This window comes from Tiliqua scincoides, chromosome 8, assembly GCF_035046505.1.
Source record: "Tiliqua scincoides isolate rTilSci1 chromosome 8, rTilSci1.hap2, whole genome shotgun sequence".
Classification (NCBI taxonomy): Eukaryota; Metazoa; Chordata; class Lepidosauria; order Squamata; family Scincidae; genus Tiliqua; species Tiliqua scincoides.
In genome coordinates, this window is record NC_089828.1 from 39,812,314 (window position 1) to 39,944,786 (window position 132,473).

Genomic DNA, 132,473 nt, shown 5'->3' on the forward strand with positions numbered 1-132,473 from the left:
TGATGCTGCCATGGTATGTGACTGCATTTGGGGAAATGTTACAGACCTGTACTTTTAACAGGCTACAATGTATATGCTTTTAACGCTGACAGTCAATGGAACTTACTCCCAGGTAAACGTAAATAGGATTTCAGTCTTTGGGATGTTTGCAGAATTTTTTTAAACAGATCACCAGCAGCTTGGGAGGGTTAGAAGAGGTCTCTGTTTTAAATAAATGTTTAAACTTATACTTATTATAAATGTTTGAGTTACAGTCCAATCCTATCCACACTTTCTTGGGAGTAAGCCCCATTGACTTTAATGAGATTTACTTCTGAGTAAACATGCATAGGATTGGGCTGTTACTTACTTCAGTGGTTCTCACATTTAGCACCAGGACCCACTTTTTAGAATGACCGGAGATTGTGTCATAACCAGAAGTGACATCATCAAGCAAGAAAATGTTTAACAATCCTAGGTTACAATCCTACCCACACTTACCCAGGACTAAGTTCCATTTACTATCATTGTTAACATACATAGTAGCTTGCTAAAAGTACAGGCCTGTAACATTTCACCAAATGCAGACATACACCATGATAGCATCAAATCTAATATGTTAAAAATAAAATATTGAAATGGAGTCCCACCTGAAATTGGCTCACGACCCACCCAGTGGGTCCCAACCCACAGTTTGAGAAACAATGACTTACTTAATTGATTTGATGTTGTCATACAGGGTGCTAAAAATTTTCCTGCTTAATGTTGTCAAATCTGGCCATGACATCACTTCCAGGGGGTCCCAACAGATTGTCATTCTAAAAATGTGGATCCCGGTATGAAAACTTTGAGAACTACTAATGTATAGCTAATTAAGTTCTGTTGAATTCAGTGGGGCTTACTTCTGATTAAATATTCATAGGCTTATAGTCTTAGGGGCCAATCCTTTCCAGCACTGATGCATGTATGGAAATGGGTCTTGCACTGCATCCTGTGGTGAAGGGGCAGCTACTGAGGCCTCCTCAAGGTAAGGAAATATTTGTTCCCTTACCTGGGGGCTGCATTGTAGCTACATCAGCACTGGAAAATTGGATAGAATTGGGCCCTCACACTGTCAGGCTGCAATTTTATACATACTTACCTAGGAGTAAGCCTCACTGAACAAAACTAGACTTACTTCTGGGTAGACATGCCTAAGATGTCTACTGCCTAAGATGTCATGCCTTTGCTGCTATTGCCAGAAGGACACTGTACTGTCAAACACAAAATTATAATGTAAATTAATGGATGATAAAGCAGAGATCACTTTAACACTTTTTCTTTAGTCAGGCTTTTCAGTTTCTGCCTACCTCAGTAACACTCAGTTGTGACTGTGATTTAAATAAACACTGCAAGCTAGAATGACACTTAAAGATTGGTGATGGTGATATAGTTCTGAACATTGGCACATGTAAGAGAATTACAGCACAATCCTGTGCGCATCTACCCAGAAGTAAGCCCCACTGTATTCAATAAGACTTACTCCCAAGGAAATATATACTGCAGTGTTTCTCAAATTGTGGGTCGGGACCCATTAGATGGATTGCAAAACAATTTCAGGTGGCTCCCTATTCATTTCAGTATTTTATTTTTAATATATTAGATTTGATGCTACCATGGTATGTGACTGCATTTGGGGAAATGTTACAGAACTGTACTTTTAACAAGCTACAGTGTATATGTTTTTAACAATGATAGTCAATGGGACTTACTCCTTGGATTGTTAAAAATTTTCCTGCTTGATGATACCACTTCTGTTAATGACATCACTTCCAGTGGGTCCTGACAGTTTATCATTCTAAAAAGTGGGTCCTGGGCTAAAATGTTTGAGAACCACTGGTATACAGTATTGACACCATAACCATACACACATTCCATTATCTTCAAGATAGAGGGGGTATTAAAGTCTTGAAATCTATAGATCCAGAAGTTCTAACTCTTCCATTGATATACTTGGACTATTAGATGGTTTCTCTGTAGGAAACATTTGCGAGTAAGAAAAACATTGGAATGACAATCTTTTGTGCTCGAGCATCTTTATTGCAATTGCTAACTTGCTATTACCAAGGCTTCTATGTTATCTTGAAAACACGTTTGTTTCAGCATGCATTAAAGAAGGGGGTTCATCCTTGAGTTTATGAAGCTGTTTGGTGCTTTGTAGTTTTTAGTTTTTAAACAATATTACATCACTTGCTTTTTTGTGGCTTTTAATTTTTTTGGAATGAATTTCTGTTAGGCTGAAATCCTATACACGCCGTCCGGGGAGTATGTTCCACTGAATTCAGTGAGACTTACTTCTGAGTAGACATGCATATGATTGTGCTGCAAGTCCTATTATGTTCAGTGGAGCTTTCACCCAGGAAAATAACCATAGGAATGCGGTCTTAGGTACCTTTGGGGTAAAAGACATACATTAAGTAATGTAACATAATAACTATTTACTATTACTATTAACGTAACTATTTTAAAATAAATTTATTCCAACCTACGAAAACTTTATGAAAGCACATGAATATAACACACAACCTTACATAAATAGATAGATCCCAACTCCTAAGACCCCTGCTCCAGTCAATAAGGTGGACTGGACAAGAAAACTGTGAAAGTGACCCGTCCTACAATCGAGTCAACCAATCATTAGACCTTCACCGCACTCTGCTCTCAGCCCAATCCTTAGCCCAATAATCTGTTGTAACCAATAGTAATAATACCCTCGCCCAGCCCCAAGCCAATAGGTGGCTGGAACAGTAGAGGTAGAAAAAGAGTACAACCATTTATTCAGAGTTCTAGTTGAACGTCCCACACACGGGATGGGAAGTTAATGTTGAATGGACCACCAGTCTTGCCGCACTTTAAAGACTGACAGATTGTGACTGGAATCCTAAAGATACGTAGTGGCTTGTGCTGTATTGTGGCATTAGCTTTTGTGGACTGCAGTCCGCTTCATTGAATTCATGAAGCAGGAGTGTATTATCCATTCAGCTGACTAGGCTGAAGCCGAGGGCCCTGCAGGGACTACGGGCCCATCAACTTACCCATCCCAATGTTGGGGCACAAGACCCAAGCCAGGCCCTGTTGCTAGCAGCAGATGGGACAGTCAGCAAGCTAAGGCCAAGTGGTGCCTGCGCGACTGGATACTTGGCCTGGATACTTGCTAACTTGCTAATAATACTTGCTTCTGGAGGGTAGTTGGAGTGGATGTCACAGGGCCAAGCATATACAGTGCGCTGGGGTCGAGTGGAGCCTGCACACTTGGCCAGCCCAGCTCCCGGACGCAGGTGGCACAACCTCCCTGGCTGACCAGAGCTCCCTTGCAGCACCAGCTGGACCCATGGCATGAGCTGCCTGCCGGCAAGCCCCTTTCTCCCTGGCCAACCAGGTTTCCCCACAGCCCTGTTGTATTGCTTTCCTGAAGCATTTCAGAGGTGGGCCACCCAAAACACCTGAAAGCCTAGGGGCCCACCACGGCCTTGGCATGAAGCGTTATCCTCAGTAGGCAGGAGAGTGCAATACATGCACGTGCAGGTGTAGGGAGACAGAAAGAAAAAATGGAAACAGGCTTTTTCAATGCAAAAGGAATCACAAAATGCTTCCAGCATAAGTTTATGCGTGTTTACTCAGAAATAAGGCCAACTGTACACAATGGAATTTAAGCCAGTGTGCATATGACTGCAGCCCAAGGGCCCAATCCTATCCAACTTTCCAGCACTGGGGCAGCCACAATGCAGCCCCAAGGTAAGGGAACAAGTGTTCCCATACCTTGAGGAGGCCTCAGTGACTGCCTCCCCAACACAGGAAGCCATGCGTACCCCATAAGCACAGCAGCATCGGCACTGCAAAATTGGAGAGGACTGGGCTCCAAGTGCTCTCTGAGAGTATACAAGGTGTGAATTGTTCTCATGCTCAACAGCAGTATCAGTCCTTTCTTTGTAGGGTTATGCTATATATTATATATATGATATATAACATATATTATATTCAAGAAAAGAATATGCACACTTAGAACCAGCCCGAGACCAGTTCCTGATGCCTGAACTGGGGTGTGGAATGTTGCTCCCCTTACTGGAGGATGCGTCAGCCTCTGGCCTTCCCACCCTCCTCCCCTCCACACTTCCTCTTCCTCTCTGCCATCCAGGGAATGGAGGGAGAAGGGAGAGCAGTGAGGGGGACAGAGATGGGCCCCCACCCAGTCTGCTGCCTGCAGTGACGCAGCCCAATCCCACCCAACTTTCCAGCACCAGTACTGCCATAATGCAGCCCCCAGTAAGGGAGCCAATGTTCCCTTGGCTTGAGGAGGCTTCTGCCTGCCTCCCCACCGCAGGATGCAGCACACGCCCATTGGCACGGCTGCACCGGCACTGGGAAAACGGATGGGCCTGGCCCTGCCTGATCGGCCTTATGGACAGGCAAGATTAGTGCCTTGCCCCCCTCTAGCTACGCCACTGCCTGCACCCCTATACGCATGCGCGTCAGACACACACGTGCATACCAGACGTCGAAGCTGCTCGTTGCATGTTATACCTCTAGGGCGAAGTTCTCGTTCGTTCTCGCGAGAACTTCAACTCCCAAAGAAACCTCTCCGTGGTCACGTGCCTCTGCGTTCCGCCCTATCAGGGCGCCGGAGCGCGAAGGTGGCTCGAACTCCCGCCAAATACGAGCGGGAGAGAGCGGAGGGAAGGCGGGAAGTGAAGTTCGCTAAGGGGGGCGGGGGTCGAAGGCGGAGAGGGAGAAAGGGTGGCAGCGGTTGGTGCCGCGGGGACGCGCAGCCGTGCGCGCTCCCTCCCCCGCGCCCTCGCCGGTTATGTGAGGGGCGGAGTCAGTCCCGTGTCTGTCAGGTCAGTCCGTCCGAGCTCTGCCGGCCTCCCTGCCCCTCGCCCCAGACAGAGGAGCTTGTGGCAGGTGGGGAGACTCCTGGGGGGAGGGGGAGGCAGGCTTGGGGGGGGCTTAACAGCTCGTGTAAGGTTAGCCTGAGGGGATGGGGGTGTCTCTTCTTCCTGGAGCGAGTAAATCATTTAGTGTTCCGCAGTGTTTCTCAAACTGTGGGTCGGGACCCACTAGGTGGGTCGTGAGCCAATTTCAGGTGGGTCCCCGTTCATTTCAATATTTTATCTTTGATAATCTGCTAGACTTTATTCCACCACGTACGTGACTGCATCTGGGGAAATGTTGCAGACCTGTGCTTGGCAACTATGTATATGCTTCTAGCAATGATAGTTGAGGGGGCTCACTCCTGGGCAAGTTTGCAGCCTAGGATTGTTAAAAATGTTCCTGCTTGGTGATGTTGCTTCCAGTCATGACATCACTCCTAGTGGGTCCTGGCAGATTCTCATTCTAAAAAGTGGGTCCTGGTGCTCAAAGTTTGAGATCCACTAGGTTAATGAATCAGGCCAAAATGTCAGGTGGTTGTGTAAGTAAGAAGTGGGTTTGATGGGGGGGAGGTATTAGAGTTGTTTGTGTGCCCCCTCCTGTTATGCAGTTAAGGGTGTTTTAGGGTTAAGGTTCGTGGGAGGGGCTGGGTGGAATCAGAAGAGGGAAGAGACAATACAATTGGTAACTTTGTGGTGGGAGAGGCTTTTGTCAGTGTCAATAGAAAGGAAAAGGGTTTGGGGTGTTGGTCACCCTATGAGATCTGAGTCCCTGGGATTGCAGGGTTTGAGGTTCCCTTGGATCATAGGTCTAGGTATACATCAACTGAGTGCTTGAGAGAGATGAAATTAAACTTGCTCTTAAGGATGTAGTCCTATGCATGTTTCCTTGGCAATAAACCCCATTGAATGGAGAGGGAATTGCTGTTAAGTAAAGTTGGGTAGCATTGCATTGAAAATGTCTGTGAAATACTGAGTTTTTAAGTATGGCATTCTAATCTGCATGCATCTGTCTACAGCCATGGAGTGCAGAGATAAACCAGCAGTTCCAGCAAGGAAGTTAATACAAGGTAACTTACTTCTAATAGAAGCAGACGTTTATTGTCAACCCAATGTGCTGCTTCACTTTGTATAAGCTTTTAAAATTATTTATCTTCAGACTTTTACTTTGGTGCATTAGTCTTGTGGTCCCTTATGAAAAGCAAAATGCAGTAAGAATAGAAATGATAGATTGCAAGGCATCTATCAAGCCTTGCAAGTCTTTGTGGCAGTACTGGAGATGCAGTAGTACAATGTCTGGAAGGTTCTGATGTGGGTAGAGAGGGCAGTACAGTAATACCCTGACTTTCATCCACTTGACTTCTATAGCTTTGCTCTTTCAGCCATTTTAAATTATAACCACATTCCAAATTTCATCCATGAAGGTTTAAGTTCATCAAACCTTCCATGATGTACATCAATATTATTATGCTTTTTCCCTGTTATTTAAGGTTTTCTACCAGCTGAAATAAATTTGCGAGCTAAATAAGAAGAAAATGCAAGGTGGTGTTGTAGTAGCAACTACTAAGCACAATCTTACATTTGTAAGGTAGAGGCAATCCCCCACCTCCCCCCTAACCTTTGACTCCAAACTGTAAATGCAGCTACAACAGGAAAAGCTCTGCTGCAAGCCCCCTTTAACTGCATGTCACAAATTTGGAGTACTGGTAGTAGTTTTGATAGTACAATTAATTATAAACCTACATGCTAGGCCTTATTAGCTTTATTCTTCCAGAGTGTATTAATCAGGTTAGATGCTTTTAAAATGATTGTATTTATTCATTTGAAATCATTTTTGTCTTAAAATGTGAGTTGACATATTTTATTTGATTTTTGGCTACATTTTTATCCCACTCTTCCTCTAAGGGCCTCAGGTGGCATGTATGATTTCTTCCCTTCCCCCATCTTATTCTTGCAATAGCCCTATCAAGTGGGTTAAATTGCAAGATGATAGTTCAAGGTGCTCCAGTCACCTTATAACTGAAGATTTTAACCCAGTTCTTCCAGGCCCTGCGCCAACACTTGTATCTGCTAGATGGGAGAGAACAAGATAAGTGGGATCCAGACTATTTGCTCAAATACCTTTTTATTTAGCTGTTTTCTTGTTTATTTGGCTCAATAAAATACAAAATACGTAGCTTCTTTTCTTCAAATGTTCATTACTTAATAGTGAAATTTTACTGTTTTCAGCTCGGCTACCTTTCAAACGTTTGAATCCTGTACCAAAGGAGGACCTTGATGTAAATCCAGGAGTTAAAAAAGCCAGGAATTCTCAAAATGTTCTTGATCAAAACACCACACCTTGTCCTGGTTTGTCACCAGACAACATGGAGAACAGCTGCCAGGCAGAAACAGAAACACAGTTTGTTCCAAAACTTGTTAATGGCAGAGGTCCGTTAGATAACTTTATGCAGAAACGTGCAAAAAATTACACCAGCCAGTCTTCACTTCTAATACACTTGACGGAGGATTCTAACCACAAACTGAGTGATGATGTAGACCATAACATATCAAACAAAGTAGCAGTCTCTGTGGAGAAAACTAACAAGGAGTTAGGAGGCAAGTTGGTCCAGTCTGGTTCACAAAAGTCCATTTGTAACACTCAGGTGGATGTTCGGCTGGAAACTTGCTCTACAACAGTAGATAAGGATGAATTATCGAATATGATGTTTACAGAGAAAGAAATCAGTAAGGCAAAGGAGAGCAACCTCAAGAATGTCATATTTGAGAGGAAAATGCCTGTGATTGTTTTGGAGGATATAATGACTGCCAGATCTGTCCAAGCTGCACCTTCGGAAAAGAGCTTACTTTCTGGAAATGAGACAGTTGAATCTTTCGCTGAAGAGGACATGCCATGTACAAATTCCTCATTAAGTTCTCTGTCTTCTATCAGCTCCCCTGAGTCTCTGCCTACACAGGAGTGTAAGAACAATGATAGTCCATTAGCTGCTTCAACACCTTTTCAAAAGGTTGGTATTATGACAAAGTGACAAAGATGGTAAAGACTGTGTGCACAAAAACGTATATTTTTTTCTCGACTTCGTTTTTTCCTTCAGAGGTTCTGGGTTGGCCCTTTTTCCATCTTTGCAGCTTGCCTCTTCAACCTATCCTTCACTCAGGTCTCTTCTTAGTCCTCTGTTTGTTGTTTATCTCTCTTCAGCCAGTGTGCATTCTTCATTTGTCATCTTTACCTCTTTCTGTTCAGCTTCTTAGTTTTTATTTCTCCTTTTTCAGTGCTACTGCTTTTGTACACCATTAACAACATAACACTCTCTAAAGTATGTTTAAATTTTTTCTCAGTTTATCAAGTTATGATAATTATCCTAAAATGTTAAAAATTTTGTCATTTTTCCATGGTATCACAACTGTTTGGTTGGTTAGCTGGGGCTCACAGGGAGCCAAATCTTAATTATCCTAGACTCTAGATATCATATATTTGTTGCCAGATGGTGGCACATATAGAATGTGTTTACTTGATAATTTTGACTATCAAATATTATTTGGAAGGACACAAAGTCTAATTCTGTTAGACATGACATTATTAGAAGAAAAGGAGAGCAGGAGGATTGGATATAGTAGGCTATCTCAATGTTTCAAAACCAAACCTTGCAGCATAACAAGAAAGCAATTGTTAGCACCAAATGCTTCTTGGAAAAATAACACATGGCACTTTGGGTTGATTCTGACAAACTTGTTTTCTTCCTTGGTGGGGTGTATCATATTTGCATAGAATCTACAAATTGAAAAAATTCAACCTGTGTACATGCAAACCTTGCAGTTATTGACCTACCATAAATAAAACACAATGCCTACTTACAGGAATCCTGGAATCCACAGGGGTTCCGTTCCCCCATGGTTAATTGACACCACGGTTAACCAGGGATGCCCCGTCCTCCGGAGGCCAGGGAAGCTGGACCGAGACTTTCTGAGGCCCACATATGACCGGGCCCATCCCTGGGCCTCTCAATGCCTTATAAGGCATTAAAAATGTCACCGGAAGTAGTGGTTTTTCCTTTTAGACCTTTCTGAGGTCTAAAGAAGCCTTGGGTAGTCACATATGGCTCTGCAGGCCTCAGAAGACCTTCCCAGAGGCGAGGGGAACTGGGCTCCCTTTGCCTCCGGAGTGGTCACAGGAGGTACCATAGACCCGATCCACGATTATGGATACGGGGTGCCCCCTGTACTTACTGAAGAGTTTGGTGACTGAGATGATACAGCAAGAACCTCCTCCAATTGTGAGGACTGTTAATAAAGATGGACAACAAGAAAATGGTGGGGCGGCTGCTTTATGCGTCTGCATGTTGAAAAAATCTAAATGATGTTTTGTGTATAGCATGATACCCAACTTCTGAGTTCATACACTACAACAAATGCTTCAGAGACTTTGTTTGGTGTGGTTGTTCAGGAGCTGGATTTACAACTGCAAGTTAGAACACTTTCACTGCAGACATTCTTTTCCTTCTATAGCAGGGCTCTCCAGACTCCAGCCCATGGGCTGGATCCGATTCCTATCTTTTCACTCCCCCACAGGAATGGCACTTACTGTTTTGCATGGGAGCCTTTCCTTGCTGCCTTTCTCCCCCGAACTGACTCCGACCCACCACTTCTGGGTCCTATCATCCTAGCAACCACTGTGCCTGGATTTCTGGACAGACGCAGCTGGCTGGGGTGCAGTTTAGTGAAGATTAGTGGAGGTGAGGGAGGGCACCCCAGCAGAACAGTAAGTGCTGGGGGTGCCTTTCCTGGTGCACAGCGGTCTCCAGTCTGATCTATAGTGACAGATTGTCATGATAGGATTTTTTTTTTTAAAGTCTGGTTAATTAATTTAAAGCTTTGTGGTTAAAATATTGCTGATCAGTTGATCAGGCAGCAGATTTTTAACTGTTTTAATAGAAGCTTGAAAAATTATTCTTCAGAAATAATCCTGAAGAGACATTTCTGCTTTTCTCTCTCTAATGGAAATCTGCTTCTAAGATCATACCGCCAGCAAGGCACTGTCTTGACCTAGACTACTTTGCAGAATTAAAATGGAATAATTTCACAGGCCAACACACATTTTGCTTCCTTAAACGTTACACCAATTCCTGGGTATATTTGGGGTGCTGATTCTAAAAAGGGCATCCGTTTTGCCCTATCATGTCTAGCTTTGCAGACACGGCATAGCCTCATTAGTGAATGGTTCAAGCACCATGGCTTCCTCTTGAGGAAGCTGCTTGAACCATTCACTAATGAGGCTATACTGTATCTCCAAAACTAGATGTGATCAGGCAAAACGGAAGCCATTTTTTGAATTGGCACCCCAAATTCATATCAAACCACCATAAATTTTGGGAGAAACTTTTCTGACTCTCAGTTTTGTAGGCCTGCGTTTCTCATGTGCAAAGCTGCTCTAAAGGTCCTTGGAGGGGAGGCAGGGCACAAATGTGATTAATAATAATGGGGTACCACAAGTCTTTTTTGTTTACAGCACCTCTGGGATGACTTACCAGGTCAAAAATCTTATAGTCCTGAGTTGCTTATTTGAATTGTCCAAGGTGGAAATAGGTCACATTCAAGAGAAGTTTTGGGCAGTGATTCAGCTGATGAATTGTGTGTACACTTGAATTTGGATTCCACTTGGTTCTGCCCAAATACTAATACAGCATAAAGGATAAAGTGCAAATGTTTTATTGCTTTCTTTGTTGCATGTTTGAGGCACAATCTTCTTCCTGGCCCTGCTGAGTTTAATGGGTCTTGTGTGAAAGAATCGCTGTGCAACTCAAATCTATGCTATCATGGTTTGGAGTAGATGTGATTTTCAGTGGACGGTATTTCGAAGCTGCAGCTGTTAAGCATTCCAGAACAATCTCATTGAACTTGCTGTGCCACTATTGAAATGTCTTAACTCTTCTGTCATCTCAGAATGCACTCAATGTTTCATTACTTTTCAAAACAGCAAAAGAAAAACACTTAGTTTTAGAATTTAGTTTCAGACTTTCAGTTATGTCCTAAGTGATCTATTACCTAACATATCTTTCTGCTTGTGCAAGATTCATGCAGGTGGAAGTGAAAGCGTAAGGTCTTTGCTCACAGAAATCCAGATGGATTCCTGACTTGGCTCTATGCTCTGTGCAACATGTCTCACATAAAAATGTTAGTACTACATTGCTGTGAATTTTTTTCTGCATGTGCTTCTTATAAAAATACAAACTCTTTGCTCTCATTTTCATCTATATGTGTATCTGAACCAACATTTGTTACATGTACAGTCTTCAAGATGATACTCAAAGCAATGAAAAACTGTGGTACAAATGTGATTTAGTGGATTTTTCATTGGGGGGAATTCTAGGTAATAGAAGTTGCAAGTGTCTTTCTGTTCTGAAGTTTTCTGAATTTGGAGTCAGTTTTAGCGTGATGGTCAGTTCCCAGAGTTTGGTTAGCCATATTTGATATGCAGAGAATGTTGATTGCTTTCAGCAAGTAGCCCAGGCAATTTTTGCTGCTTGTAATTTACTAGAGAATCTTTAGCAAGTGAATCTTGTAGGTACCTGCTATAAGTTCATTGTCAACAATGTGCAGAAGAATTAGTTTGTCTATTTTCTAAAACCTCATCTCACAATTTCCTGGTATTTTTTTAGCACTTGTAGTTCTGTGCCACTCTGCTTTTCCATCAAATCTACATATGTTCAGAGCTCATTGTAGTTATTGCAACAATACGATGAATATTTTGCATTGAGCCTGTGAAGACTGACTTGAGTTTTACACCGTTTTGTTTCTTGGAATTTGTATAGCAATTACTAGTTCACTAAAAATGTTTAGTTCTGCAGGCAGGCAACTAACAACACAAAGTTCAAAAAAGAGAACAAAAAAAATCCAGGCTAAATCATGTAAAGAAAACAGAAGAAAAAATTGATAAACAATTGAACAAGTTCCATGAATGCAAGTCCAACCTTGTTACACAGATTTTTTAATACATGGATTTGACTCAACACGAATGGCCACTGCAAATGAGAAGGAATGTGCTGATCCCTGGAGAAGGGGACAATGCATCTCTTTAAATTCACAGTTTAAAAAACTGTTGTACAGAGACAGTCATGCAAGTGATCATTCCATTCTGCAGCTGAACCAGGCAAAGGCAAGGGGTTGTTTGCATTTCTAATTGTTGACTGCCTCTCTACAACAGTAAGAAGCTGTTTTTAAACTACAATTGTAAAGGGATGCATTTTTTAATTTTTTAAAAGTTGCTTTTATTTAACACATTTTATGGTATCAGCAGGGAGTCCCAAAATCAAACCCCTGTGAATGTCGAGACATGACCTTATGAGGAGCAACGGAGGGGCAAGAAACCTGGAAGTGGGTCTTTAAATCTATTTTTTCACTGTTTTTTTAATCCACAGATTTTTTTTAATTCACTAGAGGTTCTGGAACAGAACCCCAGCGGATAATGAGACACAACCTTTATTGCCTACATAGGTTATAAAGTTATGACTAAGTCCCATTAAAATTAAGGTAGTTGCATGACTAACTTGTCTCATTGATTTTCATGGTGCCTAAGAAAGAATTTATTTTCTTAGCATGCACCCATTATATGTAACTTCAGTGCACAAAATTGTACTGTTTTGAAAGTTAAAGCCTTTTTTAGTAAAACAATAATTACAAGTATGTCCAGTGTTAGTGATGGAAGTATAAGCTTTTGCATCCTCAGTTACCCAAGTGTATGCTTGAGGCACACTTACCTGGAAGGAAATCCCCAGCAGGATTTACTTCTGAATGGATATATGCAAGATTATATGATTGGTTCTTGCCAGTTGGAAACAAAAGAAAATGCATTTGTATATTGGATCCAAAATACTTGCTGCAGTGTGAACTGGGACCTGATTGTTAATTTAAAACATTTTAAAACATAAAATGTTAAAACATTTCCTTAAAAGTTACCATTAATTTTTTAAAATATTCCATTAACTGTTTTATTCAACTCCCCTCCCCCGCTGGCCTCCAGTTTCCATTTGTGACCTAGGTAGTGGTGATGAAGAGGGATTTATTCCCCTTCTCTCTCTCTCTCTTTCTCTCCTGCCCCTATTTTTCCTTATTTGGGCTATATACCTCCAATTTATATGAACCCAAAAGGAAAAAGTAGCCAGCTCTCTTGCAGTTTACAGAAGCTTCCCTGCTTGGTCTCCTGGAGATTATTCTTACTGGCCACAGTTGTCACCTACAGCTTCTAGCTAAAACCACTCCAGTGTATCATTCCTTCCTGAACTTCTGTCACAGACCTCAAGTGGTAGACCTGTGTGTGCTTACAGGCAGCCAACATCCCCCAACTTGAAATGGCTACTGACCAACAATAGGCTGCATGACATAGATGCAAATACAGGGACCAGACCTGCAATAAACCCGGATGCCAACTCTGTTCCTGTATCAGGCAACACTGTTAAAGGACCCCAAAATAGGTGACACAGCAAATGGCTATTTACTGGCCTAATTGATGTAGATTTGAGATATTTATCACATGTGTATCTTCTGCAAAGAAGCTTGGTATGACAGACATAGGGGATAATCCATCTTTATTATTGCAACAATCCTGCATGTCAGAATTGGGTGAGAGAGTGAGCCAGCTGAAGGTCACCCAGTGAGCCTCATGTCTGAGCAGTGACCTAGAGCCCAGTTTTTCTAGTTAAAATTGGATACTCTATAAGTAATATTGGTGCCCCAACATCCAATATTGTTGAATTTCATTTATATTTCTATTGTGCCTTTTAGATGAAAAACTATTCAAGATGGTTTGCAACAAAAAGATTAAGCAAAAAATTGTCTCAGCAGCATGAAATGATATGAAAGCAAATTAAAACAAGATAAAATCAAAAGTCGTTGGCAAATAAAAAGGGTTTCTCCCTGGTATGTTAAAGAAAATTGTGCTGTAGGTAGAGTGCCACAGAAAAGGCCCTTTCCATGTGTCCCCATCTGTTGCACTTTAGATGCGATAGCAACCATCTAAAGGGCCACTGAGTATGTGACTTGAACTAGCATTTCACACAGATGTGCAGAAAAAGTTGTTCAGTCCATCTTGGGTTGCCATGTATGTGCACCCATCCATTCTCGCCTTGGATGTGGCACAACCCCAACCATCATTCTTCATTTCTCTTCCTCTATCTTCAGTTTTTAAAACATTCGTCTTCCTCCAAGGTGATATGCCTCATCCAACCCCTTTCTCTCTTGACACCTTAACCTTTTTGTTTATATTCGGACAGGCCCCTTTTTGAAACTTTGGTCTTAAGCTTGCCATTCAGTTTGGTATCCTGGACTCTGCTGTCTAAAAGTCTGCATGAATAATTCAAATTCTTAAGGAAATGCTAGTGTTGTATACTTCTGCCTTCATGATTTCAGGCATCTCAGAAAATCCAGCGGAGTTCTGCAGAGAAGGAGAGATTGAAACTGCAGAGGGTAAGGTGCTTCACTTATTCTTTATGAGTAATTACTGTGCTTCAGCACTGACCAGCTAACAGGTCCCTTTTTTGGATTTTGGTGTTCTGTGTCTACTCAGGCCTTCAGTGTATATGACTAAAATAACTTATCTGCTGTGAAGCTTTCTAAATGTTTGTTAAAACATGTTTTGTAATTATCTAAATATTAGTATGTTTCCAATTGTTCATTTCTAGTACTGAGAACTTACACTTTAATTGTCCACACTTTTTCTTCCAAGCTTTCTAGCTTGACAATTTGCATTGCAGCAGTAGGGGCACATCCCTGTTGTAAAATGCCAATGGCAACCTGAATGTTCCCTGAATAAATCTAATTTGCTACTTTTTTAAGCTACAAGTTTTGCATTTTTGTCTTAAAACTTGTGTACAGATTTGACACATCTTCACAGGTAATGGAACTGGGCTCAATCAAAGAAATTTATTTTTATTCTGTTACAGAATTGAATTAGTGTTGCTAGGAGGTTGTCACCAGTTGTAAATTATTCCGTAAGGCGTTCTAGGGCCTGTGGAGACCAATGGAGTGGGTTGCGGACACAATGGGGCCTGGAAGTGGCTTTTGGAGACTCCCAAAAGAGCTTTGCAGTAGAACATTGAGTCATGACCCACCACACAGCAGGTCGCAACCCATAAGTGAGCTGTAACCTACTGTTTGGGAAACACTGGACCAGGAGCTTCAAGATCTGAAGAAAAATAAGCCTCTCCCTACTCAGTTTCAGAAGTGGAAGTGCTTAAAGTCACCCATGAACTGAGCTAATACTTATGGCTGTGTGGAGGGAGCACTGTTAATTGTACTGTGCAATGAGTTATTAGTCCTGGGAAGTAATGACTTCTTGCAGATTGACAACTCAAAGGTTCCTGTGACGTGCTTGAGCGAGGACAGGTGGTCTGGGCGAAAATTATAGTGCCTCCTATTTTTTTTCTTAAGTTCATACTCTGCTTTTCAAACAAGATGGCTCTCAGGGAGGCTAATGATTAAATCATAAGATGCAAATCATAATTATAAGATATAAAACATGGCAGGTCTGCATATGGGAGGAAAAGGGACAATGTTGTAGCTCACAATTCTTGCATTTTGTTTTTGGTTGGTTTTGTTGAGCATTTTGAGCTGTTATTCCTATAGCCTGCTTGACTAAAGTATTTCTGGGCACTTTAAATGAATTTGAAAACAAAATGGGGGTGGGGTGGGGAAGAACCTCTGTACAGGTCCAAAGGAAATGAATTATGAATTGGGGGCCCAATCCTATCCAACTTTCCAGCTCTGGTGCAGCTGCAATGCAGCCTGATGGTAAGGGAACAAATGTTCTCTTACCTTGAGGAGGACTCTGTGACTGTCTCCCCACCACAGGATGGCTGCACTGGCACTTGAAAATTAGATAGGATTGAGCCCCTAGTGAGTGAAGTATATGTATGCAAGGAAGTATGGATATATCTTTCTCAAGTTAACATATAAAATTTGTCTGTAATCGGTCTGTAATCATGATATTGACTCCTCTTGCCCAGTACTGTCTGGCTACCAGTGGCTATTCAAGATCTCCGGCAGAAAGGTCTTTCCCAGCTGCAGTTTTACAGAAACTCCTTTCCTAATTGGAGGTACAAAGGATTAAACCTGAGACCTTTATACAAGCAGAGTATTTTTCTGCTACTGAGCGACGGTCTCTGCCTATGGTTAGACAATACATTTGGCTCTTGAGTGGCATTTTGTGTGGAAGCCTGCTTAATGAGCTCTCTTTGGCAATCCAGGATCAGGAACGTGCAGACAAACTTCAAAAGCTACAAGCCGAGCGAGAGGAGAAGGGGAGACTGAAAGAGGAGGCAAAGGCTGCAAAAGAACGTGCCCGGGAGGAGGCAAAGAGAAAGAGAGAAGAGGAGAAGGAACTGAAGGAGAGGGAAAAGAGAGTGAAAAAGGAGAAAGATGAGAAAGAGAAAGCTGAAAAGCTACGAGTGAAGGAGGAAAAACGGAAGGAGAAGCAGGAAGCGCTGGAGTAAGTCTGTCTTGTAAGAAGTGGGCAGAAAGAAGAGTAGCTTTCACATTGCCTGTCTGTTCTCCCTTGATGGATACCATCCTTACACCCAAAGTTGGTCTTGATTTCTCTGTGGTAGTTTTGTGTTATCTTGGTTTGTTTTTAGACCAGTGTCCTACCTTATTGAAGGGATCATGCATAGGTAACAACAGCTTTAAATTAAGATTGGTTCCCTGTACCACAATTGGCATGTAGTAGAATCAGAACATAAAAATAGATTTGAGGAAACAAAATTATAAATTGTACCAACCAAAAAACCTATTAATTCTTCTATTGGAAGTCCTAAAAGAGTTAAATCCAGATACTTCAGCAGCAGTTGAAAAAATATTTTAGCCACCTACCATACTTTTGATATTTTCAGTTTTTTTGCCCAACCTTTAAATTCAAAGAGCCTGTATTTTCCAAAGTTTAGCAGGACTAGAGCCAAGTGCTTCTGTCCTGTCCCACTCCTGTGTTTAAGCCATTCTGCCCAACATAGCATATATGCAACAGGGACCAAATGTGGGCCAGGCAAAAATGGGTTAATGCTTGTTTTGTGAGTTAGAGCTCAATCTGGGTTGCAGCCCATTTGGTGGGTCACGATTCAATGCCCAGGTGGTTTCAAGCTGGACCTGCCCTTGTGTCTGTTTGGCCCCAAATTAGAGCCAAATAGGCATAATTAGAGGCCACTTCCATGGTGCAACTTGCCTCCGGCAGCCACCCCAAAGTCTCGCCGGCCTGCAGTGGCCTCTGTGGGCCTCAGCAATGGCTCTGGAAGAGACTTCTGAGTCATCGAGGACAAGGGTCGTGGCCTGGGTAAATCTGAGAACTGCTGAGGTAGAGCATATGCATGTTGTACGTATAATGCAACTATAACGTATGCCTGAAGGTGGTAGAGGGGAACGAGAGACATACAACTGAGATCTTGACCAAAGAAGATCAATGCATCCATGAAGTACAGAGCTGCAGGAAAACAAAGCTGAAAAATTTGTATTTTTCTGTGTATGTATATATTGAAAGACCTTGTCTTTGGGTGACTTTCAGTTTGTTGTGAAACTTTGTGTTTGACCAGTACTTTTCTAGGGATAGGGACCAGAAGTTATAGATTATCCCTAATAAATAACACAGGCCAACGCACATTTTGCTTCCTTAAACGTTACACCAATTTCTGGGTATATTTGGGGTGCTGATTCAAAAAATGGCATCCGTTTTGCCCTATCTCATCTTGATACAGTATAGCCTCATTAGCGAATGGTTCAAGCAGCTTCCTCATGAGGAAGCCTACACCATGGCTTCCTCGTGAGGAAGCTGCTTGAACCATTCGCTAATGAGGCTATACGGTATCTCCAAAACAAGACGAGATAGGGCAAAACGGATGCCATTTTTTGAATCTGCACCCCAAATTCATATCGAACCACCATAAATTTTGGAAGAAACTTTTCTGACCCTCAGTTTTGTAGGCCTGTGTAATTGGCCCCTTTTTTCTTTCTGGGGCTGCCTTATAAAAAGTGGTGTGTGTTAATGGCTGTACTTCAGGGTTCAGCCCTTTCTCCCAGTCTCTAGCAGCTCTGTATCTGTGTGGGAAATGGCCGCATTTTGTCTAACTTATATATGAACACTAAGGCACCTAGTGCAGTGCACAATCTGGCATTTCTCATGCTGGTATGGGAAATTTTGAACTGTTGTGATATAGTACAGAATAAGGAAATAATAATGCTGTTTTTGCTAATCTTGCTACCTCTGAATGTTGGATCTTGAAGTTTTGCCTCTGTGTAAAAGTTTCATCAGGGGCAAGAGGCACAAAGTGATGTGAGAACTCACTGGAGCACCCCTAGGAATTTGGCACTGGTTAGGTGGGGCAGCATCTTATGCTGTCTCAGGTAGGTAAGTGTCTTGGTCTGGCCCTGGTAAGGCATCCTGCTTTGGCACTTCCTTTGTCTTAGTGACTTTAGCCATGATTGCAAAATGGTATCTCTATATACAGAGGCACTAATGAACTGAAGTTGCTGGGGGCTAACTTTGGGAGAGGAGTACTGTATTACCTTCTTGTCCTACATGTGGCCTTTCTGGAAGCGTCTACTGTTCAAAACAAGATGCTTAACTAGATGACCTGATGGTCTGATCCAGCTGCAGGATTCTTATATGTTATTTCCAAGGAAAAAGAAATTGTGCATTGTGACAGTGCAGTTCTATGCATTTCTACTCGGAAATAAATCCTGTTAACTTGAAGGGGGTTTACTTCCAGGTAAGTGTGGATAGAATTGTAACCTTAATGACCACCAACATTGAATCACCAAGCAACCTTTGAAAAGGCTCCACTTGATTTTCCTAATGTAGCCATTCTTACTGAAGGCATCTCCATTGCTTTTATCACCAGAGCCTGAATACTGCTTGTGTGTGTTGTCCCCTAAAAATGGGTTTTATTTTAAAGGGCAAAGCAAGAAGAAAAAAGGAAAAAAGAAGAAGAGAAACGGTTAAAAGAAGAAGAAAAGGTAAAGCTTGAGTGTCTTGTGGGTTTTCCTTCCTTATTCTGACCAGATGTCTGGCCTGGAATAAGACTTTGTATCTTCTTTCATGGAAATTTAAAAAAAAAAAATCCAAGCAAACTTGAATAGTTTTATTCACCATTGTCCACTCTTCAACTTCTTGTTTCTAGCGCATCAAAGCTGAGAAAGCTGAAATCACCAGATTCTTTCAAAAACCAAAGACCCAGCCTGCCCCAAAGGTGAGGATGTCATTGAGTATTTCACTTTGTGAGTCTCTGCTTCAGATCCACCCACACAAACTGTAATATGCTTTTTGACCTTGCCCCGTCAAGTGCAGGTTAACTAACTCGTAAGTACATAAACTAAAATCACCTGGAATGTGTGTATTTATGCCTGTTCATCAAACAGATGGACTCAGAAAAACAAGAAACCATTATAAACAAACCTAAAAATAAAACCAAATTAAAATACAATACAGGTAGGACTTCAAAGTAAGTGAATTAAACCTGTGATCCATCTACAGATAAAGACCAGTAAAGGGTTTAGTAAATAAAATTGTTTTCACTTAACATATGAACAAACTCAGAGCAGGTGCCTTTGGGGGAGAGAGTTCCTCAGCTGAGATGTCACAATAGAACTACCCCTATTGGGTGGCCACTTGCCTGAGCACCCAGAGTTGGGGCCTTGGCAAGTGATCTCTAGTACTGGATAGTTTGGTAACCTTTATTTTCTCTATAAACAACCTTAACTGTGCTGTACAACGCAGTCCCAAACTGTCTACTGGATATCCTACCCACCTCATGAATGGTCTGTCTGCCTTCTTTCCTGAGCTGATTTCCTGACATAAGTGGAAGAAGTACTATTAGAAAGCTGAGGAAGAGCAGAGGGTAGTTTTCAGGGAGGGAACTTGCAATTGAGTCCCTCCAGAATTGACTGAAGGAACCCTCTCAACACCATCCTTAAACCCTGAGGCTATGTGAGTGATTTTGGTAGCTCAAGGTTGCCCTAGCCTGTTTTGGAAGCAGCATAAGACATTTGTGTTTCTTTTGTATTTTGACTTTTTTTGTGATAAGCTACCAGAGAGATTGGTATGCTTTAAAAAAGTGTGTAAGTAGAGGCAATAGGTTTTGATAACCAAATGCTTATTATTCAGTTTATAACTTGTCCTACCCCCTGAAGGAATCTGGCATAGGTAGAATAAAGACAAATATGAAATAACACAAAAAATTTTGTTAAAATTATTAAAGCTGGTATTAAATCTAACTGTTCTGATTCAACTCCCACAACCAAAAGCAGCCCAAAATCCTTGCACTACTTCCAAATAACTCTCAGGCTTGCGGACCTCTGTACAAAGGAAATTGCCTGCATTTTTGTAGACTAGTGGTTCCCAGACTTTTAACCACTGGGACCCACTTTTTAAAATTACACTCTTTCACAACCCACGTTCATTAGACTTTTCAGGAAGATCTAGAAAAATATTTATAAGTAATAATCAGAAAAAGGCTCAAACATTTATCTCCTTGTATTTACACAAGCTTGCAAATTGTAGGAGCTGAGCTCTTTGCAGGGTGATTAGCAGCTACAGTACCTGATCTTTCCATCACCCTGTGGCAACCCACCAAAAATCAGGTCCCAACTCACAGTTTGGGAACCACTGGTTATAGACTATACTGAGTTGTATCCTAAGAAAGTCACAAATCAGCCAATTATGACCAATTTGTTTCACTGTTTTCGGTGGTGCTTAGTTGGGATTTGGTTTCTTTTGATATAGCTAAAAGTAGCTTCCTTACATACCCTTGATGACTTGGGGTGATGCAAAGGTTTTGGAGCTGGTTGTGGAAAGAAGGTGAAAACTTCCAGTTTAGGGCTTTAGAAGTAAGAATGGCATCTTCCAGTGTGCTCAGAAGATGACATAAATCAGTACAGGTGTTGGAGCTTTGTTAACTTGAATGTAATTTTAGATAGCAATCAGACAAAAATCCTTATTCTCTGTTTCAGATTCTTGCTGGCTGGTGTGGGAAATTTGCTCCCTTTGAAATAAAAGAGAACATGGTCCTTGCCCCACTCAGCCGTCTTGCTGTTGATCAGGACCTCTTGGATCAGTTAGACTGGCACTTGCAATCTCAGAGTTGCAACACTTGTTTCTTGAAAGAACTGAAGAGCCGAGAGCCATGTAAATCCGGGCCCACCCTTCTCAACCGCAGCACTGATGTTGTCAACAGGTTAGCTTGAAATGGGGAAAATCTTTTGTGTGTGTTCACATACAAGTGAACAATTAAAACATCTTGCTGCACTGCTTAATTCCCAAAAGCTGCTGGTACTCAATCCTACTTGGAAATGTTTCCGGATGCCTTATGGGTTGGACAGTGCTTCTTTGAAGCTGGTGGAGATGTACTCTGCTTGTATTCAGAAGTGCTGGTCTTGTTTATGCCTCATGTATCAGACCTGGCACTGAAAACAGGTTCTGGAATTTAGCCAACACTAAGCTCTGATTTGTGCTAACCACCAGAATTGTAGTACAGTTTCTACTTGAAAGAGATATGTCTTTCTGTTTCCTTCCTGCAGGACACCATGTATTGTGATGCATTAATCCTTGGCCCTGTTTCTTAAAACCCTCCTCAGCAGGGTGCTAGGCACTTAGAATATCCAGCATAGAAAGACCTTGATTCTTTTCCTCTTCTCAAAAGCTAGTTTGCATTGTTTGAATGAGAGGACACAGTTTCTTTAAGCCTCTCTTACTTCAACTGCCTCCATAACGGAAGATTGGTTTAATTTAATTGAAGGGGTTGGTGAGAACAAAAGCCTTTTCTTATTAGTCTGGCATCACAATCTTAGAATTGTTTAAGAACCCTTTCAGTTCAAGGGAGGTGGGGTTGGGCATCTTTTTCAATCCTTCATTTATGTGCCAGAGCTTTTTTTTTTTTGTTACCTTGGACCCTAGTGGGCTGTGTCAATTACTGAGTGCAACATTTCATTTAACAGTGATGTGGTCATAGTGGGGAGCAATCAAGCAGGAGATGTTCCAGAAAGGAAGAAGTTTGGCAGGATGAAACTCTTGCAGTTTTGTGAGAATCATCGACCTGCCTACTGGGGCACGTGGAACAAGAAGTCATCCACTCTGAGCCCAAGAAACCCCTGGTCAAAGGATGAGGTAAGCCTGTGTCCCTCAGTAGGCTGTGGCTCCAACTTCTGCTCTGAAGAGACATCAAGATGGTAAACAACATGTAGCCCAGGCCTGTTTTTATTATATCTTCAATTTAGCTGTTTAAGTCAGTGGTTCCCAAAGTTCTCCTTAGGAGGGGAGTCTTTGTGGGAGACTGCAGCAACACGATCACCAGAATCACACTGCTGCTGAGAGAAGGGGGAATTTCTAGCTTACCTGAAGCCAGCACCAGATGCCTCTACAGGGCTTCCCAAGCCTCAAAAATAATAATTGCAATCGGAAGCAACTTCCAGTTTCATGATAGGAAACTGGACGTGGCTTCAATTACAATTTTTATTTATTTCAAGGCTTGGGGAGCCCTACAGAGGCATCTGTGGGGCTCCCTGCACCCACCAGGAGGACAGCGTTGGCTTTAAGTGGAAACTCCCCCTTTCCCTGGCAGCAGTGCAGTCCTGGGGGTCGCATTCATTTCTTGATTGTGAGCCCCTCAGGGCAGGAACTTGTCTTCTCTTAAATTGTAAACAGCTGCAACATGTTTCTTATCCTTTCAGCACTTGGCTTCATAAGTTTACTCTCATTTTTATGGTGCAGCAGCCTCTGGAGATTGGTTTATCAATTCAGACATTAGGATGAATAATTCATCCACATCATGGCTTGCAAACCTGGTTTAAACTGACTTCTGATTCTTCTTTGACAGTTGATTTGATTGCAAAGCTTCTTTCACAGTTGATTTGTGTGATGTCCAAATTAAGCCATAGGTGTGCTTTAAAGGGTAATGCATCAGTGTGTGCATGTTGTTGAGGGAGTGAATTAAAAATTATTGGAGATTGCTAGCCATGCTTGGGTTGCCCTGTTAACTGGGAGGGTTTTGGATGCAACTTCATCCTCTCTCTCCTTTGCAGATGTATTATTTACTACTAAAATATGGTGCTGTGTCTCTTCTGGCTCTTTCTCATTATAATAACTGGTATTGATATACCACTTTTCTGGCCATTGGATTACTCCTTTGGCTTTATTCAAGGTGGTTTACATAGGCAGATTTCTTTCTAACCCCCACCCCCGGGAGTTTTTGCAATCACAAATAAGTTCAGTCTTTCAAGAACTATCTTCGTTTCACATAGATCTCATCATGGTCTGGTAAATGTTCTGGTTGCTTGCTGCCTCCCATGCTGATGGACAGCTTTCTTTCCCTCTCACAGAAAGAGCTAGAGCTGGCTTCTTTTGGCTCTCACCCAAAAAGGCTCGGCTCAGCTTATCAGCTCTCTAGGTCTCATCGCTCGGGGAAGCTTCCAATGGTCTTGAACTGGCGATCTTTAGATGTTAAATCTTTGGGCTTAACTGCAGCTCTACCCTCTAAACCAGACTTCCCGCCCATTATGCTATACATACTCAGGCCCTTGGCCCCTCTTGATACCATCTCTAATAGATTGTGAGCCCTTTTGGGACAGGGAGCCATTTAGTTATTTGATTTTTCTCTGTAAACCGCTTTGTGAACTTTTAGTTGAAAAGTGGTATATAAATACTGTTAATAATAATAATAGCCATCTTGCAATCTGAAGTACTACGTGGTCTCATCTGATGCAGTGACATTAGCCATTTTTCTTATATTGCAGAAGCTGCTGGACTATGAAGTGGAGAGTGATGAAGAGTGGGAGGAGGAGGAGCCAGGAGAGTCTCTCTCTCATAGTGAAGGGGTAAGCCTGGCCATCTTCTTATAGATGAGAACGCGTATTCAGAGATTTGTGTGGGAGGCAGGCCCAGTTTCTTTGTTATAAATAATACAATTTAAGCTTAGAAGCCCTCCTTGACAACCTTATCAGATCCAGTTTACTTTGTTTTTGTTTAATACATTTGTATGTTGCTCTTCAGTTGAGACGTAACAGTGCAATACATACTGAAACTATAATACATTAAAAATCATAAAATAATCAAAACCAGAAAGAACAAAATACTATAATTCAGCAGGATCAACATCAGTATCTTAAACCAGTTAAAAGACCTGGGTCGAAGTCTTCACCTGACACCAAAAACTTGACAAAGTCATCACCAGGCAAGATCTTCCTTGGAGGGCATTCCACAAATGGGGCACCACAACCAAGATGGCCTTCATCTGTCTCTTGTAAAGCTCTTTGCTTTTGTCTACTGTCACTCTTTATTTGCCTTCTCGTTGTGTTTGATCTGCCAGTATTCTTCCTTGGATGATAAACCACTATCTGTTCCATACTTTTTTCCTGCTGCCCCTCCTTCTCTGGAATTTACTGCTTCACAACATATACAGCAGCAAGGACAGATGTACCATTTTCAAGAGCTGTGACTGAAGGTGGTTCTTCTGTAGTGTCAGCCTGGCTTGCACCTCATGTTATGACAATTGTGCATGCTTGTTATGCAAAGTTGTCACAATAAGTCACACTCTTGGTCAGTCTTGTCTCATCTTCCTGAATCAGGTGGCTCTCCATCTCTTAAACTGGTATTTACACTTCAATATGTGTGTGTGGTGTTTATCCTTCATGTCCTAAAGAAAAATAGGAAGGGGTTCATTATGTCACAGCTTCCAGCCAATAGCACCCTCTTCAACAGATGAACTTTGGTCATTCACATTTCAGCATATTTGAAAACCTACAGAACTAGGATTTTTTTGAAATTCTGTTTGGGTGGTGATAAATATTCTGTAACACAGAGTGCAGTGGAACTCTTACCACTGTGTGTTTGTGTCCCCATTTAGTAAAATGAAAGCTTTCCCTGTAGTCTGAAGATATTATTTAAAAGATAATAATCTTTTAAATCCCTTTCCAAGACCTCTTTATAAAATATTACTTCTGTTCACCCTCTCAGGATGATGATGAAGATGGAGAAGAAGAAGACGACGACGACGGGTTCTTTGTGCCCCATGGATACCTCTCGGAGGATGAAGGTGTGACTGAGGTAAGCTGTGGTATCAATAGGGACACTTCCTGTGCCAATGTATAGAGACTGGCAAAGGAGTTTCCTGGCTGGGAAAGATTAAATTCTGCCCTCACTATGACATTGCAACAATCCTTGTGACAAAATAATCTCTATCTGAGCACAGCTTCTTTTGAAAACACTGCTTCTTGGCACTTCCCAAAGTCTGCTGGCCCGCAATGCCTTGTTGCACTGCAGGGGCAGCGTGCAGTTTCTGGAAGTGACTGGCAATTATGTCATCACCGGTTTTTTCCTGGTTCAGTGGTGCATGGGAGGCCTACAAATGCAAGTAACAAGCTCAGGGCAGGCAGGTGGTGAAAACCGCCCAGAGCGTGCAAAAAACCATGTAGAGGACTTCTGTTCACTGCTCTGATCCTCCTATTGCCGTTTTTAGGCATCCCAGGGCAGTCTTGCAGCCTGCAATGTTCCTGCAATTACCTCGTTACGTCCCAGGGCACTGCGATACACAGTATGGGAACCACTAGAATAGACTGTAACTGACTAGTTACAAGGTGTTTCTGGCATGTTTTTTACTTATGTTGGTGTGCATGCAGCAATTTTAAGTAAACGCATTCTAGAGTATTCTCTCTTTTGCAGAGAATTATGGCTCCACATCAGCTTGGAGGGATCTAGTGAAATGCCACAGGGTTCTTGTCTTGGACTCTATGCTATTCAACACTTAATTATAAATGACCTGGGATGTGGGTAGAGGGGATACTTATTGTATTTGCAGATGGTGCAAAGCTGTTGGGGGGCGATAGCTAATATTTGGAAGCAGGACTGTGGTGTTGGAACCAATTTTGGGTGGGGTCAGAGTCAGATTTTGTGTACCTACAGTCCTGGCTGGAACCCTGAATCAAGATACTTTGAATCTTGACAAGCTTGATCACTAGTCACATATAAAAAATAAAATTTAGTGGAGACAAATGTAAGATCCTCCATGTAGGAATAAGCCTGAGGTATTTAATCTGTGCATCCCAGCTCCCTAGGGAGGCATCTGGGGGAGAGAAGTGGCCGCAGCTGCTCAGCACAGCTACAAGTGCTGCCTCCCTACTTGCTGCTTTTCCGAGGCTGTGAATGAGGTGGGCAGGGCAGTGTGAGGTGGGGAGGGCATGTGAAACAAGGTGGGGGGAGGTGGGAGAGAAGGCTGCTTGGGCAGCACCAGAGGTGCTGCATCTCATCAGCACAGGGCGTGCTCCTGCAGGCTTCAAACTGGGAGGGAAGAGTAAGTACAGGTAGCACAGTGCTTTCCTCTGCTTGGGAAGGAGGGAGCCCAGCCTGCTGGGGGGGCGTGTCCAAATGCCCCAGCCTGCATTCCTCCGTCTTGCCTGGGGGAACAGGAGTGGCATCTGCATGTTGGGGTGTGTGTGAGCATGACCCCATCTACTTTGGGGATGAGTTGTAATCTTGCTCAGTGTGGCTGCAATCCTATCCACACTTTCCTGGGAGTAAGCCCCATTGACTAAAAGTTCTGAGTAGACATACATAGGCTTGGGGTCTGTGTCAGCTTAACCAAGGATCTTCACCTTTCTCTTTTTCCTGCCCCTTCAAAAAAGAAAAAAAGCCACTCTTGATGGCTTTGTCTCCAAAAATTGATTAAAAAATAAAAATACCCATTCCTTTTCAGCCATCCCCTTTTTCCTCCTTTCTCCTGGGGGTGGGTGGGTGGGGAGGGACTTCTCATGTTGGCTGCTATTGTAGGACAAAAGGCACAATCCTAGCTAGGTCTACTCAGAAGTAAGTCCTATTGTGTTCAATGGGACTTACTCCCAGGAAAGTGAGGTTAGGATTGCAGCCAAATAGCCTCTGGGTCTCAGTTGGCATCAGTTTGCAATTAGCAGATACACACAAAACAAAGTTTTCCCCTCCCTTTCCAAAACCCTCCAGGTGTACTGCTAACAAACTTAGGGCACAATCCTAACCAGGTCTACTCAGAAGTAAGTCCTATTGTGTTCAATGGGACTTACTCCCAGGAAAGTGTGGTTAGGATTGTAGCCTCAGAGTGCTGGCAGCTCTTTTTTGTTTCTAGTGTATAATTATAACACCTTCATCCCCATTTTGGGGGTTACTGAAGTGTTGTAATGAGGAACCGTGGCCAATGGCCACAAGGATCAGGGGAGCTGTGGGCCAGAAAAGTTTGAGAACCACTGGAATAAGCAATTGGAGTTGCAAGTACAGGATGGGGGAAACCTGGCCTATCAGCAGCATGTGTGAAAAAGATCTAGGTATATTACAGTTCAATCCTATATTCATTTACCCAGAAGTGACCATTTTGTTCAATGGAGCTTACTCTCAGGTACATGTGTAAAGGATTGCAGCATTAGTGGGCCATGTGATGCAGTGACCAGAAACAGCAAATGCATTGCTTGGCTGTATTAGAGGCAGAGAAGCCAGATCATGAGATGTGTAGGATAGAGTAGAATTACTACTTGCCAGACTTCATTTGAAATACTGCAATCAGTTTGGGGAGCACATTCTAAGGAGATCAGTAAGCTGGGGAAGGTTCCGAGCAGGGTGAGGTGTCTAGAAGATGACTACCAGAGGTTTAGAAACTAAATTCTTTGAGGAATGGTTTAAAAAGCTTGGTAAGTTTAGCCTGGAGAAAAGACTAAGAGGAGATAGTTGCCTTCCAGTGTCTGAGGGGCTGTCATGCAGAAGAAAGCGAGGATTTGCTCTGAGGTCAGGACTAGAGCCAATGGAACTACCATATATACTCACCTACTGGTTGAAAAATTTATGCCTAAAAATAGAACCTGAGATCCTGGTTTGACTTATGCTCAGGTCAATGCAGTGAATGAAGCAGAATCCTCTGAGAGCTACTGGGAAGCTTATGGAAGCTCAGCAGCTGTCTGGTGAAGGGGGGGCATGGAAAGGGGCTGAGAAGTAGGAAGCAGGTGGAGAAAAAGGATAATTTTTACCAGTAATTAAGGTATTCAGAGGCAGCCATTTTAGCCTCCACACAGGAAGAGAAGTGAAGGCCCTTCTGGGAATTGTAGTCTGTATGGGCTGCTGCTATGGAAGTACAGCACATACTCCCACAAAGCCTCCCCACAGTTCCCACAAGCCCTTTCTTCTCCAGATTGGAAGAGAGACAAGGGAAATGCCTCCTTCTTTTGCTGCTGCCTCTGAACATTCCTGGCAAGTCATTTGCAAAGAATTTCACCCCTCCTCCCAAGTTTAGGGGTCTGGTTTTTAAAACCCCAAGATGTGATCCTCATTTCCATCTGAAACAAGGTCCTAGGCTACAGTGCACCATTACATAAGAGTAACACCCATGGAAAGCACTGGGTCTGCTTCTGAGTAAAGAGGATTGCAACTGTGCGCAGCTGCGCTTGCTCATGCTCAGTCCTTGTTGCTTGTTTCCCTGCTGTGAACTGAACTGCATGCTCCCAATTACATGTTTTATGTTGCATGTTCTATGTAGAGCCTCTGGCTTAACACACCAGGCACCTTAAAGAAGGATTTGATTAATGGTTCTACTGGTATGTTTACAGGCACTTACTCTGACACTGTTTACACAAATGTTGCGAAGACCAGAATTTTAAAAGTTTATGAACAAAAATGCATCTTATGATCTTTTATTGTATTTTTAATAAGTTAGAAACTGTGCAGTTCTTGGGTAACAATTACTGGGAGGTTATTTTTCAGGATCCAGCTTCAGGTAAAATCAGACAAAACTATAGTCGGACCCCCCCCTAAGTTTAACCCCTGACTTATCTGAGGGTCATAGAAAATTCTATAAACCTGCTTTCGACTTATCTGTGAGATAGGCTTGTAGGTGGGTGTCTGCGGTAGTTTTTGGGAGAGAAATAGTTTTTTGCTAGACATGAGTAAGTTCTTAATTGATGGAGCTGTCTCACACTGGAACAGTTTGCTGTGCAGCACTAGGCTCTGTCTTGTTGGAAGTTTTCAGGAAAATCCTGGGTGGCCACCTGTCACAGAGGCTGTGGTTGCCTGTGCTGAGCAGGGGGTTGGACTATATGACCTCCAAGGTGCCTTTAAGCTCTAACATAAAGAAGCAACTGCTTTCTGTGAGAGGTATTGCTGGCCAGAAGGCAGGGATAGCCACTCTGCTTTCTAGATTTGAATGGTAAACAGAGTTTTGGTTTTTTTTCAGTTGCCCAGCATGCAACCTCTAACATCAGGCTATCAGAATTGGGTTGGAGTTTAATAGAGTTTGTGGATACTGTTAAGCAGATATACTCTCAAGACTAAAATTATGCCTGTTCAGTGCAATTTTCATCAGGGACACAGGGCAAGGCCTTTTCATCAACAGTAGCTGGGTCATGGAACTTGCTCCACAGACAAAATATGTCTGGCCCAGTCATTACTGGCTTTTAAGCCAGCAGTGAAGATACTAGTTTTGTGTGTGTTTGTTCACAACCTTGATAGTTTCTATGGGTATAAATGGTTTAAATAAGCTAAACAGAAACCAGGCCAGGAAAAGATGTAAAATACCGTATTTTTCGCTCCATAAGACGCACCTGACCATAAGACGCACCTAGTTTTTAGAGGAGAAAAACAAGGAAAAAAATATTCTGAACCAAATAGTGTAATAAAATATTTAAAACTATAACAGAACAACATTTGAACCATGTAAAGTGAACAGCAGTCAACAGTGGCATTAAGAACCATTATCACTGTCATTAACAAATGGAGAGACTTAAAGGTTTGAGCACTCTAGTTTTCTGGAAACACCAAGAACTCATCATCGCTAGAGTCAGAATTTATGAAGCTGACAAAAGCAGGTGCGCACAAATAGGGGATCACATTATCTTTCTGCTACCATGATGTTCTGCCAAATTCCAATCCACTGGGCCTCCTGCCCGCTTAAGGCTGATCAGTCCCCCTTGTGCAACTCACCAGTGCAGCAAGCAAAAATGAGTCCAGTTCCAGTCCACAGATGCCAAGTAAATCAGTCCCATCATTCAGAGTTACCAAATCGGAGTCCAAAGCCAATAAGCCAAATTACAGTCCAAGGTCAGGTTCCAGGTAGGTCAGTTAAATCCATCAGGGTATCCAAGTCCAGTCACAATCCACAGTCAGATTCCAAATTCAATAAACCCAGTCAGTCTCCTCCCCTACCTCCAACCTGCACTCCTTCAAAACCCACAAACCCTTCCTGCCTCAGGTGCTCCTTATATCCCTGAGGGCCCTATTGCCTTCCAGTGGCTGCAGCTGTGCAGCACTCTCTGCTGGATGCCCAGGCCTTACCTTTAAAGGGGCCACTGCTGACACCACATCTACCTCCCCACCAGATCTTCCTGGATTCCAATACAAGGGGGGGGGGAGCAGATCTCTATACAGACCAGTGCAAAAACAGGGGAAAGGTGTGGGGGAGGTAAGATCTTTGTATAGGCATCACAGCAAGACCAGTGCAAAACCCCTTGCACACAGAACCAACAGATGGAAGTGGGGGGGGGGGGGTGCAGATCTCCATACATACCAGTGCAAAAGCAGGGGAAAAGTGTGGGGGAGGTAAGATCTCTGTATAGGCATCACAGCAAGACCATTGCAAAACCCCTTGCACACAGAACCAACAGATGGAAGTGGGGGGGGGGGTGCAGATCTCCATACATACCAGTGCAAAAGCAGGGGAAAAGTGTGGGGCAGGTAAAATCTCTGTATAGACATCACAGCAATACCATTGCAAAACCCCTTGCACACAGAACCAACAGATGGAAGTGGGGGGGGGGGCGCAGATCTCCATACGTAGCAGTGCAAAAGCAGGGGAAAAGTGTGGGGCAGGTAAGATCTCTGTATAGGCATCACAGCAAGACCATTGCAAAACCCCTTGCACACAGAACCAACAGATGGAAGTGGGGGGGTGCAGATCTCCATACATACAAGTGCAAAAGCAGGGGAAAGGTAAGTCAGCCCCAGTAGAGCCAATGGGGCTCACTCCCAGGGATGAGTGGACGGGAGAAAAGCCTGCCAGCGCCTCCTCTCCCAGGGAGGAGCCCGTCTCAGTCCCTGGGCTCCCTGGACTCACTCCCTAGGCTCGCTCCCTGGGCTCACAAGCCTGCCAGGGGCTCACTCCTAGGGATGCGTGGACAGGAGAGAAGCCCGCGATTGACTCATTTTGCCTGGAGATAGACTGGTAGCTCGAGGATCGACATAATGAGCACCCCTGCTCTAGGGGCTTGCTCAGCAAGACTGCCATTCCACCCACGCTTTCCTGGGAGTGAGCCCCAGTGACTCTGAGACTTACTTCTGAGTAGACACGTGGGCTTTCGCAGCGAGCCTGCCATCCCACCCACCCACCCCCCTTTCCTGGGAGTGAGCCCCAGTGAGTCTGAGACTTACTTCTGAGTAGACACCTGGGCTTGCCAAGCGAGTCTGCCATCCCACCCCCGCTTTCCTGGGAGTGAGCCCCAGTGACTCTGAGACTTACTTCTGAGTAGACACGCGGGCTTGCTCAGCAAGACTGCCACCCCACCCCCGCTTTCCTGGGAAGCCGAGCCAAGCAGTGCGGGCAAGGGGCGGGGCCAGGGGCGGAGGTTTTTTTTTTTTTTTTTTTGCAGTCTTCTCTCCATAAGACGCACACACTTTTCCCCCCACTTTTTGGGGGGGAAAAAGTGCGTCTTATAGAGCGAAAAATACGGTAACTCATGTGGACAACAATTTAATGAGGACATTGGAGGACATTCAAGGAGATTTATTGTTTTATATATGTATCCCACCCTCTCCTGCTCAGGACAATGTGCACCAGTCTTCTCCCATTCTTAAAAAATTGTTTTGATACTTGTTTTGATTGGCTAAGACCCCAGTGTTTTTAGAAATCATTCGGTGAATGTTCTTCTCGAAGGGACACTATTCTGACAGTGTTCCTGTGGACTTGGGGGTACAGACTCTTCAAAATGTAGAATATGTACTTATGTACTTACTTAAATTCCTTTTTCATGGCTGATTCAGCCATGCAAAAAAGATATGTGGTGAAGTCCTTCCTGGAGCTGTACCATTTAAGAGTGGAATTGCATGTGCGAATGCTTCTTTATATAAACACTCCCAAGTTTGGTTTTAGCCCTGCCTTTTCCCTGCAATTCTAATTTTTAATATATAGGGAGGGTGTTTGTTTTTTACAAGGGACAGTATTCATATGTGTGATTTCCCTCACCTGCACTTTGAAGTGAAACAAGGAAGGACTGTACCGTGTCTTGCACATTTGAATTACACATTTCCCCTTCCAGGAATGTGATCCCGAGAATCATAAAGCTCGTCAAAAGCTGAAAGCAAAGGAGTGGGATGAGCTCATTACCAAGGGAAAGAGGTTTCGCATCCTGCAGCCTGTGAAGATTGGCTGTGTCTGGGAAGGTGAAGAAAGCAGCAACAATACCAGTGCAGATCTGAAACTGCTTCAGCAGTTCGCGGCTTCTAACCTGGACTCTGGCATTGTTGATGAAGAGCAGATAGAGAAAAACCACAAGAAGAAGACAAAAGACCAGCAAAGTAAGAGTTGGGTAAAAAGGGCAAGTAACTGTGTTGCTGCTTCAAAACGGGTGGAGTCCACCAAAAGTGTGGTGTGTACATAACTGAGTCAAGTGCTGTAGTGCAGTATCACTGGGGCACATAGCTTGTTTGAAATGGCTGACTGCTTGGAATGCTGGTTGACTCCTTGTCACAGGAGTGGCATTAGATACCATTTGTTTAGGATTTGTCCATTGATGATGCCCTGTCCGTGGGGAGGAGGGGGTCATTGAGGATGAATGGGTGTAAGAGATGGAATCCCAATATCTCAAACTTGTGTTTGCCCCACTCTAGTCTTGGGCCAGCTGCTCCCTCTGCTTCATGGAAATATGAATGGAAGCAAAGTCATCATCCAAGAATTCCAGGAATGCTGTCGTCTAGGGTTGCTGCTGGGCAGCCACAGCCCCACCTCCACTTTGGACTATGGGGACACTAGTGCCACAAGCCCCAACACTTCCCGCACCCAGACTCCTGTCCACGAGGGGGCTGCCATCCCTTCTAAAGCCAGGCTAAAGCGAATAATCTCTGAAAACTCAGTGTACGAAAAGAGGCCTGAACACCGGATGTGTTGGTACGTCCACCCTGAGGTGCTAAAGAGCTATGGCCAAGAGAACCTTCCTGTCCCTTGCCAGTGGAACTACATCACCCAAATTCCTTTAGTGGCCAAAGAAGACGGTGGAAACTCGCCAGGAGCAGTAGCAACACAAACCACTCCAGTCTCAGCAAAGCGGAAGTCAACAGGAAGCATGTCCATCACAATGTTTATGAAGAGACCTTCAGGTGCTGGGCAGGTGAGGTCCTCCTGACTAATTTAGTCCTGCACAGATTAGTGCGGAAGGATTAGAGAAAGAAAAGGCACATCACCCACTTTGTTTACCATTTTATGTTGCTTTGTCTTGAGACCTGCAACCAAATTATTTAGATCAGTGGTACTCAGAGCTTCACTCCCTCAGTAAATCTTTGTGGGGGAGGGGCTAGGGCAGCAACATGATCCCCAGGATCGAGCTGGTGAGGGGGGGTGCTTGTCACTTTTAGAAGGCAGGGCTTTAGCAGGCTGCAGGAGGTGCAGGGAGCCACCAGTTTGAGAACCACTGATTTAGATAATGCAAGCTTACAACAACCTTGTATGGTAAGTAATATTCTCCCCAGATTGCAGTAGGAGAGCAAAACTGGGACAGAGTGACTTGTCTAAAAGCACCCAGTGAGTTCATGGCAGAGGCAAGATTTGTACTGGGGAAGTCCTGATTTGCAGCTCTACTCTTTTAGCTCTACACCAGCTCAAGCATTGAACTAGGACCAGGGAGACCCAGATTCAGATCTGTAATTCTCAGACCCAGATTCTCAGCTGTGTAATTCAGTGGGTGACCATGGACCAGTCACTGTTTCTGCCTAATCTACATGGCACATTGGTTTTGTGAATATATTCATAAGAGTATGTGTGTGTGTATATTGAAAATGGAATTAGAGGAAGAACCTTGTATGCAGTCCTGAACTCCTTGGAGGAAGGGAAAAAAAGATACAGTAGTGCAAATCCATATGAGAGGTTCAGCTCCTGCACCATCTGTTTCACTTTATAGGCATTTGGCCTATATTTCTCTCAAAGTCACCCTTACCTGTTGCAGCAAACTATCATGCCCATAGGTCTTGCATTAAACATTTCCTCTGTTCCTTATTCCCTTCAACACTTTAACTCTTCAGTTCCTTTCCTACACTACTCCTGTGCTCTCCTACTTTGCTTCTTGACCTTCATTCTCTATCCATTTTCTCCACATTGTGCTGTCCTGGCCCCTATATAGTTTTGTGTGTGTGTGTGTGTAAATGGTTTTTTTAAAAAATCATCCAAGGTTGTATACAAACAGAAAGGCAATTCCTAAATATGTACATAAATAAAAAATCATTAGTCAGGTTATTGGACACTTGTGTCTGACAGCATCTCTTTTTTGTTAAAAGGCTGAAACCATAGAGATGGATGGATTTCAAGCAGACACGGAGGAAGAAGATGAAGATGAATGCATAATTGTGGATCTACAGCAAAGTAAAGGTGAGGTCAAGGTCAGGTCTTGACTGTGCATGGCCATTCTGGTAACATTTTCTTTCTTTTAAGTTGGTCTAGAACAGGGGTGCCCAAATCCCGGCCCTGGGTCCACTTGCGGCCCTCGAGGACTCCCAATGCGGCCTGCAGGGAGCCTCCAGTCTCCAATGAGCCTCTGGCCCTCCAGAGACTTGCTAGAGCCCACACTGGCCCACCGCAACTGCTCTCAGTGTGACGGCCAACTGCTCGACATCTCGTGTGAGGTGTGGGACAACGGCTCCCTCCATTGCTTGCTGTTTCATGTCTATGATGCGGCAGCAAAGGAAAGGCGGGCCTTGCTTTGTGCAAGGCCTTTTATAGGCCTTGGGCTATTGCAAGACCATTCATTCATTCATATAAGTTCCATCTCTAATATATTCATCTATGTAAATTTATTCAAATTTGAATTAATTCTTTTTTCCTGGCCCCGGACACAGTGTCAGAGAGATGATGTGGCCCTCCTGCCAAAAAGTTTGGACACCCCTGGTCTAGAACCTTCCTGTACATTCAGACCATTAACTCCTCTGAGAATTTTTTAAGAACTCTCACTTGAAATAAGAGATTCTAGCTCTCATAACAGAAAACATGACCTCAAAAAGGATTGAAAAACACAAGTCTTATCACCAACCCAGAAGTAAGAGGTTGTGAGGAGCATGCACATGCAAGAAAAAGCAAGGTTTTCTCCCCTTTGTTATCATGGTTGGCAACCTTCAGTCTCAAAAGACTATGGTATAAGCCTACAGCACCCGGTATTCCCAGGTGGTCTCCCATCCAAGTACTAACCAGGCCTGACCCTGCTTTGCTTCCGAGATTGGGCATGTGCAGGGTTACCTTTGTTATACAACACTTTTCATTTTCCCCAGTGGAAAGAAGAAAGGCAGGGTAGGAGACTACAGACAATTTGTGTCCATTGGGAGCATGGCCCTCTAACCTAGTCATTTTCTTTTGTGATTTGTCTTGCCTTTAGATCAAAGGATTCCCAATAGAATCCTTTCACTGTTCAGTTTCCCAAACTGTGGTTCACAGCCCACCAGTGGATCACAACCTGATTGTTGGTGGGTCCTGAAACTGACAAGCTGATAGCTGACAAGAAAAATGTATTGAGCCCCATGGAAAGTGAAACTGAGCTACGCATGAAACTGAGGTGAACCTGCCTCAGTCTACATCAGATGGGCAGCAGGCTGAGGGGAACACAACACTGACAGAATGGTCCTGTTTTGACAAACATGGAGCTCAACAAATGCTCCAGAAGTGTCCCCTGTCCCCCCTGCAGAAAATGATAAAGTCCTGGTGCTAAAAACCACTGGAATAGTTTTATTGGTTCTGCCTCTGCTGCCTCTTAGCTAGAGGTGTTTGAAAACAGTGTTTTACTCAGAAGTCCATTGTGTTCAGTAAAGACTTGCCAGAAACAAACACCCCTACTCATAGCTTTATTTTTGGATAGCATTCCTTCTCTTTCTCCCCCCCCCCCCCGCTCACTAGTTTATTGGGGCTATTAACATTGCTTTCATCGTATCTGACTCTCCTAGCAGCTGATAATTAGGTGAACATTTTCTTGGTTGCATGCTCCTTAGTTCTGTCACCACCTTCAGAGGTTTTTCCACTGTCCTGGGACAAAGGAGGAGTCAGGTGCTGCCACTATTGTGCCTTGTTGGCACTCATAATTTCATTGCCCTGTAGGTACTGTAGAAAATTAGATATAGGCTTACCATCTAAAACAGGGGTCTTCAAACTTTTTGGCCAGAGGGCCGCATCAAATATCTGGTACGCTGTTAAGGGCCGGAAATTTTTTTAATAAAATTTATATAAATTAGAGATAGAACTTAGATGAGTTAATAGACAGCTCAGTTTCTCTATCAGTTTCTTTGAACCTTATCTCCTTCTACACTGAATGTAGTTTCTCCTTGCCTCTTTCCTGGTGAAGGCAATGGTGGCTGTAATGTCCAAACACAGCAGTAAGGCTTAATTTTCCCTCTTGGTCCCTTCTCCCTGAAATTTCAGTATGCTGTTTGGGAACCTAGGCATTAGACTCTCTACTGACAGCCATCCTGTAACTCAGTGAATGTGAAGGAAGAAAGGGAAGGTAAAGAGCCTTGTTTCCAGTAAGAGGAATAAAACTTATCATGCTGCACCACAAATCATGAGCAGCAGCTTATTTGTGTGTTTTAGCATTGTTAAAGATTAAGTTGGAAGAGGGTAGAGGTTACAACAGGTGCAGTTCTTAAGATTGCTTCACCCCAAGAGATTGCCCTCTCACCATAAATGTGTATAAAACTAAAGGGCTGAAATGTAGGCCCTCTTTTAAATAAAATATTATCTTTGCAGCACCTGTATTGAGAAACCCTGAACTTGCTTCAGAGACTGAAGAGGAAGCAATGGAGGTTCTTTCTTCAGAGACAGCTGTGGCTGCAGTTGCCATTGATTCATCTAATGCTATTTGATATACAAACTCCCTTACTTTCCCACTCTGTATGTATGTAGAATTATTTAGGATATTTTTAAAACTCATCTCTTTTTGTACAAGATACTTGAATATGCTCTGTATTCCTTGTAAAGAGAAGACAGCACTTTGTTCTGCTTCAGATTGGTGGAAGCTCAAGACATATTTTTAGAGGCTTAGTGGGGTTTTAGATAACAATGCATATAATCGCCCTAATAAAAGCATTATTGATGGGCCCCATACACAAAGCTGTCCTAGGTGTAGTCTGTTGTATTTTTATTCTGAATGAGCAAAATATTTCAATGTACCTTTTGGTGGCCATTTGAAGGGGTTATGGGATTTTTTCCTCTGCACTTAAAATAGGTGGTTCAAATCAAAAATTCAACCCCATTCATTCCGCTTTTCTTGCCTTAGGCTAGGATCTGGGGAGTTCACATGTGACTGTTTTTAACCTATCTAATTGTACATGTTGTGGATTAAGTAAAGCTATTCATAGTCTGAAATAGGCATTTCTCAATGCTAAGCTTAGCCCTTTGCTGTTTAAGAAGCTGTTAATGATTAAGATGCTGTGATCATTTCAGGCCTAGGTGGGCTATCCTAATCCTTGTGCTACTAGCTAGTATTGTGCTGTTAGCTAACTAGTGTTACTGTTTCTTTTCTTGTTCCAATGGTCTCTTCCGTTGATGAGCTGTATCTGTTGGATTCTGTGCCTGATATTTCTTCCTGCTCAGATCAAGGCAAACTTCTTCTAGCCTTCTATCCCTCCAGTGTAACCCACCATAAGGCAAGGCATTTGTAAAGACCTAAGTATTGATAAGGTGCTTTGTTCACTATAAGTTACTTAGAGCAGGGATCTCCAAACCCTGACCTTAGGACTAAATGTGGTTCATGGCACATGGTGGGGAAGCTTGACTGTTCCGGCCCTCTGCAACCTCAAAGATCACCCCAGAAGGCTCAGTGTCTGTGGAAATTCCATTGGAGAGCTCAGCTGTGCAGAGAAAGTGAGAGGCTTCTGCCTGATTCTCAGCTCCCCAAATTATAACACACCCTTTGGAAATTTGAGAGCAGTTCCAGATACAGGTGGGGCCTTGGTAGGTATCCAGAAGGGATCTGTTCTCCAATTGCACAGAGATACTGAAAACCACAGATAAGGAAATGTGGGGTTTTAGCCCCTTTAAACCCAGAGGCTCTCTCAGGACTCTGAATGCCTTAAGGCTGTGGCTTTCAAACTCTCTCTGCAGTTTGAAGACTGCAGTAAGTCCTTGCAGAGGAGGTGAGGGAGGCAGCAGGAGGGGGGGAGGCAGGGATGCAATCCCCAGGATTGTGTTGCTAAGGGGGGCTGCAGGGACTGGGATGTACTCTCCAGTCCCTGCAGCAGCCTATCGGGGGTGTGGGGAGCCCTGTGTTACCCTCAGCAGGGCTCCCCAGCCTTCTAAAAGTTCTGGTTTTGCAGAAGTGGAGTGCAATTGCTCTACTTTCACTTTTGGAATGTCAGGGAGCATTGTAGACACTAGTACATCCCAGTCCCTGCAGCCTCCTGGGGATCGTGTTGCTGCTGCCTTCTTCTGCCCCTTAAGGGGACAGAGGCCAGGGCTGTCAGGCTGGGGCGTTGCAGTGCCCCAGTTTGAATAGTTCTGCCTTAAGACATTAAAAATGTTACTTCTGGTTTCCCTTTGGAAACCAGAAGTGGCATGTTTTGGTCTTCCTGCCCATTCTGAAGCCTGCAGAGGCTGTGGGTGGACATGTGTGGGCTCTTCAGAAAGCCCTCTGGAGATGACCTTTTGGTTCAGATTGTTGCAAATCCAGCTCAGTGTGGGACTGGGTATATAAAATCTGCTGGCAAACAGGCTCCACCTGTACATTCAATATCCTGATCAGACTGCTGGCCAATCAGTCCCCACTATCTAATTCATAAAGTATGTTTCTCTTTACAAATTTGTTTCTCAGGTTTCTCCCATCTTTACTTTATAATCAGTTATTTCCCATCTCTTTATCGCTCTAACAAATTAATTCTCTCCCAATCCCTCCAAGTAATTTTTCCTTCAAAAACTGTTTTTCCTAATGTTGATTTTTCTACCATATTTCTTCTTTTAAAAATGTTCTCCAATATCTGTTCCCCCTCTTCCTGTGCAAATCCTGTGCAATCTTTTTGTTTCAAAATCCATTCCCCTCCCTTCTGTCTAATGCATTTATTTAAAATCCTAATATGCACTGGATCAGGCAGGGTGGTGGGCCTGCACTGTATCCATTGCAAGTCTGGGGCTGACTGAAGGCCAGCTGGGTCAAGGGGAAAAAATTCCCCTTATCCCAGATAACACTGCAGCAGCCCCATGGGGCTACTTGGATCCATACCACCTAAATCCAAGCAGCTGGGGGTTAGCCCAGGCTGCCTAGGAATGGGACTAGGATCTTGTGTAAGTGCTGGATCCTGGCTCTGTTCCCCACCCACCTGCCTACAGAATCACCTGTTGCCCCCCCCACCCTGAAATGCTTCTCTTGTGCTGGCTGAGCTTATCCAGTACAAACTCACCCTGCCCTAGGGCCCATGTTGGTGTGGGGAGGCAGGTGCTCATCCGTTTGCTTTATGGCACTTCTGTTATACTCTGTGGCTGGCACAAGGGACTTGCGCTGGCCCAGCAGGCAGTTTGGATTGCACCCTTATTTACTGGCCTGTCAATGCTGTGCAGATATACAATGACATAAGCACTAAGGCTAATTTTGTAAAACTTTACTGGGTGATTTAACCATTTTCTTTCCCATAAGAACTTGCTATGTGTTAACCTTTCTCCAGGTGTTCCAAAACCAGCATCAAACATGGAGCCCAGAGCAAGACATAGTCTCTCCACCCCCCAACCACAACTATTTGCATAACTAAATTTTCAAACCTCTGTTTTACATTTAGGTTCAAGCTATTTAAGAAATTAACTCAGTTGGCCAGTATCATAATACATGTATTTACATGTACTAAGTTCTGAGGTTGGAGCAGAAATTCAAAAATCATGTATTCTGAAAATGCACATTGTGTGTTAAATGACAGGGCATACATTTAGTGAGTAGTTGTATTGCTGATTTGTTTTGCTGCCTGTCAGAAATTGAATTTGCACAAGTCTACTGTACAGTTTGGCCCACATTTTGGCTGGATTCACAACTGGGAAGTTTGCAGAAAAGGAACAAAATGGGGCAGAGTCTGTTTTTTTTGTTGTTGTTCTACACCAGCATTTCTCAAACTGAGTTGTGACCCATTAGGTAGAGTTGCCCCACTCACAGGCACCCATGCTCCAACTCCTAGTAGCATGGGCAGGTGTGCCGCCACAGCCAAAATGGAGGGTGGACTGCCAAGATTACTCTGGCCCTCTTGAGAGGATGACTAGGGGAGGCAGGGCCTGGCCAACCAGCAATAAGTCTAAAATGGGGCTGGACTGCGAAGGTGTGCCAGTGGGGCTCCTGGATATGGCAAGAACAAGTGCCACAAGTAAGAGGATGACTGAGCCACCAGCTGCAGAAAGCTTGCCAGGGGCCTCCTGTGCTAGCCTCTGCACAGGAGGAAGCACACATGGCACTCAGAAGGAAGAGCTGTGCTGGAGTCACAAGGTAAGCGTGGGACAACCCAGCCATTCCAACCCCTGACAACCAGGAGGAAGGCTGAAGCCAAAGTAAGAGGGGGACAGAAAAAAATAAAGGAGCTGATTGTGTCTGCATTGATGCCACTTCGGGATTCATGAGATTGCCATTGTAAAGTGGGTCCTGGTGCAAAAAGCTTAAGAACCACTGTTCTGCACAGTAGATGTATCTATACCACAGGTAGCTCTATTGAAAAAATGTACACAATAAAAAAAATTTCAAGAATTTAGAAGCCAGGGATAATTTTCAGCTGCTTTGCTGTTTAAGAGTTGCTTCTATGCCTCATCTGTTTGAGAAAGGCATAGACATGGCCCTATGATTCCATTCCAGAACTCTCCACAGTTAACTGAATATGGATGGTGGGTATCTTCCAATGGGTTCCTTATCCCTCCTAATGCCTTTCCCCCCTTGAATCAGAACTAAAGGTTACGGTGCTGAGAAATGATTAAAATTGTAGTCTGCTTGGATTGACACAGTACACTGCAATAGATAGCAACTGTCCTCATTGTTAGGACAACTGCAGCCATAGAAAGATGTTTGTCGCTGTGCTTTCTCCCCTTTCAAGTCTTGTTTACCATTCTTTGCAGTCATCTGTTAAGACATAACTCCAGTGGCTGTAGCACCCTGTGCAAATACTTCCTTTAATAAAGTTAACAGCTTATCTGACTGGTTGCGGTTGACATAATAAGAGAATCAAAAACATACCCCTGCACTTGGACTAGAAACCAAAGTGCTTTAGGAAAGCAAAGTAGAAAACCTCCATCCCAAATGTTCTGCCAAGCAGCAAGACTGCAAATGGGGCAGGTGAACCTCAGCTATGCAGTTTGTTGTACTTTAGCAGATAGAGCTTTAATCTTCCAGTGAAACTACATAGAGGCTAGAAAGAGATTAAAACCAAAGAGACAAGTGTACTTGAAACATTATATAAATAAAAAAGCAGCATTGTAAAAATATCCCTCTTCTAGCATACATTCAATCCGTTCAAGTTCTGATTACACTGTGGGTTGGAAAAACGGCCCCAAACAGTTCTTAACAGTGCTTGGATCCTGCACTCCCAACAAGCACTAAAAAATGGCAGTCTTTTCCTCTAGTGTTCACAAGACAAACAATAGGAGCAGCCAAAGCAGCTTCTGTTTGACACAAGGGAGAAGGGGACCCCACACGGTGGAACTGCATCCAACCTTGTTTTTATTTCAGGACAGTATCTGCACAGCCAGCAGGTGATCTGGTTTCAGCACACTTCCCACATGCTCTTCCCCTGAGGCTTTTATGTCTGCCATCACATCTGCATCCCATGCAAATGTCAGAAGCGCAGAAGGCACCTTTCAAGAAAAAAAAGCATTTATTAGTTGGGATGCATTCTTCTCAATTAGTAAACTACTTCATCCTTTGACAGACAAAAAAGGTGCTCCTATTTAATCATTCAGCAGATTTTGATTATGAGTATGTGAATTCACATTATCACAACTGGAGTTTAGGATAGTATTCATGAATAGGACTATACTGCTTTCATCCTCTTGTTTTCAAATCATGTCTTGTAAAAAACTAAAATGGCATCTGCCATTGTCAGAAGAGACATTTCCTCTTCAGAAATTGTTGATAGTCACCTGCAAGTTTATGCACATTGAATTGAGCAATCAACTGAAGCTGTGCCAACTGACATGCTTTCTTCACCTTGGTGATAGAAAAAGTCTTTATCAATTTTTAAGATAAATACCAAGTCCAATTTATGTAGACAGCTGCCAATAGCATCCAAGCTTTTATTAATTCACACAGCAATTTTCTCTTGGTTATGGTTACTGAAAAATCAGAACTTGTCTCTTGTAACTTGTGCTGTTACATCTTAATGCCCCAGGTGGGAGCACAAAGGTCTGCAGACAATGCTTGGTGGAATTACTGGATAAAATTCCTAGTGTTTGGAGACATCATTGCCCCCAACCGAAACTAGAATTATGCAAGGGTTACATAAATGTACTTATTTAACACAATTTAGAGAGACTACATACTGAACTGAATTGAGGCCACATTGATTTACTGCTCAGTAACTTATGCTTCAATAGTTTTATGCTAGATCTCTGGTGAACCTCCATGGGAAAGGCCCAATTTCTAAGAAACACAGAAAATTAATGTGTACATGTACTGATTATTTTTCAGGGATCGTAGAGGCAGAGATGGAAGGTTCCCAATGGATCCAGTCCCTTAGGCCAGAGATCTTAAACTTCAAAATGTTCCTAACTTATGGTTATCCCTTCTTTTCTTGAAAATCCACAGGGGTGGTGGAGAGAATTCCAGCCACCAACTGCTTCTAAGCAGCTTGCTTCCATGGTAAACTACTTTAAGCTTTTATAGCCTAAAAACAATTCTTATTATCATATAAAGGAGAATTGGCCCTACTCTTATCCCAGAATTAAGTGCAACAGAAGAGATACCCTTAGACCAGCTTAAGAAAAAGCCAAAGCTGAAAAATTCCATCCCTTTCACCCATAATGGCACACTTACCAGCCCACACTCGTTGAGTGCCACACTCTCATCAGTTAGTTTATGGCCTCCAGGGGCCAGCAGCTCAAAGGGGAGCCAGTCATTCTGCAAAGTCTCACGCACAAACTTGTAAAGTGCTGAGATGGGTTCTCGGGCATAAAATGTTCCTGTATCAAAACAAAACCAGCACAGCTCCAGATTCTCTGAAGGACTTCACACAAGCTCAAGATACAGATTCACAATATTTATGGACCATCCTACTCCTGCCGCTTACTGCTTACATTTCCAGAACTTAGATGCTTGGACTGTGAGGCTCAGCTACCCACTGTAAGGAAAGATCCTGTCTCGTCCCACTCATTCCTTCCAGGCAAGGCTTAGATGAGAAGTGCTGAGCTGACACTGACCTGCGAATCACAGCCTGTACTAGGAAACCTTTCCTCCAGTGAATGGCTGCTGGTACAATTGGGAATCCATGTTCCCTATAAGGTGTGGAGCTCAGCAACCTGAAAATTTGGTGAGTCATCAATGAATGTCTGAAGGATGATTCGCAATGCTGCCCAGCTGCAGGAGGAGTCTGTCCACTGGCATGGACCTATTAGAGGGCACAATGTTGGGGATGATTCCCCATACAACAGCACACGTAGGTAGTGTAGTAACCTGCCAGGGCCAATTCTATAGGTATTGGTGTGACCTAGATGTTTGTACCCCTATTTTAACAGCACCTTCCCATTTAGGGAAGCCCATCCCTCCTAAACTTTTGGTATGTCAAAAACAAAACATGACTTTATTTTAACTCTAAAAAACTTAACTGTCCTTTCCCATACGACTGTTTCACTACTGGATGGAGTGAAATCCAAGACAACCCATCTCCCCAAAATCCACACTTGTCCAAATCCCTTGGCTTCATGGCCAACAAATTCTCTTCTTGCACCCACCACCAAAATGCAACATCCTCTATTGAGCCCTTTCTCAGCTTTCAATTGGAAGGGGGACAGTGGGCCACCACTCATTTTCCAAATCCACTGGTGCACCACATGGCAGCATTGGGAAGGAATATGGTGACCAGGTCTTAAGAGCCAGAAGTCACTGTGAGCCACAGAGAAAAATGCAGAGGTTGACAGGAAAGGGTCAGAAGAAAGAGAGGCAGAACTTGGAAGGTCAGCTACGTGAATACATGAAGCTATTCTATTCCAAATCGGACCACAGCCCAGTACCGTCAACTCCAGTCTACAACAGAACACTACTACCCAAAACATTTCCATCTGGTTATGCAGGGATTAAGCTGCCTTGGTACCTCAAAATTGGGGGGAGGGAGGCTGTATATAAATCTTTTAAATAAATGAAATAAATAAATCAACCAGCAATCATCTGCATGCAAAGCAGCCACTAAGCAGTGACTCCTCCAGCTGGAGCATCTCAGTTGTCTTCATGTGGCGTCAGGACCAGGCCTTTTAAGCAGGGCCCATAGGCAGCTGGTGATGAACTTCAGAAGAAGACCAGGACTCTTCTTGGCAACAAACCTGATGGCTAGTGAGTGCTCCAATGTGGGAGCCCATTTTCTTCTCCCCATGCAGGGTCAACTGCTGCCCAGATTAGGCTTGGTGAGACTAGCTCTGGCACATATCTGTAGCCACCAAGACCTCTGGTTCCCATTTACCTTGTAGGATGTACCCATCAGGGAAGCGAACACGCAAGAGTGTGTAGTTGTATTTCCTCAGCTCCCGTTGCTCTTCTTTTTCCCGCATGGCCTTTGTTCTCAGCATGGAGGCCTTCTCAACAGATTCTGAACTTCAGAGGTTCAGGGAGAAAAGGAATGAAGACCAAAGAGAAGGTAAGCAAACGGGGAAGAGACTAAAATAAAGTTGAATGTTTCACCAACCCCTACCTTGTAGCCAAACATCAAGACAGTGGTTCTCAAATTTCCATGGTCAGTGTGCCTCTTCTTCCCAGTGGCCCCATCTTAGATTGTGTAGGATCTGACATAATCAGAGATGGTGGCGCCCAGGAAAGCCAGGAAGAAGAGGCTGCCAAAGACATCCCATGGCATCCCTGAGTTCACTGCAGTACCCTTAGGTTCCACAGCACACAGTTTGGGAACCACTGCATGAAGGGAAGCATCTTGTCCAAATTAACTCTTCCTCTTCCCTTGGTGCCCTTTGTAGCACTCTGATTACAGGAGTGCATAAATGGCTGCATGGATTATACTTGGATAAGAGGCCTTCAGCCTAAGCATTAAGGGGCTATTTTGAGATCAATGCATTATTCCTCACTTCTGCAGCTCCTGGCCATGCACACTCCAGCCACTCTGCCCTGAGCTTTCCCTCCTCCTCTTTCCCCCCTTTCTTTTCGACTGTTCGCTCTCCCACATCCATCTTCATTTTCTGAGCTATTCCCTCCCACTTCCCATGTCTGGCTGCCTTTTCAAACACCTTATTTCCTGTTTCTTCTACTACCTTTTTTCCTTCAGCCTTCTGATTGTTCCTTCTCATTAGAAACATAAGAACTGCCTTCTTGCCCCTCTCTGAAACCAGGACAGCTCAGAGGGCTTCATTGCTACCAAAGATGTGCCTTAACACTGATCTTATATATGCTGCCTTCAAGATTCAAGAGGATTTTTGTTTAAATAAGCCTTTCTATCCTGAAACGCAAGATGTATTTGTAAAAAGTCTGTTATTCTCTGAAAATTTTTAGCTGCTAGTTTTCAATGGCTGCGTCTATTTTGTAACTCTGATTATTTTTTGTCTATCACTACAAACCAGCTTGAAAAAAATGTTTATTTCACAAATTAGAACATCCATGTTCTAAACAAAATAAGGTGCATAGTATTTTAAACAATTAAGTAGAGGCTAAAACCCCAAAAGCATTTAATAAAGGTTCATTCCACTTCTCTAGGTAGTTGAAACAAAGTGCACCACAAGAAGAATAGTAGTTAAATTTTTTTTTTAAAGCATTTAAAACAAATCAGCAGCTCAACAGCATCTGTCATAATTAGGTGACTATATGAAGCTGCCTTCTTCCAAGTCTGACGATCAATCAGTTCATCTATAGACTGTCTGCTTGCTCTGCCTGACAATGGCTCAGCAAGGTCTCAAAGGCAGAGACTTATCCCAGCTCTGCTACTCCAATTTAAATCAGAGACTCTGCAATGCATTCAGTTAAGATCCTTCCCTACAGCTAGATCAGGGGTGCCCAATCCCCGGCCTGGGGGCCACGTGGCCCTTGGAGACTCCCAATCAGGCCCGCAGGGAGCCCCAGTCTCCAATGAGCCTCTGGCCCTCTGGAGACTTGCTGGAGCCCATGCTGGCTCGATGCAACTGCTTTCAGCATGAGGATGACTGTTCGACCTTTCATCTGAGCTGCGGGATGAGGGCTCCCTCTGCTACTTGCTGTTTCACATCTATGATGCAGTAATGGCAGCAAAGGAAAGGCTGGTCTTGCTTTGTACAAGGCTTTTTATAGGCCTTGAGCTACTGCAAGACCTTCATTCATTCATATAATTTCCATCTCTAATAAATTCATTTATGTAAATGTATTCAAATTTTAAATGTAAATTAATTCCCCCCCAGCCCCCAACGCAGTGTCAGAGAGATGATGAGGCCCTCCTGCCAAAATGTTTGGACACCCCTGAGCTAGATCACCAGAAGCCTACTGCTACCTAAACCCAGTTCCTTCCCCACCTCTGCCCCAGCACAGGACATTTAATTTGTATTCAATGCAGCCACTCACCGGCGTCTCTGCTCTCGTTTTAGCTCCTCAACAGTGAGGTTGAAGAAGTCTGGAGGCAGCTCAAAGTGGGAAGCCTGGGGGGATGGCTTGAAAATGCGCAGCTGGCGATCCAGCTGGTATCTCACTGGCTCACCACCCAGCAGCTTCTCCTTGTGCTCTTTGAGATCATCCACTTTCCCCAGGGCTTCCTCCTTCAGCACATAGAAGTCCTCTGTGTTCTCTTCTGGGGTACAGGGAAAGGGGGCACAGCATTATGAGGACTACTTGGCTTACACTTCTACATAACTATCCACTTGCTCTGTTGCATCCCATGCTAATATTCAGGGCTAGCCAATTCGAGGCCTCAACCATGATCAAATCTAGAGCCACCTCCTCTGCAAGGGCTTTCTGCAACACACAAAACAGCAAACCAATGTGGATTCTAGCAGTTGAACCCTTGAAGTGGTTGACTTCCTGTGAATGGAGGGTTAGACTAGAAAGGGCTTTGGGACCCCCTTGAAAATTGTTCTGTTCTAAAAGCAGGAAACAAAACCACAGAATTGTTCCCCTTTGGGTTGTTATCTATAGAATTCCATCAGTGTGCATGGTGCTTTACAGAGCACAAGGACCCTACCCCAAGGAGCATACAATTTAAAAATTGGTAGAGGAAACAAGTGGAAATAAGGGTAAGACTGGAAAAGAACATACCATTATTCATTCATTCAACCTTTATTGGTATAAACAATATCCACTAAATGGCAGCAATATCAACATCAAAACTTACAATAAACAAAGATAAAACAGCCAAGGTTGCAACCAGTCATTGTTCAGAATCACTATGTGGGGGAGTAGAAATACATAAGAATTTACACCTTGACAACACTGTGAACAAATAACTCGCAACATGTAATGAGCAACATTTATTTCTCCCTTCTAGCAGATACCGAACAGTGTTCATATCCGATCCATGAAAGTTTTCCAGAAATGGGAATAGAAATTGAAGACGTAAATCAATATAGTGGGGGCAATACAATAGTACATGGGTCAAAGATTCAATTGAGGTTAGATTGCAAGAACATGACTGGGGACTCTCCAATGACCTATTAAATTTTGCTCTCAGCATGTTCGTAGGCATGATATTAAGATATGCCATTATTTCAGGTACATGTAGTTAGGCATAGTTACACACAAGTCCTGGGTCTAAGGTATTATGCCAGGGGTTCCCAAACTGTGCACACTCACAGGGGCACCATGGGATGTCCCCAGTGGTGCCTCCTACCTGCAAGATTTGTGTGCTGCCATCTTGGATCTCATTTGACACAATCCAAGATGGCAGCACCTAGCTGAGCTGCGAAGAAGAGGCTGAGAGGGCATTATGACCCAGGTAAATTTGAGAACCACTGGATTATGCCAACGGCTTTATGGAAAAAGATGAGTTCCAAGTAGGAATTTGAAGGAAGCAAGAAAGTTGGCATTGCACTTGTGGGATTGTGCTGCTTGTATGTAAGAAGTGTGCAAATCTATCCTCCTAAACTTCTTCCCATATAGCAATACCTTACTGGCAACCAAAAACTAGATGGGACAGCCATTTCCCATCTAGTTTTTGGTTGCCAGTAGGTCCCAGCAGTATTTTAACAGATCTATGCTCACATTTTGCCCTGCTAAACTCCATGATTTCATGTCCCAAACTAAGCAGATCTAGACAGTACACCCAATTCCACGGGGTTTCATGAGAGATACTGCATGTGCCATTCATTCAGAGCACACACAAGCATTCAGGGCAGAGTGGGGAGATGGTGCAAAAGATATTTTCACACACAGCAACTGCTCTGGAAAGGGAGCAAGGAAGGACAGGAAACTATACAGTAACCAAGAAACTAAAAACTGTTTTGCTGAATGTGCTCAGAGAAAGACTCCTTCCTGCCAGAAGTCCCCAGGACAAACGGTAACAATTTAGACAGTACAGCAAGTCCTCACTTAAAGTTGTTTCATTCAACTTTTTTTGTTTTAAAGTGTTCAGCGGTTCTCAATCTTCTGACCTCTGCATCCTCTGTGGCTGCACATTGTAGGGCTACTGGAAGCTGCTTCCAGGTCATACGGGGCCGTCAACCCACTTTCTTGTGGGTAAGGCATTCTGGGGCGCAACAATGCTTTTCAGTGCGATAGGAAAATGCTCAGTGAGCCCACCAGTTGAGATAGTGTTATTGAGCCCACCTATTGGTTTAAGTAATTTCACTGAAAGTTGCAGTTTCCAAGAACCTACTGACAACTTTAAGCAAGGACTTGCTGTACTTTAGAGCATTCACATAATTCCTCCAGTTGTGATTAGTAACAATTATCATCCATGTGCTGCAGATGAGACTAAGGTTTGCTACTGGCCACCTAGTGACTTTCTGGCAGAAGAGACTTCCAGGTTCACAGTGCAGTCTCTCTGCCACTGTACTTCATGAGCTTATCTAACAAGACTTACCTTGTCCTGGGATGTTCAGGGTCAGCTTTTCAAATCCAACTGCCTGGAAAAAACTGTGCACACCCTCCAGAGAATGGATCCTTTCCTAGAAGACAGACAAATGGATTAACAGTGATTAGTACTTCAAGCTAGTGAGCAAGCTTCCCCCCCCCCCCCACAGATGTGTTATCATCCAGACTGACAAAGAATTCTGAATAACTTGAAAGCTTGTCCACAACTTTGTGACATGTTGATTGATCCTAATAGTCTACCATACTTTGGCTTTGGATGTTTTGTCCTAATGGAACAACACTACCACCTACAATTTGTTTGTCTTTCCAGCTAGACCACCTATTTTCAACCACTGTGCCACAGCACAGCACTGGTGAGCCACAAATGGTCTGCAGGTGTGCCGTTGGAGTTTGGGGAGGGTTACGTATTAGTAGGGCCTTTGGAAAATGTGAGCCTTTTTCAACAGAATGGTGTGCCTTGTCAATTGTCAAAAAACTGATGGTGTGCCTTGACAATTTTAGTACCTTGTCAGTGTGCCATGAGACAAAAAAGATTGAAAATCACTGAGCTAGACTAAGTCTATGTAGTTTGGTATCTTGCTTTCCCACAGGCTAGCCACATGCTTCCAGGATGTTCAGAAGAGGGTCATGAGAGCTACATTCCTCTCTCAGCACTGTCCCCTTAGTACCTTCAGAGTACAATGAACAGAGTTCACTGCTACTGAACATGGAAGTTTAGGCTAGCTATCTCAGCTAACAGCCACTGATAGCTTCTCCCTGTAACACAATTGCAAAAAGTGTGCTTCTGAGGTGAAGATCTTATATCTGACAAGGTTGTCCTCCTTTAAAAGAGACCCACCTGAAACACTTTGTTCTGAAGCTTGATTTTTCGGTACTTCTCGTCTTCTGGATGGAGGTGGATATTATCGAGGTACCTTGACAGGAAAAAAGAACACACTGCACTGTATGCTTCTCAAATGCTTTTGTAAGTCCAATCTGACACATGTTTCCTTGCAAGGATATTGCACTGAGTTCAGTGAGGACTTGTGCCCATGTGATTATAGGATTGCAACTCAAAGTTTGACAGTTTAACTAGTGAATGACTGAAGCTGCTGTATGCTTAACTAGACCATTAGTCCACTCCCCCCCCCCACCTTGTCTGCTCTGATGGGTTGTGGGTCTCCAAAGTGTCAGGCACAGAAAGGTCTTCCCAGCTCTGCTCCACAATAACCTTTTTAACTAGAAATGCCCATAACTGAACCTGGTACTTACTGCACGCGAATTGCCTGCTCTGTCATTGAGCGACAGCCTCTCCAGTTAAGAAGCAGAAAACTACTATCTGTAGATTCACCCCTCAGGAACATATGAAACCAGCTTATCCCAATTCAAACTTCAAGGCAGCTCTCCAAGGTCTTTCCACAAACCTGGCAAACTTTTCAACTGGAGAGATGGAATCTGAACCTTCTCTATGGAAAGCAGATGGTATATCTGAGTTATGGGTTCTCTCCCATAGGAGACAGCCTCAATGAGATGAATGGCACAATCCTAACCAGGTCTACTCAGAATTAAGTCCTATTTAGTTCAATTGGGCTTACTCACAGGAAAGTGTGGTTAGGATTGTAGCCAATGTGAAGTATAGCAAGAATCAAAAGCTTATGGCACAGCCAATGATTCACCTACTTTGCAATGGTCTCCACACCAAGTTTAACCTTCTCCCGATCCTTGTTGAAGGTGTGGATCTCCATGATGGAAGCAGCCACTGGGTCTTTGGAAGCATACTGAGAAGAAAGAGAAGCCCATGAGACTAATCAGCTACCACAATGCTCAGAGGATGGCAGTGGTCTTTAGTGAGGTCTTAGGTGAGGTGCCTCTCCCCTCAAAAACAAAAAAACAAACAACCCTCACCTCAAAGATGGCCTCTCTGATGTGAGCCTCCTTTTGGTCTTTTCGAATGGTGACCCCAGTTAAAGGGCAAATAAAGTAGACACCTGAGACAGACAACATGGATGAGTCTTCTACAACAGTAGACAAGGAATTCTAGAGAGAAAGGAATGTAAAGAATTTAAATTTAAATTTCTAGAGAGAAAGAAATTTAAAGACATTCAGCATGAAGAGGAAAAATGGGACCTTAATTCCCCACTGGGGAATTATGGGTACTGTGCCACAGAGAGCAATTCAGGTCCCATTTTAATACCCTAATGTAATCCTATGTAATTTGGTAATTCTAATGTACCATTCTGTTTAACAATTTACAACTAAGGGGCTCCCCAGAAGCACATCTCTGCCTCTCTTTCAACAGTAACCAGATCCAGAGGGTGTGGTTGTGTTAGTCTGCACCAGAAGACACAACCAAGAGTCCTGCAGCAACGTAAAGACAAACCAGTTCATTGTAATAGAAGGTTTGGTGAACAACAGTCCACTTCATCAGCCTTCAGGGTGGCACATGACTCTTGGTTGCATTTTCTTTTTCAAGGAGTCCCTCTCTCTGAAGAAAGGAAAGGAAAGTGGGGCAGTGGGTAGGTAAACAAGGGGTTTACAGTGACATCTAGGCCGGATTACATTGTACGGAGCTGGCTCTAATGGTGCAGTCCTATGTGAGCTCACTCAGAAGTAAGTCCCAGTGGGTTCAAGTGGAGCTTATATTATGATTAAGAAGGGCTAACAATCTAAAGATATGTAGAATAAGCACCAGCAAACAGCCCCTCCACAAGGATGAACAGGGAGAAAGATGGCACCAGGATGTAGGTCTCTTGTTGTCTTGTGTGCTCCCTCAGGCATCTGGTGGGCCACTGTGAGATACAGGAAGCTGGACTAGATGGGCTTTTGGCCTGAACCAGTGGGGCGCTTCTAATGTTCTTATGACAGTTACTTTCCCCCTATTTAATACAAGAGAATCACTTTTAAAAGTGCCTCTTTACACAGTAAGGAAGGCTTACCCTGTAAGTAGATTTAGGTTCTGGTTTAGGCAAAAACAAAAAAAACCCATCAACTTTAAAAAAAAACACAAAAAACTTTGGGGGTATCAAAAATTCCATTGTTGCACAACTATTTCTAAAACCTAACAAAGACTGACAGGAACTTATAAGATCCCCATCCTGCCCCACCCTCAATTCAGAGCAATGGAGGGGCTAATTCTGTGAACTGGCATCTTTAACTATCAGTCCCCTTCCCCACCGCACATTCATCTGCAGCTCCTTTAGTGCACTCCCACGATTCTCAAACATCCCTATCTCATATATTTTATGTTTTTTACTTCAATTGCTCTAGTAACCTGGTTGAAAAGTGAAGTTTTAACAAATAAATACATTCTTAGCTTAGAAGTAAGGTCAACTTACTACTTGTTGTTCTTGAGATGCATGGATCAAATTAATCCTTATTGTTCCTGCCACAGCATCAGGAATTTAGTCTGCCAGTTGTTCACAAACCACAATATGCCTGTTCAGACCCTGTTTCAAGCCAGGGTGAAGGAAGCTGATCTCCTTGAGTTACTGTACATTACAATCTGAGGCCTCTCAAAGCAATACAATTCAAATAAAATGATCACGTGTTCTCACCAGCTGCTGTGTTTTAAAGTTACAGCAGGCTCAAGTTAAATAAGCAGTTCAGTCTGCAGCTGAGCACCTCATGAAACCAGGAAGTTCTTATTAAGATTTTAGGCCTGTATCCACATCCCTGTACCTCAAACCCAGCAGATCCTTGATGTCTTCCTACCTCAGATGTGCCTTCATCACTGGCAGCTGCTTCAGCCATAAGCTCTTTTTTCACTGGAAAAAAAAGACAGACCATAACAAAGTGACAAGGGAGGTGGACGGGCAAGGTGGAAACAGCAATAGGATATTGAATATTTATATCCTGAGCTGCATGTTGAAATTCTGGGTAAACTGGCATCATCTCTACAGATCCACCAGGCCCCAACAACCTGGATTCCTCTTAAGCTCAACTATATTGTCCCATATATTTGACAATTAGAAGTCCTTATATCCACAGACTCACAGTGGTTCTCAAACTTTGAGGGAGCTTTACTTCCTCAGTAAGTTCTTGTGGGGGAGAGGCTAAAGCAGTGACGCGATCCCCAGGATCGTGCCACTAAGGGTGAGGGTGAGGGGGTGCTTGTGACTTACTTTATGAAGACAGGGCTGCAGCAGGCTGCAAGAGGTGCGGGGAGCCCTCTGCAGCTCTCTGCAGCACTCGCCAAGGCTTGGAATGTTTGGAGAAAGCGGGCGCAACGCACATCCTGCAAAACAGAAGTGCTTTGCACCCACTTTCTCCAAATGTTCCAAGCCTCGGGGAGCGCTGCAGAGAGCTGCACAGGGCTCCCCGCACCTCCTGCAACCTGCTGCAGCCCTGTCTTCATAAAGTCACAAGCACTCCCCCTTGTCCCCCCAGTACAGGCGCAATCTTGGGGATCACTTTCCTGCCTCTCCCCTTCCCCTGCCCCTTAAAGGGACGAGGGAACCATTACATGAACTGGTGGGTCACGATCCACCAGTCTGAGAACCACTGTCATAGAGGATAAGGCCATAAACCAGGCAGTGGCTTGAAGATTGGGCCTGGGAGTAGTAGTCTAAATTTCAAGATCAGCCTGGTCCCCACTACTGATTAGAGAATGGAGCAGCTGCTTCTTCCTCCACCTGAAACAACTCTGCTCCAAACACCAGTTGCTGAGAGAACAAAGAAGTGAGTAGAGGAATCTTATAGACTCTGTTACTGCTCAGAGGACTAAGGGGATGCTGGGTTGTATTATTTTGTTGTGTTGTATGTAAAGCATGCCTCCACGCCAAAATCAACAACGACTCAAAACACAAAAGGATAAAACTACCCTGTGCTTTTTTGGCATTTCCATGGAATCGTGGCCACCACACAGCCCAGTTCACATTCTTCACTGGGAATTCTCTCTTACCCTGACTTCTGATGGCATCTTGGGATGATGGGACCCGAGGTTTGGGCTTTTGCTCCAGCCGAGCCAGGGCTGCTGCTGCCGCCATCTGGGCTTCATTTGTTGGTCCTTGGCGACTCTTGGGGGGGTCAGCTTTGGGTTTCTCTTTGGGAGCTTTTTCCCTGGTGGAGAAGAGACAAAAGCACAAAGAAGCTTGAAAGCTGAGCCCTGACAACTCAGAGCTCTAGCAGAGAACATGAGTGCTGGTCAGATTGGCAACAAAGAATGCCATCATAGAATCAGGAATCAGATGATACTCATTACTGGGCAGGAATACCACATAGCCCAGCAAATCGCATCCACTAGCAACTGGGGGGTTGATAGTTCCCCTTGACCACCATCAGCATCTCCTGTAACTGACAAAACCTGCTTTTAACATTCCACCAGACTCCATCAGGGTCGCAGAAGACTGCCACAGCTAAGAATGCAGGTGGAGGCCCAGCCCTTAACAAACTATGTCCCTGGTTCTTTTCCAGGGGCAATGGCAGCATCTCTTGCAGCAATGCTGCTGCCCCCTTGTGCCATTTCTTCCCAGCAGCTGCCAGGCCCAAAATGAAGCCAACGGCTACGGCAGCCACCCCTTGCAAGCAACAGTAATCACATCCCAGGCTGCCCAGTTCTCATGAGTGTGCTGGCACCATTCTGGACATTCCACTGGCTCCTCTGGTGAATAAGCTAGATTGAAGATGCTGCAACCCCCCAATATGAGACTTCATTAATCCATTGGGGTTGCGACCCACAGTTTGAAGATCACTGACAGAGAAACAAAAACCCAAGTTCTGCGTCTGTCTGCAAGCATCATAACATCAACTGTGGTTTACGTGAAGGTTTAGTAATTGCTTTAACATAAAAAAAGTCCCCAAAGGAAGAAATCATCCAAAGAGGCAATGACAAGACCATCTGAAAAGCACAAAAAATGTAAGATTATATGAAACTAAGATGAGGAGCAGCATTCACCCTGTCCACCACACCACCCACATACCTATTCTGCATCCTGTGATGGATTTTAATTGGAACTCACTTCGAGAGCCAGACTAGGCTGAAAAGCGGATACTAAAGACTAGCTGCATGTGCTAGTTGAAAGAACCAGAGCCAGGAAGAATAACTACCCATTTACAGAGTACTTTAAGAGCATCTAAAGTGTTTCACTTATATTGTTTCAATTATCCTCACAGCAACCCTGTTAAGGTAGGTCAGTATTATCACTATATTGCAAATGAGAAAGGTGGCTGTAAGAGACTTCCCCAAGGCTAGATAGGGGTCAGGATTTGAACCCAGAACTTCTTCGCAAGCTCAGCTTCTTTGCCACTGCACCAGCACTGCAAAGATGGCCTACAAACAGCTGGATCATATAACTGACTAGAGGGGAGGCAACCATGAACTTCATCCTAAGCAATGCACTAGACAAGCGTGTTGAACTGACCAAGGACAATGCAAGTGGAAAATGGCCAAAAAAGTACAAGATAGTCACATTTGACTTCAACAGAGGAAACTTCTAAAATACAGGTGTGCACCACGTAACAACGGGGATACCTTCTCCAATCCCCATTGTTATGTGATTAGGTCATTAAGTGAACATTCAGTCCAATCCATTGCCTTTGTTGTGTAAACAGACACTCCTGCCAGAAACTAGCTGGCTGCACAGGCTACTGGAAACAGATTGCCTCTTCTTTACATTAAGAGCCTCTCTGCTGTGTAAACAGACACTCTGCTGCAGGCTGTGGGAGACATGATTGCTTCATTAAAAGCATCTTTATTGTGCATTGACCACCATAATATATGCCGTCCATCATTAAGCAGCGCATGCCTGTATTAGGCAGTTGAACATGAAGGTCATGTCACTTCAGGATGTTTAGAGATTATTTAATAAACATAACAGAAGTTCAACTAGAATGAATACTGTCCATTAGGAAAGGTAACAACATGTCCAAGTAGATGCCAGCATAGTTCACAAGCAGAGACAAGGAACCTATAAAAGGCAACACAGCTTCCTTTAAAACAGAAATGGAAGACTAACCTGAATAAAAAGGAATTCTGAAAAGACAACTACTGTAAGCTTTCCTGCCTAGTCACCTGCAGCCAAGTATTAATCATCATAGACAACCAGGCAAGTTGCAATTTACTTGAAATAATCACATAGTCTTTTCCCTCTTTCCTAGCATCACTCCTCTCATGTCTATTTTAGGTTGAAACCCCTCAGTGCAAGGGCCTGTCTTCTCTTTTACTGTTCAGCATCTTGTAAGTTCATAGTGCTATACAAATAAACAGTAATGTCAGTCTGGCAGTCAAAATGAGCTGCAACTGGAGTTTACAATCCAAAACTAACTCTCAATATCATCAGATCAGGCTAGGTCTGACACACACACACACACACACACACACACACGCACCTATTTAACTAAGAAAGTTACAAACCTGTTCATATAGACAAAGCAAACCATGGAACACCACCCCGCAATAAGCAAAGATAGATGTTTTGAAGGGGGGGTCCGTATACTGTGGGGGGGGGCGTGTTTAAGTCATTCTGGCAAATCCAGGCTAAGCAAAGAAGTCAAGAAGTATGACCCCTTTCCAGCCACCTCTGGCCCCCACAGTGTCATAGCACTCTCACACAACATCACAAAGGGGCCCGTGATCATTCACTGCAAGGAGAGGCCTATCCAAACCAGTTCAACTTCATATTCCTATCACCCCAAAAATCCAACTAGACTCAAGTTTGGGAGAAGCACTGAGGAAATTTAGCGTTCAATTGCTTTTTCAAACATCCTTTTCCCAACTCTTGAGGAAATCTTTATTCTAATTGTCACTTGGTCTTAACGATCGTTATTCAATCTGATGTAATTTAAGCTTCATACAAGTCATCTTGAGAGCCTCAGCTAGGTGCTAGAAAACTAGCTGCATGATCTCCAGGAAATAACAATGAAAGATTTCACAAAACTGGAAGTAGTGTTTGCCTGAGCAATGAAATCATGCTGAGAAGGCAAGAAAATTCTCAACAGGTCAAAATCTGGTTTGCATTGGGAGTAAAGGACTTCAATTTCAAGGTCTGATAGTTCCACTTTAAAAAGGTACTGCTTTTGTCCCCCTAATCAACCCTTCCATTTTTTCATCTTTCTTGACAACTCTGCTTTCTTAGTGATGTCATTCCACACACTACCAATTTCACCTCCCCGCATCACTTCTTCTATATTCCTCCTTCACAATCCTTCCTTATCCAAAGCATTCCTTTCCTCCCTTTCCACAGTCATCATTTTATGGATAGCCAAAGCAATGCACTTGTTAGCATTGGACTAAGAATTCCAACTTAAACCATGGAACTCACTGAAATATCAGGGCACAATCCTAACCAGGTCTACTCAGAAGTAAGTCCTATTTTGTTCAATGGGGCTTACTCTCAGGAAAGTGTGGTTAGGATTGCAGCCTCAGTCACTTCACTCAGCATAACTATCTCTCAGGACACTGGAAGGGAGAAGTTCTCTGTGGAAGAAAGACGTTTGCACATCATGCTGAACTCCTTGGAGGAAGGGTAGGATAAAAATAAAAACAATCACCATTTATACAGCACCCTCAACAGGTACAGCACTTTCCAAAAAATGAGATGGCAGGTTTCTGCCACATTCAGTCCTGCCCTATAGTTCCATCTTTTGTATGCTCCCTCACAATTCCCACCTAGCCCACACCAAATCTAGTCCCATTTCACTGCCAATCGCTCACTCCACCAAATATCATCCATCTTTTGTTCCTCTATCCTTTAGGACATCCCGATTTCTCCAACTGATATTTCACCCTAGAGACAAAGAGGGTTTGCATGGGCAACCCAAGTGCTTTTGCTGACTCTCTTCACGAGGGGTGCCGCTTTCTCCAGGCAAAGCAGGTGCTCTACCACTAAGCAACAGGCTTCATCTTGGGCCCCTCCTGTCATCACAGTTATCATTATAGCTATTCTAAGAGTTATATTAAACACCATCCCTGTGTGTGGCTCCCAGCAGGGACATGTGGTGTGGCAGGTGAGGCAGAGCCTCCCCGCTGGGGTCCTTCAAGTGCTGCTGCCCTGTGAGGCACCCAAGCACCCACAACCCATGCGCAAATGCACACAGCGTCGGCACTTTTTGAAGGACACCAGTGGGGAGGCTCTGCCTCCCCTCCCACCGCACGCCCCTGTTGAGTGCCACACAGAGGGATGGTTTCTGAAGGACTCAGGTGGGGAGGCTCTGCCTCACCCGCCTCCCCAGCACCCTGCAGACCTGCACCCCTTCCCCAGAGGTCCATCCTTGTCCCTCACCAGCAATGAACCTCCCTGTGGACCCCCTCCCCATTTAGTCCCCCAGTAGCCCCCTCTTCTTATGCCTCCCCCCACAGGCACCTAGGCGCCTCGCTGAGCTTCTGTCCTGGCCCAGCCGCCTTGAACTGAAGGTCCGCCTTGATCTCCTGGAAGAATTTCTTCATGGCGGCGACCCCCGTTCTCCCCCCTCCCGAAACCAAAACAAACCGCCCTCCTTTCCGGCGGCGCTGGTTGGAAAGCAGGAAACAGCGCTGCAAGTGGGTCATCTGTCACGAGACGTCGTCTACGTCGCCGTAGCAGACGCGGCAGCGGCCATTTTGGTTGAGGGCAAGAAGCGGGCAAGGCTGGAGTCCCAACATGGCTCAGCCTTCAAGTTCTTGCTGGTTGTCTTGCTGCCAGGCACTCCTCGTGTCCATGAGCAGGAGGGCCCTTTCCCAGCCCTGGGCGAGTGAGTCCTATCCAACTTCCCAGCTCCAGCGTAGCCACAGTGCAGCCCTATGGCAAGGGCCCACACGTTCCCCATACCTTAAGGAGGCCCCAGTGACTGCCCCTCTGCCACAGGATGCAGCGCACACCTCCCTGACGCAGCTGCACCAGCACTAAAATTGAGTGTTGGGAGAGTTAGGACAGACAAAAGAAGATATTCATTTACCCAGCGTGTCATTAACCTGTGGAACTCCTTGCCACAGGATGTGGTGATGGCATCAGGCCTAGATGCATTTAAAAGTGGATTAGAGGAAAAATCCATCACAGGTTACAAGCCATGATGGGTTTGTGCAACCTCCTGATTTGAGAAATGGGCTATGTCAGAATGCCAGATGCAAGGGAGGGCACCAGGATGCAGGTCTCTTGTGGTCTTGTGCTCCCTGGGGCATTTGGTGGGCCACTGTGAGATACAGGAAGCTGGACTAGATGAGCCTATGAACATAAGAGCAGTCCCGCTGGATCAGGCCATAGGTCCATCTAGTCCAGCTTCCTGTATCTCAAGGTGGCCCACCAGATACCCCAGGGAGTACACAAGACAACAAAAGACCTGCATCCTGGTGCCCTCCCCTGCATCTTGCATTCTGACATAGCCCATTTCTATGGCCTGATCCAGCAGGGCTGCTCTTATGTTGCAAGGTGCAAAAACCAAGGTGTTACAAGGGATCCTAGATGTTACAAGAGATCTCAGATGTTGCACTGTAATCCCAGGTACCAAAGCAAACTCAGAAGGCAAAGGTGATCAAATCCATGTCTTTATTGTAAATCCAAAGTGAGAGAAATCACACTAACATGCGAAGCTTTGAGAGAGTGTGTGTACAAGTCAGAAGTGGAAGTAGAGAAGCGAAGCAAAGCCCAGAGTGCCTTCTGCAGCGCACTTTTATAACAATCTGGGGTTCCCTCCTTGAAACACATAGATTTCTCTTTAGAGACAATTCATTGGTGGGTTCAAAACATTTGTTGTTTTATAATAGGCCATTTTATACATCCATCATATACAATATACCCCCAACAGTCAGCAAATGGCACTGCACACAAACCTGACCTCATAAATAACCATCGGATGATGTACTGTGGCCTTCGTGTGCAGCCCGTGAAATGCAACATACTTGCTATTGACGTCACGGTGTGTGTGTTCATCTAAAAACTGCTGCGAAATGATTTTCTGTGGGAATCTGACCTTTGATGTTAATCCGGAAGTGCTTTGATATCATGTCTCTTTAAACTCTAGAATGCAGTTAGTCCACTAAAACTCAGTTAAAATATTACTATTTGTTAGTCACTCTTGTATATGCACCAAAACTGCTTCTGAAATGAAGAACAAAAATATAAGGAGAGCTGGTGTGAATACTTGCTTTCTAGCATGTGTGTGTGCAAGTGGTGCTCTGACAAATATTGTATAGCTATCTACTTATATATGCTTATATATGCGATCTCTGAGCTTGAAGCAATGATAGAGCCTGTGTGTTACAAAGCAAGACAAACTGATTTTTTAAAAAGCAGAATGATTTTTTTTTCCTGTGGTCTGAAGACAAAGACTTCATTCAAATGTATCAACATTGTTCTAAGAGAACATCTTGTGGCAGGCTGCCCAATCCCAGCCAAAACTGAAACCGTCCCTTTTACTCTTCCACTCCAACCTGCTTGGACACCTCCTCTTTACTCTAACTTATACATACAAACCAATAAAAAACATACGTTTCAGGTAAGCATTTAACTTGTTACCTTCCAACACTTATGTTCTTAACACAGGAAAATGGGATCACATTGAGTCCTGAACCTGGGATGCAAAGCGGGTGCTCTCTCAGCTACAACTGCCTCCCCCCAATACAGCAAGTTGCACTTGGAAATTGAATGCCAAAATATTTGAGATTTCCAAATTGAGCAGCTGCAAAACTAACAGCACAATCTTATCCCCCTTCGTTGTACATGATGGAGCTATGCTGATGGTTACTTGCCTTGTTACTTACCTCTGGGTAGGCCCTCTGGCCCCCTTCGGGTCTCCTCGGGCCCATGCCAGCTATGTACCAGTTTGTACCAATGGATGCAAACTGCAAGAGAGGAGATTTCGATTAGACATCAGGAAAAAGTTCCTGATGGTCAGGGCGGTTCAGCAATGGAACAGATTGCCGAGAGATGGCAGACTCTCCCTCACTAGATATTCAGGCAGAGGCTCGGCAAGCACCTGCTGGAGATGCTCTAAGACAGTGCTATTCAAACTGGGGCGTTGCGAAGCCCCAGCCTGAGGGCCCTGGTCTCTGCCCCTTAAGGGGCGGGGGCAGCCTAGAGGCGGGGAAGGCAGCGGCGCAATCCTCAGGATTGTGCAGCTCAGGGGGCTGCAGGGGCTTGGTGCACTTACCCAAGCCTCCTGCAACCTCCCTGGGGTGCGGGGAGCCCAGCGCAACTTCTGGCAGGGCTCCCCGCAGCTTTAGCGGGGGCTGGGCGCAATCGTTCCGCATCCACTTTCCCTGCTGCGGGGAGCCCTGCCAGAAGTCGCAGTGGGCTCCCAGCACCCCAGGGAGGCTGCAGAAGGCTTGGGTAAGTGCACCCGCCCCCCCTGCCCCTGCAAAGACTTACTGGCTCTCACTGCTCTAAGAGGATTTCCTGCCTAAGGCAGGGGGTTGGACTAGATGACTTATTAGGCCCCTTTCAGCTCTATGATACTATGATTCTATTTAGGTGGCATAAGTCCAAGGGAGGGCAGGGTGGGTAGGGAAATGGGGGGTGGGATCCAGCATGCACGTTTGCCACCAAAATGCACCCCCTCTAGCTTGCTTCCCACCCGGGTGTCCCTTGCCTTCTGCCTTCCCCTGCAGGGCCTCAGAGGAATTTTATCAGCAGGTACAAAGTTTTTGGGGGGTTCCTTTGCAAAGGCGGAGGGGTGAAACAGGATGGGAAGGAGTGTGGAGACAGCTGGAAGTCTTTGGAGCCCAGGTCTACCCACCCATGTGACATCGGCAGCTAGATTCTGTAGTATGGAAAACCAAACACACTCCTAAGTCTCTCTAAATTTTTTTAAATATAGAAAATTATGCAGGAAGTTAGCTTAGCATCATCACATTTAGGCTCACACTAGAATGGAAAGTGTCCTGATTGCACCAAAGCATACTTCTGCAGCAGCTGTAGCCCTGCAACTGTGTCCCTGAGCTCCTATACACTCCTTCAAGGTAAGCAGTTCCACAAGCCAAAGAGCTACTGTAAGAGGTCAGTTTCCTCCCAGATCTGACACTGTGTTAAGGAGTGTCATGTATGCATTCTTCAGCCCAGCATATGACATGCCATTAGCTGCAGCTGCATGCTTGTGGTAGTGTCACCAGCATCCCATGTGGACAACAAAGAAAATTTCCCAGGAAATTTCTGGGGCCCCTCCTTTGACTCCTGGGTCCCATTTTTGATCCTGGGCCTGGGTACGAATTACCCCTTTACCCCCCTCTCTAAGCCCTGCTCCCCTGTCATAAGGTCAGCATATGGAATCAAACACAGACACTCTCCTAATTTTGTAGTCATGTTTCTTGTACTTCTGCAAATGTTCTGACCTAACTAGTTTTAATTATTTGATCACTGTCTGCCACTGTACTGTTTTGGCTCCTTCATCTTCTGCCTTGACACAATTCAGAGAATATATTGCCAACTGGTATATATTGCCACTTTGTGGGTGACAGCTGAAAAGTTTCAATGGGAGTGAGATCAGATGTAAAAAAAAAAGACTGCTGCCAATCCAGAGATCTTTATTTCTAATGATTTTAACAATAAGTTGGAGGAGAGATCATTGTAATGCTACCTTTGATAGATTTCCTGCTGATGTCAGCCAAGCTTCCAAGCTGGGGATAGCTTCCAGAAGAACTTGCTGACTTTTCCCACCCAAATTGTTTTGTTCCTCAGTAGAGTTCCAAGTGCCCTGTTCCCCAAGAATCAACTTTGAAGATCTTATTATGTGTTCACAATTTTCTGCCCAGGAGATGGTTATCTTCTGCTTCTTATCCTCCGAGGTATTCCTCAGCTACTAAGAAGTTTCCTCAAGCTGTTTGTATGAAGCTGCAAGAAATGCCTTCGGGATTCAGTAACTTATTACAGTTATAGCTACCCTATCTCCTTGCTATTGTGTTGTGTTGCTTAATCAGCCCAGAGGTTCATGTTGACCTGTACTCACCTATCTGTTGATATGGATACCATCCACCTGGCTCTTAATTTGACCTGATCTTAATCTGTAACTATCTAGAGATGAACAGGGTTAATGAGATGTTGAGTCATGTGGCAGTTTAGGGCACTTGTCTGTTAAAAGCCCCTGGGTCTCTACTAGCTTTACTTAATTCAATAACACATGTAATGTGGCATGAAGCTGTTATCAAAGTAAATCTGAATAAATAACTTCAACATTCGTCTGAAAGACATTGTCCTAAAATTGCTCACCATGACATTAGCCCTTTTCAGACAGCCAGAGCTGGGTTAATGAATGTGTTTATTTGCAGGGACAGTGGGGAGGAGTGTGGTAATGGCAAAAAGTTCCACACTGCCCTATGTGTAACAGGGTGTACAGTCCTTATGCATGTTCAAATGTATACACACTGTACACATTATCATGAATCCTGCAAAAACAACAGGAGCAGGGACCTCATTGTCACTGACAAGACTACATGAGAGAGCAGTTTGTATGTGCACAGGAACACAAAGAGCTTAATACACCACTGTGGTTGAAGAGCCAAGGGGTCCTTTCAGATTCCATTAAGGGGGAAGAAATTCAGCCACCTTCCATCTACTCACCCCTGACTTAAAGGTAATGGTTGGTTGGCAACCTTCAGTCTCGAAAGACTATGGTATAAGCCTACAGCACCCAGTATTCCCAGGCGGTCTCCCATCCAAATACTAACCAGGCCTGACCCTGCTTAGCTTCTAAGTTCAGATGAGATCGGGCATCTGCAGGATAATATGTCTTAAAGGACAATTCCTAATCAAGTGGGGAAGACAGGATCTACCATTCACTTCCACAATTCCCTTGGGATCCAGATGATTGCTAAGGCAGATGTGAAGCAGTCATTAGCAGTCTCCACTTAACAAACAGCAGATTTCCTTAGTATATAATTCTTTGTATTATACTAATAATATAATTTGCAGGTACAGCAGAACATAAGAAGAGCCCCACTGCATCAGGCCAAGGGCCCATCTAGTCCAACTTCCTGTTTCTCACCGTGGCCCAGAGTCACATCTTACGTGGGGGTTTAGAATCTAAGGTCAGCGTGTCAGGCAAAAATGGTGTATAATCAAAATTACTTTGGTTGAGCACCAAATAAAGTAGCTGGTTTATGTTTAGAGACAATGTTGTATAAAAAAGATACTGTACCTTTAAAAATTAGAATCACACTATAGAAGGCATGCAGCAATCATGATTGAATGAGGGAACAACAGATTCAAATCTCCCATATCATGCTCACTCACATGCTCACTCACTCATTGAATGGAACGGTGGTCAGAATTGCCTGTACCAGTGGTTCTCAGATGTTTAGCACTGGGACCCACTTTTTTAGAATAAGAATCTGTCAGGTCCCACCGGAAGTGATCTTATGACCAGGCATGACATCATCAAGCAGAAAATTTTTAACAATCCTAGACTGCAATCCTACTCACACCTACCCAGGAGTAAGTCCCATTGGCTATCATTGTTAAAAGCACATACAGAGTAGCCTGTTAAAAGTATAGATCTGTAACATTTCCGCAGATGCAGTCACATATTACAGCATCATAGTAGCATCAAGCATCATTAAAAATAAAATATTGAAATAAATGGGAACCCACCCCTAGTGGGTCCCGACCCACAGCTTGAGAAACACTGGCCTATACTATTTAGGCTGCAACCCTAACCTCACTTTCCTGGGAATAAGTCCCATTGAACACAATAGGACTTACTTTGGAGTAGACCTGGTTAGGATTGTGCCCTTAATCTGTTTGCTGACTACATATAGTTGAATTCATGAACATTGAATACATGTGACTGCAATCCTAACCACACTTTCCTGAGAGTAAGCCCCATTGAACAAAATAGAATTTACATCTGAGTAAACCTGGTTAAGATTGTGTCCTGTATAATGCAGCTACACTGTAATATAATTCAATATGTGTTCTCTGGACAAGTCAACACATACTACTACTGCTGCATGTGTATATGAGATTTCATGTACAGGGTTGTGTATGACAACACTAGCACAGTGTATCCTTGGGGTCATGAGGGAGGAGTTGGCACTTTGGAGTTGGAGGGGTATTTTTATATTATTATGGAAGTCATTTCATGAACCTCCCTTAAAAGGCAGTTTATCAAATCTGTTTGTGATGATGATGATAAATAATTTCTTACATGAAGCTGGCTTGAGCCATCTCATCTTTCTAATTGCTGGAATTATGGGATGAAAGGTAAGGGAACTCTTAACAAAATCCATAAGCCTCTCTGTTTTAGCCAAAAAGTGTCCCCATGTAGCCTTCTAAAAACTATTGCTGGGTGGATCACAAAAGGTAAGGGGGGGCGGACCTCCTTTTGGCCCCTCTGTTTTTCAAGCATTGTTTTCACCACAGAGGTTGTGTGGCCATCCTGCTTGACAAGAGGTTGGACTACCAAAGAACCAGGGAAAGTGAGGATTCAAGCAAAACAAATCAAACTCTCAACAGCTGAGGTTTAAAATTTAAATCAAAATTGTTTGTGCTATCTCTTCAGAGAGAAAAAGAAAATGGGGAGACAGAGAGGCATTTGAAATGCAAATATGTTCCTCTGATATTTTCAGTACAACAATGGCTGTAAGTCTCATATATGAAAACACCCTTGAAGCTTGAAGCCTCAGGCAAACTACCCAAGCTAGGGTGTGTGTGGGTGTGTAGCAGGAGGCCAATCAAAAAAGTGGTGGCAACTTCTTAGCCTCAAGAGGAAACAGAGTCAAATCAGGTTGTATTACAAATTGAGACCTGCATAAGTTCACAGATGCATTTTTATGTAGAATACTTTCTCCAGTCTCCCTCACTCTCTCACAGTAACATACCACAGTTATGTGCATTCAGAAGCTTTCACACAGAAGGGGAGCCCACTGTGTTAGTTCACTGTAGATTGAAACAATGAATCCAAGAAGAAACTGCTGAGCTATAATTTAGCAGAATGTTTTATTCTTTTCATTTGGACTTGAACAAAGACTGGGATTTCTTATTACATCATTAAATAACTAACAGCACAATCTTATGCATGCCTTCCAAAAACAAAGGCTGTGATGCTATGCACACTTTCCTGGGAATGTGTATTTTGAGTAGACATGCATGGGATTGTACTGTAAAATCCCACTGAATTAAATTAGGCCCAAATCCTAACCAACTTTCCAGCACTAGCATAGCTGTGCCAATGGAATGTGAGCTTTATCCTGCAGTTGGGTGGCACTTATGGAAGCCTCCTCAAAGTAAGGGAATGTTTGTTCCCTTCCCTCGGAGTTGCATTGCCCTTACGCTGGTGCTGGAAAGTGGGTTAGGATTGCACCCATAGACTTATTTCCAGACAAGCATGCATCAGATTGAAGACTTAGGGCCCAATCCTATCTGACTTTCCAGCATATTGCATTCCAGCATTCCAGCCATGTTGCAGCCCCAAGGTAAGGGAACAAATGTTCCCTTACCTTGAGGAAGCCTCTGTGACGGTCCCTCCACCACAGGATGCAGTGCATGCCCCATTGGCATGGCTGCACCGGAACTGGAAAATTGGATAGGATTGGGCCCCCAGTGCCTTGAGTAAGTCTGAATTTTATTTTGCGGAAAAGACCTTATGAGGCAAAGTGCTTTTGTGCATGTGCAAAGTGCCCGTTAGCCAGGGAGTAGTTTTTATTAACACTACATCAAGGCTGAGTGTCCTAAAGCAGTGGTTCTCAAGCACCAGGGCCTGCTTTGTATTTATATATTTATTTATCACATTTTTATACTGCCCTTCCTCCAAAGAGCTCAGGGCTGTGTACAAGGCTGCTCCCCTCTTTTTCTCCTCACAACAACCCTGTGAAGTAGGTGAAGCTGAGAGAAAGTGACTGGCCCAAGGTCACCCAGGAAGCTTCATGGCTGAGGGGGGATTTTAGAATGACAATCTGTTGGAACTCACCAGAAGTGATGTCATTAACCTGTAAGTGAAGTCATGGCCAGAAGTGACATCATCAAGCAGGAAGAGTTTTAACAATCCTAGCCTGCAATCCTCTCCAAACTTACTCAGCAGTAAACCCCATTGACTGTCCTTAAAACATATACACAGCAGCCTATTAAAAGTACAGGTCTGTAACAGCTCCCCAATGCAGTCACATGCCATGGGAGCATCAAGTCTAATATATTAAAAATAAAATACACATTGAAATGAATGGGGACCCACTGAAATTGGCTCACGACCCACCTAGTGCGTCCTGACCCACAGTTTGAGAAACACTGCAGAGCATGTACAAAGTAGGCATGTGCCCACGGAGTATGTGCCTTTACCACTTTATCCCCAAACTTATTCCCGCCCCTTCGCTAAAGCTCCGCCCACCACTTCCCATCCTTTGCAGCCCCTTTCCCTCTACCCCTCGTGTTTCAAAGACTGACCAATCAGCGCTGCCCCAATTTCCCCGCCTTCCGCGAGATCCTATTGGACCACCGCGAAGAGCGCGAGCGTCGAGAGCTCTAGCCAATGAGCAGCACAGGCGAGGGTTAGTGACAGGCGCCTCGGCCAATGGCCTGCCGCCAACTTCCTGGCCTGCGCCCCTCCTTCCTCCCCGCCTCAGGCCGGCAGCCACGCCCCCTCCCGGTTGCCTGGCGAAGCCTGCGGCCTGGCTGGGGCCTGCAAGCCAGTCGCCGAGATGCCGCACGGCTTCAAGGCCGGAGACCTCGTCTTTGCCAAGATGAAGGGCTACCCGCATTGGCCGGCGCGGGTGGGTGAGAAAGCGCGCGCGCCCGGGGGGGGGAAGGGAGAGCCTCTGTCGCCTAGCAACCGCGCCCCTCCCCTTTGGCTAACGGGGGCGTCTCCCGCGCACCCCATTTTTACTTCGCCCCACGTGACTTCCTTTGCCACTGGGGGGCAGGTGGAAGGAAGGTCTTAGGCAGAGTTGCACTGCTAGGAGGCAGGGCTGGTGGCGTAGCCGGAGGGGGGCGGCGCAGCCAGTGTGGCAGGGAGGCTCAGCGTGGGGGGCAGGTGGCCCCTCCCTTCGGAGCCGTTCCCGGCGGGGAGAGCAAAACGGGGCCGTACGGAGCGCGCGCTGAGCCTCCCTGCCACACTGGCTGCTGCTCCCCCCTCCGGCTACGCCAACCGGGGGACTCCTGCGGACTCCTGCGGAGCGCGCCCCCAATGCCTGCACCTCAGGCTTTGCATAGGGGGCGGGTGTGGTGGGGAGAAGCTCTTATTTCTCCAAGACTGTGCACCGCTTGGGCTTCTTAGTGCCTCCTGCAGGGCTTTGCACAACAGACAAAAGGAAATACTTCTTTCTCCCCCCCCCCGCATGTGATATTCTGTGGAACTCCTTGCCACAGGAAGTAGTGACGGCATTTTACCTAGATGCCTTTGAGAGGGGACTGGACAGATTTCTGGAGGAAAAGTTCATCACAGGTTACAAGTCATGGTAGGTATGTGCAAGCTCTTGGTTTTAGAGGCAAGCTGCCTCTGATTGCCTGGTGCAGGGGAGGGCACCAGGCAGAGGTTGTGTCTGTTGTCTGGTCTGTTCTCTGAAGCATTTGGTGGGCCACTGTGAGATACAGAAAGCTGGACTAGATGGGTCTTTGGCCTGATCCTGCGGGGCTCTTATGTTCTAAGAGATCTGCACACAAGGAAGCCTGTAGGATCCTTCTATAGCTCCCTTGTACGACAGGGTGGCAAACTTAGTTGTGTGGTCCTATTTCCAAAGGCTTCTAAAGTGGGATGCATGTGTTTGTTTCTTTGATGTGTATCATTATTGGGGTGGGGGGAGGTGGCTGCTTGTATCCCTATAACATTGTGCAGTAGAGCAGTTTTGGTACAGGTGTGCACCACTTAACAGGGATGTGTTTTCCTATGCCTGTTATGCGATTAGGTCATTAAGTGAACATTCAGACCAATCTATTGTCTTTGTTGTGTCAGCCGACACTCCTTGCCAGACACTAGCTGGCTGCACAGGCTACTGGAGATAGATTGCCGCCCCCTTCTTTGCATTAAGAGCTTCTCTGTTGTGTAAACAGACATTGTGCTGCAGGCTGTGGGAGATGATTGCCTCATTAAGAGCATCTTTATTGTACTTTGACCACTGTGATATATGGGTCCATCATAAGGGAATGGTTATTAAGCAGCGCACATCTGTATTTGGGGAGAAGGGCGGGGTATAAATAAAGTTGTTTATTATTATTATTATTATTATTATTAGATATTCTGCTGTGTTGGACAGTGCAATTTTTTGCATACCAGGGTTTTGCATGGGACTGACCCTGAAAGTGTCATTCTCTGGATGAGGTCCTCTTGCTCCCTTACAAAAAAAAAATGCAGTAGAACAGTCTGAGGTATTTAGTATCTTTGTGCTCTAGCTTCCTAGAAGATTAGGTGGAGGAAGAGGAAGGTGGAAGGATGCACTGTCTTCTACAGCAGTGTTTCTCAAAATGTGGGTTGGGACCCACTAGGTGGGTTGTGAGCCAATGTCAGCAGGGTCCCCATTCATTTCAATATTTCATTTTTAATAAGTTAGACTTGATGCTACCATGGTCTGTGACTGCATTTGGGGAAATGCTACAGACCTGTACTTTTAACTAGTTACTATGTATATTCTTTTAAGAATGATAGTCTATGGAACTTACTCCTGGGTAAGTGTGGGTAGGATTGTGGCCTAGGATTGTTAAAATTTTCGTGCTTGATGATGTCACTTCTGGTCATGACATCACTTCCGGTGGGTCCAGACAGATTCTTATTCTAAAAAGTGGGTCCCCGTGCTAAATGTGTGAGAACCATTGTTCTACAGGATTTTGTATGGTGTTTAGATCCATCATCATTGGGGTGGGGTTTCATGTGCTCTGGGACTTTGTAAGGTTGGACAAAGAGTATCTCTTCTACCTTCTCCATTGCATTTACAATATAAGGAGAAATGTGAAGCTCCCATTTCCTGCACCCAAATCTTTTGCAGTGAGGGGTTTGTTCTGAAATACAAATGTGTCTCCAGGGGTTCTATGCTCCCTTGGTATAGTGGATTTGCACACCAGCGGTTTGCATTGTGAGAATGGGTCTCATTTCCTGCAGGTCTAATCCTTGCATGCAGTTTACCTTTGCCTGCTTTCTTTCTTGGAGGGTCTTTTGCGCAATCCCAAAATTGCGGGTATGCTTGTATGTTAATATGCCACAGAATTACGTTATGGGAAGGATTTGTTTTTAGTCCTACCCTAAAAGATGATAGAAGGACCTGGTTTTGTCCTCCTACATAGTTTTGGCTTTCTGTATGCCATGTACTGTGAAGACCCTGTTTCTCTACTTCCATACACTCCTAGCATCTTCCTTTGGTGGGACTTTATTCTGTATTCTTTGTTGTTGCCCTGCTTGAAACTTAAGTCTAGCAACCATGGGCTCTTGCATTCCTGTCCTGTTTGGTAGTGAATCTCAAGCTGCCTTTGTTTATGCAGCCTGAAGCCATGCAAGGAAAATGTTGTCTAGTTCTGTCAGACACCTTTCAACTCTAAGATCAGTTTCCTGTAACCAGGGACTGGTTCTGCACCTGTAGTTTTGGGGTCTTACTTGTGAACAATGTAGAAAGGGAACCCTCATGCTCTTTGGAACTCTAGGACACCAGGTGCATTCAATTTCACACCCCAGGTTCAACTCCCTCTGGTGGGTTAATGCACTCTACCCCACTCCATTAATTGCAAGATTCTGTATAGGGCTAGTAACTCATGCTTAGGTCTGCAGACTGTAATCTGTAGTTCATAGGAAGCTGCCTTCTACTGAGTCAGACCATTGATCCATCTTGCTCAGTATTTACACTGACTGAAAGTATCTCTCTGGGGTTTAGATAGTCTTTCTAGACTTATCTGGAGATGCCAGGGACTGAAACTGGGACCTTCTGCATAAAAAGAAAGTGTTCTATGACTGAAACATGGTCCCTCCACTTTCTTGCATCTTAACACTTCACAGAAGGGCAGTGTAGAAAATGCCCCATTTCCTACAGATGTGCAGGTTTGCTTGCAAAGTTAGACATAGGAAGCTACTTACCCGTCTGCACTCAAGATATTTATTTTTGTTTTTCACGTTTTTATACCGCTCTTCCTCCAAGGAGCTCAGGGTGGTGTATATGCAGTAGTGCAGTGTTTCTCAAACTTTGAGGGAACTTTACCCCCTTGGTAAGTTTTTGCGGGGAAGGGACTAGGGAAGCTATCTCCAGGTTTTTGTCACTAAGGTGGGTGAGGAGGGGCGCTTACTTTGAACAATGTAGGGCTGGCAGGAGGTGCGAGGAGCCCTGTGCAGTGCTCCACAATGTTCCCCGACTCTTGGAATCTGCAGTAAAAGCGGGCGCAAAGCACCTCCTGCAAAACAAAGGAGCTTTGCGCCAGCTTTTACTGAAGATTCCAAGAGTCGGGGAAGGGCTGCGCAGGGCTCCCCGCAGCTGCAGCCCTACATTGTTCAAAGTAAGTGGGAAGCACCCCCCTGTGGATCGCTTTGCTGGCTCCCTCCCCTTCCTGTGCCCCTAAAAGTGATGGGGGAAGCGTTACACGAACTGGTGGGTCACAACCCACCAGTTTGAGAACCAATGCAGTAGTGCCTTCCTTTTGTCTTTGCAACCCCTGTGAGGTAGGGTAAGGTCAGGAGTGTTAAACATGTTTCATACAGTGGACTGAATAGCGTTCATGGCACTGACTGAGGACAAGAAGTGATATCATTAAGCAGGAAGTGATGTTATGCAGGTGATGACCAGAAAAAGCACTTTTTTCTCATTTAGGAACTCATTCACTGCAAATGACAGAAGAGAAAATATGATTATAGTTTCCAGTTATGGGAGAGCCCAATTATTGTACAGGCCACCCTATCAGAAGTGCCAGTTCTGCCAAGATGTGACTTTGCAGCTCAGTAGCTGAGATGTGCTCTGCAAAGTGACGCCTCAGCAGATGCAATGCTGCTGAAAGGGTGGCCCACATGATAATTGGGCTCTCCCAGTGCCTTGGCAGCTTCTCCCTTTCTCACCCATCTTCGTCTGCCTCTTCTTCCATATTGTTTCTTGCTTTTGGGGGCCTCCTTCCATCTTTCCTTCTCAGCGCCTCAGCAGAAGTGGCACTGCTGAAAGGGTGATGCTGGGAGAAACCCTTTATCATTCAGGCTTCCCTTTTAGCAATGACACCTCAGCACCAATTTTTCAGCAGTGTCACTTCTGCCAAAGAATCACTTGTAGCTCACAGGTGATGGTGGTACTTGGAGATCCCAATTATCACAGGGTCCAGATAGTGAGTTTCCAGGGGCCATGTCTGGCTTGGAGGCCTTATGACTGACACCCCTGGGTTAGGCTGAGAAGTAGTGATTGGCCCAAGGTCATCCAGGAAGCTTCATGGCTGAGCGGGGATTTGAAACTGGATCTTCCAGGTCTAAGTTCAATTCCAGAACCACTGCACCATCCTGGCTGTGTTTCAACAATAGGAGAGTCTGTTCTGTTTGTCTAAATCAGGGGTGCCCAAACCCTGGCCTAGGGACCACTTGCGGCCCTCTGGGGCTCCCAATCAGGCTCTCGGAGAGCCCCCAGTCTCCAATGAGCTTCTGGCCCTCGGGAGGCTTGCTGGAACTCATTCTGGTCCGATGCAAGTGCTCTCAGCATGAGGGCAACTATTTGACCTCTCACCTGTGCTGTGGGACAAGGGCTCCCTCCACTACTTGCTGTTTCATATCTGTGATGCAGCAGTGGCAGTGAAGGAAAGGCTAGCCTTGCTTTGTGCAAGGCCTTTTATAGGCCTTGAGCTACTACAAGGCCTTTATTCATTCATATAAGTTCCATCTCTAATAAATTCATTTATGTAAATTTATTCAAATTTTAAATGTAAATTCTTTTTTTCCCCGGCCCCCAAACAGAGATGATGTGGCCCTCCTGCCAAAAAGTTTGGACACCCCTGGTCTAAATAGTGCTACCACGGGGCTTTTTGGCATATTAATTTTCAATCTATAAATGTAAATAGGAGGCACACTTTGAGATTGTACATGTAAGAATTATCCTCCTTCAGATGAGCCCACTCCTTGTGTTTCTGTGAGAGTCACTGTATAGAATGTGCCTCCTGATTGAAAAGATGCAGTCCCTGAGAAGTGACTCATACAGAGGTACAACAGGCCATCTTTTTTGAGCTTAAATAATTCTGTGATTGATCCAGTCATGTTTGATGTAGAGATATCTGCCCCTAAAAGAAGCTAATTGAAAGAAGGAGAGACCAGAGCAGTGAATCATGCAGAGATACAGTGAGCAGCCATCCTTCTCTGTGGGTGGTTGCTCTGGGCTTCCTGCAGCCATCATTTATTTAATGTTATATGTTGTAGTTCTCTTGTGCTGCTGAGTTTGATAATTTCTGAATCCTATAAGTAGGTCAGGAGCTGGAGACCTCCAAACCAGCTTGGCCCTTCTTCAGAGGTGCCATTACAACTGCCAATCTAGAGGCAAAAGAGGTGTGGAGAAAATGGCATCTGTGGCCAAAAAAAAATCTTACTGGCAGGCCTTGTGAGAATTGTGAGTTGAGTTATGTGGCCCTCTGGGAAGAAGGAGGTGTTGACTACTGCTAAGCACAGTTCTAGCTGGCTCTTTTGATAAAGAATGTTCTAGTAGTGAACATGGGATTCCTGTTAGCTGGCAACGTGGCAGTGGGGAGGCTACTTAACCTCCATCGTCTGCAATACCTGCTGCCACCAGTTGCTTTATTCACATGACTATCAAATGAGTCTTGGAACCTACTTGACAAGGTTGGAGAAACAGCTGGATGGGGAGGGTTCTGAAGCTAAAACACTTGCCAGGGGAAGGGTTCCCCACTGTTGCAACTCAGGGGAAATGAGGTGTTGTAATCTTCCTGGTTTGCTGCTGGCTGTGTAGTTCTGCCAAAGTGTTGACTGGTTCTGGGAAAATATACCTGCAGTTGTTTAATCTGCCAGCTCTAATCCTTTTTTAATTTGTTGTTTTCAGATCGATGATATAATTGATGGTGCAGTGAAACCCCCACCCAACAAGTACCCCATATTCTTCTTCGGCACTCATGAGACGTAAGTTCTGTTCACTGGAGAGGGGGGAAGTCATCTCTCTTTTGGAAGCTTGCACTTGCCACCCTCTTGTCCAACGTCAATTTAATGTAACTTTTCATTCTCTTTTTGCTCCCCCCACCCACCCACAGGGCCTTCTTGGGACCCAAGGATTTGTTCCCTTATGAGAAATACAAGGACAAATATGGGAAGCCCAACAAAAGGAAAGGCTTCAATGAAGGATTGTGGGAGATCCAGAACAACCCTCATGCCAGTTACAGCGCCCCACCAGTGAGTAAAATGAGATTGCTCCTATTCATTAGGGCTAAACTAATGAGCAGTGTAGTAAGGTGTTCTGGTTGCTTGGGAGGTTATCTCACTTTATCATTGCAGCAACCTTGGGAGTTAAGTAAGACCAAGAGTTTATAGGTCCAAGGTCACCCAGTGAGCTGGTTAGGGGTTTAAACCCAGGTTTTTCCTGTTCTTATGCTAAACACTATACTCTTATTTATTATATTGCTGCTCCAGCTTTTGCTAGTACAGTGGCTAGCTTCACTTTCAAAATATGGTTCAATATGAATACATATTTTTAAAAATATATGTAAGAAAATAACAATTCAAATGCTGCCATAGCAGCAGCAGAGTAGAATCTTTTTTTCTTACTTTCTTACCACATTTTTTACTTTGATGCAGAATTTTGGTCATCCTGAAGGATTTGGATCATGTATTCAGACTTCTTCCAGTGTCCTTCAGCCTATTCCCCCTCCTCCTACTGTAATTGCCCTTTAGTCTACTTTCCTGCTCTGCACTCCTGGGGGTAAGAATAGGCCCTCGGTTTGGCTGTACTTGTCATAAGAGGCGACTAAACAGCCTCTTAAACAGGTAGATGGGACTCATTAGTCTGGGAAGGCAGCTCATCTGAGAGAAGGAAAACTTTGATCCCAAACCTCCACTGCCTTGTGGCTACATCCAGTTATGGAAAAGGCTTCAGGAGTCAACCTCGAGGCAAAATCCGGAGCCAGAATCCCTGAGGCAGTTCATGGCTGAACACAGTCATGTTCTGGCAACTCCTGCGACGCTGCTGGAACCAACCGTACTGGCTTCTGCCTTTCCATTGGACCATTTCAGCAACGTGGAGAGGGGGGATTTGCTGCATGGGAAACAGTCTATCCTCCATATCTACTTTACCCAGGCTTCACGCACTGGAGAGGACACTGTTCCAGAACCACCATTCAGAGCGCGATACCATAGTCTTCCGAGACTGAAGGATGCCAGCATTCTTTATAGCCTTTAGGTGTCAGATCCTTACCCTTTCTGTTCTTTGTGGAATGTAAATATGTCTGGACAAAATTCTCAACAACTTGTCTCCACTGCTCTTCCCCCACCTTCAACAGCCAGTGAGCTCCTCTGATAGTGAAGTTGCAGATGTAGATCCCATTGGAGGAGGAGGAGGAGGAAGTGATGTTGCAGAAGAGGAAGCGTCTATTCCAGCAGTAGCAGTTGGTGCTGTAGGAGTGACCACAGAGAAGATAGAGAGTGATGAGGAATCTGACAAAGGAAGCGATCACAGTGGTCTGAAGCGGAAATCATTAGCCATGAAAGTGAGTGCCCTTGGAATGGGGACACAGAAGGCTGTTGAGTACAGCAGCATGTCCTCAGGCTGCAAGTTGCTATATGGGTTAGGTGGGATTGGGTTGCCAGATTTAGTAGCATAGCCCTCTCCGTTTAGTAGGAGGGAATTTCTTGATTTGGGTGGGGCTGCACGAGATTACTCCAGTCTTGCAAAGACTACCAAAGCTGCATAGCAACACAGCTTTGCGTAAAGTGTTCCTGTTTACCCCCATGACAAGTCTAATCACTGTTAGAATAATCTGGAATAGCTTTCGCCTAGCAGCTGACAGCGAGAAGACCTTCATAGCTTGTCATCCCAACCCAGCAAGATTCCTTTATTTTTCTCCTGTTTTAGATGCCGGCAGCAAAACGGCCCCGGAAATCCTCAAGTGATCTTGACCAGGCCAGTCCATCTCCGTCGGAGGAGGAGAACTCAGAAAGTTCTTCTGAGTCAGAGAAGTACAGTGACCAGGTGGGTTAACCTGTCCAGTTAGTGCAGGAGGTGGCTTTATTTTTGATGGGGAAATATGATGGATTTTCCTCCTGTGTGTAGGAGAAGTGGTACAAATGTATGGAATTATACATGTGATGTGTGATACATGTGATTTACCTGATGCAGTAACTTTTTCCATCACCATTTTCAGGGCCCAAAGGACCCAATTTAGATCTTTGTTTTAGGGAAATGCAGGTTAGAAATGTTTTACACAATGATGGTGAAAACATGGAACTACAGTGGTACCTCGCATAACGAATGCCCCGTGTAGCGAAAAACTCGCAGAACGAAAGCGTTTTGCGAAGCTTGGTAACTCGCACAACAAATTTTTATGACCTGTGCTTCGCAAGATGAATTTTTTTTTTGGTTTGTCTTAAGGGGGGGATCTTCATGCCAGTTTATGATCCCGTCCACCCTAGTAAGGGGAGGATCTTCATGTCAGTTTATGTAAGTAAGTCCCATTGTGCTTGCTCCCAGGAAAGTTTGCACAGGATTACAGCCTTCAAACTCCCCACTCAGCATCCCCCCCATCGCTCATTCACCCTCTCACTGCCCCATTTCCTTCACGTTTCCCCCCATGATCACGGCAAAAGCAAGCAATTGGGTGCAGCTGCTCTGTCCTCCCCAGCTTAGAGCACAATCCTGTGCGTGTCTCCTCAGAAGTAAGTCCCATTGTGCTTACTCCCAGGAAAGTGTGCACAGGATTACAGCCTTCAAGCTCCCCATTCAGCATCCCCCCGTTTTTGAAATCCTCTGTACAGTATGTATGCCTTTAAAGAGCACTTAATAAACACTTTGTAAACCAAATTTGACTTTGTTCTGACTTTTCTTTCCCCTAGGAACGCATTAATTAAATTTCAATGCATTCCTATGGGAAAACGTGCTTCGCAAAACGAGAAACTCGCATAACGAAAGGACTCGCAGAACGGATTAATTTCGTTATGCAAGGCACCACTGTACAACCATTTTTGCTTACAAGAACCATTTTTTTTCCTTTCAAGCAGTTTGAAACTTTACCTTTGTGGGTATTCCTTGCAAAAGTCAAGCCATTTCAAAGTTCATTGGATATTTTTAACTCGGCGGTGTCTGTCTTCGCTGTCCATGAGGTCTGTCCTGTTACAATTCATATTCATGATTACTTTGATCTTTCCGAACTCTGAGTGTTGTCTAAAAGGCATACTTTTGTTGGCTTGAGATGCCAGCAAAGGCCTCTAATCATTCTCAAGGGCCATTAGAAAAGTGTTTCTGGATCTGGGAGGTGCTGTATGTGTAGAACTGGAATTATACTGGATCTTCCTCATAGTTGGCTTTACTGGTTCTAGGTGGCTAGGCTTCCTTGCTTCAAAAACAAGCAGGTGTTCTTTGCCCAAATTAACAGGACCTCTTTAGCTTGGATAAAAAATCAAACTAGTGTGATAAATTGCTAAAGGGAACCTGATCATTTTTTTAAAATTGACTAATTGGGTTTGTTTAAAGATTTTTGCATGACTGTTTTGTTTTTAATTATACATTTGTTATGATTTTGAACAAGAATGTTGCTTACTGTTTGTTAAAATCTGTCTTACAAAGGAGGTGAAAGTTGCATGAGGCTGTATTTAAAAAGAAACAACTATTATCACCTTGCTAGAAAAATATCTAAAATATAATATAGGTCCAACCTTGTTATACATGGATTTGGCTCAACACGAATGGCCACTGCAAATGAGAAGGAATGTGCTGATCCCTGGAAAAGGGAAAATGCATATCTTTAAAATCAGTTTAAAAAACTGTTTTTCTTACTATTGTAGAGAGACAGTCATGCAAGTGATCATTCCATGCTTCAGCTGAACCAGGCAAAGGCAAGTGGTCCTTTGCATTTCTGATTGCTGTCAGCCTCTCAATAACAGTAAGAAAAGCTGTTTTTAAACCACAATTGTAAAGGGACGCACTTTTTAATTTTTTAAAATTTGCTTTTATTTAACACATTTTATGGTATCGGCAGGGAGTCCCAGAATCAAACCCCTGTGAATGTGAATGTTGAGACACGACCTTCTTCCAGGGCAAGAAAACTGGAAGAGGGTCTTTAAATCTATTTTTCCACTGTTTTTTCTTTTTTTTTATCCACCGATTTGTTTCATCCACGAGAGGTTCTGGAATGGAACCCCAGCTGTTAACAAGGGACGACCTGTACTCACTAGAGAAAATATAGTATTAATAAAACTGGGAATGATGGGACAAGTAGAAGTAAGAAAGCAGGAACAGAATTTGAAACCCATTATCAGATGGATCCTGGATATTGTGTAATGTAGCAAAGAATCTATTGTGTAATGTAACAATATTGATCTGAAGTGTTAAAACGTTTTTAAAAATATCAGTTTTATTGGCATTCTAACATCAAGCAAATCAAGGGAGGCATATATTGATTTACCTGATGGTAATTGCTGGTGTTCTCAGGCATCTCGCTTCAGTCTTTCACATTTCTTGCCATGTGGCTGAATAAAGGAGTTTTGGAAACTAATCTTGATGGTAAACTTTGAGGAAAAATATGGTATTTATTCCTTGTATTTACGTACACATGTAAACTACATTGAGAATTTGGCTTACTAAAGAAAGTTATGGTATGGCTCCCTGTTCCAGAGGGCTCACAATCTAAAACAGTCACTGGGAAACAATAGAGAATGACATGGAAATAAGGATTAATAGGGAAGAATATGGAGATTACACACCCATAGATATATGGAAAATGAAGGGTAGAAGTCATCCTTGTGTCACACACACACACACACACACACCCCAACAGGGTGACCCCAAAGGGGTGATTCCCTTTGGTGTTGGCCTGCTGCACAAGTCAGATTTTGGGAAATCACTCCACTCAGCCAGAAATGATCTCTAGGGCCAAGTGTTTCAAATTGCCCTCTGGGGTTGGTTATATTTAGGTCATATGTTCTTAATTTATACTTCGAGATGATTAAAAGCATTTCCAAAGGGTAGTGTGTCTGTGTACTGTGTTACAGTGCCCAGCCTATGGCAGCATAGCATAACTGTAATATTTTTGTATCACATTTTCTGAGTGTGTATTTATCTTGGTGTAACCTTTATAGCAATTTTATAAGGTAAGCAAATAATATTATCCTCATTGTAGCTGAAGCTGAGAGGGAGTGGCTTGTGCCTGAGGCTGCTTACCAGTAGTATGATTATGGCAGAGGTGATATTCAAACCAGAGAAGTCTTGAGCGGCAGCTTGGATGCTCTGCTGCACTGGCTTGCTAAAGACTGAAGCTTCAAGGCTAGCAGATGTTTGTGGCACCATCTCTTATCACCTGGAACCCTCTTTGTCAGATGCAGGAAGTGCTGTCTTCACTTGACAGAGATGTAGCCATGGGTACAGTAGCATAATTAGTGGACAGTGGAGCTGAACCATGAAACATAAGGTATGCAGTCTGTGATGCTGGAAAGCTCAGGATTGTCGTTCTCACCAGTCACTGCTGTTGTGAATGGTCACTTTGCTTGCCTTGTTTATGTTTGAGCTTTGCTTAGAAATGTCACAGGCGAGTCCTCTTTCATTTCATAACCTCTTAGGACTCAACATTTGTATTTCTTCCCGCACAGTATGCTAGCTAAGGATAACATTTCATGCATCTGGTTCTAGGCCATGAAACTTTTGTCTCAATAACTCACATAGTCTCCAAGGTGCCACAAAATGCTGTTTATTTCTAATAGAAATGTAGAGTTTTTAGTCTCCCCATTACTCTCCCTTACGTTTTAGGACTTCACTCCAGAGAAGAAGCCTCCACCTCGAGCTTCTCGGAGGGCACCTGCAGGCGGATGGAAGAGAAAGGTAAGAGTTCTTTAAATGTAAAGTTCTTATGGCTCCTTTTTTCTGTTTTTGCTTAGGCAAGAACCAGGAGGTCAGGAAGAATTTGAAACAGCTTAGGATTGAGATGGAGGGGGAGCAAGTCTGGAACCTGAATAGTCTTAGGCTTCATAATCTCCCTGTTTGTGGGCTGCTGGTTTTTGCTTTGCTGTTCTAGAGTGGTTTATGTTAGGCTAGAGCAGGGGTGTCCAAAGTTTTTGGCAGGAGGGCCACATTGTCTCTCTGACACTGTGTCAGGCTGGGGAAGAAAATAATTAATTTACATTTTAAATTTGAATAAATTTACATAAGTTTAAATAAATGAATAAATTAAAGATGAACTTATATGAATGAATAAAGGTCTTGTAATAGCTCAAGGCCTATAAAAGGTCTTGCACAAAGCAAGGCTGGCCTTTCCTTTGCTGCCACTACTGCATCACAGATGTGAAACAACAAGCAGTGGAGGGAGCCCTCATCCCACAGCTCATGCAAGAGGTCAAACAGTTGCTCTCACACTGAGTGCGGTTGCGTCAGGCCAGTATGGGCTCCAGCAAATCTCCGGAGGGCCAGAGGCTCATTGAAAACTGGGGGTTCCCTGAGGGCTGCATTGAGAGGCCTCGAGGGCCGCAAGTGGCCCCAGGGCCGGGGTTTGGGCACCCCTGGGCTAGAGAGTGGATGTGAGCAATATCCCCAATTTGTGCAAATTACAGCTCTTGTGAGATAAAGAGATTCCACCTACCCACCCACTGTTTTGAGAACTCATTCTAAATAGAACTATCAGTTGCTGGCCTGCACTTTGTGAGATGGCTACTGGAACCTCCTGGCAAAAAAACTGTTACTTGCCAAACTCTCTTTAATTGGGAGTGGTTAAACACAGGAGTATAAGGAAATGATGCTTTTTGTGAATCAGCACTTCTGTTTCTAGGCAGCCTTCCTGGACTATCGCCCTCTACACCCCCAGCCATTCCTGTTTCCTCCATTGAGATCAGGTTTGGTTAACGCATATGTTAACCCAAAGGGGGACCTCCATGTTACAAGGATGCTCCCAAAGGGGAACGTACATGTTACAAGGCAGTCTACCTATGAATAGCCAGGTGCTGGGAACAAACGGGTGTGGTCTGTTGCCTTTGGGCTCTTGCTGGTAGGCTTCAGGGTGGCAGGTTTCTGGTCAATGAATTTTGCTCTGTGTCGAGCAGGGCTGCTCTTCTGTTTTTGTGTAGCTATTTGTCTTATAAATTGGCAGAAAGTGGAATCGGGTTCTGACTCGGAGTCCAAGGCAGAGTCTGAGGAGGAAGAGGATGATGGTGAGAATGCCAGGCCTGCTGTACCAAAATTGGATTCTGACTCCGACTCTGATGAATCTGTCAAGAAGCCTTCCCGGGGCCGGAAGCCGGGTAGGCGACCTGGTTTTGTTCCTGTAGCTGGGCCCGTGTATGGGTGTGTGTGTATTTTTGTCGTAAGGGTGAGTTTATGCCATCAAATCTCTCTTTGGCCACTTTTTTATGAAATACTTGCCTCAACAAACCTCTAGCACAGTTGCAGAATTGTTCTTTCCTTGCTAAAAGAGGTAAGGATGAAGTAGGGATGTAGACTCCTTCTCAAAATAACCTTTATCCCCCCATCCTCCCCAGTCTCAAAATGTTTGTTCATGTTAACAGCAGAAATTGGAGCATATCCAAGGCTTCAGAAAAATCAAATGGCCACTTCACTGAAACTGAATGCTAATTAACAGAGCCCAATCCACCATGGAGGGGAGGTTCCCTGCGCATTTTAGTATAGCTTGCACAGGGTGGTTCTTGGTCTGTTGTACTTTGCTGGTCAATTCCGATAAGCTTGAATATCCTTTCTTTGTGTCCCAGCCTCTGCACTATCTCATTAACTATTTGTTAATGTCAGAGAAGGTTAATTCCTCTTCAGAAAGCTGAACCACAGAGAAGATTGGGGCTATCTTCTTGTGACTTTATTGTACTCCATGTGGAGTGAAAAACTGCATGCTTTTTAAAGTACAGCACAGAAGCAAAGAACCTTCATGTTCAGAAGCAGTGAAATTCAGAAGACTTGGTGTTATGATGGAGGTGGATGGGCTGTGGCCTTCCCAGAAGCACCTGGTTGGTCACTGCTGGAAATGAGATGTTTGTTTGGATGGGCATTTGTAATACCTTCCTGAATAACTATTAGACAAGTTTCCTGTTTGTATGACAGTGACCTTCAACTTGAGGGGGCCTTGCTTTAGGAATGGATGGATTAGATTTCCAGTATAAGTGACTTTCTGCTTTTCTTCCCCACTCCCCTGTAGCAGCAGAAAAGCCACCCCCAAAACCTCGTGGGAGGAAACCAAAGCCAGAGAGACTGCCAAGCAGCTCCAGCAGTGACAGGTGAGAGAGACAGCGGGGCAGTATTGTCTTAGTAACTCTTTACCATTTCATTTTATTTGCCTAAAGGCTAATTTATGAGCTCATGCTTGAGCTGAGATTTGAATCTTGAGCATTCTGGCTTGTACTCTCAACTGCTATCAGAAACATGCAGTTCCATTGCTGTTGCATCTTCAGTGGGTACTGGTTTGTTTCTGGTCCCAGTTCAAAGCAGCAGTCACTTCCTTTAAAGCTTGAAATAAAAGTTTAGGACCAGGATACCCAAAGTACTGCCTTCAGTCTTATTATTTTACCATTCATGTACATGGTGCTTCGCAAAGAATGAAAGGATAGATTTCTGCACTGAGGAGCTTGCAATCTAGGTTTTGATATACTAGGGGAAAAGAGAGGGAAACTGAAGAAAAGGAAGAATATGGGAGGATGATGTAGTGGTTCTGGTGTTGGGCTTAGACCTGAAAGATCCTGGTTCAAATCCCCACTTAACCATGAAGCTTTCTGGATGACTTTGGGCCTGTCAGTATCTCAGCCTAACTTCACAGGGTTGCTGTATACTAGGGGAAAAGGAAGGAAGGAACCATGTATACCAGTGGTTCTCACATATTTAGCACCGGGGACCCACTTCTTAGAATGAGAATCTGTCAGGACGCACTGGAAGTGATGTCATGACCAGGAGTGACAGCAAGCAGGAAAATTTTTAACAATCCTTGGCTGCACTCCTACCCACGCTTACCCAGGAGTAAGTCCCATTTACTATAATTGTTAAAAGAATATGCATAGTAGCTTGTTAAAAGTACAGGTCTGTAACACCCCACCCCCATTGGTAGACCATGGTAGCATCAAGTCTAATATATTACAAATAAGACATTGAAATTAATGGTGACCCACCTGAAATTGGCTCGCAACCTGCCTAGTGGGTCCCAACCCACAGTTTGAGAAATACTAATGTATACTGCTCTGAGCTCCTTGGAAGAAAAATGTGAAAATAAAAATTGACAGTTGGTCTTGAAGCAGATGTTAATACCTGAGCAAAAAAGGTGATGCTTCAGGGCACCAAGATACTGAAAGCCAGATTCTTGTCTCTTTTTATAAAATTTTTAAAAAGCAGGGATTTCATGCAAATTCAATAGTTTTCATTTTCATAGAGTCACTGGGGACACACACCTCTGTTTCTCTGGCTCATTTTGTTCTTTTTTCTTTACCACTCACAGCGACAGTGACAGTGATGTGGACCGAATCAGTGAGTGGAAGCGACGTGATGAGGAGCGCCGACGGGAGCTGGAGGAAAAGCGGAAGCGGGAGCAGGAAGAAGAATTGCGCCGGTTGCGGGAGCAAGAGCGGGAGGAGAAGGAGCGGAAGAAAGAGAAAGCTGAGAAGGGGGATGTGGAGCACTCGGACTCTGAAAGCAGTATTGACAGTGAGGTCCCCAAGAAGAGCAAGAAGGGACGGTCTCCCAAAGCCCCATCGTCCTCTGATTCGGAAGCAGAGAAAGAGGTGAGCTTGCAAGGTGGAGTGAGTAATATTCTTAAAATGTAGAAGTTTACTTTTTGTTTGAATGGGATGAGGAGGATATCTGGTGATGGGCACTGCCTCCTTGCCACCAGTGGTAGCAAGGCTTGTGAAAGGAGATTATCAGTTTTTTCTGTCCTTGTAAAAGTAGCCTGCAACTCTCAAAACCTCAAGCTTACTATTAGGAAAATTAGTCTTAAACAGGATTAGACCATTGGTTTATCTAACCCAGCTTTGTCTATCCAGACTGGCAACAACTCTAAGGCTCAGACAGAGTGGAGGTCTTTCCCGAGCCCTTCTGGTTGTAGATATTGGAGGTTGAACCTGAGACTTTCTGCATGCAAAGCTTGTTGCCTCATCCAGTAGAACCTTTTGCTTACAAAGAAATTTATTTCAAAGATATATGAGCTATGCCCAGGAATTACTGCCACCTAAGAGGGTGCCAACATGTCTGTGGTCAAATCCTTTGCAGGATTGGATTCTTTGAGAGAGGGACCCTGATAAGGAAGAGAAGAACTGTCTTGGGGAAGGATATTGATGGATTAGATATCGGGACTTGGCAAAGTCACCCAACTTCAGATGGGGCTGCTCTTGGGTCCCTTCTGGAGTTGCTGTTCTGGAATTGCCTCCTTCCAAATCAGGAGGTTTGTTGCAGGACCAGTTGTTCCTACTCTCTTACACTCTAATATAACATGGACTGACAGTTTTGAATGTGGTCACATACGCTACTGGAGTATGAAGGAACAAGCCCAAAGCCTTTTGCTGTGTGGAATGTCATTGCCTCATTGTGATGTTGATTTCCCCTTTCACCTCAATTCTAGGTGAAAAAGCCACCAAAGAAGCAGCAGTCTTCAGAGCTCTTGAGGAAGCCAAGTCAGAAGGAAAAGAGGGGCCTAGGAGATGAAAAGCCACGGAATAGGTTAGGACCCAGCTTGACTTGCAAATGTATGCTCTGCCTTCTGCTCCTGGAAGGGTGTGCAGAAGAGGTGATGGTAGTGACAATAGTGGTCTTTAGCAAGCAGGCAGACATTCTGTACTCTTTACCTGTCGGGATGTGCGTGGGGATTATCTGCCACAATTGTGTGGGAGAGCTGTATGTAGTATTCAGCACCAAGCCCAGTTCTCTAGGTAGCTTCATTTTAAAATTTTCTATTTAGTGATGCACCTTGAAAGAGTATAAGTGACACTTGCTGGAGCTTTGGAAGCCAGTATGTGTGGTTGCATACAAGCTTTCCTGTGACTGTGGACTGGAGCTTCAGTGATCAAAGATTCTTGCTCCTTCCCCTGCAACTGACAAAGTCAGAATAAATATGCAAAAAAGTAAAATTTGGAGGCTAAACAATATAAAATAACATTAATTCAAATTCAGTTTGCACAGCTTTTATGCAGGTTGCAGGTTTTTTTGCAGGCTTTTTAAAGTACATTGTCATCACAGCCCTATGTAGCCTGTTTCTTCCCAACCTTCATACTTTGGCAGTCCCGTTTCTTACCATCCTTTCCCTCATTTCTTTCTAGAGTGGTGAAAATGGAACGAGGCAGGAAAAAGTCTGATCTGCTCTCCGAAAGGAGAATGGAGAAGAAAAAAGGTAATGTGGGAATTCAGGGGAGGGGAAGAACCCCTATAATCATACTGGAACTTCTGCGTGCTAAAACATACTTGTGTTTGCAGAGCCTACGATCGAGGAGAAACTCCAAAAGTTGCACAGTGAGATCAAATTTGCTCTGAAGGTTGACAACCCGGTAAGCCAGAAGCCTTTGAACATGGCAGGGCAGTCTCATCCAAGAGCTTCTGTCTCTTGTGAATATTTTTAAGCTTTGCATGCCAGGCAGGGGAGTGGGTAGGATGTCTTTAGTTTCTTTGCTCAGTTCAAGGCAAGTGAAGGAGCTGCAGTTATCTGGGACCACTCCTAAAAACGAGCATCTCAAATTCAAAGACTGGTAACTTTCAAACTGCCTGCCTGCATTAATTTGACTGCCTGGAAGCCCCTGTAAGTTGGCTGCAGAATCCCCTCCTGGTGGTGCATGTACTCTTCATACCAGGTGCCTATCATACATGTTGCAGCCTATGTATTTTTCCTGGAAAAATATGGGATGTGCACTCCTGAGTATTGCAGGGGAAGATCAGACTGGTTGGGGGAATAAAGGAAAGGTGCACAAGCTAGACTTCAAAGGAAGCATGTCTGTCATGGCTGATCTTCAAAGAACCCCTTATAAACTTCGAAGGAGCCTCAGAGCATAGTTTGGAGTATCTGGGCATCTGAGAAAGGATGGTCCATTGAACATTAAGTCACTGTCCTTGGAAGAGACAAAATTGGAAGTTGCCATGTTGATCCATTAAAATACACAATAAAAATAGGATGTGTTTTATTTAGAACCAGCCTAAAGCAACAAAAAACAAAAAAGGAACAAGGTTTTGCTTCCCCTCCCAACAAGGCGAGCAACAGAATTGTTCATCACATAAATGGCAAGCAAAGGGAAGAAGTGCATAGGAGTCTTAACAAATCAGAAAATGGCACGTTGAGGCTTTCTGGCAGACTGGAGTGAATGAGATGGCACTTGCACAGTTGTCATCTTCTTGAAACTTCTTGGTTTTGCGGAAGTGGAGCACGATCACTCCACTTTCACTTCTGATAACCTGGGGAGCCCTGCAGACACTCGTGCAAGGCTCCCCACACCACTGACAGGCTGCTGCAGGGGCTGGTAAGTGCAACCCAGTCCCTACAGACCTCCTGAGCGGTGCGATCCTGGGACTGCCCCCAGGCAACGCCCCAGTCTGAAAACCACTGCTCTAGTACCAATCCCTTTTTCTATTAGACAAGCCCTACAGCTTGGGACCAGGGTATTCTAGGAACCACCTTCTTGGCTCATCCTTAGAGAACTGCTGAGGGGCCCCTGCTACATGTTCAGCCTCTGGTTGGAAGCCAGATTGGCAGCGACAAGGGGTACAACCTTTTCTGTTGCATCACCACTACTATGAAATCCCCTCTTGGTTGAGTTTAGAACTATGCACTCCTGTAAACCTTCTAGTGAGAGCTTAAAACACATTCTTTTTTTCCTAACTCTCCTTAGTTTTGTCCTGCTTCTAGAATTTTTTGCTTAAACTGTGGTTTTTTTGAAGGGGTTTTTTTTTTATAGTGTGCTATGACTGCTATATTTTGTGCTGTTTTTGTCTTTTGTACAGTGTTAGTTTTAGTATGCATATTTTTATAAGTAGTTTTTAGTACCCCAAATATTGGGGGGATGGGAAGAAGCCAAGGTGTAGGTTTTTAAAATTTCCATCCATTGTGGACAGTTTCATGGAGGTTTGGTCTATTGATGGCTATTAACTGTGCCAAATGAATAGAACCTCCCTGTCAAGAGGAAGTGTACCTCTAAGTGCCAGTTGATGGGAGATAATTGTGAGAGAGCGTCTTGGGAGCCTTTAAGTAGGAAACAGGATACTGGACAAGTCGGACTGTTGATCAAGTCAAACAGATCTGATGTTACTGGACTGATATGAGCAACAATTTCTGTAGTGTTCTAGGGTCAATTTTCCAAGAATCTGTCAGACTGCTGCCTTGACTCAGGGGCTCAATTTTCTACAGTCAACAGAACTGGGGATAATGGATTTTTCTAGACAGTACCCCTTCAGGCTGCCAGAGGGCTGTGTGTGTGTTGGAGAATTTGAACATGGTCTCATGAAGAAAACTTCTTGCTCTAGCATATTGAGGAAAAAGCTCCTCCCTGGCTTTTTCTTGGATGTGTTATCTTTTCTATCCCATTCTGCTCAGTGTGTACATTGGCTCTCAGTATAGCAGAAGAAGAACTTTTTGCCTATTCTGTTTCTCTAGGACATTAAGAGATGCCTGAGTGCGCTGGAAGAGTTGGGGAGCCTTCAAGTCACCTCTCACATTCTTCAGAAACACACAGATGTGGTGGCCACATTGAAAAAAGTAAGGGGTGTGCATGTGTCTCTTAATCTGTGCATGGTCTGTCTTGACACTGCATTCTCCTAGCTTGTGCATGCAGCATGCTTGACTGGTGTGTTTTGTCTCCTGTATTTGTGCTTTCTGGGATGAACCTGGAAGATCCTGTCCCTTTTCTCGTTGCAAGCAACCGCCCTCTTTCAAGATTCTAGTCTTTGAGTTTTTAATCTTTTCTATCTTACTAAGATTCCTCTCTCATCTGTTCTGTTCAAGGTAACCCGTTTGTCTCTGTTTCTGATGCTGTGCCTTTACTTCGGCCTTTTTATACTGGCTCCTTGAGTTTTGGGGCCTCGTCTGCTAATCCTCTTGCCATGTTTCATATTAGGTTTTTCATTGCCAACTTTAGCAAACCTCACTTTGCCTGTATCCTGCCACATCCCAACTGTTCAGCTGCTTTTTCTTGTGCTCTCTCCCCCACCCCACTCTCAAGTTTCCTATTTCTTGAGCATCTAATGAGTTTAGGACCTGAGTATGGACAGCAGCAACATGTCTACAGTCTGTTCAGCACCTAACTTTCTGTTGTCACTGAATCCACTGATGGATTCTTGTGACTTTTTGTGTTAAGACTTCAAAGCAGTCATTGCTGCTGGCTCCAGTGCATGCGCACACCCCTTTGTTTTCAGGCAGCAGTGTACAACATAATTGTTTTGTACTTGGCTAATAGCAGTTTCTTAATAGGAACAGGGTGTTACCTCCCCTTGATGGAAAGCATGTGCTATGACCAAGAGCATGTTTGTGTTCTCCACCCCCATTATCACCTGGTCCTATCCCCAGATCATCTGATGTGGAGCTTCCTGAAGAATTCCATGTTTCCTGGAAGTAGTCGTCATACTTAGTTAGAGCCATATACTAGGACTGAGGAGACCGAGATCGAAATCCCCGTTCAATCATGAAATTCACTGGGTAGCATTAAATAAACCAGGCTCAGCCTTTAGCTTTGCTCACAGGATGATTGTGAGGAGGACTGGGACAGGATGATGTATGCTACCCAGAACTCCTTGAAGCAAGGACAAGATATGTAAATATAATAGAAATAATCAGTTGATTAAAAGTAGGTTTATCACCCCACCAAAATAAATCTTATTTAATAAAATCTGTGTAAGTTTGCTTATGCAGGAAAGGCAGTTTTTTAAAACCAAAGCAGACCGTCTTTGTTTTCAGATGAAGTTTGCACATATTGGTTCAGCACCATATTATTAAGGTTTTGTATACCACTTTTCAACAAAAAGTAGTTCACATAGAAACAGTTTGGGAAGAGGCATTCCTTTGTGTGCACCTTTTCTAAGGTGATGCTTGCTGTCCACGTATTTTGTAATCGTAATTAAAGTAATTTTAAAGAAAAGTTCCCTAATTATGGACACCTTTTTAGTGTGTCATAGTTTTTAATAGAATGCTACAGTCCTAACTATAAACTTTTTGATGGACCAAAAGGGTGCCCTCCAATTCAAGGAACAGATAAAAATAAAATGCTTCCAGTATTTATAAAAACTGGCAAGCATGATCCTAAAGGGGCTTTCTTCCTTCCCTTCCACAGGAGGGTATGCCCCTTCCAAGATAGTGCCAAGTCATATGCCCCACATAATATAAAGGTTGCTTTTCCCCTCATAATTTTTGATGCAGTTGTGCAATCTATGTGGCTGATATCTTTAATTGAAGTGGCTGCTCTAATGGAGTGTAGTTGGGCCTGCAGCCTGAGTTGTTGGAGCCAGAGTTCTCATATTCCTCTGTTGTTTTTCTGTCATAAGATTCGGCGTTATAAAGCAAATAAGGATGTGATGGAGAAGGCAGCAGAAGTGTACACATGCCTGAAGTCCCGTGTCTTGGGGCCAAAAGTTGGAGCAAACCAAAAGGTGAACAAAACCGATCCAGAAAAGGATAAGGGAGAAGGAGAAAAAGGCAACGAGAAGCTGCCAGAAGGAGAAACACAGAATGAGACAGGCGAGGAACAGACAAGTGCTGGTAAATATGGTGACCAGGATAAAATTCTTCATAGGCCTTGGGGATTGGGTTCTAAGTGGGATGGTCTGGGCAGGCTGGTGGTGGTAGTAGTGGGGAGAATTTTCAGAATGACTCCAGTAGGAGGGGTAAGCCTTGCTGAGTTCTCCTTGATTTAGGATTGCTTGCCTTCCTTGGAGCCAGGTGAACTTTCCTCCCCTCACCACCACTTTGTAACTTTGTCCCCTCTGAAAAGAGAAGAGTGGACGATATCCAGTGAGAGAGGAAAGTAGAAGTAGAGAGAGGAAAGGAAAGAGGTGTCTGAGGGGGGGATATGATTGAGACGTACAAAATTATGCACGGGAAGGATAAGGTGGATAGAGAGATGCTCTTTTCCCCCTCACATAACACCAGAACCAGGGGACATCTACTAAAATTGAGTGATGGGAGAGTTAGGACAGACAAAAGAAAATATTTCTTTACTCGGTGTGTAATTAATCTGTAGAACACTTTGCCACAAGATGTGGTGATGGCATCGGGCCTCGATGCATTTAAAAGGGGTTTGGACAAATTTCTGGAGGAAAAATCCATCACGGGTTACAAGCCATGATGTGTATGTGCAACCTCCTCATCTTAGAAATGGGTTATGTCAGAATGCCAGTTGCAAGGGAGGGCACCAGGATGCAGGTCTCTTGTGATCGTGTGTGCTCCCTGAGGATTGTTTGCTCCCTGAGGATTGTTGGGCCACTGTGAGATACAGGATGCTGGACTAGATGGGTCTTTGGCCTGATCCAGCGGGGCTCTTCTTATGTTCCTGTGAGGTGCCTTTTCCTGTTTGTATTGCCTCTTGCCTTCTGGTTGATATCTCTGTCACCTTCAGATCTTCCAGCCCCTGTGAATGGAGAATCAGCAGCCCAGAAAGGGGATGGTATAACAGAGAACAAGGACAGAGAGGATGATTGGACTTCTGGCAATGTCAAGAGAGGGATGTCCCCTGAAGACACGCACAACGAGTAAGGAGTGTGTGCCTGGGCCATGTTACAGCTGTGAATTTGACTTTACAGTAGTTGTGGTGTTGGAAGAGATTGTTTATATACCACCATAAAGTAGTTCCCTGTCCCAGGAGGGCTCATAATCTTAGGGGGGAAAGCCTCTGGAAAAGCTGCTTTGCTGGTGCTGACTAGACGGTTGCTTTCCCTCAGTTAAATAGAAGTGAGCCACCCCTTAAAAATGTCTCTTTGCTCAGTTATCAGCGGGTAAGTGGTGGAGTATTACTATTCTTATTATAACATCCCAAATTTTACAAATGGAATGATATAAATGTTACAGTCATGCAGAATTTGGAATTGGTGATTTTGTGAGGAACTAATACAGAGCCTAATTCTGGGTTGACTATGCATGCAGAGCATTCCAGGTTCAGTCTCTGATATCTCCTGTTAATGGGAATGGCTTCACTCTGCCTCCAATCTTGAAGTTGCTATCAATCAGATTAGGTGATGGTAGGCTAGATGGATTGATGGCTGCTTTGATATAGAGTGCATCTTCAAGGTGGGAGAACTTCTGGTTGTATCCTACCATTATTTGATCACATTTGGATGAAGATGTTCAGTGCCTACAGCGGGGACTAAATGCTGCTTCCCCTCTACCTGGTGACATGCTAACCTCTGCTTTTTCGAGTTCTTAGATTGGAAAAGGGAGATGAAGGTGGTGGGCTAGAGCAGGGGTGTCAAACTCGTTTCATATAATGTGCCGAATAGCATTTCTGGTGACTGCTGAGGGCTGGAAATGGCATCATTAAGCAGGAAGTGACGGCATGACCACAGATGATGGCCAGGAAAAAGCAATTTGTTCTCGCACTGAAAGTCTATCTGCAAATGGCAGAAGAGAAAATGTGCAAATCTTGTTCATAATTTCAGGATATGAAAAACCCCGTATAAAATGCAGGGAGAGCCTAATTTTAATTGGGGGGCCAGACATATTGCTTCTGGGGGCTGCATCTGGCCCATGGACCTTATGTTTGACACCCCTGGACTAGAGCAACTGACACTATAGCCTAAACTCTCTTCCAGTTTATTCCCCTCTTCCCACCCACCACTCATTCATGAAGTGAGAGGAGGAAGAGGAGGAGTGGAGGTGAGTGGTGGATTGAGGCAGGTGTCCTCCACCAGCCTGCCATCTCAGTTGGCCTTGTGGATGAACCTGCTGTAATTTTAACATTGCTGTAAAACAGACTTTCTTCCTACTTCTCATTCTGTTTGGTTTTTTCCTCCCTGCTTTTTGGTATTTTTCCTTACAGTGCGCAAGACTATCCTGAGGTGGAACAACCAGGGGCAGACCAGGAGAGGGCTTGCGTGGATTCAGACTCTGAAGAAGATGATGAGAGCTGAGGCCTCTGGGAGGTCCCCTACAAGGAAGCAACACTCAGATTGTCGTGACACTGCAGCGCCTGAGGACATGGCCTCTGCCTTGCCCCGTGTTTCAGAAATGCTTTTCAAGCCACACAGTAGATGACATCCTAAGTCATGTCCCCTCCCTGAGCTCCTTGTTCCCCACCCCTACTCTCCTCTTCCCTCCTCCCTCGCCCCAAGCCTCATCGCTCCTTAGAGAATTACGAACTTCTGGAGCAATTCCCACACCGCTATATGTTTGTATTGATCCTATGTTTTTGGTTTTTCCCTTTATTCCACCCTTTCCCTTTGCTCTTGTGATTTCAACAAACATGAAATGAAATATATAAAGGGTTGTTTTTTAATGAAAAAAAGTCATTTATCTTTGTCCAACTTTTTTATTGAGTTTTTCTCTGTCTTGGACAAGGGTTGAGAGGAGTGAAAAAAAATGAATGTTTAAAGGAGCCCCAGAACTCAACATTTGTTTTTCAGTCCTGCAGTCTAAGGACTGGTTGCATCCTGGGCTGTCTGTTCGGCTGTCAAGCAGGGAAGTGTGTTCGCCTCTAATTTAATAATCACCTTTGGATTATGTTAAGAGTACTATCCTTGCATGGACAACAGGTGGTGGACTACAGGACTACAGTCCACTGGCCAGATTTGGTGTTTGGAGAAAGCCCCCCCCCCCATTGCAAGCAGCATTTCCCATTCTGCCATGCTGCTGTTGCTCCTGGCACCTGATCTGTACAGAGAGACGCTCTGGGCACTTACGTCTGCCCAGAAATCTGGGTGCAGTGCCTGCTGGGGTGATGGGCAATAGACGTAACTGCCCAGAGCGTCTCTTTGTACAGATTGGGTAGAAAGATAAGTGGCAGTGCAGTGGGACGGTAAGTGCCACTCGGAACGGAGAGGGCACTTCTGCAGTCCTGATTTTAGAGACTGCTGGTCTAGAATAATATAGGAAGGAGCTCTGTACACTCTTCTTGTGCATTACCGGATTGTGTTGGTAGAATTCTGGAATGTGCCACTTCAGACTGTGGGTGTCAGTTTTTGAATGCTTTGCCATGTCTGTAGCTGTGTTCAGGGGGAACGGTCTAGTGAGTGTTCCACATCTTCCTAATGTGCTCAAGGTAGCAACTGTTTCCCTTGGGAAGCATCTGCAACTAGAAATGCAGTCTGTGGTACAACGCAGAATTCTAGGACCTCTTTATTGCAGTCCTGGTCTACACATGCAGAGAGAAATGATGTGGTATGGGTAGATCGTAACTTTTCAGTTCGCAGGTGGGGAACCACATTTTTAAATATTTGCTGCAATTAAAAAACAAACGACTTCAAAACCATCTCCCTGCAAGTAGAAAACTAACATAGGAAGGGTGGGGGTTAGCTACTGCTCATAGTCCACTTGCTGGGAGACCTTCCCACAAGCGTGCATTCAAAAATGGTAGCCATGCTATACTACAGTCCAGTCTACATCTTTGGATCTCTTAACATCATACTCCCAGCATGGCAGACCAGGTTTGGGTGTAAATCAACTCTGAGGTCCTGACAGCCACCTTGTGCAACAGGTCAGCCAATGCTCTGTGCCCATTTCCATTTGATGGAGTATAGAGACTTCTTTTGGCCTGTTCCTGGCAGGTTGGTTTCAATATTGAGAGGCTTATTGCTCATTGTTGTGCTGAGGCCTGTTATAGAGTCCAACTCCCAGAATGCAGCAGGGCACTCTGTGAGTGCTGATTGGCTGCTGTTGTCATGCCTTCTTTTGGAACTTGAGAACTGAATATTGTTTCTGTGTCTCTCTTTTTCTGAGGGGTTGGTGGTTTGGGGGGGAACTGTGGGGGGATCATTTGACTTTTTACTGCACAATGGGGGTTGGGACCCTATGTGAGTTTCAGAGTTTTAACGTGAGCAGATTTGTTCTGAACTGCTTTGTCCAGGAAGAATCTGGATAGAGGCGGAAACTGGCAAAATGTTGATAGAATCCTTGGAAGGATCTAAACGTTATCTCATTTTTTTTGTAACTATGAAATAAAAATGTTCCCATCTGACAAGAAGAGGAGTGTGTTGACTGTCGGTTGTGGCACATAGTTAAGTTACTGTCATGATTCCACATGAGTGCAGAGAAACTACCAAATATGCTGTTGGCCACAGAACTGACCCCTGAAAGAATCTCATCTGGAATGACTGTAATATACAAGATTCTATTCCTTATGGCTGCAAAGATTGGTGCAGCAGTCTGAAGAACAGCTGTTTAAATAATTGACTGGAGGGGGAGTGGTTGTGGTGGCCAGCTTCTGGTATAGCTTTCTGCATTTTTTTTCTTTTGGAAGCACAGAATAGTTGGCTAAGATGATCAAAAATGCAGAATCAACTGCTGAAAGAAGGGGTAGAAGACTTCCTCCCATTTAAATAAATGGGATTTTAACTGTGATGGTGATTGAATGCACTAGAAGTAAGACTTAGTTATTACTTTAACTTGTTCTCAAGCTGTGTTAAGATACTAAACTTGAGGGCTTGTTAAACAGTAGATGTGGTGGCAAACCTATATCTGGACTCTGCCACTTTGGATTGCAAATGAGGGCTCAAGTAATTGTGCCTTGAATATCTAAAGCAGTGATTTTTCTACCAGTGTGCCGCGACACACTGGTGTGCCGCAAATGGTCTACAGGTGTGCTGCAGGAGTTTGAGGGAGAGTCATTTATTAATAGGGCCCCCACCAGGATGTGGGGTTGGAGGATGTGAGCCCCCACCAGCCAATTGCCTTGTCAATTGCCAATTGCCTTGTCAATTGATGACAAACTGATGGTGTGCCTTGAAAATTTTAGCACCTTGTCAGTGTGCCGTGAAATGAGGGATGTTGAAAATTGCTGATCTAAAGTGTTCCCTGTACACAGCATTTCGGGATAAATATGGTAGACTTGAATCTTATTCCTTCTTATATTCTGTGGCTAAGGGATGCTTTTGTGGAGAGGCTCATTCAGTCAGATTAGCCTGATGTGCTATATAAGTGAAAAGTGGGGTTTCCAGAGTGATAGTAGATGAAAGCCAAGCCCCAGCACCTCTCAGAAAGGAAGCTGTGGGTCCACCTTGTTTTTAGATACAAATGGGGAGCACAATTCTCTTCTATGCACAATAATCCACTCCTTGTTCTCCCTCCTCTCTTCACAAAAAGTAGGTTTCTGCTCCCACACAACTTTGCCTATTCCCTCCCACTCTGTCTTAATTTGTATCAAGAGTTTGCCAGAGCAGTCTGTGCCTGCTTTCAAAATGAAAAACAAGTCTAGGTTATGGAAAGAAAATAACTCCTGAGCATGTGCAGAGTCCCTTTATCCCTCCACTGAACAACTGCCTCCTCTTCCCTTCAACATGCTGAAGGCTGAGACATTCAGGAATAGGTTGCCCATGCTCAACCCACAATCCTTGCGCTTCCCCTCCAGAATTTTTTTTTAAAAGACATTTACTTTTGGGGATTGAATCAGGAGTGGATTTTTTTTGAAGATCTGATAGTGGACAGGAGAAGACGTGTAAGCCCCAAAGCATTTCCTTACCTAAACTACTTCTCTCTCCACCCATCCCTTCTCCTTTTTCAGGCTTCATTTAGAAGTTAACAGAAATTGCTTCCTGCAGGTAGGGATGAAACATGACAGGAATGAAGTAGGACCATTGGAGGATAAGAATCTGGCTTGCAGGCTTGTTATGAAAACAGAATGGGATCCTAGAAGTTATTTACTGCTCCAAGACTATAAAATCTGCCAATATAGCACAAGCAAAACACAGCTGAAATTAAGCTCCATTTTCATTTAATGATACCCAAAGTTCCCTTTTGGAGATGAAATATGTAGGCAGTCCTTTCAAGTACAATTCAGAATAGTCTGATGGCACACTTGGTGAACATGGTCAAAAGCATAATGTCTTGGCCCATCTGCTAGTCTTCCCCCTCACAGCCTTTGGGGTCATATGCCTGTTGAATTTTCAGGATGTCAAACCTCTCCTCTTTCTCCTCGTCTGGTTCCTTGCTGGAAGGTTGTTCTGTCCCCTTTGGCTGTTGTTTTTCTGTGCCCTCCACAGAGAGGCCGATGGGATTTTGGAAAGCAAAGTCTAGCAGGTCGTCCATGTTGTCTTCAGCTTCAGCCATGATGTTCAGACTGTTGTTCAAGACACTGCTGCCCAATTCCCCAAAGTTGCTGGCATGGGCAAAGCTGGCTTTGAGTTCTGCCATGTGTTGACAGGTATCTTGGAGTTTGTTTTTGAGGTTGGCTGGAACATCCTGCAGGTTAGCCAAGAGGCCCTCGTACGTGGTCTGGAGGTGGGAGACCAGGCCCTTAGACATTTCCAGAGCACTGGACTCTGTCTGCCAGGATCAAAGAATATGAATAAATTCTTTCTTGTAGTCCTCTGCATTCTTAAGGTGGCTCGTAAAAAGGAACTTGCAGCACCCCATCCTACCCTCAGTGAATTGGATAGAATTATTGCCATTTTGCTATCTGCCCACTCCCTTCTCACTCATTGTGAGCTCAAAAAACCAAGCCCGAGTAGGTGGAATTTGCAATATTTTCAGATGGTGCTCAGGCTGGGACTTTAGAGAGTGTCCAGCAGGAGAAAATTCCATAACTGAGGGGTATCAGCCAAGAATGACTCTCTGTACTCTTATTGTTTGAACTTGACATAGAGAGATGGCCTCACCTAGGGCCAAAAGAAATGGGAAGCAGGAGATTCATGATTAGATCACTGTGAAAATAGCCATTGGAGAATGGGACGTAGGGAACTCCTATTTTGACTGGAGTTGTAGAGAATGAGGGAGTTTGACCCTTTTCTGTGCCATTTTCTGGACTTTCATTGTGCCTTATCAAAAGCTGCTAGAGGGTCTCCACTAGACAAAATGGAGCCTATATTGTTTTCAGTGTTTTCATGGGGGCGCTTAGATGAGAAAAGTATCAACTGCTCTCCCCCAGCTGTGTTGCTGTGTTCAAGACACTGGAAACCCTACAGCTGCCTTTCATTGCACCAAAAGTGTCTGACTCCCCAATTACAGATCTGCCTCATGTTATTGCTCTCTGAGGTCATTTGTAAAGAAACAATGTTTGAGATCTGCTTTTTATAAGATGTTAACCAGGTTTCACCTGTGGGATTGGATCTGGAGTGCTAGAAACATCCAGATAGAAGGAAAATGAGGGATTTGCACCATATAGGTGACAGGGTTCTATGCTCCTTTGGGACTAAATTGTTTTTGTTTGTTAAAAAGCTCAGTGACATTGACATTATCACACACCATAGTGATAATGCTCAAAATGCAAGCACTAGCTCAGCAAAGAGCCTAGGACACTCATCAGTGTGCAGAAAGCATTTACATTTCAAAAGTGATTATGCCCTCCTGGTGACTGTCTCTTTTGTGTCTTGCATAAATTTGTGAGCCCCTTTTAGGATATGAAACCAACTCTTATTTCTCTTAGTATCTAAATTGTTTTGTGAATTTGAAGTTGTTGAAACACAGTATGTGTTCATCATTTTCATAACAAATGATCCTGGCCCACCCACCTGCTGTCTCTTATGAAAAGGACTAGAGACCTTCCTAAAAGGTGAATTTTCAGAAAAGAGGTGGAATTTTCTGCAGGGCCCTCCTTTCCCTTCTACTTGCAGTGCAGATGCAGAGAGAAACACAAACCTTGTGTGGATAAACCCAGGTCTTCCAATAGCGGTGCACTGCTTGCAGAGGCGTTCCTGGGGGTCCCCGCGCCTGGGGCAACCCCAGTTTTCTGCCCCCCACACCCTGTTTTGGCCCCCTTCTCCACCCCCCCACACCTGACCCGGAAGTAACTGCGGTGACGTCATCATCACCACAATTACTTCCGCGCAGCTGCCTCCTTGCAGGCTGCTTCCCTACCGCCTCCGAAGTCAGAGGAGGCACGCGCTGGTTCCGCTCTGCCTCTGAGGGACACCCTCAGAGGCGGAGCAGGGGCGCCCCGGGCCGGGAAGCAGCGCGCGTCTCCTCCAAAGTCAGAGGAGGCGCGTGCCGGTTCCGCTCCGCCTCTGAGGGACACCCTCAGAGGCGGAGCAGGGGCTCCCAGGAGCTCTCCTGGGAGGCAGCGTCTTGGTGCTGACTGGGCTGCCCCTCCCTTCCTCTCCTCTTTTATAGGAGGGGACAAGATGGGTGCTCTAGAGCGTCAATACCTTTCTAGGGCACCTGTCTCCTATCCTATAAAGGAAGAGGGGAGGGGAGTGGCTCAGTTGGAGCCGAGGCGCTGACAGAGGCAGCAAGCTTCCTCTCTGCAGCGCTTCTGGGCACTCCGCGGGGGCAGGGCAGGGATCCGATAGGCCCCCCTGGAGGGTTGGTGCTTGGGGCATTTGCCCCATTTGCCCCCTTCTAGGACCACCAGTGATTTCTTGTGCAGAATTTCCTTAGGTGCAATTCATTTTTTCCAATTTAACATGGAAAAAATATTTCTTCCTTACACTTGAAAAGATTTGTTTAGAGAAAGCAAGAATGACTCACCTTCTGAGATGAGGATTCTGTGTGAATCAGTCTTCGGCTTTTGCTTCGGTGGGGACGAGGCAAAGGGAGTCCATCTTCTTTTTCACATCCTGGCACTGAGACTGTGATTTCTGCCTCATCTCTGCTGTGATGAGACTCAGCCAGAATCTCGGTGTGATGCCTCCTAGAGTCCTTTCTGTAGCTGCCCTCAGAAGCTCTCTCAGCCTCTTCCTTGCATCTGTCCTCTATGCACAGTATTCCAAATTCCACTTTGTGGCTGCCCTCATCAGGGCGGGTCCCTGTTTTCTGTATGTGGCTGTCCTCATCAGGATGGGTTCCTAGTTTCCATATGTGGCTGTCCTCATCAGGATGGGTTCCTGTTTTCTGTATGTGGCTGTCCTCGTCAGGATGGGTTCCTGGTTTCTGTATGTGGCTGTCCTCGTCAGGATGGGTTCCTGGTTTCCGGATGTGGCTGTCCTCATGAGGATGGGTTCCTGGTTCCTCTATGTCCTCACTGGGAAAGGGCTCAGAATCTTCTCGGCCCCTGCTTGCCACGACAACTTCCTCTTCATCATCTTCCTCTTCCTCTTGTTCATAAGTATCCTCCTTAGCACAGGGTATGCCCTGTCTCTCAGCCCAGCTCTTGCACATTTCATTCAGTTTCATATGGCTTGCGCGGACTTGGCTTGCCTCCCCTTGTTGAGCCTGTTCGATCTGGGGTAAGGGAGGGGAAGCAGAACAAAACAAGAAGTGACTTGTATTTAAACTGAAGGTAGGAACACTAAATACAGAGAGAATATCAATGAAGTAAACTTTAAAAAATAGATTTCTGTTTTTCAAATGTTGGGTTTTGACATGTCAAATTCCAATAATGGAGAGAGTCTCATTTTGTTCAGTAGTCTTCAACTTGTTAGGAGTTGTGCCCTACCTCAAACCCCAACCTTGTAACATGGGACCCACATTCAAGAGGCCCAACAGGTGAGGGAGACAGGCAAGTCAGCAACCCCAGTTTGTCTCTTCCTGCCCAGTGGTGGTGCAGAGCATGTCCTGCTATTGACTTTCTGTCCGTTCCTTCTAGGCCAGTGGAACAGAGAGAAGAGCACAGCAACACCACGTACACAGGTTTGGAAGATGGAGGCAGAGAAGGAGAAAGCCAGGCAGAGGGAGGGCCTCTAGTAGGTGAGAGACTGAGAGGGTCCAGTGAAGGTTGGGGGGGGGGGGCTTGGCCAAAGTAATAGAATTCGTCTTCTTTAGGCCCCCTAGCCCTGACTAGTGCAAATGTGCTGGTCTGAGCCTTAAAACAAAATGGTGGCAGCAGCATTGCTGTGACCCATCTGTTGAAGATCTTTCTGCCCTCCAACATATTAACTCTACCTACTCTTCACCTCTGTCAAACTTGCAGATTTAGTATATCTTGGCCACATTCAAGCCTTTCAAAATGCGTTCTCTTACTGATGGAGGTTTTGCAGGCACCCATCTCTGAGCAAATTCATGTTACATGGTTTATATAAAAATAACCAGATTTTCTGTCACAATCCGAATTCATTCCACAGGTAAATTACAACTCTCATTTTGTGAACTCTTCAGAGTCCATTCAACTGTTCTTTATTTGCCTGACAGCCCATCATATATGCTTTAAATTTCCGTGTGGGCTGGATATTTCTATCATGGGGAATGGTTTATAGAAGCCAGTTTAATCTGACAGGTGTAAAATACCACTGTATATTGCATTCCTCTGCTGAGCTTCTTTATATTCATCATATATAGATCTTTTTGTCTGAAAACTACTCAACATAAATGTGTCATAACAGGACACCAAATTAAAACCTGAGATTCATCCAGAAAAGATTATTTGACTTTTTCCTTTCTTGTTGTATGTAACAACAAAATAATTATTACAAAGCCTGAGGGTAACCCTGATGGCTGCCCTCCTCTCTGTTCTCCTATCCTGCTCTTGCCAGTGACCTTTGTACCTTCAGCTCTGTCAACCATCTGAATTGATCATGTTCCCTCAGATGTCTCCCTGCTCGTGGCTTGGAGCTGCATGATGCCTCCTCCCCATTTTACTTCCTTCATATCCCTTCTTAAAACTTCCCTTTTTCATGGAGCCTTCAGTACTGGTCTTCATTCCCTGCTGTTACTAAATATAAGTGTGTCACTGAAACAATTGCAATTTATCCAAATTTATCTCTTGCCTTCATTCCCTTTCCTTTCTTCATCCGTTCTTGTTTCAGTATCTAGATTCTAAGTCTCTCTGGTAGGAACCTTTCCTCTTATTCTTTATCAAGTGCCATGCACTTGGAGGGCACAATATTATTAATGGCATTCAAGGAATTCACACCAACATGTTCTCCAAAGGTAAAAATAAAGAGTGATTGACCAGAATATTAGGTTGATCACTGGTTGGAATGGATGAAATAAGGAGCTTGGCCTACCAGAGTTATTGTCTGATGTAACTGACAAAAGCTTTCCTGGGTGTTTTGTCTTGCTAGGCGAAGCTTGCTCAAAGCTAACATGTAAGCCCGTTGCCGGAGCTGGGAGGACAAATCGGTGATTCTTGCTAGACAAGCCTGCATCTGGCTGTCTGCGTTGGGTGTATCCAGCTCCTTAATAGCTTGCTGAAGGTTGCCTGTGCCAGGGTGGGAGGAAGTGGGAACAGGAAAAAAATGGATCAAGTGAGGCAAAGATGCGACTGGTTAGTTTCATGGGAGAAAATGGTTAGAAAGTTCTGTTGCCAATTTCAGTCTTCAAACATTGTAGGCTTACTTGTTGGACTAGGGAGAGATCACCTCATCCCCCCCCCCCCCATCAACTCTTTCCAGGCCTCACCACCACCTTTCCAATAAGCAGAATCATATCAATTGCATCTGGAGTTCTGTATCTCTTACTGCATGGGCAGTAGGAGTCATGTATAAGTCTATTGTAGTGGTGGGCTACTTTGAGAACAAAAGGAGTCTACAGACATTGTAAAATAAAAATTAAGTTTTCCGAACTTTTAAAAGACAGTATGTATTGGAGATAGTAAATCAAACACAGACCCAAACTCTTAGACAAAATGAATTATTGTTTGAAATGAGCGTTCCTTGGAAGTTTGGAGAAAAATAAAATATAGTAGAAGTAATATATGGAAATCTATGCTCATCTGATACATTAACTGATAGTACCCTCTGTGACTCCACCTCATAGGGTTCCTTATAGGAAACAAACCCCTGTAGTGTGTAGGATAGGACCATGTTATAAACGTAAACTTGTCATGGAACTTCAACCACAGTTTTGGAGGTGATTTCAGATCTCTAATGGATAATGTGACTATTGTGCTCCTTTTGGCTGGGGCTTGCCAGAAAGTAATTTTTGTGTATTGGTTGATTGTTTCACTAGTGTAGTAGTTCCAAACGTTTTAGCACTAGGACCCACTTTTTAGAATGACAGTCTGTTGGGACCCACCAGAAGTAATGTCATGGCCAGAAGTGACATCAGACAGGAAAATTTTTAACCTCTTCCATATGACAAAATAAAATCCAATCAAGTAAATTAAAGTTTACAATAGGTATAGGTTTAAAAATTTATTTGAAATAAAGCTTTCTAACCCTGATCTGTTTGTTTTTTTAATTCTCCAAAAATGTGTCCAAATATTCTTCCCAAAAGCTACAATCCTATGCACTCTTACCCAGGAGTAAGACCCAATGAGTATCATTGTAAAAAGCATATGCGTAGTAGCCCATCAAAAGAACAGACCTGTAACATTTTCCCTAATGCTGTCACACACCATGGTAGTGTCATGTCTAATATATTTTATTTTTAATAACATTGAAATGAATGGGGACCTATCTGAAATTGGCTCACAGCCCATCTAGTGGGTCCCAACCCACAGTCTGAGAAACACTACCCTACTGGCTTGATCTTTGCTACATTGCACCACTGCGGATGGCACCATACTGCAGTTTGACAGCCCAGCTGAATCAGCTGACAAAAGGACACAAAGGGTGCCATCAGCACCTATAAAACTATCCAGTTGGCCCCAGTTTCTCGCCATGAATAACTGGTCACTTGGGCACAGATGGACCCTGAGGTTGCCAAACCACCTGCTTTGCAATGGAGAGAGGTGAAAAGTGATGTGCCCCAAGGGTCTGTCCTGGGACCAGTGCTTTTCAACTTGTTCATAAATGACCTGCACTGGTTAGACCTCACCTGGAGTATTGTGTCCAGTTCTGAGCACCCCACTTTAAAAAAGATGCAGTCAAACCAGAGCAGGTTCAGAGGAGAGTGACTAGGATGATCAGGGGGCTGGAGGACAAGCCCTCCAAGGAAAGGTTGAGAGAACTTGGCATGTTCAGCCTGGAGAAGAGAAGCGATATGATAGCTCTCTTCAAATACCTAAAGGGCTGTCATATGGAAGAAGGGAATAATTTATTCTCAACTGTCTCTGAAAGTAGAACTACAACCAATGGGTACAAACTGCAAAATCGCAGATTTCGATCAGGAAAAAATTCCTGATGGTAAGGGTGGTTCGGCAGTGGAACAGATTGCCCAGAGGTGGTGGACTCACCCTCTCTAGAGATATTCAAGCAGGGGCTCGACAAGCAGCTGTTGGAGATGCTCTAAGAAGATTTCCTGCCTAAGGCAGGGGGTTGGACTAGATGACCTATTAGGCCTCTTCCAGTTCTGATTCTATGACCTGGAGTTGGGGTTAAGCAGCAAGGTAGCCAAGTTTGCAGATGACACTAAACTTTGTCGAGTGGTGAAGACCAGAAGGGATTGTGAAGAGCTCCAGTAGAATCTCTCCAAACTGGGAGAATGGGCAGCAAAATGGCAGATGTGTTTACACTTGCATTGAAAGTAATGCACATTGGGGCAAAAAAATCAAACTTCATATACAGTATAGGCTAATGGGTTCTAACCTGTCTCTGACAGATCAGAAGAGAGATCTTGGTGTGCTGGTGGAGAACTTGATGAAAATGTTGACCCAATGTGTGGCAGTGTTGAAGGCCAATTCCATGCTTGAGATCATTAAAAAAGGGATTGAGAATGAAATAGCCAAAATTATGCCATTGTACAAATCCGATGGTAAAGCCACACCTGGAGTATTCCGTTCAGTTCTGATCACCACAGCTCAAAAAAATATAGTGGAAATGGAAAAGGTGCAAAAGAGAGCAACCAAAATGATTAATGGGCTGGAACACCTCACGTGAGGAAAGGCTACAGCTTTTGGAACTCTTCTTACTAGAAAAGATGCCTGAGGAGGGATATGATTGAGACATACAAAATTATGCAGTGGATAGAGGGATGTTCTTCTACCTCTCACACTACAGCATAACCAAGGGTAATCTACTAAAATTGGGTACCAGGAGAGTTAGAACTTACAAAAGAAAATATCTTCACCCACTGTGTACCAGTAATTAGTCTATGAAACTCTGTGCCTCAGGATGTGGTGATGCTGTCTGGCCTAGATGCCTTTAAAAGTAGACTGGACAGAGTACTAGTAATCACAGATTACAAACCATGATGGGTATGTGCAACCTGTTTGTTTTAGAAGTAGGCTACCTCTGAATGCCAGGTGCAAGAGAGTGGCAATAAGATGCTAGTCTCTTGTCTTGTGTGCTCCCTGAGGCATCTGGTGGGCAACTGTGAGATACAGGAAGCTGGACTAGATGGGCCATTGGCCTGTTCCAGTGGGGCTCTTATATTCTTATGCTTCCCCCTCCAAGCTAACAGATCCAGCACCCAAGATCTCCTTACCTATCTCCTCCTCTGTTAGGGGCAAGTAGTGATCCATTAGTTCCTCTGATTTATCTAGCAATCTGTCCACGGTGCGCACAAACAGCTGGCATATCCTACAGGTCATGACATGTGCTCTGGTCAGTCCACTCTCTCCCTCTAGACTGAGATCTTCATCCTCATCCTCCTGGTCAGCACTGCTGGTGATAGCAATGTCGGGCAACAAACTTCCTGTGGTTTCACTGAGAACCTAAAAAGGGAAAGTTCCAATCAATGCGCTTATCAAAAAGTACCATAACCATTAAACACCTTCCCAAAATGTTTCCTTCCTTTTCCATCAGTGAGAGAGTTCTGTCTCTGAAAGCAGGATGTGTTTGCCAATACTCTTCCTTTAAAAACACCACTATGACAAACTGAGCAGAACATCTAGTCTTGCATTTGATGTGACTGGATACAGTGTGCTTTCACAAACTCATGAATGCACCACAGCCTGTCAGCTAATGCTATACATTAATTAGATGTAATATCACAGGAAGAGCATCCTTTGTCTGCCCTTGAATTTGCTGCTGAAACAAGTTCCTTGAGCTATCTCAAATTGCAGCCTTCTGGGAAAGGAAGAAAATCAATTATCTCTGTAGCCAGAGCTGCCCACACACAAGCTGACTGAAGTGGTTGCCTCGGGCAGTGAATTGGTAGCAGTCACCCACTTCTGTTCACCCATTTACCTTCACTGCTTTTTCTACCCCTCCCTGAATTTGTAAAGAGAGAGGGGAACAGAGCAGAAGAGGAAGGGTGGAGAGAAGAGAATGGTGAGCTGCACTGTCACTCTCCTCTACCCTAAGGGAGGCTGTATTCATTCTGCTGCCGCAGGTGTTGGAAGATCTTTTCTCTGCACATTGCATAACCATGTATGCGATATATGCAGTGGTACAGCCAGGGCCGGCCCATCCATGAGACCAACTGAACTGGCTCATATCAGGCAGCAGATTGTTGAGGGGTGCTCACCTCTGTCCTCCAACCTGCCTCCTCTCCCCCTGGATTGTGAAGGAAAACAGAGACAAAGAGGAAATGGAGAGGAGAACAGGGGTGTCAAACTCATTTCATACAGTGGGCCAAATAGCATTCATGATGTCTGCTGAGGGCCAGAAGTTATGTCGTTAAGCAGGAAGTTATGTTGTTAAGCTGGTGATGACCAGAAATAAGCACTTTTTTCTCATTTATTAGCTCATTAGCTGCAAATGACAGAAGAGAAAATACACAAATCTTATTTTCAAGATACAGGAGAGTCCAATTATCATGTGGGTTCACCTTTCAGCAGTGACAGCTCAGCAGCTGAGAGCAGCCAATGGTTGTACTGAGACAGCCTGAGGGCCTGATAAAGAGCTTCCTGTAACTGCATCCAGCCCCTGGGCCTTATGTTTAACACCCCTGAGTTAGAACGTTGGAGAGTTGGAGGAACAGGCGTGTGCATCATCAGGTAAGTGGGACAGCATTTGGCATGCAGATAACAAGTTGTCTGGCCCTGGGTGCAGCTGAGGCAGAGTGGCACTCTGGGATTACTTTTAGAGCAGGAGCAGTGATGTCATCACCAGGAGCGTTCAGGGGCTGCCTCTGAAAGTGTTTTTTTTTTAAGGACCTAAGCTGAGAAGGCACATCAGACAGGGCAAGATGCAAATACAAATCTTCCTAGGGGCATGTGTTTTCCCCTGCTAACAGGGCAAAGGGATACCTTTTAAAATGGTGTCCTCTTATTATTAAGGGGGGAGAGCAACTCTCTCTCTTTGCCCCAGCATGGCATCCTTTCCAGTGGTTGTTGCTGATGTCTCTTGTATTTTTTTAGATTGTGACCCTTTGGGGATGCAGAACCATATACAGGTGTGTGCTGCTTAACAACAGTTTGCTTAACAACAGATCGCATATATGTGGTCAAAGCACAATAAAGATGCGCTTAATGAGGTAATTGTATCTCCCATAGCCTGCAGCAGAGTGTCTGTTTACACAACAGAGAGGCTCTTAATGCAAAGAAGAGGCAATCTATATCCAGGAGCCTGTGCAGCCAGCTAGTGTCTGGCAGGGAGTGTCTCTTTACACAACAAAGGCATAAGATTGGACTGAATGTTCACTTAATGACTTAATTGCATAACAACAGGAATGGGAGAACGTATCAACATTGTTAAGTGGCACACACCTGTATTGATTTATTTTACTATGTACACTGCTTTGTGAACTACTCTTGTTAGAAAGCTGTATATACATAATAATAATACAGGGGGCTCCCATATCCACGTATCCCATTTTCCTGGTCTCAGTTAACCATGGATCCTGTCTGCATGCCCCCCTCCCCACCGTGCACCCCGTCTGGAGGGATGGGGAGCTGCACTCCTCTCTCCTCTAGAAGGGCTTCTGAGTCCCACAGAGGCTGTGCGCATCTGCCCGTGGCCTCTATGGGCATCAGAACGACAGTAAGAGAGAAAAATTATTTACTCTTCACTGGAAATTCACCAGAGGTGACATTTTTATTACCTTATACGGCATTCTGAGGCCTCTGGGGTTTCCCCAGACCTCAAAATGCTTTATAAGGCAATAAAAACATCACTTCCGGTGAACTTCCAGTAAAGACTGAACAGTTTTTCTCTCTTACAGTCATTCTCAGGCCCACAGATTCCATGGGCGGATGCATGCGGCCTCTGTGGGGCTTAGCAGACCTTCCAGAGACAAGAGGAGCATAGCTCCCCTTGCCTCTGGAGGGTGGGGGGCGTCTCCCTGTATCTGTGGATTCAGCTATCCACAGGGGGTGGATGCCCCCTTGGATATGGGGGCATGCCTGTAATGGCTAGCTGTTGTGTTTCTGGTAGTTCATAGGAAAGACAGCATTTGGATCACAAGACGTTAAGGTTACAATTCTATGCAAATTGATCTGGGAATAAGGCCTACTGAACACAGTGGGGCTTATTTCTGAGTAAACATGTAGGCTAGTACTCTACTACACTGTTCATATTTATTTGGAATATTTTAAATTCTATGTTTCAAATTCTATGTTTCAATTGTTATGCATTTGTTTTAAAACTGTTGCAACCCACTTCAAGAGTTTGGGATGAAATAAGCTAAACCTCTGAATGAAGGTTGAGAAGTTTTGAAATGGAAATATGTGGCAGGAGAAAAAAAAATGCTGTAATGAAGAAATGAAGAGTTAATTTGCTTTTTTGTTGTACTGTATTTTGCTTGGCTCTTTCTTAATGCAACCTGACTATGGGGGGGGGGGTGTCATTGTCAAGCTCCTGCATTTTGAACAGGATACCACTGCATATGCCATTTATAAACCTGCATTTGCCATGTATGAACCTCATGCTTCCGAACATCCTGAATAAGGATTTTGCAAGCAGATTCTCAAGGGGCCCTTTCTAAAGAAGGCACCAGGAGAACATACTTTTGGCTGTGTGAACTTTGTAGAGGAAATACCTTCTCTATTGAAAAGTCAGGTTCCTTCAGCGTTGGAGCAGAGGCGGCACCCTCTTGGGAGGTATCTGGCACATTCTCCAGTGGTGGAGGAAGAACCACCAAGTCCTCATCTGTAATGACCAGACTATCCTCCTTCTCTGTAAGAATTATTTTTGGAATCGAGCCCCTTCGAGATTCGGCCATACGGCTGGCCTCCTCAGATTTGTCACGTTTTCTGTTGTCATTGTCTTCAGTTTCAGGAGCTGTTGAGAAGTGTTCATTTTAGAGCTCAGCAAAAGCAAGTGTTGCCTGATGTGCGACATGAAGCAGGACACAGGAAGAACATGCTGGATCAGATGAAACACCCATCTAAACCAACTTCCTGTTTCTAACAGCAGACAACCAGGTAATGGCGGTGGACAAACAGATACTGAAGGTAATGTCCCTCTGTGGTCATTTGTGGCTCGTCAGATCTGCATCAATGAAATGTGGCACAAATCTGAGCAACCTGTATAAGAGCTGCATGTTTTGGGAATGGAAGTTAGAAGTTAGGATATGGTGCAGGCTTCTGCTGCCAATATCACCCAGGCCTGATCTGCATCCTGCCCTGCCCTGCCCTCCACCTGTCCAAAAATGCTGTCTCCCCACCTCTGTTGTGCTCTCCCATCATCCTCTCTTACCCCTGTGCCAGCCTGTTGGGTCTGGTGCAAATCCACCCTGTCCTGTTGGCACAGAGGCTGGAGCTGGTTTCTGTGGGCTGGCGAAAGCCTCTGCATGGGCGTAGCCAACTCCAGAGTAGTCACAAATGTGCTTTATGGCATGTTCATGATGCTCCTAGGTTGGCGCATGAGCACCCCTTTTGGGGGGGCTGTAAACATGTTCATGAATATGCTCTGCGACCCCTCACATTCTGATTGCTTTCCTGGCCCTGGAGTGCAAAACTGAATATTTGGCAGCAGCCCAAATCCCTGCCCACCATGGATGCTGCTATCCCTCCCCCTGCTTGATTGGTCCCCAGAGCCTGGAGATGAGGCCAGGTACACAGGCAGGTACAAAATGCACAGGCCACCATCTTTCCCACTCCACCACCTGGTTGTTTTGCCCTGCCTTTGTATGCCAATCCTGTTTTGACTGCCTTCTGAGATTGGGTAGGTGGCAACCTACAAGGGGGCCTTCTCCGTGGTGGTGCCAACAATATGTTGGTGATGTACCAGCCTCTGATGATGTACCAGCCTCTGTTCTGCCCACTTCCCTCCCTAGAGATATTCAAGCAGAGGCTCGACAAGCACCTGTTGGAGATGCCCTAAGAGGATTTCCTGCCTAAGGACTAGATGAATTAGGCCCCTTCCAACTCTATGATTCTATGATTGGAAAAAGGAGGAGGTGGTGGAGCAGGCCAGAATGATGGGTAGAGAGGAGAGTGAGCGATCTATCCTACCCTTAGTTTCACTCCATCTCTCTCTTCCAAGCTAGGGAGTGGGGGTGGAGGAGCAGCAGTGGGAATGAGCAGGCAGAGATGGAGGTGGGTACTGCCTGCCAGTCTGCGATCTAAGGTAATTGGCCAACCTTGTTTTTTGCTAAATGTTTACTGTTAAAATTGTTTTTATGTGCTATAAATTTTCAGTTATAAGCCATTGCATCACTTTGAAAAAGGCAGGCTGCAATGTTAAAATGGTGATATATAGAAATATTACAAATTATAACAATTAGAAATATTACTTGGAATTCTATGTAAATATAAACCCATGCTGCATTATTTTAGTAATAAACATTTACTCTTCCACCAAAGATCTGACAACAACTGAAAAGATTCTCCTTCCCCCCAGTCTATTATCTTCACAAGAACTCTGTGAAATTCTCTGAACTAGACAGTGTCACCTGGTGAACTTCAGGGTTGTGTGAGATTTTTAACCTGGGTCTCCCCAGTCTTGGTTAAAACTGTAACCACTGCACCAGTTTTCTAAGGCAAAGAGTATCCTCCTATAGCCAAAGTGCCTAGGCCCTAGGATGACAGTGCTTCCCAGGGGGTGGCCACTAAATATAGCCCCCCCCCTTGATTTCCCAGCCACTACTAGATAACAACATGAAATCAGAGACGTCTCTTCTCTCTAGATCTTTCTACTTCATAGAAAAGCTGGTGGGACGGGCTGACTGGATCTCATTTTGGACTGGGTATTTGATGTGTGATGTGAAAAATTATTGTCAAAGTGTATCTGCCCCTCAGTCCTCTGCATAATGAAAATTCAAAGGAGGCAGGGTTTCTTGCTTCTTCTTGTGTTCCCAGGGAGGTTGGATGCTGGACAGGTTCCTCTTCTCAGCATGACATTGGAACGGCAGCATGATTTGTACCGTTAGATCTTGGTTAGCTGCAGGCTTGGAATCCCATCTTAGTTTTTTTCATGTTTACAAAAAAAGATACATTTTTTAGGATAACTTTGATCACAAGACTACTACTGCAGACATCAGGATCTGAGCTCCTGTACATGATACAGCCATCCTATTGAAGCTAAGCATAGGGGACCATCTGGGAACACATGGATGCTGCCCTGAGTCATAAAAGGTGGGGTATAAATGTTAAGGGACAAAAGCCATCTTATGTCATCCTTTCTGCCTGAAAATTACAATGCAAATAGCACCCCCTCATGTTTCCTTACCCTCAGCCATGATTGTCATACACCAATCTGGTGGGTGGGCTAGAAAAGCCTTTGGGTCACAACCACATCTTCCGTCATTCTACAAGGGCTTAGGCCAAGGCACTCCCAGCATGCCATGCAGCCCTTGTGATGCGTATTGATGTCATAGTTAACCAGTACTGGATCACTACTCACATTATTGCCTCCACTTCCCAGCAACTCTGGAGAGGAGGGAAGAAGTTTGATGAGAGAGAAAGCCTTCCAAGATAACATGTTCCCCCTTCTTGTACTTGATCATGAACCAAAGCTGAAGCACAGATCCTGTTTTTGTGTGTTCTGACACTGTGGTTTAAATTAAACAGGATATAACTATCACAGCTTCATGCTGGAACTGAGGGAGGGGAGAATAGCAAGTGCACAATCTTGGTGGGCTTTAGGCCATTTTTCCTATCCAAATAAGCTGTAGTTTGAATGTGTGAACTTACTGATTGAGTGTATTTTCTTTATCAAAATTAACGTGTAGTTGGTATGTTTTATGAACCAGTTTGATAGTATTTAAGTTAAATGAGGTGTATCTCACTGCCATCTTCTTAACTTCTTTGTAATTAACTAAAGAAGATAAGGATCATTCTGAGGTTGAGCCACCTTGGGACCATTTGGTGAAAGGCAGGATTTAAATCAAATGCTTGCAGATGGGGAAAGTGGAACAAGGCAGCAACACTGCAAGATGCTTGGTTGAGTGACTTATACCAATGCTGTCTTCAGGGGTGGGGGTGGGGGTTTAGGGGTTGGCTTGTTGGGCCCCTTGAGAATTGTGCCCACCCTGCTCAACCTCTCATGCTACCCCCGAAGAGAGTGACTGAGGAGAATGTCACCCAAGGAACTTTCCAGCATCTGGTATATGAACACAGAATAGGAAGGTTCTGTTTGGCTTTCATGGGTAGTAACAATGTCTCCACTTTTTGAACATGTTGAAATGTGACTGGGAGTGAAGAAAGCTATTAGTAGTTTATAATAGCTGCTTGCTAGGACTTATTATGCTAGGACATAATAGCTGCTTGCTAGGACTTTCCAAACTTTACAGCTATTTAACGCAGAGAGAAAAAGGAGGACAGGGGCAGTTGTGATCAAGAATTGTGATGATTGGCATCTCTGCTGGCCCGCTGGTATTGTAAACTCATTCGATAGCACTGTGCCACAGAGAAAAAAACCCTGTCATAGGGCTTTGTACACTGGTGCTACAATTTGACAATATCCAATCAAGGAGGCTTTAGGAGAGATTACTTGGGAAGTTGTTAGTAAAGATGTGTGTTGCTAATTCTTGTCTGTTCTTAGAGTACACCTATCCCATCACGTAGCAGAATGTGACTAATTTCAGGGATGGTATTATATGGGCAAAAATGTAGAGCCCATCAGTTCCAACACTGCCACCTCAGTCCAGTTCCACTAATTCATTGTTGTTTATCAGTTCTTTAAACTCTGGGTGGTTGGTATCCGGAAGAACAACAAAACACTGTTTGGGGCTGGGCAGAAGGGCTATGGCTCTCCTCTTTCCGTCCAATCTCCCTCCCTTTAGTTTTGCAAAACTAAACTTTGCAGCAGATTCATATTAGAAGAGTAGAGGTTATTGTCACACATGTTAAAATAAGAAGGTGTTTGAGAATAAGACAAGGAAGAATGAACACGTTTTAACAAACCATGTTTATTTGATGTTAAAAACGGACAAAATATAAATAATTAGGAGTGCTAATGAGTGCTAACTTCAAAATAAACTAAGATAATACAGTCTTACCAAAGTATATTGCGCTAAGAAACAAGCCCATCACACTTGCACTGGATAGCTCAGCCCCTGTGTGTAAGGTGAAAAGAGTGAACAGCAGTCAGAGCTGGATTTATGTGCAAGCTGAGTGCCCAGTCCTATCCAATTTTCCAGTGCCGGTGCTGCTATGCCAATAGGATATGCACTGCTTCATGTGTTGAGGAGGCAGTCACAGTGACCCCTTCAAGGAATGGGAACATTTGTTCCAGCTACGGACCTCTGCAGCCCCATGCCCGGGACAAAGCTCCATGATGGCGCCTCCCCCCCTCATCAGAGGCTTACGGAGCCTTCCTTAATGTGTAAGTCCCATTGAACAGAATAGGACTTACTTCTGAGTAGACCTGGTTAGGCTTGTGCCCTTAGTTATATTAAATTAATTGTAACATAATAATGTAATTAAAAACTAGTAGTGTGCATTGACAACTTTACTGCCTTGGCAGTGTGCTGTGAGCTGAAAATGGCTGGTGTAGAGGGACAGTTATTCTCCCCTGCTAAATATAAGAGAAGCACCACTTGAAAAGGTGCCTCTTTATTCAGTTAGGAGGGGTAACTGTATTATGATGCATGGAAATGACAGCTGACTCATACTAATACATTGTTTCCATGCTGTATCATAATATCATCTCATTGGCTCTCAGAACAATCAGTCTCATAGGTTGGTTTTGAGTAAAAGAAATCCACTTTTTGTTCCATAAGGCAGTTGTGTTTTCATTTTCTAGTTAATTGGCCATAACTTTTGATAGGATACAGATATTCCAATGCTGTTTGTTTCATTGCGTTCTGCATTAAATTACCTTTCCAATGATATATAACATGATGGTATTATTCATATATATAGTTGGCAACCTTCAGTCTCGAAAGACTATGGTATCGCGCTCTGAAAGGTGGTTCTGGAACAGCGTCTAGTGTGGCTGAAAAGGCCGATTCGGGAGTGACAATCCCTTCCACACTGGGAGCAAGTGCAGTCTGTCCCTGGCCTGTCTCCCTGGCTATGGGCCTTCCTTCTTTGCCTCTTAGCCTCAGACTGTTGGCCAAGTGTCTCTTCAAACTGGGAAAGGCCATGTTGCACAGCCTGCCTCCAAGCGGGCCGCTCAGAGGCCAGGGTTTCCCACTTGTTGAGGTCCACTCCTAAGGCCTTCAGATCCCTCTTGCAGATGTCCTTGTATCGCAGCTGTGGTCTACCTGTAGGGCGCTTTCCTTGCACGAGCTCCATAGAGGAGATCCTTTGGGATCCGGCCATCATCCATTCTCACGACATGACCGAGCCAACGCAGGCATCTCTGTTTCAGTAGTGCATACATGCTAGGGATTCCAGCACGTTCCAGGACTGTGTTGTTTGGAACTTTGTCCTGCCAGGTGATGCCGAGAATACGTCGGAGGCAGCGCATGTGGAAAGCGCTCAGTTTCCTCTCCTGTTGTGAGTGAAGAGTCCATGACTCGCTGCAGTACAGAAGTGTACTCAGGATGCAAGCTCTGTAGACCTGGATCTTGGTATGTTCCGTCAGCTTCTTGTTGGACCAGACTCTCTTTGTGAGTCTGGAAAACGTGGTAGCTGCTTTACCGATGCGTTTGTTTAGCTCGGTATCGAGAGAAAGAGTGTCGGAGATCGTTGAGCCAAGGTACACAAAGTCATGGACAACCTCCAGTTCATGCGCAGAGATTGTAATGCAGGGAGGTGAGTCCACATCCTGAACCATGACCTGTGTTTTCTTCAGGCTGATTGTCAGTCCAAAATCTTGGCAGGCCTTGCTAAAACGATCCATGAGCTGCTGGAGATCTTTGGCAGAGTGGGTAGTGATAGCTGCATATGTACCATCATTTTCACAATTTTGGCCACTAGTGTCATGCTCAGCTTGTTGCCCCCCCTAAAGCTTGTTGCCCAGTGCAACTGCTATCCCCTGCACCTTCTTAGCTATGCCACTGCTCCCAGCTGCTGCATGTGACCCTCCCTCTTACCACTTCTGTCCCCACTTTTACGCAGTCTCTCCCATCCCCTCCTACTTTGCTTATAGATGGGCAGGGACATCAGGGGAGTGTTTAAAGAGAACTCTGAAACACACACCCTGGCAGCAGTCCCTTTTTTTTTTCTGTGCCTGACATGTGTATCAAAAAGACGAGGTTAAAGTTTTTTTAAGTTGCAAAACTGCTCCAGGCCACTTGGAAAATGCTTCTGGTAGGACTTGTCTTTGACTTGAGTTGTGGAGGTCAGAGACTTGTGACTCGACAAGCCATGCTGGATTTGCCCATCCCTGATGGTCTCTAAAGATGAAAGTTTCAAGTGCTGCCAATTACTCTTGTGGTGCTGTAGATTAAAAATCTACATCCGGAAATCTAACAAAAGGCTAATCAACAAATCCTTACTTCATAAGACAAAATGGGCTTAGATAGTTGTTTAAAGAGCTTTTTTGTATGATTATATGCAAATATACAGCTTTACTGTAAACAATGGGATGGGGATTCCCATAGCTTGACATAGCTAAGGACCCCAGTATGGCTTAATCCAGCCCTGACTGCACTGCAGGTCTGTGCACAATAGTGATGGAAATAATGTCAGTGAAAGTGTTCTAACATTTTGGAGATTGTTTCACCCAAGAAACAGGCATTGTGAGGTATACTATCTCTCAACATGGTGGTTCGCTATCAAGGCTGAATATGGCAAGGTTTATGTTAAATGAATTTCTCTAAAGAATAACTCAATTCCATAACACATTAGTGAGATCAGCCCACTAACTTCAGTTATTTCATTGTGACAATCTCTTGAAAAGGGTGGGTTCAGGAGTAAAACACTCCTGTGCATGTTTGACAGTATACTATCAGTGAAGTTGTCTGAACATCCAAAAGTGCTGAGTAAATTGTAAGTATTACAGAGGTAAACATTTAACACCTGAATCCCTGCAACTCCATCCAGGCAGAGTTCACATCAGAGATTTAATGTTTTTGTTGACAAGCAGAATATAATTATTTTCCCACTTTAAAAAATCAAGAAATTAAAGCATCAAAAAAACCTTTGGTTCCAGAAGAGTATTAAGTATCCTTGCCATGAATATCATACTTTGTACAGTCCCATATATCATTCTGGCTTTACAAATTAGGATCCATGCACTCCCACTTGAACTTTCAGCTCAACATTGGCCTGGGAAGGATGTGTCCAGACACTCAACAGGTAAAGGTTCTCCAATCACTGTACAAGATGGTGCTTTCCCCTCCCCCCATGCCACCTGCTACAGTATATCCTTGTCTGTGTGGACCATCGCCCTGATCTCAGACTGACCATCTCTGCCTCCTACCTTCCTTCTGCAACCTATTGGGGGCGTGGAACTCAATCCTCAAGGAATGTGCAACCATGTTCTTTGGAAGGGTCTTTATTGGGGAACAAAGCCTTGGAATTGATCACCTATTCACATCAGCAACAAAGAGCCACCTGTTCCTCCTGGGGGCTGATGTTCTTTAGATGTTTAGGCTGATGTTGGGTTTGGCATCTCTTGACCAAGATCTAGGGCTGAGGTGGTGGCAGTGCTGGCTGTTGGGACATGGAGCTCTCACCTTCAACTTTGGTCTCAGCCCCTGTCCCCTTTGTTTGCTGGTCTGTAGCCAGTGAAGGCTGTGGCTTGCCAGTGATCAGCTGGGATAACCTGCGGCCTTGAGGGCTTGATATTATAAAGTCTAAGAGTTCGTCCAAGGTCTCCCTAGCACTGGCCAATTTTTGCCGGCACTGTATGGCAAAGCTGGCGGGCAGGTCCTTCAAGGTGGAAGATGAGAAGAAAGACTGGATCTCCTCCATACCTTCAGAGGTCTGGATTACTTTGTCCTGCAGGTGGGCAGGGAGGTCAGTAAGATGCGGTAACAGGTTTTGATATGTGCTGTGGAACTGCAGGGCCAAAGTCTTGGTCAACTCCAAAGCTTTCAGCTCCAGTTGCTAAAGAAGAAAGAGAGTCACTTTATCTCAGGACCATCTAGTCCAGCCAGCCTGTCAAATGTCCCTACTCCTTCTTATTTTGCCATTCTTCCTGCTGAAAAGGGACAGAGGAATAGAGCAGATAAAGGAAGATTTGGAAAGGGAGGAATAGAGCAGAGAGGAAGTGTGTAGGACAGGGGTTCTCAAACATTTTAGAGACGCTGCTGCCTGATTTATAAATGCCAAAAGGTGTGGATATAATGGTGATTGTGTAGCAGCACTCCACCAGAGTAACTTGTTTAACCCTTGTTGCACACAGTCTACTCTGCCCTGCCAGTTTTGTGCATCACCAAGAACTGGGTCATGACCTACAGGTGGGTCCCCAACCCACAGTTTGAGAATCACTGAGGAGAATGGTGGGCTATAGCATTTCCAATGTGCTAATCCACCACTCTCCTCTCCTCTCCACTTCCTCCACTGTGTTGTTCCCCTGCTCCTTCCTGAATCCAGATAGCAGCAGGAGGAAGAAGGGCAGAGTGAATGGGTGGAAGTGGGAGCCCCCCAACCCATCTGCTGCCAGAGATAACTGCCTCAGTTGGCCTCATGGGAACCCGGCAATCTTAATTCCAGCCCGTGCCCTCATAGGCAAGCTAGAGCATGTAGCTCTTCTTCTAATATTGAACCATATAAAGACATGTGTCTCCCCAACAATTCTTGAGCCACCTTTCCCCATTTGTGCTGCTTGCCCTTTTCTTCCCAGTTTCTCATCAAGATACCTCAGGTACTATGCTGGGTGACCTTGAGGATCTCTTGTGGCAGGGTTCTGCTTTGAGTTCTTGTCTTGAGTTCCACTCGGTCCAAACATTCTGCAGCTGCTCTGAGACAGCTGATACACTCAGGGAATTGGGGTGTTCTAGCTGGAAGGCAGAAAAAATGAGAGAGAGAGAAAAAGAGAGACACAGCAAAAATTATAAACCTTTGGCATTTTTAGTTACCTTTTATATTAACGGTGATGCAAAAAGCAGCTCAGCCAACATATTTCCACGAGCTGCACATTATATGTCAAAGAGCCGAATGGGGCTTGTGAGCCAGTTTGGCCACCTCTGTTCTAGAACATGCCATAGATATCATCAAGAAAACCAAAGTACAATACACATATTAATATGGTTTTTCAGTCGTGTCCCCAGTGGGGTGCGGGCCACACTGGGTGATGTGCACAAGGGATGGTGACACCACTATTTGCCAACATTTTTTAAATTGTGGTATTTTCGAATAATACCATCATGTTATATATCAAGCGGTGTGTAATTTCATGTAGAATGCAATGAAACAAACTGTGTTGAAATATCTCAATCCTGTCAAAAGTTATACCCACAAACCAGCAGAGGCTGGGTGATGCTGGGTGATGCCATCGCCACGCCTGCTGCATGGGAGGAAGTCCATCACAGAGGTGATGTGCTGGCCTCCCGTACTGGGTGACACAAACCCTACTGATGCCACTGGGTTTGTTGCAAGATTTTTTTTGTGCACTGCCTTTGCCTTGGCAGTAGTAACTTTTGGGAGGCTTTATGCGTCACCTGAAAGATGAGAACTAAATCAAGTAAATCAGGATTCATCCCTTCCTGGGATGAAAATTGGTACTTGAAGGATGATGAATGCCTCGTTTCCCCCCTTTTTTCTATTTTTGGACACTCTCCAGAAACTCCTGTGCAGGTTCAGCAGCCTAAAAAGCTTCTGAGGCATCCTTTTGCAAGAAACCTCTTGTTCTTTTTTTGAAATTCCACTATCCACCAGCCATGGGCATTTGTGCATTGGAAGCACTCTTCCCCGACAGCATTTGTTTTTCAGCTTCCAGCTCTAGAGCGCTGTTTTTTCTCTCTCCTCACATGCTAGGGTTGCATTCATTTTTTCACCTCTAACACACCACATTAGCTATTTTTCCTTTGAGCTCAAGGCTAGATGGCCTCCATGCATTGTGAGTTCTACTGGTAGAAACATGGTGGCCTCCATGCATTATGGTAAAACATGGTGACCTCCATGTATTTGAGTTCAATGACTGGACATTATTTTGTCCTTTGTAAATAGAATCGTGCTAGAAGCATATAAGTGACTTCTGGCTATTTTGTAGCTGAGGAATGAATGCAGACCCTGTCTGGAATAGCTACAATGCCTAGAGATAGGTACACCCTGCTGACTGAACAGCACCCCTGTCTGTCAGGTAGGGGCTGGAATGGAGTGACCAAGCAGGTTCCACTCTTCCAATCAGGTAAGTTGATGATATCAGTCTGAGCACCAGTACTTGGGTGTTTTTCTGTCAGTCTGCTGTGAAAAACCTAACGCTGGTACATGGAAGGTACACCGACCCATTTGGTACATGTACCTAATGTTTTTGTTTTTGGTACAAAAACCTAATGCTGGTACATGGACCCATTTGCTCTCCAGTAAATACAAGAACCAAAGATTCCCTGGGACCATGTAAGTAACTAGTGATAGAGAATGTAATCCTAACTAGTATCAAGGAATTTATTTATTTTGCTTTGCCCTTTGCTACTCCAAAGCTAGACTGCAAGTTTCACTAGTTTACCTTCCCCAGCCCTTTTTGTTGATTAGAAGTCCAAAAGAAAAGGAATTAAACAAGCCACATTTTGACTCTATGCTTGTCTAGTCCACGTTCATAGTTCATTCAGTGGGTTGCCATGCCCGATCACCTGGCAGTCACTACTTTGGTTTCGATTTTTAATCAGAACCTCTGCAGTTCTGTGGTCTCCTGGGAGGGGTGTTGTTACAGATGGCATATCCCTTGCCTGGTTTCTGTAGCCAGGGAGAGTGGCAGCAGGCAGAAACTACCACTTCCCTGTTGATCCAGTTAAAATTGGGAGCAGAAAGGAGTGTTTGAGCACTAACCACTAGATGCTACTCCCCAGTCAGCCTGCCTTCTCCAGCACAGGACTAATCAAGGATTCCACTGTAGGTTAAAAAAAAAAAAGACATTGAATTGTCCATGGTGAATTTATTTTCAACAGTGGATAGAGAGCTCTCATATGCCACCACGTTTCCATCTGGGATCTTTACCCCTCCAGCTCCACCACCCTCAGCCATGAAAAGGTCTCCTGCACCCTCAAAGCCCCTTTTTTCTCACTTGCTGCCTCTTATGCTGGGAACTACCTGTGCAATGCCCAAATACCCGTGCAATGCCTCGTCTCTTAGGGCCCAATCCTATGCAGTGTGCACACTGTTTCAAACGTTTCATAAGGCACGTTTGTGGGGATTAGCATTGGCCAAGTGTCAGAGGTGGCCCAGCATGAGCACATACTGGGACAGGGGGAGGGGTTGGAGGCCAGCAATCCACTGCCAGCTGCTCCCTGCCTGGCAGCAGAGAGTTAAGTCAGGGTGTGGGGGGAGGTGGGAAGGATGTGTTCCACGTGGGGGTGGGGAAAGGCGTGGGGGGAGGGAATAGAGTGGGAGGGGGCGGGACTGAAGGAGCTCAGCTCTGCTGGATCTGGAGCTCCATGTTGGGCTGCTGGCCCAACAAGGAATTCCTTGATTCTGCACCAGCTAAAGAGCCACCACAGAATTGAGTAGCCCCATTGCAGAGCTACTTCCCTTACCTGGGGGAAGGGGACATAAGAACATAAGAACAGCCCCACTGGATCAGGCCATAAGCCCATCTAGTCCAGCTTCCTGTATCTCACAGCGGCCTACCAAATGCCCCAGGGAGCACACCAGATAACAAAAGACCTCATCCTGGTGCCCTCCCTTGCATCTGGCATTCTGACATAACCCATTTCTAAAATCAGGAGGTTGCACATACGCATCATGGCTTGTAACCCGTAATGGATTTTTCCTCCAGAAACTTGTCCAATCCCCTTTTAAAGGCGTCCAGGCCAGACGCCATCACCACATCCTGTGGCAAGGAGTTCCACAGACCAACCTTTACACACTGAGTAAAGAAATATTTTCTTTTGTCTGTTCTAACTCTCCCAACACTCAATTTTAGTGGACGTCCCCTGGTTCTGGTGTTACAAAAGTCCCCTCCCCCCGAGGAGCTGCTGGCAGCTGCTGGGTTGCACTTAGTTTGCTGCAGCAGCCATTTTCTGGTGCTATAGCAGCCCCGCGTGCTGGGCAGCTCAGGACTGGGCTGTTATTTTCTTAACACTCACATTTTCTCTGAAGCCTTTGGCATAATGTCTTCATCCACATTCTCCACTGTGGCTAGTTTCTGTTTTCCCTCTGCCTGCACCTCCCTTCTGTTCCTCTGCTCTGACAAAATTGCAGATTGTCAACATCCCGGGGCAGGGACCTGCCTTTTTAGAATTGCTGTTGTGCTCAACATCATAACCACCATCACCATAACCATCAAATGCTGTAGGATATCAAAGGTGTGAAATATTTGACCAATGTTCAGGCACCCCGGAACATCTGGCACTGAAATTCACTTAGGGAGAGCTAATTGGTATCCATTCTCATGTCTACCTACCAGGTACAGAATGTGATCAAGCAGCGAGAGATTTTCATTGGTATACTGCCGCATCGCTTTGAGCTCGTACAGTGCAAGTTTGATGGCCCGGTCACGCACCTTGGATGAAAGGGAATTTATTCTCATGAAACAGCCCTCTTTGCAGACATCCTCTGAGGGCCCATCACAGTTTTCCTCAGCTGCTTTGCACTTGTCTGAGAGAAGGACACACACACACACACGTATGAATGAATCTTTTTTTAGAAATAAGTCTGACCACATGAGTTGCTCCTGCAATATTTCATGTTCAAAAGAATTTTGTGCTGATTGTACTGGTCAGTAGGGGGTGTGCTTTCCAAAATACATCATTTTGGGGTCTCCCATAATCTGCAGGGCTCCCATTTTGTGGTCCAGAACCGTTCATTTCTGAGTCCATTCAGAAGATCCCAATTAGTATCCCCCCCATTCACTTTGTTCTGTAGCTGATGTGCTGGCATGGAATCTTCCATGCTGAGGTGTCATGAGTGAAGCATTGCTGCTGGACAGCCCTCCTTCCCATGCAATCTGAATCAGTCCCCACAGAAGCAGTTGGCAGTGATGCCACTCCCAGGATGCCTCACTGCTCATCCTGGTGAGTTGGGGGGGGGGGATGAGCTGCAAAAATGTTTTGCATTGGGCCCGGCAAGGCCAGTCCTGACTACACCACATCTGGCTGTCAATGTTTAAAAAAACCCCTGTGGTAGGTTTTTTTTGTTTTTTTTAATCTTGCTATTGCTTATTTTAAAGAAATAGTGCATTTATTTGACCAAACTTAGCTTCTTTTTGGTTAAAGCTTGAGTTCTAGTTAAAAAAAGAAAAAAAAAGACATTGTGACATGACTTTTTAAAATGAAAGAAAACAAAGCAAAAACTAAATAAAACCCAAACAAAACAAGAACAAGAACAGACTCTGGCTCTGATCATTTGTTTCAGTTTCTTACCATCTTCTATCTCTGTCACAGGAAGATAATAATCCAGCAATTCCTCAGATTTTTCCAGTGCTCTGTCAATGGTGGTGGCGAAGACCTGCCCAACTGGAGATTTTATGAAGCAGTTGATACTGTTGGCCATGGCAGATGGGGGGGAGTGCCCAGCTCTCCCAGGTGGGAAGGAGAGGTCTTCCAAGGTGTCATCGACAGTTGTGTCTCGTCTTCTCTGGACCTGACTTATCCCTTTGGGCTTGGTGCATACAACCACAGGAGCAGCAGACACCTCTTTCATGGGGCAGGCCTAGAAGTTAGGGTCATGGGAGGTGGAGTGAGAGAGTGGTCTCTAAAAAACTTTTGAGATGTTTATACAGTATGTAAAATTAACATGTATACTTTGGGGTTTTTCAGAACATCAAATAAATATGCTTAGTTTCTGTTCAGTTTAGAGCATCAGATAAATTAAAAACGTTTCAGAAGGAAAACCCACATGGTCTTTCTTCCCCAGCCCTTCCCTTAATTTTCAAGGAGCCCACTTTCTAGAAGGCTAACTATTTTGCTCCTGACTTCTGCAAGTGAGATCTGGCTCCAGTTTACTGGAGGTCAGGCAGATAGGTGAATTCCTGATTTGGGGCAGGCTGTGACACAAATGGTGCTTTTATTGGAGGGACCGGGGTGGTGGTGGAGGAACGACTGGTTCCCTAGACAGTGCTGGCTGCGGGAGTGTTGCTTCCTTCAGGACTGGGGGCTGGGGAAAAAGCCATTGACGGGGTGCAGGTGGCTGCAGGACTGGCTGATTTTTCTCTGGTAGGCAATAGCTCTGCCAAGTTGTTCCTTCTGGCTCTTCCTTTGGGGGAACTTGAGGGAATAATGGCTCCTGCAGAGGTAGTACTTGAAGGATTGTGGGCTCCTGAAGCGGTCGTGGCTGAGAGACAATCTCCTCTGGTAGCTGGAGGGCTGTCAGCTCCTCTAGTAAGGGTGGGGGGACCACCAGCTTCTTCTCAGATGTTGATGGAGTGGGTTTTGTCTCCTGCTCTGGTGCCAGTTGTGGGGCTGGTGTCTCCTTTTCCTCTTTCCTCTCCTAAGAAGAAGTAAAAACCAGAGATGTTGCTTTAACTATTGAATAGAACAGAGATTGTAAAACACTGGAAAAGAAGCAGTACATTCCAGACCAGAGCTCCTTTTCCTCCTGTTGGGCTGGCTCCCATGCAAGGTGGGTCTGGGAGGTATTGGCATTTTCATTTATTTGCAAAACATTGTTTGTCATAGGCAGGAGAACACCACTAAAGGCCTATATGGCACTTTGCAATGTTCAAAGTAATTTGCACACAGCATCTTGTACTCCATACAACAACCTCTTCAGGTAGGTGGGTATTATGACAGGTGGGTGCAACTATCCCATTTCTGAGGTGGACTGAAGCTGTAGGCCTCTTCCACCCCCCACCCCCCCAAAAGCTGGATACAGTGTGCCTGCTTTTGGTACAGCTGCACCAGTGGAGGGGGAACCTTGGAAAACAGGTACCCGAGAGCAGAAGAGCCTGTTCTCCCTTTTGGGTGAGATGGCTTCCTATGAGGTGGGTTTTTGCCTCACTCCGGTTGTTTTCTAGTGCACTAGGTGCTCAAATTGCTCATATATTCCAACAGAATAGCTTTACTTCATTAGAGTCTATGGAGAATGCCCTGGAAAACAGCTACTGGGGGACAAAAGTCCACCTTCTGCAGGAGACCGGCAGCCTGGACTCTCATTTTAAAGAAATGAGAAACAAAAACAAAAACAAATGAAACACTAACAAATAAATAACAAAGTAAAATTGATTTCATAAACTTAACTGAATGATTTCCAAAATTCTCATATGAATTTCTTTGTGGATTCTGAAGTTCCAGTTTCGATGGTTTTGTTTCTAAAATTGAACAAATGCACTAAGAATTGTCTGGTGTTGCAGGTTTTATTTTGAAATGCATAGAATGCTTTGCACATGCAGTTTGTCGCAGTATTCAGTTTCTTTATGTCTCCACCACCCTCACACCATTTATCAGAGAAGTGCAGTCAGGGAAGGTAAAGTTTAACCAGACACAGTAAGTAAACAAGCAAAGCCCAAGGACCCCAACAAGTAAAAAGAAAAAGTTCCTTACCTTTTCACTCTGCTCCTTTCTTCTTGAACAGAGTCAGTAAGCAGAGTGCACACACAGGCTTGCACGCATGCACACAAACTATACAATGCACACAGAAGCCATCAGCAACCAACTTGCTGCACTCATGGTTGGTTTCCAAGAGAAAAAAACCGGGAGGGTTCCTGTGTCAACAATCTCTGGGGAGGCAGCAAGAAGATTTGCCCCAGCAGGTTAGTCTGTAATCATGGCTGGCTTCCGATTTAAAAAAAAAAAAAAAAAGGTTCCTGCATCAGAAAGCTCTGGAGGGAGGCAGCAGGAAGAGTTGCCTCTGTTCTGCTTGACAAAAGTCATGAAAAAACAATGAGTCTGCTCTCTCTAAAACTGTAGTCTCCAAACTGGAGACAGCTGTACACTGGGAAAGGCTTCTCTGGCGTGAACAGAGCATTCCGTTCTGCCGGGGAGCCTGCTTACCTTGCCGGTGAACTCCCCCAAACTGTGTTCCAGCCAGACACATCTGCCCAGAAATCCAGTGGCAAAGTCTGCTGGGGTGGACTTGGAAATAGCTGGCCAGTTTGGGAGAGATTAGCAGCACGAAATGGAGGCTCCCCCACAGAATGGTAAACTTCATTCATGGAGGGGAGGGATTAGTCCAGATGCTGAATCTGGCCCATGAAACCGGGGTCTGGAGAGCCCTGTTCTAAAGTGCTAGAAGAGGCCATTTTCCAGTTGCTTCAGGGGTTGTGTTGCTGAGCTCTCCCTAGTTTCAAGTGGGGGAAGAAGATGTTTTTATTTATTCCTGGAGGAAGGGGAGAGACACAGTTTTGGACCTACCAATGGGTGGGGCCAGTTCGATGGGGCAAATGCCCCAGACACGAGCCTGTTGGACCCCATGGAAGCCTCTCTGAGGCTCCCAATGGAATTGGAAACTGTGCTTCCGGTTTCCCAGAAGCACAGTTTATAGCATCAGGGAACTTCAGAGAAGCTTCCTCGACGCAGCCTTCGGTCGTGTGAGGCTCCGTGAGCCTCAGGTGAGTGGCGGGTACATTTTTGCACAGGGGGTGGCAAAAGTCCGTGAGGGGGTGCCATCGTGGGCTTTTGCCCTGGGCGCAGGGCTGGGGAGGTCCACCGCTGGAGAGACTGTGTATTTTTTTTCTGAGGAAGGTAATGAGACTGAGCTTAAGGGGGGAGGGAGAGGGAAGAGGGGGAATGAGTTTGAATTCATGTGGCTTTGCCTTCCTGGGCCTGGGCCTCACCACATGTCACTGCCATGTATTACTAATGCACATGCTCACACCTAGATTGATTAAAACAATGTAAAGCTGCAGGTGCATTAGTAATACATGGTGGGAGGATGGGGAGACCCAAAAAACTGAAAGTTGCGACAAAGGGCATGTGCAGAGCATTTCAGAATAAAACATGAAACAGAATAATTCCTAGTGCATTAATGGGCAGGATCAGAGTTTGACCAAGGGACTCCAGTGGTTCTAAGCTCTCAGCCTGTGCTCCTTTTGGACCACAACTGAAGCCAGCTCTGCTTTGTTTGTGAAATTATTCAGCTGAAGTTTCCTAGACAGCATTCAAAAGATAAATACCTCTTCCAATGGTGGCTGGGGTGGCTCTTCCGTCAGCTGAGGTGGAAGCTCTGGTTCTGTCTCTAGTATTACCAGTGGCGTTGGTGGCATCACCACTACTTCCTCTTCCTCCTCGGCCTCCTCTGCTTTCTTGGCAAAATCTTCTGTGGCTGATATCACCAGTGGCGTTGGTGGCATCACCACTACTTCCTCTTCCTTCTCGGCCTCCTCTGCTTCCTTGGCAAAATCTTCTGTGGCTGATATCACCAGTGGCGTTGGTGGCATCACCACTACTTCCTCTTCCTTCTCGGCCTCCTCTGCTTCCTTGGCAAAATCTTCTGTGGCTGGTATCAACAGTGGCGTTGGTGGCATCACCACTACTTCCTCTTCCTTCTCTGCTTCCTTGGCAAAATCTTCTGTGGCTGGTATCAACAGTGGCGTTGGTGGCATCACCACTACTTCCTCTTCCTCCTCTTCCTCCTCTGCTTCCTTGGCAAAATCTTCTGTGGCTGATATCACCAGTGGCGTTGGTGGCATCACTTCCTTCTCTGCTTCTTTGGCTAAATCTTCTGTGGCTGTAGAGATGCACACCAAATCAACCTCACACAGGCCTTACTTTCCACCAATACATCCCTTAGATTTAACATCTTTGCCCCTCCCAACTAAACTCACACAGAACCCTAAAGTCAGAGTCTCTGGGACTGCACTTGGAAGCAGCTAGGAAGTCATGCTGACAGCCAGGGGGTTTTCATAAGAAACAGGAACAAAAATGAATGCGTGCTACTCATTTTCATTCAGACTGCAATGAAAATAAACAGGAATATATAAGGAATGAAAAATGAAAGAAAATCCATTTGCTTCTGTTTGTAGGACAGGGGGAGCAAATGCAGGCTGCTGGCACTCAGCAGAGATTGGAGTGGGAAACTGCACTCAACAATGGTCAGATGTCTACTTCCCATACTTAGGATGGGTTTCTGCTGAGTGTGGGAAGTGAAAATTGAGAGGTGTCAAAGGCCTGTTCCCCGCATGGGTCTCTGATGAACCTTGGTGACCTGCAGTTGACAACCTTCTTGTCATTGGAACTGATCTCCACTCCATAGGATGCAATTAAGACCCAGCTTGCTTCAAAATGTTGGGGGAGGATGCAGCAACCCACCCCCTTAAGGCCATCTCCCCATAAGATCTCCTGGGGTCAGTTGCTGCATTCCTCCTTCCTCAACATTGTCTTTATCTTTCATTTATTTCAATGAAACCTGATTCATTCCGTGAAATCAATGAGATATAAAGATGGGATAACACTGTCTGGGGAAGGGCTGGGGTTAACCTCCCCATGACTCTGCCATTTTTTTTCACCTATTTTGGCCATTTGGATCCCTACAGAGGTTGCTGTGATGTCTCAGCATTTTGAAGGAGCTACCAAGTCAGTAGGATGCAGTAGCCATATTTGCCTCATATTTGCCTCATCTTAATTGTTTGTCCTCCCCCCCCCCCCCACTATAGAGAGCTCAGCTTTAAGCCAGCCCATTGGACCATGAAGCCAACCTAATTTTTAGGAGCAGAAAATTCAAGAAATCCATAAAGAAAAACCTGCTTAACAGCAATGATTATAAAAAGCAGGGGTCATGTACCCTCTGTCTGCACAAGCATTGGACGCCCAACTGATGGTCACCCACTCTCTAGCTAGATGTGGGTGCAGGGACCAAGACAGTTTGTGTTCCTAGTAAATCATACTAGTGTTTTATTTCAGCTGCCTTTAACCCCCATGTCAATCCAGTGGTTCAAACTCCTTTCTATCTTGTGACCCATGCAGTTGCCCATCCATACAAGTGCCTGGTTCTCTCCTTTTTACTTTCTGTTCATCCCTGCATGTAATTTTAATTCCTTTTAATAGCATCCTTTTATTTTACTGCTTTATCTGCCTGGACCCTGTTCACTCAGGAGGCCACTGGCTGTCTGGTCATCTCAGAACACCAGCCTGCACCACTGTCTGGCTTTTAAGGGAATCCCCAGAGATTTAGGGGTTCTCCATGACCCTGGGAAGAAAATTTCCCCAAGGCAGCCCTCTTACTGCTTCATTTCCCCCCGGACTGGGGTAGTGACAGCACTTTACTATTCCGGTTTAAACAAGATAGGCTGGAAGTGAGCGCCAACTGCAAGGCTCTGCAACCTGCACCAATCAGTCTGCCACCACATGGGCAAACACTCAGGGTGAGAGAGCCTTCAGTGGTGAGAGTGACAGGGTGAGAGGATCTTCGGCGGTGGCGGGGGGGGTGATGACAGAAATCTGGTGCAGTGACAAGGAGGCAGCTCTTTATTGGATCCCCTGTTTCAAGCAAGGTTACTTAAAAGAAAAAAGAAAAGAAAGGTATATAACAAAAAGAGGTGGTAAATAACAAAATGACAAATAACATGAATGAAATGCAAATGGAAATTGAAGACAACAAGAAAATGGTGTTAGTGTTTTTTTTGCAGCCACTTACCAGTGGTTTTATCGACTGTGGTCTTTTCAGGCCAAGGGCTGATGACCCGAATCCCTCCATTCGTGGTGTCTGGAGCAGGTATTGCCATGGGGAAACATGAAGACAGGCTGATGGGCCTGCTCACTGCAATCTAAGGGAGAGGGATCACCTCATAGCAGTTCGTGCAGAAGGAATCTAATTTCTAAAGATAATTTCTAAAGAGAAAAGTGCTATCTTAGGGGCAGCCCACCTATGAGGCCCAACAACATAGCAGCCTGAGATGGCAGAATGGCCCCATGCACCACCCAGGGCCTGTCCTGATCTCTGCCCCCATCCTGCAGTAGCAGACAAAAAAGGCAGAGAGGGAAGGAATCACTGGCCTCAAGCACCTTCTGAAATGCCCCCACTCTCATCTTTCACATACGTCCTGCTGTTCCTCTCATTTTGATAAGGCAGCAGCAGGGAGAAAGGACAACTAGGGAGCAGTGGCGTAGTTAATGATCATGTAGCCCAGTGCCAAGCTCAAATGGTGCCCCAGAAGTGATGTCACAACTGGAAATGACATCATGCCTGGGCTTTTAAAATCTTATGGGTTCCATGATGTATCATGATAGCATCTCATTGGCTCTCAGAACAATCAGTTCTGGTCAGTTATGAGTTGAAGAAATCCACTTTTTGGTTCCATAAGACATTTGGGTTTATTTTCTGGTTAATTGGCTGTAACTTCTGATAGAATACAGATATTCCAATAGAGTTTGTTTCATTGCATTCTGCATTAAATTATTTTTTCAACTATATACGTATAACATGATGGAATTATTTGTACATTCTGAGGTTTTCACAATGTTGGCCATTAGTGTCAAGCTCAGCTTGTTGCCCATTGCAATTGCTACCTCCTGCCCCCCTTAGCTATGCCACTGCTAGGGAAAGGTGGCAGAGTGGAGCAAAGGCAGCAGGCGGAACACAGGAGAGGACATCTGCATGCATGTAACCAAGTGGGAGGGCAATGACACTGCCTCAGACATAGGGGGTAGAGGAAACTTCGTTTGGGACAGTAAGCAAACTCCACCCAACTCCACTTTCTAAACATGAATGGTGAAAGTTCAAAGCAGTCTGCTCAAGCTCAGAGGTGCTCCCAATACACAGAAACCAGGCTTATCCTTTTTTCAGTCTTTGGATTGCCACTTCCCTTGATCTCCTCATTCCCTTCTTCCTTTGCCTGTAACCCTCTGGCAGGAGCAGGGGGTGGGGTGGGGATGTGCCTCCAAGGTGGTGCCAGCCAGGTGCTATGAAACAAGCGGTTTCTCTATGATAGAGCCACCTTGAACAAGAGATGGAGAATCTAGTCTAAAGCAATCTCATGCAAACTTATATGGAAGTCAGTCCCATTGAACTAGATAGTACTTACTTCTGAGGCATGCACAGGAATGCACTGCTAGAGTAGTTTGAGATGGACAGTTGCTAGTGACTACCTAATCATTGTGCTTTTATTGTATGCTACAACCAAAAAAAAACTTTTCTGCACTGTTCGTGTGTGTACACGCATGCGTGCATGTCCTGTCCACAGCAGTGGGTGTGACAGCCATAGAGGTGGAGGAGAAAAAATTTGAGTGTGCAATTTTAAAAAGCTTTTCAGTGCTAATTAAAAGATATAGAGAAGGGACTTGTCTGCCCACTATGTCATCATGTGTATCAAAACTCCACCTCTTTAAAAAACAACACCAAACTTAGTCAGAAAATGTGATCTACATTTAGAGGTTGAACTACTGTTGGATGTTCTGCAGTCTGAAAAGAGATTTAGCACAGAGAACTCACCAGAGGATGATAACTGAATGTAGCCATGACAAGTGTCATGTACATTCCCCATTTTTTAAAAAGGAGTGATCACTTTTAGTTCAAAGTACTCTGCACAAGTTCAGAGGTGCTTTTATATCCATTTTACATTAAAGGCATATATGTTGTTTCCCCCTCATGGATTTGTTTTGGATTTTGTTGAATGTATATTCACCAATTGTGAAACGTTCAAAATGTGAAAGTTTAAAAGAAAAAAAATAAGAGGCGTTAAAGTGTGGCAAATTAAAAGAAAAAAAAGAAAAGAAAAGAAAAGAAAAAAAAATAAGAGGCGTTAGTGTGGCAATTTCATATTTAAACCCTATTGGCAAGTTGGGTATGGCATTTGGCATACTCCCTCAAGCACAACAAGGTCTAAACACTGCCTAATGCAGAAGCATGCCAGTCTGAAGAGCAGTCACTAAGACTGCGTGCTGTGACAGCAAGAAGTAGCCAGATTCAATGAATGGAGTCTGCCTGCTGTATCTCTGCATGATCTACTGCTTTGATCTTTCCTCTTTCCACACATCCTCTGTTGGAAGCAGGTCATTCTGTTATATCTTCACACTGTATGCAATTGGATCATTTCACCACTTACAATGCACACCCTGCCTGCCAAGAGGCTACCCATTGCAGCTCTGTACAAGTCACTCCATTTCTTCTCATCCAATTAGAAGTCAGCATTTCTTTGCAGCCATAGCATTTGGTCCCTGGGAAGGCTAGAGCTACCAATAGTTTACAGTTATATAAAATCACAGTTGTGTTTTTGTGCCCCAGTGTTTTTCAGATGTTCCAAAACATTATGCCCAAGTTGGCTTGAACATCAGTAAAGCTGAAACTAAGAGCAGGAGGGTTTTGTCCCAGAGAATGGAACACAGGAATCCTTGCAAGCATTGCCCCTCCTGCAATCCACCCCTGACCCCCACCAATTATTAAAGCCTCGTGAAATACACACCTCAAATATCTCATGCCGATAAGAAAACACATTCTGCGTAGAGTCCGATGAACTTGTTGACACATCATGATCCTTAGAGATCCAAACTAGAGCCGAAGCAAAGTACAAATTAAGGACCTGGGTATCATTTCCTAGGGGCAGCCCAAGATCTTCAAGTGCGTGTGTTAAATGTCATATTATGCCAGCTATCAAGGCTACAATGCTGTGCACACTTACTTGTAAGGAAACTCCCCTCCCTTGAATTCTGTAAGATAGATGACTGAGAATAATGCCTAGGATCAGGTCTCCTGTTCCATTAACATTTGAAACACTGTGGCTTTTGTGCCATTTACCAACACCCTGGGGAAGGAGGGGAGTGGGGGGGGGAAGACAAGAGGGTAGGTCTACTTTCTGCCCAAGCTAGCAAAGGACTTGAGGAAAAAGAAAAGCAGTTAGATGGTTACCATAAGTACACCCAACCTGTGGCCAAGGGGCAACTTTACCATCAGTTGTTCTATAACCCAAGACTCTCTGGTTTGCTTTCTACTCACAGTCCGACATGGTTACTTCCCAAGAGGCCAGGTGATCAACAGGTCTTTACTCAAGGCATTATTGATTCCCCAGTCAAGTACAGACCTAGACCCTTCCAGTCTAAAGTGACTGATACTCTTGCCCTGCAGTCCTTGTGATGTGCTGTGATGTCACAGCGCAGGTGTCAGCCAATTGTTGGACCTTTTAGTTACCTATTAGATCTGTCTTCTCCCAGGACTTAGGGATATCTAATAGCTGTTAACTTCAGTTATAGTGAGAAGAGCCAAGGCTGCTTAGTGGCTGCAGGAGTGGCTCATCTCCACTACACATCTTCCCATTCCCTGAATTCAAAAGAGCAGGGAGTAGGAGATTGGTCAATGCCTTAGCCCGCTCCCCTCTTCTTCAATCCAGGGAGCAGGTTCAAGAGTGACAATGTGCTGGCAACTGCCCCAGTTGACCTCATAACCAGACCTTATAGAAAAGGTGTAGTTTGTCAGGTGCTCATTTCATTTGCGAGCCTATTTTAATATTCAGAGGGAAGAAGTTTCTACCCACACTCTTCTCCTTCCCCCACTTTTTTGAATTAACCCCACACCTTCCCCATATGCTTTTTGGCAGATGCAACTGTGTCTGCTGGCATTGGTGCCATTTCAGAACTGCCCAACTTCAAGCAACACTTAGAGGGCACGCTTAATTTTCACAGTATGCTAGCAAGGCTTTTGGGACTTCACTATCAAAATTGGAGCATGTCTAAAGTTCAGAACTTTAGAAGACAAAGAGCAGTAGGGCTGTTTTGGGGAAGCTTCTCCCATCACTGGCCAAGGAACCTGCAATAAGCTTCAAAAAAAGATTACAAAACCACTGAATTATGTAGGATCAGAAGTCTGGCTAGCTCAGGGAATACTTTACTCCCATTCAAGTCTCCTTGAAATCCCAGTCCAGCTTATCAGAAGTTATCTGCTACTTTGATTGCCACCAGGAAGAGAGCCTTTTGCTGCCCTGAATACCCATTCTATACCTCGCTTTTCTTGTAGGGCAAGATGTCTCCCCTCCCCCAACAAGCAACCAACCATCAACTGCAAACAGTTTCACTGCCGAGGGATCAGCTCAAGTGAGCACTGGCTACAGGAACGTGTGGTCAGGCTTACTCTGAACACCCACTACTCAGGCAACATCACCCTCTGTATTAATGGGAGCAGGGGATGATCCCATAGGGTAGGGAGGAGCAATAGCAGTCACCAGTAGCATCACTAGAGTTTGCATCATCCAGGGCAGGAGGCCAGTGTATCCCCACCTGAGGGACCTCCTCCCATGCAGTGGGTGGGGCAAGAATGCAGGTGGTGGGTGTGCCCCACCCCTGCTGGTGTTTTGGCCAGATTGAAATATCTGTTCTAAGTGTTCTGTTTCATTTCATTCTGCTGTAAATTATGCATCAAATGGTATATAACATGGCTATTTCTAAAAACCACAATTTT

At 44.6% G+C, this 132,473-nt stretch overlaps 3 protein-coding genes and 1 pseudogene across 5 annotated transcripts; 2 read left to right on the forward strand and 2 right to left on the reverse strand.

Annotated features, from left to right (window-relative positions):
* The first annotated feature begins 4,755 nt into the window (after positions 1-4,755).
* On the forward strand, positions 4,756-38,243 carry CHAF1A (chromatin assembly factor 1 subunit A). The gene is made up of 15 exons (XM_066634935.1): positions 4,756-4,853; positions 5,903-5,953; positions 7,113-7,891; positions 14,286-14,342; positions 16,121-16,362; positions 18,812-18,872; positions 19,037-19,105; positions 20,865-21,088; positions 21,849-22,017; positions 23,643-23,723; positions 24,862-24,951; positions 32,160-32,418; positions 32,731-33,227; positions 34,387-34,477; positions 36,833-38,243. Exons 2-15 carry the CDS (start codon positions 5,905-5,907, stop codon positions 36,946-36,948), a joined length of 2,784 nt encoding a protein of 927 aa, XP_066491032.1. The 5' UTR covers positions 4,756-4,853; positions 5,903-5,904; the 3' UTR covers positions 36,949-38,243.
* On the reverse strand, positions 23,912-58,664 carry UBXN6 (UBX domain protein 6). Of its 2 annotated transcripts, XM_066634937.1 has the most exons (12): positions 58,511-58,664; positions 54,112-54,269; positions 52,923-52,975; positions 51,117-51,248; positions 50,892-50,989; positions 50,071-50,146; positions 49,222-49,306; positions 46,773-46,995; positions 44,704-44,834; positions 43,068-43,213; positions 41,750-41,890; positions 23,912-24,541 (listed from the first exon to the last, which is right to left on the reverse strand). In XM_066634937.1, the coding sequence occupies exons 1-11, from the start codon at positions 58,591-58,593 to the stop codon at positions 41,762-41,764; spliced, it is 1,314 nt and encodes a 437-aa protein (XP_066491034.1). In that variant the 5' UTR covers positions 58,594-58,664; the 3' UTR covers positions 23,912-24,541; positions 41,750-41,761. The 2 variants fall into 2 exon arrangements, with proteins under 2 accessions (XP_066491034.1, XP_066491033.1); XM_066634936.1 differs by lacking the exon at positions 23,912-24,541 and having other exon boundaries at positions 41,184-41,890.
* Positions 58,665-63,731: 5,067 nt separating this feature from the next.
* LOC136659790 (5S ribosomal RNA) lies at positions 63,732-63,851 on the reverse strand (annotated as a pseudogene).
* A 3,828-nt stretch (positions 63,852-67,679) lies between these two features.
* On the forward strand, positions 67,680-92,556 carry HDGFL2 (HDGF like 2). 2 transcript variants are annotated; one of them, XM_066636382.1, is made up of 16 exons: positions 67,680-67,815; positions 74,026-74,102; positions 74,231-74,369; positions 75,473-75,679; positions 76,045-76,161; positions 79,927-79,998; positions 81,257-81,407; positions 82,310-82,388; positions 83,594-83,876; positions 84,713-84,810; positions 85,407-85,477; positions 85,561-85,631; positions 87,722-87,823; positions 89,602-89,815; positions 90,672-90,804; positions 92,088-92,556. In XM_066636382.1, the coding sequence occupies exons 1-16, from the start codon at positions 67,744-67,746 to the stop codon at positions 92,176-92,178; spliced, it is 1,977 nt and encodes a 658-aa protein (XP_066492479.1). In that variant the 5' UTR covers positions 67,680-67,743; the 3' UTR covers positions 92,179-92,556. The 2 variants fall into 2 exon arrangements, with proteins under 2 accessions (XP_066492479.1, XP_066492480.1); XM_066636383.1 differs by lacking the exon at positions 67,680-67,815 and adding an exon at positions 68,244-68,499.
* Positions 92,557-132,473: the final 39,917 nt, after the last annotated feature.

Excerpts from the sequence above, each read along its gene's own strand:
- CHAF1A (XM_066634935.1), top strand. The coding sequence starts at position 5,905 with ATGGAGTGCAGAGATAAACCAGCAGTTCCAGCAAGGAAGTTAATACAA. Across the intron at positions 7,892-14,285 it reads CTTCAACACCTTTTCAAAAG|GCATCTCAGAAAATCCAGCG; the intron begins GTTGGTATTATG and ends TCATGATTTCAG. Across the intron at positions 14,343-16,120 it reads AGAGATTGAAACTGCAGAGG|GATCAGGAACGTGCAGACAA; the intron begins GTAAGGTGCTTC and ends TTGGCAATCCAG.
- UBXN6 (XM_066634937.1), bottom strand. The coding sequence starts at position 58,593 with ATGAAGAAATTCTTCCAGGAGATCAAGGCGGACCTTCAGTTCAAGGCG. Across the intron at positions 46,996-49,221 it reads CCTGAACATCCCAGGACAAG|AAGAGAACACAGAGGACTTC; the intron begins GTAAGTCTTGTT and ends CCTGTACCCCAG. Across the intron at positions 41,891-43,067 it reads CACTCAACGAGTGTGGGCTG|GTGCCTTCTGCGCTTCTGAC; the intron begins GTAAGTGTGCCA and ends TTTTCTTGAAAG.
- HDGFL2 (XM_066636382.1), top strand. The coding sequence starts at position 67,744 with ATGCCGCACGGCTTCAAGGCCGGAGACCTCGTCTTTGCCAAGATGAAG. Across the intron at positions 84,811-85,406 it reads GATGAAAAGCCACGGAATAG|AGTGGTGAAAATGGAACGAG; the intron begins GTTAGGACCCAG and ends ATTTCTTTCTAG. Across the intron at positions 85,478-85,560 it reads GAGAATGGAGAAGAAAAAAG|AGCCTACGATCGAGGAGAAA; the intron begins GTAATGTGGGAA and ends TTGTGTTTGCAG.